Source organism: Ambystoma mexicanum, chromosome 5q (assembly GCF_040938575.1).
Source record: "Ambystoma mexicanum isolate Mex_15411 chromosome 5q, UKY_AmexF1_1, whole genome shotgun sequence".
Taxonomy (NCBI): Eukaryota; Metazoa; Chordata; class Amphibia; order Caudata; family Ambystomatidae; genus Ambystoma; species Ambystoma mexicanum.
In genome coordinates this window covers 291,040,436-291,184,614 of record NC_090933.1, presented here as the reverse complement: position 1 = coordinate 291,184,614, position 144,179 = coordinate 291,040,436, and positions in this window count along the sequence as shown.

The window sequence follows — 144,179 nt, the reverse complement described above, 5'->3', positions numbered from 1 at the left end:
ATCACAAAACCTGCAAAGGAGGACCTTAAGATGCCCTTTGATGTAAGATGAGTAGGGAATTTATCTGCAACCCAATCTGCTGTGTGTATTTTCTAAGCTCCTTAATGCAAAACCAGTGATTTATGTTTCTTTCCACACTGGACTGCCTTATTTAGTATAATCCTGAAATGAGAATTATTTGCCATCTGGAAATGTTTGTTTCCCAGTGATTGCAAATATCAGCGAGAACGTATGCAACACGCACCAGCACATGTGTACACGAAAATATGCCTGTGGCTATCACAGAGCTAGTTAGGTTCAGTTCTATGAAATGATCCGACACATCAAATACGTTTTTCATTTAGCATTGGTCACTTTATGTGCAGCCGTCAGAACATGCTATAATGTAACACACATCTGGAAGAAATATTTCACAAATATCATGGCCGCATATTTAGCAATTCATAAATTGCTTCTGGTATGAAATGGGCAATTCAACTCTGGTATTATTTGATTGAAGGGTTCTTTGCGTTTTTCAAACCTTATGATTGTGTTTGGTAAACATGCTCCAACGCTGCAATCGAAAGGGTGTCAAACACATCACGCTGATCACCCCCAATGAGGGTGAATGATACATGTATGCCGCGTTTTGACACCTTGGGGGCTGTGATTCTTGGCCTGATAAAGTTATCTATAAAATAGTCTAACCTGAAAAGACAATGGGCCTCATTACGAGTATGGCGGTAAGGCAACAACGGCGTAGGTATCGCTACCGGCACTGTTGCTACCGTACCGCCATACTAGGAGTTCTGCTTGCGGGTGCCCTTGCAGCCACCAGGTCTGACCTGGTGGCCGTACCAGCACCCACAAGCAGAACTTGATGGTAGCAACAGTACCATTATTAACAGTACCGGTGCTACCACCCTCCCCATTCCATTGAACCCTATTGGCCACAAATGGGAATGGGGATGTACCGAGCCCGGCACCCTCAAAAGGGCAATTAACGGGTCGGGCTGGGCTGGAATAGCCCGATAATTGCCCATTTGCGGGTGCCGGACCCTGATGCGAGTTTGGAGGTAGCCTTTCCGGCAAAACCGGCAAGGCTACCTCCAACCTCGTAATGAGGCCAATGACATTACGGCCTGATTTAAAAGTGCGTTTTCCAAAAGGAAAATCTCATTGAAAAACGTTTTGTAAATCAGTCCAGTTCTCTCATAGGCAGCAGAATTGCAAAAAAGTTATTAAAAGGCTAATGCCCTGATTCATGCAATTATCTACACAGAAGATCAGTGCTTTGAGTGCCATTCTGCGTGCAAAATCCTGTTTGACGATTCATGCAATTGACTGCGCAGGACTTCTTCAGGTCTTGCGTGGAATTTGCGTAGGTTTAACACGCCTCTGTGAGCAGTCAATGTGGGTGTGCTGAGGCACGACCTGCCACAATGAGATTGCACGCCCACAACTGCACAGAACAAATTATATTCATGCATATTCATGCATCTGACCATGCAACCTCATGTCGGGAAAATGACCATGAAAAGCTCCCGATCTAACCACCTCCCATAGGCAAGTGCGCAGAAACCTGTGCATAGGAATCACTGTGCAGAGGTAAGATTGCATGTTGGATTTAGGGGTGCGTGCATGAACTGAGTGTTCTGATCGTACTTATGGGTGTGTGTAAGCAGTTTAGCAGGGTGCAGGCACAGTTAACAGGGGTGCGCATGCGGATTGACCGTGAAGTTACTTGAGTTACGGAACATGGTGCGCATGTTGTAGGGATGCTTTGAACAGTTACGGGGGACCCTACGCAGTGTTGCCAGGGTTTTGGCTTAGTCGCGGTGGACCCCACACGAGATTAACGGAGTGCATGAGATCGCGCCTGAGGACCTCGCATAGGTAGATATTATTGGCTAAATTTGCTTTGCGGGGGAGCCTGCCGGGAGGGGAGGTTCCAGCTGCGATTTGCGCATAGAGTTACTTTGCAGGGAAGATTCCATGAATATTCGGATCGCTCACAAGTACCTCATGCGCGAGGGGGCACGCAAAGTCCTTCCCGCACTTAATTAAAAAAGTGCTTTTGTCTGTGGCTCTGAACTGGGGTAAACTTTCAAGGATGGCTGAAAGGTTGTGCTGTGGCACATGCGCTTTGTTAACTGAAATGAGGTTTTGTACCCTCAATACATTCAATCAGGAATCTATTGATATTTGCCTTAATGACAGGCATTTATATCACAAAATCTCTCAATTATGAACGTTGGGAAACACAAACAGGTACCACACATAGGTGTAGGCATTATGCAAAACTCCTGAACCCTGAAACGCCCTGCAAGAGCTTGCAACATTTAGCATCATTTTAGAGAATCGTTTCATTTTACACTCTTTCACCAGCTCTGAGCTTCAAAATAAATTACTTCTCTATGTTAATGTTACATAAGACCCAAAATCATCCGAGTGTAATTCCCGAATGGCTGAACATACTGCAAATGTAGATGCAGCAGCATACACATAGGGACCGATTAGTGAGATTTTCATATATTTGAAAGATAACTTATTTGTCGCCTTTTATATAATATGTACGGTGTTATTAACAAATGACCCTTTACATTGTAATATTTGTCCTGCGCGTATTTTAATTGAATTTGTGGGGTACCCTACAAAGATTGAAAAGGGGAGAGTCAATGAGGTTGTATGCACTAGACAGGTAAATTAAAAGAAATACAATCACTACTGCTGCTGACTGATGACGGCTGCTTTACCCATAGATCCAGACGTTCTAATCTTACCTCCTCAAACAATTCAATTAAACTTTGTGTATTTTGGAGGGCCAACTCCCAAAAAGCAGATGATTGTTATGCCCGATAAAATCATATCGCAATCACGAACATGAATATAATGACACCATAAAGCAAAAATAAACAAGCAGTGGCAAATCATTGTACATGTAGCATGGAGGGAAGGAATGAGGAATAACAATGACAGCATCAGAGTGATAGATTGGGAAACACGGGCGGGTGGAAGAAGCACTGTGTAGGGAGGAATACAGAATAAATGGCAGTACGAGGGAGAATAAAAAAATACAAAAGATGAAAGACCAACAACAGCACACAGGAGCATTGTACAACATTTGAAGGAAGGAATACTATTGCAAAGGGGTAGGAAAGACAGTCAAAAGGGGACAAGGAATGACAACTCAAAGGGGAGGGGAATAACACGTCAAGGGGCAGAGGGCATGACAGGGTAAGGGGGCATGGAATGAAAGAGCAAAGATGAGACAGAATGACATGACAATCAGAGGAGGGAATGGCAGGGCAAGGAAGTGAGGGACTGGCAGGGCAAGGGCAAAGGAACGACAGGGCAAGGGGAGGAAGGAATTACAGCATAAACGGAAGGAATGAGAGTCCAAAGGTGAAGGAATCACATTGCAAGGGTGGAAGGAATGACAGCACAAGGGGAAAGGAATGACAGCACACAGGTGGAAGAAATGACAGCAAAATGGGAAAAATTACACCATAAAGGGGAAGGAATGATAGCGCAAGGAGGGGAATGGCAAAGCTAAGAAGGGAATGACAGAGCAAGGGTGGAGGAATGACAAGGCAAGGGGAAGGAATTTCAGCAAAATGAGTGGTGTAAAGAAGGAAGAAATTAAACAGAAATCCTGTTCAGTTTTGTTTGTGCAAGTTGAAATGACTCAAATTGAAAATAAAATGCCTGACTGTGATCATGCAATACAAATGAAGCAAATTGGTTGGTGTCCTATATTGTAGGGTTGATCTCAATGTTATTTCTTATGAGGACATCTGTATGTTGTAAGTGAGACTGCGTCTCTTCAATAAAATATGTGGTGAGGACCTATTTTGGTTGTATTGTAGTGTTGACCTTAATATGATTCTGATTTCTTATAAGGATATGTAGTTTGCCAATGGTACTGCTGTGAAAATGGCTATGCATGGCTGGCATGTTTCCCAAACGTATTTTTCTTGCGAGTGCGTGACTTTCATGTTTCCTGTTTTGCCGTGCTTTGCGGCTCACACTCCCCTGAAAAGCAAGCAAGACAGCAGATTGTTTTTCCCTTCTAATGTATGCTTGCTATATATATATTTCTGTCAAGTACACTGTGTGTGTATGTTGTCCTGTATTCACTGTGCTTGGTCCCCACATTGCCTGATCACTATATTGTGTACTTGATTCTGCCATACTGGACAGTAAGCCTGCCAACTCCCATTGTCAAAAACCCTATTCTGCAACTTAGAGCTGAATCTTTACCCTGCTCTCCTGAGACCCATTGACATTTGGTGGGGGTTGCTCTGGCATTATCCTGAGTCACAAGCTAACCTCCCTACAATTAACCTCCAACTGCAACTTGTCCTTGATAACCAAGCAAACAGACAGACTGGTTGCTTGCACCCCATCTCCCCTAGCAACCACACGTTGTGTTTCTGGGATGAGGGGGTGGCTCTGAGTTTCCAGCCATTTTGGGAGTGGATAGGGCATGCTACTTGAAACATTGTGCCCGCCCTGCACCCCATCTACCCTGGCAACCACATGTTCTGTTTCTGGGTTGGGGGGTTGGCTCTGAGTTTCCCCTATTGAGGGAAGGGATGGGGTGGGCTACCTGAATCTGTGTACCCGCCCTGCACCCCATCTCACCGGGCACCCACATGTTGTGGCCCTTCTGCCTTATACAAGCCTGTGGAGAGAGGGCTGGGGGTTCGTTATTTTTTTCTTGGCTGCTGGCGGTGTCGTGTGCTGATGTGGGTTGGGGGCAGAGTCCTTAGAGGCCCTTCTGGCAAGTACCCTTCCCCCTGTCTAACCTTATCTGTCTCCCCTAATTCCTTTCCTCCCCAACCCTGCTCTATTTTACCTACAGTGGGTCCCCTGGCCTATCTGTCTCTTCTTCCCCTGCTTCTTTTTCCTGTCCTTTCAGCCTCTGCCCCTCTGCCTGCCTCTCTGTGCCTCCCGGCCCCTCTCTGCTTCTCTGTCCCGCTTGTGTCTCTGTGTCTGTCTCCCTTTGTCTCTGAGCCTGCCCCTCTCTCTTTTCCCCCTCACCATCTCTACCGGTCCCCTCTTCAACCCTTCCCTTTCTCCCTTGATGTCCCCCCTTGGATACAAGGGTACTCCCAAGACCCCAGGTTCCATGTTAGTGGGTATGCCCACCTTGTCCCGTGTGTCTAATATATCCAGCTGGCAAAGAGTTTATGCCACTTCCTATAATAAATGTGTTTGTGGTTTCTACAAAGATTTTGGTGTCTTCATTGTTTTCCCACTTTTTCATGTAACCTGCCTGTTATTACTAGGAGGGGGACCCAGTCTGTCATCGTACGCAATGCATCCTCACCGGGTCTGTTGAATCCCTGTTCCATATCTGTGGCTCTGACTGGGGTCTCCCACTCGGCCTCCCCCATTTTGGCCTGCCTCCCACTTCCACAGATTTCTGGTGCCGTGCTCGGATCCAGAACCAGGTCTAAGTCCCTGATCACTCAAATTAGCACCGTAATGTCTGCACCTTCTCTGAGTATACTCACCCCTGTTCTGAGGCCTGCATACCTTCCCTCTGTCCATTTTCCCTCTTTTATATTCTACAGGCCAGTCTCAGAGGAGAGGCGTTCCTGCCCTGAAAGCTGCCTGCTTTAGCATGCGTGGCTGCCAGACCAAGTAGCAAGGTAGCGACTGAAGTATCAGTCACGCGCACTGACATTGCCAGATTGTAGCTTGAGGGGAGGGTTTCTAGTTTCTGAGGGGAGTGGTAACATTGAGGGTAGTTTAGTGTACCCATCCAGTCACCCCATGTCCCACTCCCACAGTGGTAAGGCGCTGGTGTCAGAAGAGGATTTTCACACCAAACCAACATAACACAATTTTACTGGCAGCAAATTGTAGGGTGTACCTTGCCAGATAATCTACCCAACTAGTCATTGCATCCAGTTCTCAACCCCTAATTTTATCCAGTGTTTGGTTTTAACCCTGGAAGTTCCTCAGGCGAGGGGAGTTACACACCCCATAAGAAACTCACCTTCTAGGCCCATACTGGAGGGTGAACAAGGGTAGCTGTGGCTCATTGCTCACCTTAGGGAGCGGTCCACCAAGAGCCTTGTTTTAGAGCACACTACATATCGCTTAATTCAGTTTACTAGTGTGCCTGAATCCGGGTAGAGAGAGTGGTGAGGTGGCATCTTAATAGTAACTCCTTCTGTAGGTACCTTTCTGGAGTGTGCCCTGATATCCTTCATTTTGTTTGTCTGGTTGGCTGGAGCCCTCACCAAGGGGTGAGGTGGTATTTGTATAGTAAGTCCACCCGTGAATACCTCCCTGAAGAATATATTTGGCACACTTCATTTTGCTTGTCTGGGCGGCTGAAGCCCTCACCCCACCAAAGCGCCTAATTCACTTTGCAGAGTGTGTCTGTGGCAAGGAAGAAATGTCTGGAGCAACAAGTGACCCTAGAGAGGAAGCTTGTACATCCTACTCTAGAGAAAATGAGAAATTACCCAGTTATCTGTGTGACCCCCACCTGTTCCCAGTGTTGCCCCCGGTGACACCTTCTGCCCCACAGGATGTCCTAGATTTTTCTGCGCTTGTCCGCACACCCAACTATTCGGCTCCCTTCCCAGTTCCTGCTGCTTGGGTGCACTCCCTGCTGCATCACCCAGTGTACTGTCAGCCTATGGGGGCCAGTGTGGGGCTTCTAGAGGACAGCACAAAATCATTCACCACTCCCGGATGCCCCCTCACAGCACCCAGCACTGGGGCTATCAGAGCACTCAGGACATGCCTTAGCATGTCTCATGCCAGTATCTACCGCCAGCCTCTTGCTCATCCCAGTACTGCATGCATCAGGACCAGTCCACCTATTATAATGAATGGGGCCACTGGAAGTACAACTATGCACAGCGGACACAACATCAGCAGAACAAGGCCACAACCCTGTCTGCTTAGAGCAAATTGCAGCTCCCTGAACCATGCCCACCTGTTCCCTTTCACCTCCCCGCTCATCCTAGACCAGGCCGGATAACAGACCAATCAGGCTCATCTCCCAGCTTGTAACAAAAACAGCCAGGGTGCCTCTTCTGGCACTGCCTTGCAACAATGGCCCCAGCAACGAGGCCAAGGTCCCTTCCAGTTCACTCAAGCTTGACGCGAACTTGACCCAGACAATGTACCCCTGGCACCTCGACTCCTCGCCCTAACCATACCCTTCCCATCCAGTGGCCCCTATGTGACACATAGGTAGGTAACAAGAGTGCTAGGATGCTGCTGGACACAGGAGTTACCGTCAGCACACTGAGACTGGGGGAATTCCTGTATACCCCAGTGTCTGGTCACCGTTGCAGGAATAGAGGACATTCCATCTCTTGTACCTGTATCATTGTGGTGCACTGTGTTCTCTGGCCCACTACAACACCCCACCTGACCCTGTTGCTGCTGCCCTAACCTTTTGTCTGCACTCTGTTGCAAATTATGTGTCCCTGGCCCATTCTCCCCAGTTCCCCTGTACAAATTCATGTAGCAAAACTGCCCAACATACTGCAGGCTACCCTAGGGATGAAATAGAACACAAAGCTTGGGGAAAAGAGAAAGGAAAAATGGGGAGCTACAAGTTGGCAAATGTGTGTGCACAGACAGGACTAAGTTGGCCATGTGCGTTGCCCCTTCCCCTCATGTACATGAGAAGTATGCCCAGCCGCTTTGCGAAACTCTTTCTATTTGAGAGCATGATGGCAAGAACAATACCTCTCCCCACTGCAGCTCCTCCCTCTGTGAACAGGTTGCCATTGGCATTGACTGATGATTCATTTCTGGCATATTTCAAACACCTTCATTCATGAGACAGATCTACCACCAGGTCAGCGAGGCACTGCCTGTGCAAAGGCAGCCAAGATTACATTTAGTGCAGGTGGGAGAGCTAGGACACTGCAACCCAGATCATGGACTATTTTCCCCCAAAATCTGTCCTCAACCCCGCTCAGAAACCCTGCCGGCACAGGAACAGTCTATTAGATATTTTCATAGACCGTGGTCCCTTGAACTGTGATTTTAGTGGAGCTTAGTATTTTGGCAGTGACTTTTTTATGTTTTGAACAGTTTTGGGCATTTTTCAACTTTAATATTTCATATTTTAATTTTGTTGTATTTTAATAATTTTGAGTTTTAAATTTCATAACATTTTCATCTTTTCATTTTGGATTTTGTTCTTGAATTGGAATTTGAAATGTTCATTTCGAAATTTAAAAAAATAATTTAATATTTTAATATTTATATAATAATTTGTTTGGTCTTTTTTAAAAATGTTGGATCTAGTTTCAAGCTTTCTTTCTTTTGAAAGCAAATATGTTTCAATTTGTTTTGGTTTTTGCATTTGTGAGTTGCGATATTTGGAGTATTATATGTTTCAGTTAGACCTGCATTGAAGGAGTGACATTTCCACTTTTGAATGTCACCTAGTATCTCAATGTGACCATCATATGTCTACAGTGTACCAACCTCACTTTGTTATAAGTTTATTTTATTTCACATGTTCTGTTCCTGCATAACAGCCTTGCCCTGGTATCCGGTGATTCCATCGAATGCGAAAGCATCGAATGCAAAAGCCTCGAAAAAATGCATTTTTTTTGTAAGTACATTTTTAAAAAAATTAAAACAGGGTTTAAGGGGTAAAACAACAGGGGTTGGGGCAAAGATGAATCAAATTATTTTGTTCAATGCATTTGTTTTTGAGGCTTTTGCATTTGATGCTTTTGCATTCAAAGCTATCACTATAACCCCTTGCCCTTCATCTCCCATTTTGCACTATGCCATCGTCCTGTCTTTATGTACCAGCTTTGAACTCTTCATCTGCTTCCTGAAGGACTTAAAGGACAGAGGTAAACTGACTCATCTACACACGCTCTGCACCAACTGGGTGTTGTTGCTCCCCATGCATCCCCAAAGCCAATCCGTAATGTCTGCCATCAGCCAGTTCATCACACTTACTCTGCTCCCTGTGCTCTTCCCTCCTGCGTTAACAGACTACCTCTATATCTTCCATTTGTCGGCCTGCAAGCTCCTGCATGTGTGCCCATATGCCCCCCCGCCAGGGAGCAGAATACCCCCTCCAAGACGTACCTGCCGGCATCTCTTAACTGTTCCTCTGCCATCCCGTGAAGCCCAGTGCACATCTGGAAAAAGTAGTTATAACTGTACGGTACAAGGACACCATCCCTGTGTGCTTCAAGTGGAAAAGAATAGAAGGGCAGAATATGTGTGCACCACCAACAGATGCCAGTCCACAGTTCTCTGGTCGCACACGCGCCCCTGGCTATAAAGCAAACTGAACATCCTCTCCCAGTGAGTTTGACTTTTACCTTACATTGCCTGACGGTATGGAAGATCCCCTTACCTGAGTGCAAACCAACAAACACCTGGTTGGCACCTCAAGAACTCTTCTAGATCTGGTCACCAAAGAAAGACATCATGCCAAGATCTGAAATGCCTGTGACCTACAACAAGCCCATGACCTAATAAACATCTGCACTCTTCTGACGGGAGCACAGCTCTATGGCACCCATTAATACCATGGATGGGTGTCATGAGAGTAGGTTGGGCTAAGTATTGGTTGCAAGCAATTCTGGAAGTGGTGGCAAATGAAACTGCTGTATCACTGTGAACATTGGCCACCGAGCAGAGGGAGTTAAGAAAACTGGCTCTCAAGAACCACAACATGATATTTGCTTCACATGGCGCAGTGGGTGCACTTATTGGATTAGAGCTGTGTATATGTGTTTCAGACTCCTCTGATGAAATCTTTGGCCATACCACTCACATCACCTCCCTTGGGACCACGCCCAGGCATACATCCAAAGACTTTCTAGAAATAACAAAAGACTGGTTCAGCTCCTTTTGGGCAAAACTGCTTTCATATATCCTGTATGCTGTTGGAGGTTGCTTGCACTAATTGTCATTTGATAACTACTCTGATGCTCCACATCAAACTGTTGTCAAACCCCTGTACCCTACTTGACCATGGCTCATATCCCCCTGAAATACTGGAATCCAGACTCCCTCAACCAAGACCTTTACAGACTCGCCCAAATGGAGGTGTGATGCTGGTTCCCAGCCTAGTTGATGTGCTTCCTTTCGGGACCAGAGGGAGGCTGTGAAAATGTCTATGCATGGCTGTCATGTTTCCCAAATGTGTTTATCTTGGCTGTGCGTGACTTTGATATTTCCTGCTTTGCCTTGCTTTGCGGCTCGAGCTCCCCTGAAAAGCGAACAACACTGCAGACTTGTTTTCCCTTCCAACATATGCTTGCCGTATATTTCTGTAAAGTCCCCTGTGTGTGTATGTTGTCTGCATTTGCGGTGCTTGGTTCCCACATTGCCTGATCACTATATTTTGTTCTTGATTCTGGCACACTCGACAGTAAGCCTGCCAACTCCCAGTGTTGAAAAACCTGTTCTGCCACCTAGTGCTGAATCTTTACTCTGCTCTCCTGAGACCCAGTGACTGTTGGTGATGGGGGGGCGGGTGGACTCTGGCATGTCCACCCTGTTATTATCCTGTCTCACCAAGCTACCAGCTAGTCCAGTGTGTCTAATTTATCCTGCTGGCAATGAGTTTACTCCTCTTTCTGTAATACATCTGTTCCTGGTCTCTGCAAAGATGTTGATGCCTTCATTGTGTTCCCACTTGTACATGTAACCTGCCTGTTATTACCATAGGGGAAACCCAGTCTGTCTTCTTACACAACGCACCCCCACCACCGGGTGTTTTGACTCACTTGTCCAAAACTGTGGCTCTGACTAGGGTCTCCCACACAATCTCCCCCATTTTGGCCTGACTCCCACTTCGTCACTGCACCTCTCCAATAAAATACAACCTACAGATATCCTCACAAAATATAACTGCAGCCTTTGCTACCGAAAGGAGCCCTGCCTCTGCTTGCTGTGAACAAAGCAACTGAGGAACAGAGGAAGGCTGAGCAGTTCTACTCATAACAATGACAGATAACTTTGCACTTCAAATAAAGGCAGATCACTGTGCACTGGTGAAGAACAAAACATGTGATATGAAGCCTAAATCCCCATTGGTGACATTTGGATAAAACCCACAATCATTGGTTTAAATGGTGGAAGGCCTTTCAAAGTAACAAGTTGTGGATATTCCTCTGCATCTGTGGATCACTGCCAGTTGTCATGCCATCCAGACCCTCTGTATTTAAAATCCCCACGTCTTTCTCCTATCTCTGCAGCAATGCTTTCAGCATTGTGACACCCCTTCTCACCAACAAAAAACCGCAAAACCAAAAACAGACCTGAAACAACATGAAATCCCTGTGCAGCCATTTGGATGCAATGGAGAGTTTACCGGCAGGATTCAACTTTTCAACAGTCCCAAGGCAACACATTAACTACAACACACATCAAAGTGCCAAGCCAGGTTTAGGAAAGGCCAAGTTGGGAGGTCTGCACACATGCAACAGAAAGTAAACAAGGCTCTCAGCTATGACATTGCCAATGCAAAAAACAGGGCTGTAATCAGACAAAAAAAATCACTTCTCTTTGTTCCGGTATTATAAGGACTAACATAGCACTACAATTATATGACAGGGATAGTTTAAAGTCACACCTGAGCCATTAGAAAGACCTCGACTGCAGCCTCATACTTCGTCCCTGTGAAGATTATAAAAAAAGTTAGTTGAATGTTCCACATTCTATGTATATTCTTCAACTAGGATAAAATGCTTGCTAAAAGTTGCATTTTCTATTGGCACATTACACAATGGTTGGTATTGATAGGCAGTTCAGTGGCATGCATATCACACTTTTAGGGGACAAAGCTCTCTGAAGCACATGAACCAAGCGAGCTATCCTTCTGGGAGCGCCATCTGTGATGCCTGATGACCTTTATGGTATTTCATACAGCGGGAAAGGAGTGCTTTGCAGACATGTTTCTATAGCAGAAGCATCTGACGCATAAGGCGCTGAGCACAGCAGAGTAGGACCTGCAAAATTCAGTCCAGTCTATATCACGGAAACCAGGATGTGATGGAGGGACGGTGAGGGGGATTGAAATGGCAGGGAGGACGTTTTTAGGGGTGGAGGTGTAATGGAGAGGTACACGTCCTTACGGTTAGACTGTACATAATTGCGCATATTAAGTTGGGTTACTAGGCTGCTATACTACTCCATATCAACAGCATAGTAGTTTCAGAGACCTGGCCTTATCCCTGGGGTGGCTAGTGTGTCTGTGGGTGGAAACTCCAGAGGTTAGACTGCTGGAGAAGGGCAAATAAGCAGCGGTGGGTTAGCGGATGCGGAAGTGGGAAATAGACGCGATACACAAATGGAGGAAGAGTCGCAGGCGGGAACAATGTGTTGCGGTGAAATGGGTGCAAGTTATTCACACATAAGAAGACCATAGTTCTGGAAAAAGGAATTACGGTGCGCCTGCATGTGTGTAGGTATGTGGACTGTGTTGCCAAGGCAGATTTGAAGTCTTATAAATTAGTATACAGTATGGTGTTGAATTCTGCAAGAGCTGGAGAATGTGCTCGTGTAATCCAGAGAAAGTGGTGGCTTATTTGCACCACCATGTTGTAGCACAGGTCAAATTCCAGAATACCAATGCTGGTACTGCCTGATATAGGATGGCCTAATCTGTGTGCAATGGCTGGAGAATGGAGAGGCGCAGATGTTCCTAGTGGAAGTAGTGCTAGCCTGTCCCCGCTCACCACAAGCCCCGTACATGCCCCCTTCAAAGCCCAATCCATCCCCCCTACAAACAGACCTGCTGTTTAAGGGAATGTGCAGTGCAGTGCAGTGAAGTCCAAATTTCAACTTTTTCCTACACTTTTATTTTAAAACAAAACCATTCCGCAACTGTTTCTTTTTAAAATAAAGTATAGGAACAGTAAAACGTATTTCAAAAAAGTAGAGGAGCACTGCTCCCAACCATATCTACCCATCTCGAACGCTGGAACCCAGGCATTATTGTACAAATGTCCGAAACTCGACATCTCAGCACAGATCCGTGCAGTGCGACTTAGGTACTTTTCTAGGTTTTAAAACTGATCTGCAGGTTGCATCCAGGAGCGCCAATGGGCTGGCATGCACTATCACATTAAGACGTATCTATGGTTGTTACCTGTGAGAGGCCAATAGGGCTTGCGGTTGGACAGTGGCATGTGAGGGGAAATGACATCTCAATGTAGAGAGAACCACAGCTGTCATTACAGTGCTTAGAGGTAGGAAGAATTCAGGGGCGTAGGAGACACACAAAATGTGGGGGGACAGCGAACCTCTTCAACGAGTCTCTCCTCACACCCAAGCCACCACGTTGCCCCCACGCTACCTGATTAGACACAATCCTCTCCTCTCCTCGCCATCCCCTTGTATAGCTGTAACCCACTTTGCATTGTACCCCCCTCTGTATATGTGGTCTGTTGTGACCTCTGATGTGCTGCGTTATGCATCTGTTCTATTGTGTACCTCTGTAAAGTGCTCCATTGCTTCTCGAATCTAGGTGCCTTCTCAATAAATACTATAATAATAAAATGTAATATTAAGCACAGGTCTCCTCTCCAACCCATCACATGTTGCATGTTGAATCGGTTGGCAAGAAACCAAAGAGCAAAAAAGATTATCAAAAAAACAAGAAGTTTTATGTTATTGTGCTAAAAAGTTCTGGTGGCACAGTTGTACAAAGAAAGACTTCAAATGAATTCCTTTATTAAAATGTATGATATACTTTAGGTACTAATATCTTATATAACAGTACAAAACATCATGTTATTAAAGTCCCTGTGTAGTGTTAAATGTGTTCATACTGCATACATTTGTTCATATCATTTAACCATCGCTTTTCCGCAAACTGCAGTACAAATAGTTTAATTAAGGTAAGAATTAATGGTTGTGGACTGTCTGGGATTGCTCGTGTTACAGGAGTTGGTTTTAGTAAACTGAGGCTTTTGATTTTCATTGTAGGAATTGCTATACTGTACGTTGGAATCATATTTTTAGAGCTCTTAGTTTGCCATGCATGAAAGTTACCCATCTGATCCCTGTTTTTGTTCTTGGAAGTCTGGGGTGTGTCATTTTTTTCTTCTCTTTAAATGGAGAACTGCAAATTCACAGCTTTAACAAAAAAACATTGGACTGGATGACTGCCATGCGTGGCATGGGGACACTTGATTGCTCTGCATTTACCCTACCTCTCAGGTCGTGCATCACCTGCTATCACCAGTGCCAGTCTGAGCAGAGAGTGTGAGGAGGGGGAATGCAGCTTTGGCCACTGGGCCTCTTTCTCCACATTATGTTCAGGAAGGAAAGAGAACAACATTTGAAAAGGTGACTGAATTTCCAAGAAAAAAGGAAAAGACATCTAATGCCCATGGTATTCGCACCGCACGGAGTGCACAGACCAGTCCGGTGGCAACCAATCTCCCTGTGTGTAATTGCCCGAGGTTCAAATATTGCCCCAAACTATGGGGTGGGAAGCAAAGCACCTGGGTGAGCTCACAGGCAGCTGCCTACCAAGAACACCCACCGACAGATGTGTCAGGTGCGTGCGCGCCAGATGCTGCTGCCAGGCCTCGTGCATTTTTACCTTTCAGTACCAGTCAAAACAGCCCACGCTGCCAAATTGAATTATAAGTAGTCAGGAGAGAGCGAAGACGGAGTGGTCATTTTTCGTTCCCCCCCTCCCCACCTTGCAATATCAAAATTAGAATGCCAGTCAACCGCACATCCTTTCATGGTAAAAACACACATGAAAGATGCGGGTGTTCAAAATTCCTTACAGCACTTTTTTTACATAGTCTGTTGATATGGAAATGGGGCAATTTGGCAAAAAAAGTAAAACGGGTGTTGTGAAAGATATCTTGGAGAGGTATGTTTTGATTTATGGAAATAGGCTGTTCTCACCTGAAATCAAAGTGAATCCAAATCAATGGCAGCGCCGCACCAACTCGAGCGCCGGCCTGAGAAGAGCATGCGTTACTGCCTGCTTGCGCTCCTGGACTCCTCGTCAACACATCAGCTCAGGAGGAGACTCAGCAGGAGACACGAAATATCAAAGAAAGGAGAAACCTTGACAGATTCAAAAATAATTTTAAGCAATAACCCTTAAAGAAACATTTTAAAAACTGTGCACTTTACCATTGTACAGAAAAATCTTTTAATGGAATATTCATATAAAATATATATTTTGTTGAAAATAGGAACAAAGCACTATTGAATAAGGAACATTCATCAAAGCATTGTTTCATGTACACACATGCACGCCACAGGTATCACACCACCTCCTGTGGGACACCATGACCAAATATAAATGGAATTACCACCAGAATTTTTCTGCACCACCATGCTTGTAATGAGGCCTTGTTTAAAATGAAAACATGGAAATGGGGGGAACTTCATGTTGTTAAAGCAAACTTTTGCTTTTCGTATCAGTACTTTTCTTACTCCCTCATATACAATGGAGGCAAAACCAGCAAACGTGATTATCATTACCACCAGTGGTAACTGGTAAATGTCTGCCTGATTACAAGTGTCAGTTATTTGCCATTCTGATGTCCCATAGGACTTCATTGGGTATTGGAGGTAATACCATCACCCATAATTCTGCTATTTTTCACGAGGTAATACTTCTAATCCATGGTGGCATTAACCCATTATGGGCTTTAAAGCTGATAATCAGGAGCCCTAGAAAAAATTGGTAGTACCATTACTGCCTGTTTCTCCAGTTACTGCCAAATGTGCAATGATGCCCACAACGCAACCAATATATTTGCGTTCTTTTCATTTCTTTACTTTGATCCATACCCTCCTCCTCTGGTTTCCATTTCCTCTTCATTTGCGTTTCAACTTCTCTTCCAAGCATGGGGAGGGAACCCAGCAGTTACTAGGTAGAGGGCTTGTGCAGTTACTTCCCAAGCGCAAGCTGAGCCCAGGCAGAAAAGAATATCTTTAGTCTGGCAGGCAGGCTGCAGACAGTGCCAGCCGCAGCCTGGTAATGGAAGCCAGTGTGATGAGCAAATCACCCAGGGGCTGGCCTGGATCATGTCGCTCGCTCCAGTGAGTGAGTGAGTGAGTCCAGGCTGTTCAACCCTGATATTAGATAACGCTGGCAGACCCTGCAGCTTCAGATTGTGTGGAGGGATATATGGCATTATATCCCCCTGCTTAAAATTGTGGGGGGGATTTGTCCCCCATGTTCCCCCTGTTTCATACGCCCATGGAAGAATACCCAATGAATCGTTATGTGAAAACGTGACAACATTACTGTATTTAAGGATGCGCCGACAGAAGGAGAAAACCTCAAGGTGGCACCGCCTGGCTCACTTACCTTATCTCGTGGGTCTTCGAGCGGCACCAACTTGTAGATCTGCAGCGAGGTGTTGCCCACTGTTCCCCAACATTTCTCGCTGGAGATTAGAGAGAGGGACGCGGCAGATAACTATCTCTTCAGACCTGCCCTGCAGCATCAGTGGCTAAATCTGGAAACCTCTTCCCCCTTTCCCCATTGCAGTACTCCACTACAGACCACCACCTGCCGCTACTCACACCTCTGCTGTCGCATCTCTATCCCTCTTGACTTGCAGCATGCCCTGCTATTGCCCTGAAATGACACATATCTCTACCAATGCACATCAACACTGACCAGAATCACCCCTGCTGTGCACCTCATTGCTTGTCTGCAGTACCTCGCTGTTCCAGTATCAGAGCCCTTTCACATGTGTGCCAATTCACCTCTATCTCACCCTGCTGCAACATTCATTCTACTGAAGTACTGAGACGAACAGGTAGCTCTGCTAAAGAAACCCAATACTGAGAACAGTATTCCAGTACTGGACATACAACATACATCAACCACTCTGCCAAGCACCTCGCTTTCAGTAGCCAATAACCGCTTCTGCTGTTCCAAAACAGGGACCCACACAGTTCTCTGCCAGATCACCTCAATGTGGCCCAACAACTAATGGTGTTGCTCTAGTGCAACCCGTAGGGGTGCAGTCGTAAAAGCCCATGTCTACAGGAAACACACATCGTATTGTACGAAAGATGCAAATCCGTTTTTTGGAGGTAAACAAGCTGCATTTTATTACCAAAAATTCTCAGCAAATCATGACAGGGACCCTACTTGTCTTTTTCATCAACCATAAATGGTTGCCATGACATTGACATTGGGATTCATTACGAAGTAGGTGGTAAGGGATTATCGGCACCGGTAAGGACACTGGTGCTGGTAATCGCTTACCACCCTATTCCGAGGTCCCTTAGCGGGTCCCTTCCATAACGCCTGGTTTTACAAGGCGTTATGGAAGGGACCCGTTAAGGGACTTCAGAGCTAATAACGGTACCGCAAATTGCGGTACTGTTATTAGCTCCATCCCCATTGAGCCCTATGGGGGCTCGAATGGGAATGGGGAATGGTTCCCGGGGTGGGGACTTACTGGGTCCTCCAAGGTTGGAATGACCCGGTAAGTACCTATTTCGGGAACCCGGAATGCGGTAAGGGAGCAGCCATGGCTACCTCCAACCTCGTAATGACCCCCATTGACTGTAGCAGGCGTGCTACTAACACGCCAGCCCCCGGTTTTGCCTGCTAGCCATCTGAGCTGTCCCAGGGTTATTTGCAGAACACAATGTCCAGAAGAACAGTCCAAAGCCCAAGCCTGCGCTACAATTCAACCCAATGGGCTACCCGAGGTGCCACCGACCGGCCATGCCGGTCTGGACTACTGCACGCGAGTGGACCAATCAACCCATAAACCAGGTAGCAAAACCATTGCATTGCTCAAACCATCTGAACCAGCCCTTAGAAATTCACACTGTGCAGTCACGAGCCCCATAGTCTGCCCATGTCCAGGTAGGCAATGATAAAGGCAGAAGATAAAATGCCAACAATTGGGTCGACCCGAGCAGCAGGATTTATCATTGCTTCAACAATGGAAAATCTCGAAAATGTTGAACATAGAAAAGGAGGACAGGAAATGTTGCTAGTAGGTAAACTTCTACCAAAGCCGAGGCTGTGTAGAACAGCCTCTCCACTGCCACAGGATACCGATCCACTAAATACCCGCTAAATACTCTAAATCTTTAAATCACAGAGAAGAGGCAGCATATAACACTTATGTTCTGTGTGGGAGCTCTTAAGTTCAGAGTGGGAGGACACCCCACAAAAAGAGCAGAGGTGCTTAAATCTACAGGTGACACCTTTTGCACAAGCCTTCTTGTTGAACTGCCAGCAGGCAGCCTTTGGGTTTAAAAACCCACTTGATATGCTATGATATGATATGATATGATATGATATGATATGATATGATATGATATGATGATATTGCAGGGCGACAGGAGTTGGGATCTGTCACACAAATGGAATTATATGCTCCAGCATGAGCTCCTGCTGCGTGGTCATTGTTCTAACTGTGCTAGCGGTGGGGTTGCCCTGAGCTTCCCTGAGTGGCTCCCTACTTTCCTCAATACCCACCCAGCCTTATTCTTCCTTCAAGAGCCTGGCCTGCAAGCTGGCAATCTCTACCACTTCCTCTGAGACCATTGCCACTATCTACAGGCCACCTGGCTCTACTACCCTGTTCCTCTCTGAATGGGCTGCTTTTTCCTCTTTTCTCCTCATATCCACCTCTAAACTCCTTATTCTGGGAGACTTTAACATACACTTGACTCCTCAATCATGGCATCCACTCTCTCCCGTGATCTCTGCACCTCACTCTCCCTCTCCAATCTCCCCTCTGGTCCTACCCACCTGGCTGGACACACTCTCGATACCAACATCCACACTCATCTTTTGCTCTCCTCCCCACTCTCCATCCCACTCTCCTGGTCAGACCATTCCCTCCTCTCCTCTCACCTGGGTCCTCTCTGCCATTTGACCGCATCTCCCCAATCCTGTCAACCTCATTCACAAACATATGGGTCAGCTGGTTTCTTCGCATCTACCTTCAACCCCCAACCCCCACTGCAGACTGTACCTCTGACTCCGCTCTCAGCAACTTCCATCTTGCAATCACTAATACTCTTGACAGTCTTGGCCCAGTCAAGAGGATACACCTGAAATAGGCCTCCAAGTGTAACACCTGGTACAATTCTGAACTTGCACCCCTCAAACACAAGGGCAGGGCTGTGGAACGGAAGTGGCAGACCTCGGGCCCACCCTCTGACAAACAGGCCTGCCGCCTTATCCAAAGGTAAAACTGACTCTTCATTCGCTCCAATAAAAGAGCCCACATCCAGGCTTGTGTCTCTGATGCATCCAACAACACGGCTGAACTCTTTAAAATCTGTGAAGAACTAATAAACCCTTCCGCAGTCTCCACCCCACCTCTTCCCTCCCTGGCCCTCTGCAATGCACTGGCCACACACTTCACTGCAAAATCTCAGGACATACTGAGCACCCTTGCTTCCCTTTCCCCCTCACCTGTCCCCACCCGCCTGCTTCCAATGGCATCTCATCCCCCCTCTGCCTTTCTCTCCTCCTTCACTCCTACCACACCTGATGAGTTAACTACAGTTGTCCGCTCTATGAAGGTCTCCTCTAAACAGGTCTCTCCTTGTTCTTCCAGAACCATTAAGGACAATATTGTCTCTCTTGCCGATGCACTTGCTGATTTGTGCAACCACTCCTTTGCTACTGGATCTTTTCTCTCTTCCCTCAGACACTCTCTTGTGTGCCTCTCCTGAAAAAACCTTCTATAGACCCGCCTTGTCTGGCTAACTACCACCACATCTCTATCATCCCCCATCCTTGGGAAACTCTTTGAGAAGCTGGTCTTCCCCATCTGACCCAAAATGACCCAGCACAATGAGCTGGTTGGTTGCTTACATAATCAATCTGGATTCCGAGCATCCAGAGGCATTGCAAATGCTATTTTGAACACCTGTGAATAACTGCTCACATCTCTTAATTCTAACTCTCCAGCTGTTCTCATTCTACTTGATCTCTCCTCTCCGTTTGACACGGTCAACCTCTCCACCCTCATAGAATGGCTCCACAGTACCCTAGGAATCTCGGAGCAGGCACTGGACTGGCTGACCTTCTTCTTCAATGACCGTCCCTCCCAGTTTATCCTGGGCTATTTCTCCTCCCCACATCTATCTCCACCGCGGCGTCTCTCTCGCAGGCTCTTTAACATCTATCTTGCTCTGCTTGCACACCTAATTTCCACCTTCACCCCTTACTTCCAGTGTTGTGCCGATGACACGCAACTCTTCTTCAAACTTCCTCTGATCCTCTCCTTACTTCCTCCATCATTCCTGTGTGCCTATCTGCTCTAGTGTGCCTCCAATGATCTCTGCCTGAATGCCAGCAAGACTGAGATCCATCCCATTGGGACTCCTTCTCCCTCTTTCTTCCCCTCGCTCTGGCCACCCACTGCGGGCTCTCCACATTCTGCTTCGTATGAAGCAAAAAACGTTGGCGTCATCTTCGACTCCTCTCTTTCCTTCCTCCCTCACATCCAGGACCTTGCTCGAAGGCCCACTTTCAACTTTACCTCAGAGGAATCCTTCCTTTTCTCACTTTCCCCCAGAGGCGCAATGTCTCTAGAGCTCTGGTTCTCTCTGGGCTAGTCTACTCCAATGACCTCTTCCTTAATCTACCCGCTTCCTCTATACAACTTCTCCAGCTAATCCAGAAAAAGGCTGCAATACTTATCCTTGACCTTAAGCCCAGAGACCACATCTCTCCCATCCTAAATCCTCTCCACTGGCTCCTGGTTGCTGCAAGGATTAAATTCAAATCCCTCTGCATCATCCATAAGGCTGTCTGGGTCTGGGGACCACACTATCTACAACTGGTTCTCACTCAATACTCTCCATCCAGATCTCTACATTTCTCTGGCACCAACTCTCTGTGTGTCAAGCGCTTCACTAAACAACAAGCTGGTAGCTGATCTCTTTCCTCAGCTGGCTCCCTCCTATGAACACCCTCCCCCTTCCTCTTCATCTTGAGCCTGATCTCCTCAAATTCTGGAAGCTCCTCAAGACTTTCCTTTTCACCTCCTCCTTCCCTCCCTCCCTCTTTTGCTAAACCCCACGGTCACTGAGATTGGTGACCAGGGCCCTTTTGTGTCAACCTGCTACAGCCACAATTGCCTTCAGCCTGCGCTCCTCCCAGCCTTTGCCTTGGTGCCCCCTGACCTGTGCTATCACAGGCCTGAACTTATTTATTGGCAGTTGACCACTCTTATCAAGTGATATCTGCCATTCACGTAACAACTTACTCCCTAGCACTTCCCTCTGTGGTATTCCTAGCACTTACCCCAATCCCACATCCCTTATCTCTCTCTTCACTTGCACGTTCTGAATGCTCATGGGGCCTAGCAGGACCACCTCTCTCTTTCATTGATATATATGACTTTCATTCCCATGCCCCCTCCCCATTGCCCTGTGGGCACTTCGAAACACAATTTACTTGCTTTATAAGCCCCTTCCAAATGTACAATAAATAAATAAATAAGTAAAATCTAACTAGCTAATGACACCCCTATGATCCCATCTCATCTCAGGCCAGTTGGCCTTCATCTGATGAAAATGTGTATAGTACTGCAGCCACACCACCTGATTGCACTTGTGCTGGGCCGACATAATGGTTTGAGATTATAAAACAGCCCATCACCCAATTCCGACTTCTTTTCAATCAGGACACTAGAATATATGGCAAAACCTGTAATCCAATTTGACAGAATTTTATCAACCCATATTCTCTTGGGTTTAAACCATGTGTCCTTCCCTTCCTGCTCTTTCTCAGCCACCACCCACATATGGATCAAATCGAACACATCCACATATTCTCCTTTCCACATTTTTTCTTTAACCTCACTGGTCGGATGTTAATATAAGCTACCCATCTGGGATAGCATGTGGGCAAAACTACCTGATTTCCTTGCCATTCAAAATGTAGTCCCCTGCACTCTGGACTGCAACTGTTTCGTTGCTGCTCCCACCCCAGCATTTCCAGACCATACCTGTATGGCGAGGTCACTGCCACACTGCTCACTCTTGGCACTGGCAGCAAGGAAGTGGCCATGGGTACAGTAGGAGGGGAGGGGAAAGAGGGTCCCCCCACCGTAGACGCCCAACCTGTGTCACCCCAATTTATGGAGGAACAACAGACATGGATAGAGGCTGCACTACTATCGCCCATTCCAATCACCTACCTTGGTGTCTGACTCAGAGTACTCCCTAATCCCATAGATAAACTGCCCCAATTGAAATAATTAGGCAAAAACATTGAACTTTGTCTTGTGGGCATGAAGGAGACCGCTTTGGGACCCCCTAAAGAATTTGGATCATTCCAACCAAACATTGCATGTGAAAATGGTGCTCCCACCCAGACAGGGCCTTGTGGCCATGACGGCACTCCCTGAGCCAAACTGGAAATCACATTTGGTACCACATCAGTGACAGGAGACACAAGAACTGGTGTTCCCCTAAAATGCTCGGGTGCCGGCTGTGCTGTCATGTTCACTGGTGACTCGACTGGCTGGACACTGGACAGTGCTTCAACAGCCAGTAGCAACGCCAAATCCTCTACCCGTGGACCGGCCAACTGTGCTTTAGGGATCGCTGCTGCTGCTCCCCCAGACTTTCTGTTTCTTTGCTGGCAACTCGGCGCTGGTGCCCAGTGCTTCCTGTGACACATTAGCTCTCCCCACTCTGGAATCGGGTGCTTTTTAGGTGGCCACTGTTCACTCTTCTATAGCTTCTGCTCCCCCATCCAACACATCATGGACAAATTGCATGCCTTTCTCCTTGGCTTTCCCCAGAAACTTCTCCATTAAAGCTAGCTGATCACGTTCAGATTTCTGCCCCATGACTTTGTGATCCCCTCCCTTCGAATAATGCATCATGCAAAATACCTATGGGGAGCACGACGAGTATACACCATTACCTTTAAGCCTTCAACATAATATACATGCCAAATTCAAAGCATCGAGAAAAGTGAGCCCATAAAAAGCATTCTCTCCTGGGCACTCTCTCCCAAAAGAAAAGTTCTTGCAAAATCCGGTCGCCTGTTCCCATTGTCATGCAGTTCCCCTTACGTACCACCAGTGCGGGGTTTGTTTGTTACCCCATATTATTCATTCATAACATATTTTTTTTTTTTGTAAAGAGAGTGAAATCCTTGCCGAAATGGTAATATTGCCCGAACAGTGGTGATTTCCATACAAGGTTGTGCAACCTGATTATACAATAACTCAAACAAGGATACTGGCCGACCAATATACTGGGAATGAGTATGCTAATTTAAAATGCATGTACTCGTGTTACACATTAACACAGTTGTCTAGCTAACACAGATGGGGAAACTGGTGTTGGTTCAAGGCGTCTCAATGTTTGCAATATAGCAGCAAGGTGTTATTGTCCCCTCTCTACTGAGACGCATACTCTGATACTTTGTGATAATTAAAAGAGGGTACACAATTTTAAAAGTACCAGTTATTTTCCTGTCCCTAAGCAGACCCTGATATTTTTTGATAATTTTGATAACAGGATACACAATTTTATATGTATCAGATTTTTTAAAACATTGACTGTGCTTTTCTAATTTATGCTGACCTCAGGGCTCACACTTGCAATTGCCAAGTATTCAGGCTGGACATTTCACCACTGCATCATATAACTTGTCTTAGAACAACACCGGATACTCACCAACCAATATACCGATCATGAGTATGCTGGTTGAAAATGCCGCACTATTGTTAAACCTTAATACAGATTCCTAGCAAATACAGCTGCTGAATACAGGTGTTCATTTCAGATTTTCATACTTGTTATCCTAAAACACAGCTTTTATTGTGTGCTTTCTAGTGAGGTGCATATTCTGATAATAAGATCAATACATATTGTGATAATTAAAAATCCATTCCACTATTCAAAATGTGCCATTCACCTACACCTTTGTTTGGTCTATACAATATTTTCCAAACACCGCAGAATTACAACAATGCTAAATCCGCCCGGTCTAGGCGATCAGCCTGACCTTGCAAAAAAAGGACAGTCAGTCACCCATCCAATTACTAACCATGCCCGTCCATGCTTAACTTCAGAGATGGGGCTGTAGGCAAGGGGAACCGGGGACAGTGCTAAAACTCCCACATGATGTATTAGATCCAGCTAACAGAGCACTGCGCGATAGTGCAGGATGTAATGCCCTTGATGGTCCCTAAACTAGGGACCGGTGGAGAAATCCCTCCCCTCGTGGTCCCGTAGGCATAGGTATCTGGGGACCGTGCAAATTCACACACGGCTAAACGCATTCAGTCGCTTGTCCCCTGCACGAAAATGCTGGCCATACTCCCATCGAGGGTGCCGTACCTAGGGAGCATCGGAAATTACTCCTACAGATGCACCGCACACTCCTAAGTTTTGTGCAAAACACCATATGCTGGTAAAGTCAGGCATAACTTTATCCCTGACCCCTATTCGGGAAAGTGCTTGTGGCAGGGTGACTTTCCTCCCCCTATGGCTGCACGCACAGGCTCTTACCTTTCAAATCCATTGTGAAAGGTGGTTAATCTGTACGCCCCGAGGTGTTCCTTGCTCGATAACACAAAAGCACACAATGGACCGCTCCGCACTGAGCTACACGGGATGCTGGGCACAGAACACAATGCAATCTGCTAACTTCCGCTGAGGCATGGGTGGCAGCAGGAAAGAGGATAATGAAGGTGCTCACCCCCTTTATATACAACTGCACACACAAGATCAACGTAAGGCAGGTAGACCCTCACTTCCACCACCACACCCATCCTCATTGTACCGTGCCCCCCCTCTCTTTCTGATAACACTCGTACCTGCTTGCATGCCGTGCTCTTCTGCTGGGGAGGTGATCACTCTTGTAGCGTTTGCATCAGGATTCTTGGACCTGTAGTCCACACTCCAAGAGAGCACAGCATTGATTAGAATTACTCCTGCCCCATAGCTGGCTCTCTGCACAGCTGCTCCTGTCCTGCAGGTAGGTTCTCATCCCTTTTATATCCATTTCAGTAAAGGAGAGACAACGCACTTTTGGTTCTGAGGTTTGGTCATTACGGAAGGGTCAGAAACCAAACCAGACACATTCAAAGGGCTGTATATGCTGGTATTGTGACAAGACCCAATATATCCAATAAATGATTATAATTCTGATGATAAGTAAGATGTTATCGAATTGTCAACTGGGGATTCCATATCCCTTAAGGGGGGTCAGCCCCACTGAGATCCTACTTGCCCTGTCCCCTATGGAATAATTTGTGTAGTGGGCTTGGCTCACCTTCCTTGTCCCAAAGGGGCTGGATCCCCCTAGTGGAGAAGGGAACAATTCTCTTTTTTTTGTTGCAACCTTCTCCCCTCACAGAAGACATTGATTGTCTAAGGATTTCAAATTGAATTGGTTTTAACCATGTTGTATCCTGTTTGACATAGATACCTGTAGTGGGGAGGGAGACTCAGATTAAAGATGTCCTCTAAAATCAGTCAAGTGTGTCCCTCTAAATCTTGCCTGTACAACACATACAACTAATACAAGTGTTTTATGTCTGGCTATGTCCGCAAGACTTTTCGTAGTGCCCCCCCTTTACTACGCTGGTGAGTGAAACCGCTGGTGAAACTGCAAGCCTACGGCTTGGAACAGCCACTCTATGCTGCAGCTTAACGTCGTCTGTTGGCCCTTAACAAAGGAGGAGGCCCTACCATATAAACTCAGGCACACATGCGAAAAGCTCACGTGAAGTGTGAGGGAGAAGTGTTTTGTGTTTGGTGAGGGGTGAAAGATTGGAAGTGGAGTGGGCTGCCCTCGGCCCCCTTCCCCCTCTCACATTGGAAAGAAGAATGGCTCTCTCCCACTGCTTCCGAAATAAATCACGCAACAGTTAGTAACTTCAGCTGCTTACTTCTTTTCTCCTTCATCATGACAAATAACGTTTACAAAATACTTTGTTGATTTGTTAGAAGACTGCCCTAGAGCATTTGCCAAGTCTAACGGCCACTATGTGCTTGACCCTCCCTATTGAGGTTATTAGCTAAACCACTGTGCTACTAGGGACCAGGAAAATATGCTGGGAAAATGATTCTCTAGGACAAGTAGTTATAACCAGAGGAAGAATGCACCATACAAGAAGGGTTCAGCGGCTACGGCCACCAGAACTAAAGCAAGTAATACAAGCTGCTAGGTTACCAGCTCACCTCGCAGACATGGAGGGGGAACAGAGAAACCTGTTGGCATTATTATATCCTTCTTCCAGGTTGAACCGTCAGTGGTACCTACAATGGCCCCACAGCCTGAAGGTATAATTACACTACCTGAGGATCCTCTTTCTCCGCCCAAAAATAGAAGTAACATAACAGATTCCTCTTTTGCATCTTTTGACAACAACTCGTTGCTTGCTTTGTGTTACTCTTTGCGGAATCTATGGGAACAGACAAAATGACAGACGTTGACAAGTCCGCCACCAAAATAACTCTTACACCTGAAACAGAGATGGTTGACTTATTGGAAGTGGTGCCTATTTTAAAATAGCCTCCCAAACCAACCCAAAGATTGTCAATCACACCACAATTATTGCTCACAGAGGAAGATGCAAGTATCTCTAGTATGGGCTAGGACACGGTAACCTCCCCCAATCAAACACAATCTGATCTAGTTTGTCATGAAAGTCCTACTTCAACTTAGTGGAAAAATCCTGCAAGAAGTCGCTAAAGTCATCCCAGCTAAAATAATCAGCGAGAACGCAGATAAAGAGCTTGATGAACTGAATGATACTATACGTTCCAAGAGCGAGCACCAGTCTCAAGAACCAAATGCTACACCTCTGGATCCTCCTGAGGATACTAGTCTTGAATTTATCGGAATCATCGGCCAAGAAAGTAATACCTCAACAATATACTTAACCAGGAACCAGCGCAAACAAATGAAACCTCAGCAGAAAATACAGCTAGCGGCAACTGAATCTCAGATCTATTCGGGACCAGAACTGCAAACAGATAATACAGAATAACCACAAAAATAAGAAGAACAAAAAGAAGAAGGAAAATGGGCCCACATTGGGGGCGATAACAAAATGGTTTACAAAGGCACAGAAGCAAAATGTAGTAGTAGACAAACATTCTATAATCTGCGATGACGCTCACAAGCTCAACAAGGTTGATGATGAACCCCTTGTAGAGAGCTGGAAAATCCTATTAGAACTGCTGAAGTTTCTGTACCTTCAGAATTACAACAAAGGAAAATGACATATCCAGCAAAGACCCAATTTTCTCCATAATACTGCAACATCAGAGCAAGAGGGATTCCCGTTTACACATCAATAGATCAGAATTCTTGTTACTAACACATAACATCCTGTCTCTCAGAACACTAATCACAAAATACTTCGAATTATTCGAACCTACTAAAAACATGGTGCAACAATTATTCGAAGCTACTAAAAACATGGTTCAACAAACTAGTAGAGCCAATTGTACCACTTGCGAAAATTGCACTTTCTCCATAACGCGGCAACTCCAGAGCAAGAGGGATTCCTGTTTACACATCAATAGATCGAAATTCTTGTTACTGGCACATAAGATCCTGTCTCTCAGAATACTAAACACAAAAAACTTTGAATTTTTCGAACCTAGTGAAAACATGGGGCAACAAATTAGTAGAGTCCATTGTACCACTGCCGAAACTGCAAGCCTGATGAGAAGCCATACAAACAGGTTTCTGGCCCTGGGATATGGATTGACTCAATTCTGGCCCCACTACAGGTCATGAACACCACAAAATTGGGTGCCGAATATCTATGGGAAAAACTGGCACCTGGTAACAGAGTGAGTGGAAACCGCCAGACCCCTAATACGTTGCAAGATAACTTCATGGGCATCCTTAGCTAATTGATCCAGAACAACTCCTGCAAGCCTTTTGTTAACAACTGAAATTGGACAATTCGTTCATGGAACACGAGAGGCTTTGCACATCTACTGAGCACAGAAGGGTCACTGGACTTGTTGTTGCTAACAGATATTTTTCTATTACTAAAGTTTTGGTTGCTTACAGATTTATATATTGACGTGTATCAAATGTTCCAAGTACTGGCCAGCAAATCCCCTATGGTGGTCTCATAACTGGTGTTACAAATTCCATCTTGGCCAAAAGAATCCCTCTTGACATAACTAATCCCAATATCCTTGCTGTAAATATCAGCCTGGCTCAATACAGGGGTAACTTTACCATCATAAACATCTATGACCCACCAGGCCTTCTATGTACCCACACTATTGTTGAAAGTACTCAGAAATATTGTCTAAACTAAATACAGGAAATGTTATTATTGGGGAGGGTTTCAACGCTAGATGTTTCTGCAATAAGGAACTGAATAAAACAGAATGTGTAAGTAGTTTGCCAAGATGGTGAACGAATGTATGATGAGCAAAGGGAGCCTTTGGCTGGATACTTTTTTTGGAATGGGGACCTACTGATGAAAAACGTCTGTCAGCCCAGGTGGTATTACAGGAAGATGGAATTGCTAGAAGGCCCTTTCCCATAGATCAGAATGTGTGAGTGGGACAGTGAGTTACGATCTTTGAGGTCATGTTGGCTGGGAGAGAGGCCATGGATACACTTAAACAGACAGGGATTGTGTTATGTTAAATGGGTGAGTATGAGGGGACAGGCTGGGGATACCCACTTGGAAAAGGGGGCATTCTGCAACCACAATAGATTACTTCTTTTTTAATGAGGAAATCATCCCACAAACAAGGAAATTGGTAGTGGAAGAGAATAGCTTCAGTGACCACGCCACAGTTAAACTCATCATTGCAGGCCCTGAAGTTGTAATAGACTGCAGAGTCGGTGGTGTTAATGTTAACAATGCTGGGAAGAGAATCCGATGGACCGAGAAGAACCTTGAGAGTGATCGTAAATTTGTATAATCTCAAACTGTAGATCAAATGGAGAATATACTAGGTCTTTCGGCTGTCTTCATTGAAACATGGATTAAAGAAACCATGGGGGTCATTACAATTATGGAGGTAGCCATGGTGGTATTAACGCCATGGCTACTGCCATACCGCATACCGGGTCCGGGTTCCTTGAATGGAGAATTACCGGGCCATTCCAACCTTGGAGGACCCAGTATTTCCCCATTCAGGGAACCCATCCCCATTCCCATTCGAGCCCCCATAGGGCTCAATGGGAATGGGGAGGAAGCTAACAACGGGCCCGTTAATAACGGTCCCGTTGTTAGCTCCATGGTCCTTTAGTGGCTCCCACTAAGGGCATCTGGTAAAACCAGCCGTCCTTAGAGGGACCCGCTAAAGGGCCGCCTAATTTCGGCAGTAAGGGGTTAACGGCACCAGCTCCCTTACCAGCGCCGTTAACCCCTTACAGCCAACCTCAGAATGAGGCCCCATGTCTAGGCAAATGATCTGCAAAGGCAGTTATGTTGTGCTGAATAAACCGGGTAGGAGGTTATATTATGATAATTCATTTCAGGATGCCAAAAGACATATGATGCAAGAGATTAGAAGAATCAAGAAGGCTGATCCAGGTGTCTTGTCCAGTTACCTAGCACTTTTGCCTGGCAAAAAAAAATATGTATTCAGCACTGGAAATTGTTGCACAGAAATGCTCTATGGCAATACCTTTTGAAAGCAATAACAGCAAATGACACAAAAAGATGTGGAACCTATTGACCAAGTTCAATTGCACTAAAGCTGCACTAATTATTAGTTGTATTGGTGAACAAGTTTGGGCTGAATTCGTAGGCGAAGCATTTGCTGCACCAAAGGCCACAGGCATAATTCCTGCCCTTTCCAAGAGAAGCTTTAAATTAAAATGTTACTTGGCGGATATGGAAATAAAAATCCATAAACTGAAAGACTCTAGGGCAATGGGTCCAAATGGCCTACCAAACCCAGTCTTGAGAAGATCCCCAGTGTATTGGTCTAGACTGCTGTTTGCCCTTGTTAACAAAGTATGTGAAGAGGGCAGAGTTCCTAATTTTTGGAAAAATTCTCTCCTCATTTCCATCTACAAAAAAGGAACAATAACATCCCCAAATTTCATTAGACATCTCGCAATGTTAGATGTAACTGGGAAGATATTTGCATCTATAGTGCTTGATGGGCTAGCTAGATAGACAAAATCAGGCCAGATTCTTGACGATTTTCAGATGGGCTTTATATCCGGCTCGGGCACTGGATACTGCCTCTGGCTTATCGATAGGCTAACCATGGATGCTAAGACTAAGGGTAAGCCAGATCTCCATATGGCCATGATCGACTTTCCGTAGGCATTTGATACAGTTGACCGAAATCGATTGGGGCAAACACTTTAGGCCTATGATTGCACTGCAAACCTCTTATATGCTGTACTTAATCTGCATGAGACGACAGAGGTACAGGTCAGGATGGACAGCAGTAATTCCCCCACTCCGAGCAGCCTCACGGCTGGAGGCTGCCATCTTCCCCTGCCGGGGAATGATGTAAGTGGTGTCCCACTTCCCCTCTCCCTTCCCTCCTCCCCAAACCACAGAATTCCCTCCCCGCCCCCATCCCCACTGACCTTCGTTGAAGTCCATTTCAGGAGCGGATGAGCTTGGAACACTTCTGTCGCCAGCGTGTCCACTCCCAAACTGCGACAGGCCGTCATGGAAAGGAAGAAGGAACTACACATAGTCCCTTGTCTCCTTTCCAGGGCATCCATTTTTGTGTTGACTTTTTAATGGGCACCATGGAAAGAGAGAAGGGACTACATGCAGTCCCTTTTCTCGTTTTCATGGCAGCCATTTTTTTGTTTACCTTTTTGTCTATTTTTTTGAATGGCCACCATGGAAAGGGAAAACTGACATTTTGCATTCCCCGGTGGCAGTTTAAAAAAAAACAATTCTGTTCCGACACGCCTGAGCATTTCAGAACAGAAAACAAATAAAATCTCCGCTTTGCTCGGGCCTGTGACTATGGGCCCCGGGGCATTACCTGACTTGGTAATGCCCTTGCAGCTCGGGGCTTATTGCTTAAATATAAAATGGGCCTATCAAACCCAATGGGAAATCGATTGCGATAAGATATTTGATTAGATTTTTCTATTTATATGGCACATATTCCGGGAAGGAGACTGGCAGCGAACTGCATCTTGGCACAGATGATATATTAATCAGTTGGAGTATAGATTACCTGTACCAGATGACCCAGGAAATTTACTTGAACGGATGCGTTTTTAATTGTTTCCTGAAAATAGTTAAAGAGTCAATTTTTTCATAGCTGTAGAAGAAGGGAGTTCCAGGAATGGGAACCTACTGATGAAAAACGTCTGTCAGCCCAGGTGGTAGTTCAGGAAGATGGAATTGCTACAAGGCTCTTTGCCATAGATCAAAGTGTGTGAGTGGGACAGTGAGTTACGATCTTTGAGGTCAGATAGGCTGGGGGAGAGGCCATGGATACACTTAAAAACAAGACAGACAATCTTGAACTGTATTCACTGCTGCACTGGGAGCCAGTGAAGGCCTTTTTAAAAATTCTGAAATCAACGTTTTTCATGGTAATGACAAAATCTGACGCTCTGCTAAGTTTCGAATAACCTGGAGACGCTGAAGTTGGTATTTAGGTATAACAGACACTAAGGCATTACAATAATTCAATTTGGTGTTAGTAAGAGCTCCGACCACCAATGAACGATCTTTCTCAGAAATAAGGGGACGCAGAGGTTTTAGGAGTTTCATTTGGAAATAGCAGGCTTTAATCATTTGGGTAACCTGTAGGTTGCAGTTCATACTGGACTGCCAAATGCAGCCCAGATGTTTATTATTTGTGTGTAATTAGTGGCTACTCCAAACAGAGTTGGGGAGGGCAGCAGTTCCATCACATTCTTCAGTTTCTTTTTTGGAACCTGGACAATAGCCTCCTTTTTGGAGGGATTTAACTGGAGTCTGTTGTCCAACATCCAAATATTGATAAGAAAACCTGGAATTGTTGTGGTCTAAGATGAAACTTACATCTTAATCTGCCAATATTACACAATGCCTCTTTTTCCAACTGCAGAGAACATTAATAACCCAGATTAAAATACATAATGCTAGCAAGGAACAGACAGGAACTGTTGGTTTTGTACGAATAATTGAAACACGTCTAACGACTTTCATAAAATCCTTATTATAAGTTGTTTATATTTATGTTTTAGTATTTGTAACACGCCAGAGGCCCCTTGTCATAAAGGTGCACACATATGACAAATCAACCAGACGAAGAGTTCCAAATCATGAGCAGGGAAAATATGCAGAGTGGTTCTACATATCTCTTCAAACCAATAATGAGGCAGAGAATAAAGTAAAGAAAGTCTTCAGTCCCTTCTTGAAAATTGGCAGAGAGTAGGTTTCTCTTAAATTGGGTTTCTGATTTAGCCTACAGTATATAGTGTTCCTCTTGATAATCCTGTGTATAAATCACTTAGACTGTTGGAATCACTTTTCTTATCCCTCAAGTATTTAGTCTCTGCTGTAGAATCCCTAATTTGTCCTGCCTCATTGCCTCCTCCCAGGATTGGCAGGTGCAAGTATGTCAAGCTCATGGGCATGTCCTGCATTGGCCTCCACATTGAGGCATTGCAGACCTATGTCTTCCAGGACACATAGGCCCCACATATTTGGGGCAGTAGTGGAGGCAGCTTTTCGTGCCAGGGGGTGGATATTAGAGCATCAGCAGGAGGCTGGGGGTGCACTGGGCAGGAGGGGGGATAAAGGAGGACCTGTGAACATTCTGGGATGAGATGCACCATGATGTCTGCAATTGGTAGTGGTCTCCATGCATCTCTCTCTCTCTCATTGTTGTGGCCTCAGTGGCTAAGTCATGAGGAACAATGACATTGTGAGGAGCAGCAAGGGGACTACATAAATGATTTCACTGAATATGTGATATCCCTCTTTGGGTCTTTTTCACATGGACTTTGTACCATTCGTTGGCACTGCTCAGGTGCTTGATATTCTCTAATGGTGCTAGGTGGGATCGATATCTCTGTGTCATTGGTGTGTGTTGACCTGCATTGCTCTCTTTTGTTTGCCCTCCTCTGTTTGGATTGGTATGTCTTTGTAACATCATGTCTTTTTTTTGGATTTTAGTCAGGTCTGACATGTGATCTATGGCTTCATGTGTGTTCTGTTTGCCACTTCACATTCATTATGCTGATCTTTCACCTGATGCCATTGGCCCACAATTTTTTGTTGCAGGGGTTGTGTTGTCAGACCATTTACAAAAGTCGACAAGCCATATAACAATCCACACATTGGGCCTTACCCTTACGGATACACAAGCCAATGTCCTCAACCATAACCTTAAATACCTGCCAGTTTACACATAAAACACGCAAACACACACCCAACTAACATACATTCACATACAATAGACAACCCATGTAATGGGCCCAACCCTCACGGATACACAAGCCAATGGTCTCAACTACAACCTTAGATACAAGCCAATGTACACATAAAACACACAAACACACCCACCATAACAGACATTCACATACAACAAACAGCCCAGGCATTCAGCCACACCCTTAGAGATACAACAAGCCAGTGCACGCAATCAACCCATCTGCAACCTAACACACGCAGACACCAGCTTCTCCTGGTTATGGACCTATCCCTCTGCCCTCACTAACCAATCATGTTCTCTTTCTTGCAGAGCCACATGAGCACGTGGAGACTGCTCCTCAGAGGTAGCAGTGCACAGTATAAGTCAACATAGCATAACATAACATAACTTTGCAACATCTCGCAGGATCACTGGCTTCATACTTTGGTAATTCATTAGATGTGTCATTTAGATGTGTGCCCTTGGGTCTTTCTTTGCCAATCTGCCACCTTGGATGGAAAGTCCTTCAAATGATGGTTGAGGTGTGACATATGTTTGTATGTGAATGCTTCTAAATTACGTGCAGGCAACTTGGTCTTGTAGCAATTCGTGACACCTTGGATGCTGTACTCATGGTCTTAGGTGCCGTTCTTAGGTTTGCAATTGTCTGTGATGGATATGTTCATATGGTACATTCCTTATGTGTTTCTTCACATTTTATTTGTGGTTTGTATGTTTTGCCGACTTTCCCATGTCTTCCATTTCACGTTTGACATGACTCAGTCCCCCTCCTGGATAGGCCATCTGAGGGTGTTTTGTTGGCCACACAGTAATTGGCCTAATGTATCATTGGGACACGTAGGGCTGAGGGTTTTGAGTCTTTGCACGACATGGGCGATGTTTATAAGAATAATGTACTTATTCCATTGTTTTGCCTGGCCTGTAACGGTTCCCTTTGTCCCGTTTGAGGGATGGATACAGAACATGGATTGGGATGCAAATACTCCTACACTTCAACATGCAGATCACGTTGTGCTGCAATGTTGTGCAACACGCAACCGGGTAGTATTATTTTGCTCGAAATGGCTGTCTGAAGGAATGGTATCTGTGGGTGTTCACTGTCTCCTATAAAGGAAAATACATACAGCAATTCATGTCCTTCTTTTCTGTGGAAGGTACACAATTTTCATGTGTTGTTTTGTGTATGGTGTGTGATGTAATAAAGGAGTCAAACTCACCAAGCAGCCACATTGCGCCAAATGTTCCAGATGGCATAGCCTAATGCCGGGGTGACTGGCTGAGGATACAACTGTCATGTGTGGATCCAGGGTAATTTGCATGTACATTCATGATGTGCCCCTTAGTGGCACAGATGATTTGGACATTAATGGAGTGTTGCAATTCAGGTGTTTGATTTTTTGGAGTAGCAGCAGTGCTGCATGGGTTCATTTGATGGCTCAGAAGGCCCTTGGAAACTTGGCAAGGGCATAAAAGGCATGAGATATGCTTTGCCTTGCGTGTATGGTTTGGGGCATTGCTATGTGCAAGTGACCCTTGATGCATTGTAGCATCTGATGTAGGCATCTGGATTTTGTGGAATGTGATATACCCCCTGTAATGACGGTGTTGCACTGGAAGGAGCCAGGGCAAATAAATGCAGAAATACTAGCACTTTCACAAGGAGGGCTATAGCATGTGAGCGCTTGGTATTGGATATTACATTTGGTTACATTCCCTCGCCATGTCTAATATGACCTGTGATAGAAATCTGAATCTTACATATAACTCCTCATCTAGCATTCCAAAGATTGTTGTACTGATGTGGTAGTACATCAGTTTCTTCCTTCTTCTCCTTCTGACATTGGGAGGTCATTACTGGTTTGCCGGTAACATGCAGTGATTCTGTGGGTTACCAGCACTCCCGCCTTACCGTTACCAGTGTCCGATATCCCAGTATTACTGAGATATTATGGGTGCCGGCAACGGTGGGAGTTGCTGCAATCATCGGCATTGGTAGTACTGGTGCCAATGATAGCAGCAATTATTTTATGGTAGGGGCCTGAACGGTGGATCAGAGTCCTAACTGGCAAACTTGGAGTCGGCCGGTCCGGTAGAAATGCTGGAGCCGGTATTATTGGCATTTATTTGTCCTTTTTATCGGACTGACACACTCGTAATGAGCCTCATGGTGTGTTCATATGATTGCTAGCAGCATTGGATCTGCCAATATGTGAAACTGTACTTGTGCTTGCATGCTGCATTTGTACTTAGCCCCTGCTATGGATAGGTGCACTTTGAGCAATGGTGCTATTTTTTCTGTGTGAATTAGGGTATGTTATCACTTTGGTGGGTTATATGATATGATATGATATTTTATTTATAGCACGCCTATACACAAGTGTTTCAACGCACGACGAGGCATGGGAGGGGACAAGGTGGTACAAGGCAATGATCTCACTAGGCCCAGTGACATTGAGATCACCCATTTTGACATTGAGATCGCACACATTGACACCCACTGTGGCTTGCTAAGCTTTGAACAGATACATGTATCAGATATGTGCGCCAAAACTAAATCTGCGATCATTGAGTGTCTGAACTCTTGGTCTCTCAGAAAAGGTGCAAACACCAACTTCCTCAACAACAAGTGAAGCTAAATTTCATCACCAAGTGGAATCCTACCTTGGTTATCCTGGACCACTTCTTTTTTCAATGACTAGCCCTACAAGACTGTGCTACGGAAAGCAACTCCATACTAAGCCATAACGTGACATTTCCCTGACAGCAAGCTAATGTCTATAAATGTCAGTAGACTTCCCCTGCGAATCAGGTGGTATGTGAGTTCAAGGAGGCAACTGTCAAGATGAGTCCTGAACAAGCAGGGTTGAGTGAAAGACTGACATTCCTTTAACTTCTAGAGAAGTGCTATGAGACCCTGTCACATGGGGAAACCTGTGCATGCCAACCTGAACTACAAAGGGTGATAATCTGGGTACACACTTTCAGGGCCACATGTCTAGTGTTTCGCTAAACAGCAGGCTCCAGCATTTACTGGCTCACACCAATTCATTTTTCAGAAAAGAAATGGCTCCAGCGTTTACTGGCTCACACCAATTCATTTTTCAGAAAAAAATGAGTATCTATCACTTTGGGCACGTCTTTGGAGACAGGCCAACAATGTGAATGCCTCGGTGGGTGCCTTCATGCTCTAGTTTACCGGTCAGTTATGAAGTGTGGGCCTTTTGACACTGTGTATCTTTTGTAAATACATGGTCATAGTGGCAGAGCAAATGCATTATGGGAGACTCAGGTGAACCAAATGAGAAATCATGGTCTCTTTGTTATTGTTCCTCGCATTTTCACTTTGATTGAAGGCAGGATTCGCAAGCCTGTCTTGTCTTTAGAAAACCCTTCCCGTTCTATACAAGTACGTAGGAGAAGATGCAGTTATATGTTATCAGCAGCACCATAACAAACACAATCCATGCCACATGTTAAATTTGAATAAATGGTAACAATCACAATGTTTGTCGTTTGGGAATAAAATTGCTGTTGGGTACAACTTTTTAAAGATATGTATTTTTTCAGAACAATCATTATTTACTCAAAGACCTTCCCTTTCCTTTTAATAAAATACAAAACTTCAGATATGCTCATAAACACGCTAGGTAAATTGAGATATCCAAGCTAATGTGGGCCTGTTAATGGACAGAATCAATGGTAGTTTCACAAGTAAATCCTGCAAATTGAATAAGTATTCATGAGCCATAAAAAATCCTATTTTCCACGAGACAATAAGAAATGTAATTGAAGGAATGTTGAAAGTATTGAAGTCTATTCCTCATGCATGTTATTTCCATATAATTAAATCTATGTTTCCTGGCCGGTCTCTGAATCGCGCTGTATTTCCGAGTGATGCCTCCATACAATACACCATCCTTAAATTGCAGTGCAATGAGGAGAATTATGAGATCACTGTTCCCTTTGGTCTGAAATTGAAAATATCCCCATGAAAAAGTCTGTGCAATAAAGTTGTTGCGGGTGAAACAAAAATTAACATATTCTGCTTCAGATAAGTCCAGAGATATGCATAATATAATTGTGCGAGTGAGATATTTCCAATTGGATGGTATCATGAAAGCCAAAGTTCACATTTTTAGAACTGCAGAATTCTTCACTTTTTAAGTGGTTTTATTTATGGATTACCTTTTTTTCTGTGGGTATCCTTTTCCACTTGAGGCACATTAGTTAAAGTGGTGGAAAACACTGTTTCCACCACTTTAACCAAGTTGACTCATGTTTGTGCATTTATAAGTTGGGGAGTGGGAGGGCATAACGACTCAGACTCCATTTTATCCTCCAAACTACACATGTAGGCGTATTAATGTCAGCATAGATTTTCATGGTGGCATTATGTTAGAATGGATTTCTAAACCCTGCCCTGGTGGACGGATGTTTAGGAGAACACCCTTGTTAGATGAACAGGGGAACACTTCTGGGAAGATAGCCAGATCAATTCACGGTAGCTTGGAGAGCAGTCAAAGCACTTCTCCGGATGAGTGAGGATGATCAGGGGTCTCCAATGAGAACACACACAGTGAAACACCAAGAATTACAATTAGACAGTAGTATACCAAAATATACTATTTATTATAGGCACAATATCAACACAATGAATAATGAAATCCAATAGTAAAATACCACACAAACAACAAACTGTGTAATATATATACAGTCACTGGAGTCAGTGAGAGAAAGTTCATAATTCCACCAACGGTTTACAGAGATGGTAACCCCAGCTTTATAAGTCCAGCCCTAAGATGAATTGAACCTTGTTCACAAAGTACTTCTTAGAGAGCAGGAAAAGGGTAGGGGAATAATTCTGAAGGGGTGAAACAGGTTCCAAGAGTCAGGAGAGAATCTCCTATGTTTTGCGTTTTAATATTTTATTCAATATAAAACCATGAAGGTTCAAACACATTAAAATAAACATACAACATTATTTTCCGTTCTCAAGAAATATAAAAGAAATTCAATTTACATTAAATCTTTTCCATAATTTGATCCCTTCATAAAAAGATAAAACAAGTTAAAATAAAACAAATCTTTAACAATTCACTACAAGAGAAGAGCAAGCATGCAGCCTCTAATAATTACATCAAAGTAAACATCCACAATATTTCTCAATCCACTTGCGGCTGGAGGTCTAATTTACTCCGATCCTCCTTCCACTTTCTCAATATTCTTGTTCTTAATAACCAGGGCCTATCGACGTAGGAGGATACTGAAAATACAATACATTGCACAGTGGAATCCCCACAGAATGCCAATGCTGCACTAGTAGAACGTAGAGTAGCCTCCTTAAGAGGCAGTCTTAAATATTGCCCTCTCACATCCTTCACTTTTGCACAAATAAACAAGAAATGAATGACAGTTTCCATGCCTGAATCACAGTGTGTGCAAATGATCGACCCCCCCACCCTCAGCCCCTCAAAATTTGGTGAATCTAGCCAAAGGAAATTTTCCCATCCTAAGTCAAATATCTGCTATGATGAACATAGCTGTTCCCGACTTTCAGAGGGTTGTAGGGAGCAAATCTACCCAAGCCAACAGGAAGGCCAAAAAGAACCTTCAATGTGCAAACGTGTGAGGATGAACAAAGGGCTGCCAGTAAGTGACTTCACTACTCACCGCCCTTAGCTCAGTTTTGGCCCATACTTGGCAGGTCTAGAGGTGGTTGTTAGATTTTCTGCCCTCTGTTTGGTTTCCAAATGCACAGGTTCTGCGATTGGGGATACAGGTCTGGCATGAGATAGGAACTGTCACTCTTGATTTGGATAAAGAAAAGAACAAAGACAACACTGATTTAGCAAGCCTCAGGGCACTGGAAGGAAACATCTTCTGTGACTGTCACTGTTGCACAGTGACTCAGGGGGACCTGACTCTTGCGGTATGGAAAAGCCTTCTATTTTGCGGTGCAAACATTCTGCGACATTGACATTTTGCAGAATGCTGCATTGTTGGATAATCTGGGATTCCTCAAAGTTCAAAACCCGAAACCGTGACGCTCCTGCAGGACAACCAAGGATTTAGCTTGACAGTCCCCTGGATGGCCATGGGACTCTTCTGAACAGGCTCACTTTCAGGATTATCAAGAGACATTGAGTTGGATTGGTCAAACCACTCCAAGGGTTCGAAGCACCTTCACAGGTCTTCTGAGAAGAAGTGCAAAGCATGACTCAATGGGGGCAACAGTGGGTTTCAGGTGCCAGCCCCCTTCAAATGCATCATAGGATCATCCTTTGTTCTGCTCGGCACCTCAGGATACTTAACTCCTTCTCCAGATAAGTTCTGATCTGTTGCTGATCTGCTGGAATGAATGCAGAACCCCTCCTCTTATCCACAGATCTGCTCCATGCATTCACACCATCACAGACCACTGGTGTTCTCATGCACACCAGACAACCTGGCAACAGTAGTGTGAATTTGGACCAGACAGTCCCAGGCCACTTCCTGGCTACCTACACACGTGACCTGCAGGGACCCACAACTGCATGCCCAAATAAGGAAATCCTGGCCCTGGAAAGGCAAGTGGAAGTCCAAGGGACAAAATAAATGGCCAGAGGAAGGGACAAATGACCTTGTTGCACACCCATGTTAGACTCTAGCAACTGTCATGAGCCACACACAGTAAAAAACAATAAGGCTTGGTAAAATGTTACATATATAGAAGAAAAAGATACTGCTGCCACAAGTCTACTGCAAGGTACATTGTACAATAACCAAAACTTCCTTAGAGGGTGTGTAAGACCATAAAACGCAATGCACCTCTTTCACAGTACTTCAAGGGCAGTGGTGAAGGTTAAACTTCAGCACTGCCTATGAGGCTGTTCCTACAAATTATGTAAGTGATGGGTGGACGCAACAGGGAAAGAGAGGGGTTGATCCTGGGGTGAGGACATCATCAACCACTGTGCTGTGTAACCTATGTGCAGGTGCAGCAGGAGATGTCCATGGAGAAGAGTGGGATTGGGGTACAGTGTGAGGCATGGAGGTGAGGGGCACGCACAGGACAGCGATAAGGGGAAGGAGCAGTGGATAGAAAAGATAGTGTATCACAATGTGAGCAACACAACAGCAATTTTGGAGTATAGGCCCCAGTTAAGTAAAAACATATATCTTTTTGAAGCCACTGACCTCATGACCTGGGTAAGCACGAATAGTTTTGAGCATTCATATCTGAAGAAGTGTGCAGAGAAATGTTGCAAGTTGGCCGTTCCCAGGAGAACAAAGCCGCAGGGAATGGGACCAGCAGATACTTTCAAGGTGAGCGAGCCAGGCACCTGGGTGCTCGGTGGGAATTTGATGGGAATTTGAAATTAAATACAGGCAAATCAAATTCAAACCATGCTGTAGTATGACTTTTCAAATTGTCTTTGGCAGATGAGAATGGGAAACAGGCTGAGGGACGAGGGAGAGAGTAACAAGGAACTACTTTACAGGAGAGGTTTGGTGTCCCTAGGATGCACCAGTGTTAAGTGTCCTCGTTGATGTCCGCAGGGTACCCTACTGGTCAAATTCCATGTGAATGTCTCCCCTTTGACAAGCTCAGGTTGACTTGTGTGTTCAAGGGGAACTGACAAATGGGAGATGAATAAAGTTCCAGTGGTCAGCACAATCATTTAATGCTTTGTAACGTAATTGTGGGGTGGTGTGGGAAGGGTTGTGATGCCATGAGGGGTGGTGTTGTGCATTTGGGGCAATGAAGACATGAACCAATTACGATGATTCAATGTAAACGTGGATATAGGTGACTGCAGTCCCACCAATCAGCTTTTGTAAAGTCTTCTAAAATGTTTCAACTGTGGTATATGCAAATTATGCTGTTTATGGATACAAACGTTGCCGGCTGTGGGCAGCATTGACAACGCTCTTCATTCATTTCAATTCCATAGGGATGTTTGAACCGTGCTTTCCCAGCTGATTAGCTGGGTATAAATGCATTTTGTAACATCTTGCTTGCTATATGTTTCTTCTTGGATTACTCTGGTGTTCCAGTCATCACTTGCCTTAGAAGACCCCTGACACACTTGGAGGCCCCAGCCAGATCATCAGTTCCCTTGGCATGCTGGGGGTATTCAGGTGGTATTCCCCAAGGGGCACTGGGTAGTTAAGCACAGACCAGTCCGAAGTGCACAACCAAGGAGGCCCTGCAGACACTGAATTCACAAAGGTCTGCCTGGTCTCGAGGTCCGTCAATGCACAAGTGCATCCGTGTGTGCTGTAGGGAAGGCTCGGTGCCGGGAGGCCTTGAGGATCCTTAGGACACATGAGTGTAGCCTCACATGAATGTGCGATATCATGGTGGCAGGCCCACGGAGGGGACGGGGGAATCTTTTATGGTGTTTAGGACACATCCTACAGGTGGGGAGGATGATCGCTCATAGTAGTCATAGATGTTAGTTCGACCTCCTCCGATAGGGAGAGGGCATCTGGCTAGCAGGACGTGTTAGAGTAGAAGGGTGCGTAGGCAGTGGTGGGCCCCATTAGATGGGAGTTGCATGTAGAGCACGCAATTGTATAGTTGTGTAATTTTTCAGGGACTAGGTGTTACCGATTTGTTGATTTATTGAAGGAAGGCACACAGTAGGACAATGGATGTTGTGTATGTCTGTCATATCATCTTTTAGTGTCTCGTCAGTGTAGTATTTGCAGTATTTGTTGTTTTATGTGGGGCCGCCCGAGGTGGATGTGTCGGCACCACAGACAGTGTGTAAATATTCATGCTTGGCATAGTAGTGGCAAATGCGGGTATGAAGGGGCCTGTGGCCAGGCATTGCATACTAACATAGACAACGGTAGGCAGCAGGTGGACATGTGGAGACGGCCATAGGTGTATTAACATTGAGTGAGTGGGAGGCCCTGTGGGGAAGGCTGGTGAGCATGATAGGTGTGAGTGGGTGGGACTTTGTAGAAGGGCAGTAAATGTGGATAGGGTGTGAATGGGTGGACTGGGGAGTATGGAGGTGTAAGGGTAAAATTGGGGGTGTACGAGGGAAGAGTGAAATGAGGAACTGGGGAGTGTGGGCAGGAAACAAAGGCAATTAGAATATTTTGGGACTAAAAGAGGAAGGGGAGAGGACTTTGGACGGCAGTGCAACTGAAGTACGGAGTGAGTGGGAATGGTGTTAAGAATGGACACTCCGTGGACAATTTACATAATAGGTTTCCCCAATATCATGATAAGATACTCAAGTACCATTTTCAGTGGGTACTGGACACTGCAGGACAGTGCTTCGGTGAATGGCCAGTAGAAGGAATTTACGAGTGCAATAACAGAAAGTATGTTTACCTATTTATTACCAATGTATACAGGGTTTAATTGAAAAAAGGCACAATATTCTATAGCTTTGGAAGTTTGATGAAGAGAAAAAGGAGGAGCATGAAAGGGGGCAGGTCAATGATGCAGTGATAACCCACAATGCGCCACCCCCTCCTAACATAATGTACCCAACAATGAAACCTGCCACAGGGTTCACCAACGCATGACATGTGTCCCCAAATAGAGGGGGATTAGGACGGACGAAGGGAAGTCCAAGGCAGGTGAAACTAGGGTAGAAAAAGGAAAAGAAAAAGAGCATTTGGCTGACATAGAAAAGAGCATGCAGCAGCAGTTGGACACCATGTTAAAGGAGGCAAAGAGTGATAGAAAGGGAGGTGCAGAGATAGGAGAAGAAACAGGGGGCAGCCAGGGATAAAAAGGGGTGCACTTTGGGGATGATAATGTTTAAGCTAGACAAAGAAGACTCTGATGAAGGGAAGGAGGAGCAGGATGGGTCTGACAAGGACTCTGTCGCCTCAGACAGGGAAAAGGGGGCATGCATGAGTATTGGGGAAAGGTGGGACTTTGAACTCTGGGATGTGGATCAGGAGAAGAAGAGGGGCGAAGACAAGGAGAAAGGGGCTAGTAGGGGAGAGAGCAGGGACTGGTCTCAGACACTATGCAGTGGAAAGGGGAGGATGGCAGTGGAGAGGCCCTCCAGAAATGTGTAGGCCCGGTCCTGAGTCCCAACTACCCCTGTTGCAGAAGGGGAGGGGGGACGTGCATTATGCACCCTGGTAGGCGATGGGCAGAGTCAACTTAATATACTGCTTGCCCTCCCTCATGGCAGGTGCAGACAAGTGGATATATGCCCTCAAGAAGGGACATCAGGGGTTACCCTAGTGAGTGAGGATATGAAATACTTGATGACAGCAATTTTAGGGGAGCAAGGAGACAAGATATGGGAACAGGCAAGATACAATGGGGTAAAACTGAGTAGTATTATGCACAATGGAGCACCCTTTAATAACTGTTGTACCCCTGGGTGGAAAGGTCTAAGAATTATGTACCCCAATTCTTCTGACATGGAGGCCATAGTGTCCCACAAGATGAAACCAGATGAGGATCCTGCAGGATACATACAACAAATGCAGTATGGATGCTAGAGACAGGACAATCATGGGATGTAAACATCCCCTCGGATGTGCAGACCTCCCTACACAAAGTATTAGGGATAGAGGCTAAGGGGTGGCCAGCGATACAATCGACTATCGTACACTTTTCCGAACAAATGCAAAAATGGGAGAGAGATGCAGCAGATAATGCTGTGAAAGAAGAAACAGATTTGTTGCAGAAGAAGCTAGCAAAGCTCTCAATGGAAGGGACTTTGCTCACTTCAGGACCCGCTGAAGTGGCCCCTGCCCAACAAGGGGGGTTTCCAGTGGGAGGAGAGCCACAACAATGGGGGTGCCCACAGCCAAAGTATGTTCAATATGTATTTATTTATTTATTTGAATCAATAAAGCGCACAAATCAGCCCGGGGGCATCGTGGTGCTGTTACAGATTTGCTTACTTAGTTACACAGAAAATGAAAAGTGCTCCTGTCTGTGGTTCTTGGTTACATTAGACCATAGCCAGACAGGTGAGAAATGAAGTGGCATAAGACGGAAAGTAAAGAAGACAAGGGTTGGTGGGAATATTGGAGGGTCCAGCAGCACTGCTTCTTTCCGTAGTGGGGGGGTTTAACCCACAATGGGGTACCATCAGCAGGGCAAAGGATACCTGCAGAGGGGCAGGGAATTTGGGTATGGAGGAACCAGGCCCCGGTTTTCAGGGCCATGTTTCCTGTGTGGGAAACAGCGCCATTTTGCATGGATGTGCCCATATGGACAACAACTGTATTACAAACCTGGGGGACCACAAACATGTGACCAGCTGATACAGCCGCAGGTGCAGCCCCCACATCTGCAGACACACCTGCAGCACCAGCAACCCCCACCACAGCCACCACTGACGCCCACCCAAGCAGTTGTGGGGTATATTTACCAGCCCCAACAGAAATCCCCTGCATCACAAAACTGCATTTTAGCAGTTAGACAAAAATAATTGCTGCCTGTGTCTGCTGAGCACATATGGGGAGAGAGTTAAACTCAGCCACCCCGAGAATGGTGGCATTTTGCTTTCTTCATGTGAACCAAAAAAAAAAAATCTTAAAGGCAGAATGGCTCTGCGCTGCTGGTCCGTCATCTCAAAAACTCAAAGCTGCACAAGAAAATGTTGTATATTAAAAAAGATCTCAAACTGGTGCTATTTTCATCTTTAAACATCTCACAGTTTTGTTCTAAGTAAAATGCAGACATTTCCATCTATTTCATGTTGAACAGCATCAAATGAGGACCATCCCTCCCAGAATGGCATTGTTTTGTCAAATAAAGTCTGTGAAGAGAATTTCATTTCAGTCAGCATGGCTAGCATTCACTTTGGAAACAAATTAACCTACGCAAAGTCCTTCAAAAGAAAACTCTCTCTCTCTCTTGCTATATGTCAATTAGACATAAACCATTTTTCAAGCATATCCCTGTGTACAGAAACTGACCAGACCTATAAAAAGCCTTCTGAAAGCAAATGCGAGGAAAACTGCATCTTGTGAAATCAACATGAAGAAAATGAACACATGTAAATCCGTTTTTGCAAAAGCAAGAAAACTGCTCTGTTGAAAGCGAAATGTGAAATCATCCCAATACTCGCACAGGAACCGTATTATATGTGTGGGGCTGGGGTGGTTTTAATGTATATTATATTTATTTACAACAAGACTTGGGTTCTGGGGAAGAAAGTGTGAAAAAGAAAAAAATAAATGTTTGAAAACAGCAGAACTAGTTTGGCAAGGCAGGCACTTCAAAGATACCAGCCCCCATGGGAAAGGAAGCCCCTTTACAAATATGAAAGGGTCAAGGTGTGGGAATTTGCGACCTCGTCAGACTGGCCAGCATTTCTACAGCAAGGCACAATGGACCAAGGGGAACTAGCCCTGCCACCAAGAAGTGTGAATTCCTTTGACACGCCTCCTCAGCTTCAACTGCCTAGGATCAAAGAGCGCTATGGTAACCCTGTTGGTCAGACTTACACAGAGGGGGCAGGTTGGCTGTGGAGATTTGAAGGACCACCCACACAGTGACAAATGCCATCCATAGACTTGAAATAACTTTTTACATTAGGACATTTATTTCAATAATCTGAATAAGCTGTAATGTGAGCTTATGACAATTTTAATGTAAAGTTTGACAAGCAAAATAAGACTATGGGCCTCATTACACGGACGGCGGTGGACCAAGGTGCTATTAGCACCTTGGTCCATGCCGGTAAAATACTGGCACCGCCTTGGAGGAAAGGAGAATTACCGCCCTATTCCAAGGTTGGTGGGGCGGTAATTCCCCCTTCTCCCATTGCCCGTCCCAATTCCCTTTTTTGCCCCATAGGGCATAATGGGAATGGGGAAGGTGCTAAGTATGGCACCACAAATTGCGGTACCGTAATTAGCTCCCTGGTCCCTTTGCTGGTTGATTTTTAACGCCTGCAAAAAGCAGGCGTTAAAGTCTCCAATCCGCAAAGGGACCTCGTAATCAGGCGGTAAGGGTTAACAGTCACCGGTACCATTAACTGTGACCGTTAACCCTTACCGCCATTCATTTAATGAGGCCCTATGTGTGTCTTCCTGGCATGTGGTGGATGTGAATGGCAGTAAAAAGGCATTTCTGGGGAAAGCGTAAATGGTACAGATATCAAATTTGGAGAACATATGCCAGACACCATTATGCTTATGTGTAGCCATTTGTAGAATTTTTGATAAAATGTATCTCCTGAAAACTGCAAAATGGTGCCCAAAGGCGAAGCAGCATCGCACAGACTTGGGGCCTCATTCCAAGTATGGCAGTAGAGGGTTAACGGCACCGGTAAGGATGCCGGTGCCAGTGCCGTTAACCCCCTACCGCCATATTCCGAGGTCCCTTAGCGGGTCCCACCAGGAACAGCTGGTCTGAACAGTCGCTCTTAGCGGGACCCGTTAAGGGACCAGGGAGCAAATAAAGGGCCTGGTATTAGCAGGCCCGTTATTTGTTTCTTCCCCATTTCCTTTGAGCCCTATGTGGGCTCGAATGGGAATGGGGAATGGTTTCTTAATGGGGATTTACCGGGTCCTCCAAGGTTGGAATGACCGGTATGTCCCCATTCAGAGACACCGGACCCAGGTTTGGAGGCAGCCATGGTGCTAATAGCTAATAGCACCATGGCTACCTACAAACTCAGAATGACCCCCTTGGCGTTTGAACCGGCATATTCCTTGTGAAATATAGGATCTGCCTATCTGATTTGGATAATTGTGACGATCGTAAATATAAAGTTGTATTCCATGACTCCTGTTTGTGAAAAATTAGGCTTGTGGGACAAAGGAGTCATAAAATGCATACACTTAAGGGGAGGTCACTTCCTTCAATCCAATCAGCTCGGAGGGAGTTGCCGACAGGAATAGTCTGACCTATATTAAATCAAGAGGTATGCCCAGATTATTTCCACCCACATTCTAAATTCTCTGATATCATTCTGCCTATATAAGAGCTAGTCAGAGAGGCAGAGGGAAATTCAACATTCCAAATTCACCCTAAAAAACTCCAAGACTCCAGAACCAGGTCCAGAGGTAGCTGATCCAGATCCGGGCAGAACCACCGATCCAGAACCTCCTATCCAGAACCTCCTATCCAGAACCACCTATCCAGAACCAGATTCATCCCAATAATTCAGGGAGAAAAGCGGAAAGGCTGCTGATCCCTTGGGGAGAATCCAGTAACTAGACCGCTTTGCCCAGCTGATGCATCCTGCTGTCCACAGTGACAAGACCCCTGTTACACAGCTGTTCCCATAAAGGAGTGCCCAGCCGCTGTCCAGAGACCCGGTAAGCTGTTCAAACTACTCAACTCAAGTGCATTATGTAAGTATCACCTTCCACAGCACCAACAAGCTGCATAAACCACTCTGTTACCTTGCATTCTGTCCGAATCCTATAAAAACCCCACAAGAACCCTAGTAACTTCCCAAAATGTCAACATCCTCTGTTTATCCGGTTCTTAGAAGAACCTGTGTAGTATATATCTGTTAGTGTAATTCTTTTGTAATCATTTCAGTCCTTTGTGTAAGTCCTTAGAACCATTTTTGAAATAAATAAATAAATTCCCCTATAGGGAGGAACTTGGCGAGAATTGGTTAAAATTGCAAATTAACCTCCTTGCATGCAGTATCTTTCTTTATTAATCTAGCCACTAAAATACAGTCTCAGTAGAACAAATCATTTTGTTAACAAAAGCGATGTTTGCCCGTGTGATTGCTTTAATTGTAAAATCTGATTTTCATTTCCTATCAAGAAACCCATACTGTCACCCCATAAGAGTCCTGCCTTCACTTCAGTATCCTATCTGTTATGTGCTTTTGTACCTCATCCCAAAAAAAGATTTCCGATTTTGATTGCTCAGGTAATTTCCTTAGCGGTTTTCTTATTTTAAATCTGTGAAAAATAAGAAATTGCAATTCTGCCACTTGTGATTTTGCTGCATTGTTTTCCTTCCCAAAGTCAATTTTCTCACCTGTGTTCATGTTGCTTCAGTACCTTGCCCTGTAGCTTGTAAGCTTTCTTGCCTTTTAGTACAGCCACACAAATTCCTGGCCGATCCATTCTAGAATTGGTTAAAATTGCAAATTAACCTCCTTGCATGCAGTATCTTTCTTTATTAATCTAGCCACTAAAATACAGTCTCAGTAGAACAAATCATTTTGTTAACAAAAGCGATGTTTGCCCGTGTGATTGCTTTCATTATAATATCTGATTTTCATTTCCTATCAAGAAACCCATACTGTCACCCCATAAGAGTCCTGCCTTCACTTCAGTATCCTATCTGTTATGTGCTTTTGTACGCCATCCCAAAAAACGATTTCCGATTTTGATTGCTCAGGTCATTTCCTTAGCGGTTTTCTTTTTTTAAATCTGTGAAAAATAAGAAATTGCAATTCTGCCACCTGTGATTTTGCTGCATTGTTTTCCTTCCCAAAGTCAATTTTCTCACCTGTGTTCATGTTGCTTCAGTACCTTGCCCTGCAGCTTGTAAGCTTTCTTGCCTTTTTGTACAGCCACACAAATCCCTGGCCTATCCCCCATTCTACCTCACATGTAAACTGACCTCTAATTATCCAGTGAACTTCGAGTGTCATTTTGCTCCCTTTTCAAGGTTTTCATTCCGGTTTGGCATGCCATTCTAGGGTGCTAGGTCAAATTTACAATTTGATGTTTCCCTCTTATTTGTGACTCCTTGCCACTCCTTTCCATCCACAAAGAATTTAGTCAGCAGGGGTTTGGGGTAGTGTTGCAAGGGAATACCTAACACAAGTGCTATCTATGAGTGTGACAAACAGTGATCTTGCTTCCATTCATATTGACATTGATGTATCTGATGTCAGAAAGATTACATTAAGTGTATTAGAAAATGTTGCTGTATATTATCACCACACAGGTGATTGCTGCCCTACATTTGATTTGTTTGATTTTGCATTTGAATTTAAAAATAAATAAATATTACATCATTACACAACAGCCTGGTTCATGGTCCATTGCGACATGAGCTTTTTGTCAAGGGGGGTGTGAGATGGGTTGGGTGCCTTCTCAAAGCAGAATCCGAATTCAATAATATTAAAAGTGTTTTTATTGTGTGCCACCCCTTGCCAGTGAAGAGTCCTAGTCTGGAGTGTGCCATGTCGTAAATTCTGCTACACAGTAATTAAGGACCCCAAAGAGGCACCTGAGGTGACAGTGAAGATAGGACAGAAATATTTCTCCTTTTTGATAGATATGAGGCCCACCAAGTCCTTTATAAGTGAGGGTGGGTTCCTGCTGTCTAACACAGTTATGGACACAAGAATTCTCTGGGGCTATTTTCACAGTTCTACTTACACAAGATTTAGCCCCTGATTCATGGATTATTTGCGCCAAAAAAAACTAGATTTTTGCGCCGTTCTGCCCGCAAATCCCTGTTTAACTAATGGGGATTTGCGGGCAGAATGGCGGGCAGAACGGCACACAAATCCTGGCTTTTTTGGTGCAAATAATCCATGAATCAGGCCCTTAATATTAACAATAGGCACATTGCAGCTTGTGGCGCCCCCATTGTACTCAAAAGATACTCCCATTAACATATTGGAGAGGGTCTTGCTGAGAAAGCTGAATGCAACTATTTCATTTTCCGAGATGTGTATGGTATGCTCCACACCTGGTGTGTATACAGAAAGGAAGGAAGTTACCATACAGGCCTACTGTGCACACAGCATCGTGAGGGGACAATCAAAACAACTTGAGGTGTTCTTGTATAGGGTCCATATACTATTGGGGTGGGTACCTCAGATAATGGAATTCTTTTTTTGACCGCCGACAGAATTCTTAATGAGGGCCTGGTGATGTTATGTGGGACAGATGAGGATGAAATAGAGTGGCACACAATTATCTGTATTCACCCCATGTTGAGGGTGACTGATGTCGGCAATGAAAAATTGTTTACAGAGGGCAAGAAGGAGGGAGAAATGGTGTTCCAGCTCCACATCTCATGCCCAATATGAAATAGAAAGGCAAGTGCTGCAACTGTCACCGGTAGTGCGGAAGCAGACATCCCACACCACAGAAGATTTGAAGAAGGTCCCAGAGAATGTATGGACTAAACGGCCCCATAATGTAGGAGTACTCAAAGGTGCTGGGTCAGTCTGCATCAAATTAAAAGATGGGGTGTTGCTGCCACAGGGGAAATAATGCCAGCTTTCCCGTGAAGCAGACAAGGGCATATATGTCACCCTCCTCCCGTTTTGGCAGCAGGGCATAATAAAGACATTTAGATCCCCATGAAATACACCCACATACCCAATTAAAAAGGCAAAAGGAGGGCATTGGATATTTATACAGGATCTCTGCCCCATTAACAACGTGGTAGGTATCCAGTTAATATGTCGAATCCATAATGTCGAATGACAAAAATGTCGAAAAATTTTGACCGAAAAAAAAGTTGAATATGTTATTTTTTTAATTTACATGTTTTGAATTATGCTTTTGTGCGTTAAAAAAAGGGTTTAAAAAAAAGGGGATTGGGGCCCCCCCATTTCGAATGGAAAATACAAAAAAAAAGACATTCGACTTTTTTTTCCGCCAAAATATTTTGACATTTTTGCATTCAAGATTATGTAATTCGACAATGTCACTATACACCAACGTGGTAGATGCTGTGTTTCCACTTGTGCTTGACCTGGCTATGATAATATGCAATATCCCTGCCAATACAAAGTATTTGACAGTGATTGATTTTTAAAAAAAAATCTCTATTGCATTGTATCCCAACTCCCAGTATCTCGCTGCATTTCCATAGCATGATGTTCGATTTCAGCACACGAGATTACCAAAAGGGTATTGTGAGTCCCTTAGTTTGATTCAGATGGATTTGAGCAATTTGCAACTACCCAGTACTCTGATATATTGCCTGATTCAAAGAAGCATATTATAATTGTGCAATCCCTTAGGAAAACATTGTGAATCAGGCCCATAGTACGTAGACAACCTCATAGTATGTAGCATGAAGGAAGAGCAATGCAGAAAAGATTCAGAAGTTATTTTGATCCTGCTAGCAGAACATAGGTACAAGGCAATCAAACAAAAGCTACTGTACTGTCAGACAGAGGTGGTGTATCTGGGCAGATAATATCAGCAGAAGAACGGAAGATAACATCAGAAAGAGTATAAGCCATTCACAGAACACCACCACCCGCATGGTACAGGAAATTCAGCAATTTTTGGGATTGTGCAATTACTGTAGGGCTTGGGTTTTTGACTATTCAACATCCACAGGGCCTCTTCTCCAGGCACTAAAAGAAGCACAAAAGTTAAGACCCCTATTAAATGGACCTCAGAGATGAAATAACATGTTGTCGAAATCATGCTCCAGTGTTGGCAACCCAAATTTTAAGGAGACATTTTAACTGTTTTGATACGCTGACAGCCTGAACGATGTGCCAGTTTCTCCTTGACTTTCAGATAAAATCCTTTGGAGTGCAGCTGGAGGCTTTGCTCCACTGTAAAAAGGCAGGTAAGGATACAAAAGCAAATACAAAACATCTGGGGGTACATGGACTATGGAGGAAAAGTGTCTTTTTTAACACCTTAATGCTGCAGATTCCTATGGAATCTGCCTGAAATTACCAGCATGTGGGATGTACAATTTACCAGTTGAGGAATGTTGTGAGAAAGTTATTTCATTTAAAGAAACAAGAAAAGGAATATCAACAAAGCGATAACAAAGCAGCACACAATTAATTCACAGTGGGAGTGATATTGTCTCACCTTCCGAGTGACTTTGCGGATTTACCCAGCATGTCCAAACCCAATACAATCTCCTACTAGTCAATTGAGTGTTGATACAGGGGCTCCAGAACACTGGTATGTTCAAGTTGTCTGTTGCAGGCTTCTCAGCTGATGTATCAGCAAAAGTCCTTACTGTGATTATTCTTGTCTTCTCCACTAGCCAGAGGTACAATTGTAGCCTCTCCGCCGGGTTGAGTTGGAGTCCGAAGCCACCACCTGCACTCTCTTTGACAAAACCTATGCATGGGGCTTGTCTACTACCATTTACTAGATCTTGGACCACCTATTCTCCATTGCCTTGACTAAAACGTCTCTGGCCTCCTTACCTGGTTCTAGTACTGCCTCCCTCCTCTTCCATATACATTGGGACATTCTGGCCTCCTTATTTCATTATATTCTATTCTATCGGCAATCTTTTCAGATGTCCTATTAAGCCTTGCTGTTAACTATTCCTCCTCTGTACTGCCTTCACTGTGGGCTGTTAGTACTCCCACCTCCAAACCACCTTCTCCTCCTGATGTTAATCCCCAGCTCAATACCACCTTCACCTCCAGATGTTACCACCTCCTCCTTAATATCCCCTTCACACCTGATATGATTCAACTCCTGATATGAACTCCTACTCCTGCTACTACTGCATCTCTTGGCTCCAGCACCTTCTCAACTGAACTTCTACCACCCTCCAACTGACTGGCACAAACTCATTGACCAATAACCTGCATCGACTGACTGGTATCTCTGGGATTTATAGGGATTTGCCTCCTTCCACTGGTTTTGGAAGCTTTGAGGTGGGGGTCACCCGAGTTCTAAGAATGGTTATGGTTTGGGATTTACTGCATGTCTTGCGGTCACCTTCACTTACATTTTGCGGTAGGGGTTGTAGTAAATCTTTATTAGGCTTGGTGGTCATCTTGGAATTTTCTAATTATGTCTGTTCCTTCCTTACCCTGTCTATGAAGGACACTGATTACCTGCTTCCCCGGCATGTAAGACTGCTGTTGGTAAACATCTTGACAGACACATTAGTTGTGAGGGAAGTTTTTGTAGGCAAACAATGGTTCCATAAGCTTATGTCAACCATGAGCCCCAAGGCTGTCAGAAAAGTGAAAACTCATAATGATGTTGTCATGCAGACCCTCAGTACTCGTGAAGGCTCTCTGAGTGACATTGCAATTATTTCCCTTCACCTGCAGGAAAAGCATGAACTCGTGGAATAAGTTAATACACATGCATTTGGGGAACATCTGGCAAGTTTGAAATTACAACCTTTCTACCATAAAGACATTTGCACCAGTAACAGTATGAATTCCAAGACATTAGGAATGTAAAGCTGACTGCCTATGAATCATTTTCTGTGTTAAGCTTCTTGTGAAGTTCGGGTCTGGCTATGGAAATATTCAGGTTCTCTCGGTTTGTCCTGTAACTGTCCCCTTCTACACAATGGGTTTCAAGTGACAAGGGATCCTCCAAAGATCACTTCTGGGTAAATCATCTACTGGCTCGGAGGCTCTTGGCCCCATGGACCACCCACTTGGCTTTCCCCAGAACTAGGGAGTTAACTGTGTTACAGTTCCTAAATAAACGTATGACAAATTGGGGATAGGATTTTGCACAGTGCAGGCTTGATAATTGTTCAACATCATACCAGGCTCACATAGGGGCGCTGAGGAGCACATCGGCTTTAGGGAGTCTTTGAAAACATATTTGTTACTCAAGTAATCAGTTATGCACTATGGGAATTGCTTTGTGATTGTTAGGGAGAATTCTCCAGAATGGCTAATTTCCCTTACCTACTGAGTCCCTCAGCAGCTTTGCTGGATTTCTAGGATTTATTATTTTTCACCCGGTAAGAGTGTGAGCCTTTTTTCCCACTCTTACATGTGTTTTACTGTGTGTGTTTTAACATGTTTGTGTTCACAGGCTGTGGAGCCTCACCTACTCCACAGGCATCATCGTTTTACTGTGTGTTACGCAGCACCTTCAGTGCAGTGACACAGGGTTGTCTTTGAGACTTCCCAACTCAGACTCCATTTTCTGGGGCTGACTACTGTCTCTCAGAACATGTAAAGTTGCCATTGACTTTATTAGTCTTTTTAAATCCACAGACCCAGTACAAACCATCTTACATGGAGTACTAGAAAGGGTTAATAATTATCCCTTTTTGTCTGTTTCTCTTGGAGCATTGTTTCGCTCCGTTTTCATCAAGACTTAGCTGGTGGCAGTGGTAACTGTCCTATTTTTCATACCGCAGTTATCTTAAATAACCTAGGTATTGTTTTAGGCTATCTTGGTAGCCTCGAACTTAAACCCGCTAGACCATATATTTTTTATTACGGATTCGGCCGGGTTTATCCGCCATTTCTTTTTTGTAAAAGTCTTTCTCGTGTTTTACTCTGCACGCCAAATCAGGGTTGTTTCATTTGTTCACGGTCATTTTGCGGGCTTCTATGCAGAAGCCCTCCTTAGGCGCCTGTAGGTCGAGGGGGGGACAGGATGTGAGGGAGGGGTTTAGGAATCTCTGCACAGGGTCACTTTGGAGACCCATGTCGCACTCTGAAATGATTGGCTGTGGTGACTGTCCCGGCGGGACAGCCACCCTGCTGTGTGATTGACAGCCAGCCTGTGTGAATGGGGGAAAAATGCATAAAAAGCAGGTCTCTGCGTCTGGAAAGGCAGAGTCACCACTCGAACGAAAGAACCGACAAGGAACTGACAGAAGAGCACCCCTACAACGACTGAACCGCCCGGTGAAGCCCTGCTGCAGGTCTGAATCTTCAAGCTCCAACGACATAGAGGATCTACCAAGAATCTTCTTCGTTTGAGCTGGTGGGACCAACCAGTTCGCCCAAACTGCAAGCCAGAACACCCTTCTCTGGTCGAATTTGCTGTACAGAGCTACAGTGGGCTAGATAGCCAGGAAGGTCAGACCCTGCTTGGGTTTTAAGGAGCGCACCTTTTATTCATTGCTTTGCTCTGCTGCTGGTTTCTTCCCTGGGCAGTGCAGGACCTTCCAGTCTCCTACTTCTTGTCAGTCCGACAGTCGCTTCAGGAATCGTGAGCCTGCAGGAACTGCCAGGAACGTCCGCCTTAGCTACAGCCTCTTCACCATTTAAAGGTACAGTTCAAATCTGGTTGTTTGTTTCGTTCAGCCGCAGTGAAAGTGTGTGAAATCTTTTTCCAGCTTGTCCTTCCCTACTCTATAAACTAACTTTTCTACCGACCAACTTCATCCGGAACTCTTGGCAAAGACTTAACGGCAAACAACCCTCAACTGTGTGGTCTTGAGCAAAAGACTTTTGTCCTATTGACTTTGGCCCTAAGCCTTTTTGATTTGATTCCATCACTGTAGTTCCTCTTTCTGGATTGCCCTGCTTACTTAACTGTTGGTGCTGCTCAATTTCTGCCTAACTTTGTCTTTCCCTCCCTTTTAAATTGCTGGAGTGCCATTTTGCTCCCATTTCATTTGTGACCTTAACTTGTCTGGAATCTATTGGGAGTGGTGTGGTGCATTAAGAGTGTGATTTTTAAGCTGATGTACTTAAGTGAAATGTTATATAACTGATGTGTAAATAAATGTATATTCTTTTACTCTGAAACCTTGAGTCAGTTTTTATTTGAATCATAGTAATGGCTGTCCTTTGTGTAACTATTGATACTGCTCACTTGCTCTTGAGATAAGTCTGGCTGCTCAGGCATCGCTACCTCTTTTACTGTGTAGTACATGCTTGTACCAAAGGTGAATTTGTACTGTCACTTGTAGTCTTAATTGTGTGTGGTGTTCCCAAAGGGCACTGCATATAATTCTGCCTAACACTGATAAATATCTGTTTACATTTACTTTTTCACTGTTCCAGCCATTCACCCTAGTCATTTGGTCTTGTGTAATGCAACTTCGATGTGAAGAATCACAGACTGACTGAATGCCTGAAGTTACCTTATAATTTTTGGTGACAGCTTATGATACTAGAGCTAATGAGATCATTCTTGTTTCAAATAAACAAATGAAACACAATATTTCATTGACTAACTTTCTAACTATTCATTGGTTGTAGGTAATATTGATGTTTTGCATATGATTGTGACCTGTATAGCATCTTGCATTTTACAGCAATCAAAGTAACTACATCATTACAGTCCCGTATGCACCAAGCACATTATATGGATAAACTTTAAAGACCTCAACTGCAGCCCTCCTAGTACCGGATGCCACTCATCGCATCACACTAATAATGTAACGTCACCCCTGAGAACATTGCTTCTGTGCTATCATGTGGAATACAGAACCCCATTTCATCAGCAATTCATAGTGCATATAGGGTTCAAACAGATCTCCCTTTCTACCAGATCAGTGTGATGGAGGTGTTTGGCAGTGGCAAAAATATTATAGGTTACTTTATAGGACTGCAATTGTTGAATGCTAAATTGGCTGCAATGTCGCCTATGGACCACTTTCCATGCTCTTTCTTAGAAGAACCTGGTTTACACTAACTTCTGGGAAAATTGATCAATATAGAAAATTCCAAGACACCATTCATTTTCATAAAAGGCTGTACTAGAAATGTACATACGTTTTTTTTTTTTTTTTTGTTTTTTTTACTCGTAGTGAGGCAGGATCTAGACCACTCTAAGAGCCACACAGAATCCACTGCATAATGGGCTTGTGTCACGGTGTACAGAGCACTGAACACATCAATGTCACTACACAGAAAGGGACCTTTCCTTCCATGGCCACCCAAAAGGATAGTCATAGGATAGCCATATGATAGGACAGGATAGTCGTAATCCACATGAGGGTGTGGTGGCATGGATGCAGAGCACTTGACACCTACAGCTGGGATTTGCTGATGCTGACAATGGGCCTCATTACGAGGCTTGCGGCCACGGAATGAAGGGGACCGGTACGGGACCGCCCCCCTTCATTCGATCTGGGCTGATCACAGGGTTCCCATCGCGGGACCGGGATCAGACGCCTGGTAAAACCAGGCGTGCTTTCAGGGTCCCGCGAGGGGAAGAAGGAAATAACAACGGGACACTTATAATGTGCCCGTTGTTACCTCCATCCCCATTCCCATTGAGCCCTATGGGGGCTCAAATGGGAATGGGGAATGGTTCCTGCAAGGACGAAATGACCCGGTAAGTCCCCATTGCAGGAACTGGAAAAGGAGCCCGGTTTGGAGGCAGCCGTGGAGCTAGTAGCTCCATGGCTGCCTCCAAACTCGTAATGAGGCCCAATGTGTTTAATATCTGTACTACCCTACACATTGGGAGGACCATGCATGCCAGTTGCTTTGCATATGTCTGTCGCCTTGTGGTGACAAATTCTATCTGAAATTGCACAGAAGATGAGCTCACACTTCAGCTAGGCCTATAGTGTAAGAAATATGCAGTGCAAAATGCAGGAGTGCCGCAAGCTGCCACAACATAACTTGAAGACCATAATTGGCAGCCGCTGGAATTGCACTTTGTACTTGTTGGATTAGCTAATCAAACAATGCAACAGTCACAGCCAAGCATGTCAAGGGTATTCCTTACTCCAGGGCAGTCTAGTGTCTGTCCTCTGCTGCCTCTGTTTGAGGAGGCCAACAAACATGTGAGCTAAGCCATTGCATCCTTCAGTGAGGTACTACTACTGGCTTACCTGCTATACACGGTCCTATCAAACATGAAAAAGCACCATGAATATTCTTGCAAGGAGAATTCAGCAAGGGTGGTTAGTGATGTGATCTCAACATTGAGTATGGATCTATACATAGCCACATTGAAATATAACATTATTATTACTATACCTACAGGGGTCCTTTATCATCTCAGGATTCAGCAATGCAGAATGAACAGCAAGCAAGGTACAAAGTTAAAATGTGCAAAGATGCACTCACTAAATACATGTGAAGCCAATTGCATGTGGCAGAGTGGTAGGAAGAAAATACTATAACCTCTGTGCTCAAGATTCCACTAGTGATACCAAGAAGATGTTCTTCTGCATCCTCTGGAAGTATACTCCTCTTGTCTTGCCACCTACATAACCTGAGACATCATCTGTGAAGAACCTCATAGATTAGAGAGCCTATGGCACACCATCCTTATTTATTTGTGCATGCTTGATCTGTTAGGTATGAAATAATCTATAACATACCTTTAGTAGTTCAGGTGGTCCTGCTTATCTACTTGATGTGTCCCTATGGGTAATGATGATGATACATAGAAGAATGGGTTTATCGAGCAGTCTTTGTGACCAGACGGGTGTATGAGAGCCCCCAGCGTATATCGAAGCTAAGACATTGGAAGTGTACAGTAAGAAGGAGTTGTTAGTGCTACTCAGACTACTGTGTACTATGGCTAGTTACCTGGCCATGTCCAAAATGCTAGTTTCAATGATCAAGACCTGATTATTGCTTTGAGTCACATGAAGAAAAGCAGAGCAGGGTTCAGTGTTTTGTTTTTGCTTGTGAACAGGATAGTTCTAATGAATTAATGACTGGTGAGGAATATAACATTACTGACATGGCATCAGCATTTACTGTACTGTTCAAGGGGCCTCCTCCTGCCTTTTAATGCTTTTTAAAAACTATAGTAATACACACAGAGACATCTTTTAACGTGACAGAGTGCATGCTTCATTATTGTTCAAGATCTACCACCCAGTAATAGCTTCTACCTGCTACATGTGAGCCACAAACTTGACAATGGGCCTCATTCCGAGATTGGAGGTAGTCATGGAGCTATTTGCGTCATGACTGCCTCCAATAACGTTACCGGCACCGTACTCGTTCAATGGGGATTTACCGGTGTAGTCCGACCTTTGCGGACCGGTAAGTCCCCATTGAAAAAACCATTCCCCATTCCCATTTGAGCCCCCATAGGGCTCAATGGGAAGGCGCTAATAACGGTACCGCAATTTGCGTTACCGTTATTGGCTCTGAATTCCCTTAACAGGTCCCGTCCATAACGCCTGGTAAAACCAGGCGTTGAAGGAGGGACCCGCTAAGGGAACTCATAGTAGGGCAGTAAGGGATTACCGGCACCGGTCTCCTTACCGGTGCCCAGTATCCCTTACCGCCCCACTCGGAATGGGGCCCAATGTTTTAATTCTCTCTACTACACAAGAGCAGCAGATATTAACTTTTTTCTGGTTCTCCACGCTGCATGCACACAAACTGTGATTATGAATATTTTTCAGATTCCCGCACTACACAGGAGCCACAAACATGTGGATTTTGTAATCTCTTTCAGCTACATTTGAGTCACAAACATGAGACATTTTCAAGTTCTCTCATTACACCAGAGATGCAAACATGAGATTATTTTAAGCTTCACCCTGCTATACAAGAAAAATGAACATGCTAATGTTTTGAGCTCTCCAAGCTGTACTAGAACTGTGAAATTCAAGTATTACAGTGGGCCTTGCAATGTTGGTACAAGGAAGAGGTCAAGGGATGAGGTGTGGGATAACCAGGGGCCCAGGGACCACTGCTTGATCAATGCTTCTAGCCGATGAGTTGCTCCAAGAACCGCACCATGGTGTCCATACCAGGTATCTCATCATGCCCTTAGACCCTAGTTGGGCCCCACAAAGTATGATCTACATTCACAAAAGTTTTGTGGAGTTCAAAGGCTGCCAATTGTGGGTCTGTGATTGTTGGGATCCATCAAGTTTCTGGTTGCAGTGTGGAACTGATCCACAATCATAGTTTACATTATGTGCTCCAAGGCCACCACTACCAAACGGCTAACACTCATGTCCATCTGTGGGAAACAAAACAAAAAACAATGTAGGAGAAATTTAGCAAAGGTAGACCCCCCAACGATGATTTCATGGGGCCAATAGCCAGTTAGGGATGTTTACCTGTCTCCAAGCTGGTGGTTAGATAACCTCAGCAATTCGACTGTCTTCCTCAAAATTACAATGACATTGGCAAATTGTGCTCCACCCAGTTATCGCTAAATCACACAACCAGTTCCTGCCTTGAATCTTGCACATACAAGGCCAATTGCAATCCCTCCCACAATACAGGAGAGGCAGCCAGAGAGGATGGCTGCAAGTTACAAGGTGGTTAGACAGTAATGAAAGACGCAAGTGGAGCGAATGACAGAGCAGAGAGAAGAGAACGCTTGGAGAGACAGTGGATGAAGGCTGTAACAAAATGTAGATGAGATGAAGGAGAGGAGGCACAGTAAAGGTACAGAGAGCAAGAGTGGAGGAGGAGGACTTTGTAGGAAGAGAGTGAGAAATAAGATAAGGTGATGCCCAATGAAAGTGAGAAAGAGAGAGAGAGAGATAAAGAGATAAAGAGAGAGAGACAGAGAGAGATCAAGAGATAAAGAGAGAGAGAGAGGGAGAGAGAGAGAGAGAGAGAGAGCGAGAGTGAGAGATAGAGAGAGAGAGAGAGAGAGGGAGAGAGAGAGAGAGAGAGACAGGGGATACAGAGTAGGAGGTGGAAGAGGGACATCAAAAACATGAAGAAAGGGAGCTCAAGAATAAACATCAGGTCAGAGAAGTGGTAGAGGGCAAGGTATGGGTGTGAATAAGGAGAAACATAGAGGAGGAGGCAGAACCAGAGGCATAGACAGGGTAGGGCCTGAGCGGGCAAGGCATACCCAAAATCTGCAAATGCCCAATCAGCAGTGGTTATTTACAGAAGTTAATATCACTGCGTTGGGCCCAACTACATTAGCTTCAGGCCCCACTTGTTACATAATCATGGCTACGCCACTGGGCAGGAGCTGTCAGGAGAGAAGTTTGGAGATGGTCAACTAAAGGGGAAGGAACAAAAGGAGGTGACAAAAAACAAATATGTTAAGGTAAGCAGTGGGACATCGAATAGAGTGGAGGAGGGACAACTTCACCAAAAAGAGGAAGGAATGTTTGTAGAGAAGGAGAGACAGGGAAATAGAGGTGTACAAGCAATTGGAGCATTGCAGAGAAGACCTTAAGAAGCCCATTAACGTGTAAACAAGGTGATCACACATTGGAAGATAGGCCAAGTGACTCAAGCTCTATACGGCTGGGCAAATTAGTGTGCACCTAAGCAGGGTGAGTGGAGTGAGAGCAAGGGCCAGTGTTAAGCTAGAGAGAAAAGAGTCTAGGGGAAGCATTGTTTAGCATAACCGTAATACGATCACGTTTTTTTGGAGCTCAAATAGGAGGGTAAGGTTGAAGTACCTTGTGATCCAACTGTTTATGCTGTATCGTATACCTGACCCCAACATATGATATAAGTGTACCAGATGGTGATGTCTGTTAGCAGAATCCAGGAAGACCAACACTGGATCCTGACAAATCCTCCACCTTCCCCAAAATCATAAAGATATGAAGGAAGTGTCCCAAACAATAACATCCCAGAAATTGTGATTGAATGTTTAAATTGCCTGGACTATGACAGTACACTAATTGGGAGACGGAAGGTCTGAGGCCACAGACATAAATGAAGTTAAGGAACTGGGAGGGTGTCAGTCTGGTTGCTATACTATGCTCAAAAACAATCAAAATTGCTTCAGTCATGCCTAATCCCGTTTGTGATAACAATTGCACCTGTAGACAATGGCCCTCATTATGAGTCTGGCGGTAACTTGGCCGTGCGACTGGAGTCCAATAGGATTCCATGGGATCCCGGACAGGTAATACGTGCACCCTTATTTCTGGACCGCCACACATGTGATGATGCAATGTTGGTCTTAAGTCATCTGTTGATCCCTGGCCATTACAAATACATGATTGCATTCAAAATAGCAGAAAAAAAACTATTATCCATCGGGTTTTCCCTGATTGATAACCCGGAAATATGCCTCTGGGGCTATCTGCTATGCAATAGCTGCAAACCAAAATATTTAACTTGGCCCCCTTCTAAGGAACACTAAATTCTCTGAATACCTCTCAAAGAAAAAAGCTGCAACCACACATATTGCACTGTATCTTCCTGCTATGCAGCATCAGCAACCACAAATAATTGTATGCCCTTGCGGTTTAGTAGCTCATATGCAAATATGTCTCATTAACATATGACTGTAACTTCCTTTGCATTTTCTCATTGAATCACTGTTGATCTTTCCCCCATTTTTTAGTCAGTCAGTCATTCAAAAAGTATTTATTTCTACAGAACGCCATAAAAGTGGATATAAACAGCGTACAACAATTTGGCAATAAAGAAGAATGTACAATAAAATAATTACACAAACATAGAACATTCTAAACAGAGCGTTAAACATAAGTTAAAGCATTTCTTATTTCCACGGTGCATATATCCCTAACGTATGGCAGCACATGAGTAGAATATAAAGTGCAAATGCATTGTCAAGTATAACACAAGTATAACACATAAGTTAAAAATGTAAAGATTTTTGGTTGAAGATAAAACGTAAATAAGCCCTAGATTGCATATGTTCATTGTATTATAGAGCTTTATTGCATCTGTACTTGGCCCTTTTGCTGCAGATCTCTTCAACCATGACTTATAAATGTACTTAACAAGTGTGAACACATTTACAGTACCATCGGCCCCTCTGCAAAATGCCGAAGCTTCAGTTATCATACTGATTGTTAAGTAAAGAAGCCTTGGCCTCAAGTATATCCTTCGGTGATACAAATACAGCGGGCATGCTAAAAGAAAATGCTGTATGGTCTCAATCCTGTCACAGCAATATGGACATGTATTTGACTCCTTGGCGTCCCATTGTCTCTTTATCAGGCCACCGGGAGAGTGCTGAATCTCACCTTGACATACAGAGTGCATTCAAAACATGGCTTCATCACGTCTAGATAAGATTTTTAGTCTCTAACATGTTTGTTTTCGCAGCGTGCACCAGGAGTATTCATACTAACAAAGGCCTAAAGCAGGGCTGTGTGCTCGTGCCCATGCTGTTCAATTTATACCAATTTATACCAGGCAGATCTACCAAAAAGGTTGTAAATCATTAAGAATTGTCCCAGACAAATTGGCCCAAGGCATGTCGCCTGGCTAGAATATGCTAATGTCCTCGCCCTGATAGACCAAACATACATGGGTTTGCAAAGGTCCTTGTGTGTCATTACGAGTTTGACGGTATATGTTAAAATGGCAGTAAAAGAATTCTTTTTTGAGTCGGCGGTAACACTGTTGATGGTAATTCCGCCGACTGTATTACAGCTGCACATCGAACTATAGATGCAGGAAAACCATCTCAGGGCACATGGTGCAGAGAGGAGGAGAAGAGGATGCCATGGAAGGTGATCGCTCATACCCAGGCTCAGGTTCTCACCGTGGGCCCTCACGGACATCCAGCTGGTAACCCTGTACCAGCTCAACAGGGAGACCATAGGTAAGATGATCAGCATAATCCAGGGGGACATTGAGAGCAGGATTAATATCAGGACAGTTGTGCCACCGCTGCTGAAGCTAGTGTCAGTCCTACAATTCCTAGTAACTAGCATCTTTCAGCACTGTGTGGCCGTGCTGCACAGCATGTCACAGCCAACATGTTCTATTGTGCTTGGATATGTGTCATAGTATATCTCTCTGCCCACCACCCTGGCACAGGAGCATGCCATGAAGGCACAGTGGCATGCTTTGGGCCACATGCCAAACGTCATTGCAGCCCTGGACTGCACCCATGTGGTTTTGGTGCCCCCAAGCACATGAGGCGGTGTACCGCAACAGGAAGTACTTCCACTTACTGAACCTCCAGGTGACCTGTGACCCAGACCTTGACATCACACACTGCTGTGCCCACTTCCCAGGTTCCATCCACAATGCCATGGTCCTACACAGTAGTACAATGCTTGTGCTTGGATACATGAAGAGACACAGAGGACAATGGACGTGGATAGTGGTTGAGTACAAGGGCCATCCCCAATGTCAATGTCAATGTCAATGTGCTGCACTGCAGAAAAGCATAGTGGGGTGGGGGGGGCATGGGCTGAACAGCAAATTCCATGCCCTGACAAGGCCATGTACATGCAGGACTGTCCTCTTACTGCACAAATAACATCCTACAACCCACAGGACTAGTACAGGATGGACAATACTGTATGAATACACATATGCAGATTGTCTCAATGGCCTACCAACACACAAACACATGAATACCGGCACCACAATGCAACATGATACATCCCTAATCATTGTATCACAAAGTGTGACACAGCACCAAAGAAAAGTAATGCTGGCATTTGTTCAGCCAAGTACTCGGGTACATGACGCCATAATGGAAGAGACTCAGACACCAAAAACCCACCGAGGTACAACTAACCAACCATCAGTGCAGATACATGTGAGCAACATACAGGCCCAAAAGAGGCAACATGGCATCTTGCCATAACAATCATATACCCTGCAAAGGACAACTGCTAGCAGTGAGCTGGGTGCATGGGGTAACACAACAATACAAATACTGCTGGATTCCACATGCACATGCTATGATAGCAAGACATGTGGTGCAATGAAGCCCCTAATGCATGCACAGAATGTCCAACAACATGATCTAGTAAATGGCAACACATACACAATGCACTGTGACTGACACCTTTGAACTTTCTCCTTGCAGGTGACTCTGGATGTCCCCCAAATGCTGTGGCTCATGACACCGGTCTGTGATCCACATATGCTACAGTAGGTGGGCTACAATGATGCACACAGCAGGACCAGGTTCTGTACTGAGTGGACCTTTGGCCTCCTTAATGCATGTTTCTACTGCCTAGACCGTACAAGAGGGCCACTTATGTAAAGAGTAAGTGATTTCAACCCGGCACTCCACCTAAGTCAATGCCTAGCGTGTGATGCACAGCTGGAATTCTTAATTATATATGTGTGTCTTTAAGTTCTTTTATTTCTGAATGATTTACCCTTATATCACACCCCTCTCTTTGAATCCCCCCGGTCTCACTGAACCAGGAAGCAGGCTGTTTTGCAAAGTTAAAAGATTTATTTTATGAATTTGAACTATATATATATATATATATATTCAGTGAAAAAACTTTGTTAAAGGGACATTATGGTTAAGTTGCGCTACTAGAAACCTATGAAATTCAGTGAAAAAACTTTGTTAAAGGGACGTTATGGTTAAGTTGCGCTACTAAAAACCTATGAAATTCAGTGAAAAAACTTTGTTAAAGGGACGTTATGGTTCCAAATAAAACAGAAAAACCCCTGAAATTCGCCCGTTATGGTAAGGTAAGCAACCATAACTCACGCCACCACCGTGCACTGCTAAGATCACACCCACGACATCAAAGATGACATCACAAATGTCATTGATGACATCACTGATGACATCACATGTCTGGCTCACTCTGTTTTCCTTTACTGACATATCTAGGCCACATGGTTTTCTTCAGTAACAGTCAGAAACTAAACATTTTATTTTATTTGTAGACCTATCCTTCAAGTAGGTTCTTACAGTAATTCCCTTCGAGTCCAGTCACATCATATGAAACATATACATAGAGGAAGACACGAGCTTGAAAGACATCAATCCTTTCTGTGCATAAAGATAATCAATGGAGTTATCAGCACTTTCTGATAGTTCTGTTGTTTTTTTATGGCTGTACTTTCCCTGTATATGCTCATGTTTGTATACATTGTGCTCACACTACTTTTCTTAGGGTCCAATCACATCATGTGATACATATACATAAGTTAAATAGCAGCTTTGAAACAGAGCAATAATGTATTTGCATGATAATAATCAGTTAGGTTATGAATTGTTTCTGCTACTACTTCTGCTTTTTTGCTAACTTCACTTTCCCTGTATATACCCATATTTGTATGTGTTCTTGTCTCTTTGTGTTTTGTTTGTAGTAATGCAGTTATGTAATACATGGGTTTTATTAGCTACTTATTACATATTTCACAGTACACAAAAATCTATTAATAAAACAATTAGCATTTCATTATTCAACATATCAACATTATGAATATTATGCCTTCATCTTGAACACTGCACACAATGCTATGTCTCTGCATGAGTAGCTTAGTATACTAGATAGAACCCCATAATAGAATGCTATTATATCAATGCATCGTTCAGTGCACTAATTAGGGTGTGATATTTATTGCAATGATCCTTGACACTTTTTTCTCAACATTATAATAAGAATCCCTTGTACACATATTTTATGAAAAGTAAATACACATGTGATGTCATCAGTGATGTTGTGGGTGTTAGTCTTAGCAGTGCACGGTGGTTGCTTAGCTTACCATAACTGGCGAATTTCAGGGGTTTTTCGGTTTTACTTGGAACCATAACGTCCCTTTAACAACGTTTTTTCACTGAATTTCATAGGTTTTTAGTAGCGCAACTTAACCATAACGTCCCTTTAACAAAGTTTTTTCACTGAATTTCATAGGTTTTTAGTAGCACAATTTAATAATAATAATAACTCTGACTTTGTGTGCATGTCAAATTGAGCATACTAAACCCCCTCTACTGAGTTTGATGTCCGCAAACTCTTTTGATGTCTGCGGACATGTTCGGACAACAGCACCACTACCCAAAAATTCTGGGGGGTATATTTAATTGTTATATCATAACATATTAACATTTTACAAATTCACAAACCAGCACACATACACATTATATGTAGTAATACATAAGAAGTGTAACCCATATATGTAACACACTAACCATTCAATTAAATACAATATGTTCTAAAATGGAATTTACCAAAAGAAGAAAGATAGGCTTCCAAAATAATTACCTCACAGACACTCCACAACCAAGAACAACAGCAGATCTACAGACTACTTACAACATACCTTACCTGAAATAGTAAGTGTACTGCATTTTACTCATATATTTATAAACTTTATGTATTAGATTAAAAAAGAATTAAATAATTTTTTTTTCTCACAAAAATGTCTAGTACTCTGGAGTGGCTAGAGGAGCATTTCCCACATGAGGAAATGTCAGAAGATAGTGAATCTAATGGTAGACAATTTACAATATATACCATTTAACTATTACTATTTTATATAAATTTAACATATATATTTGTTTTTGTACAGAGCATACCAAAATAGAAAGTACTACAGAAAAAGATGTTATGGATAAGACTCTTCACAGCATACAAGAAAACATGGATCTACTGTTGGCTAATTTTAATAATTTAAAAAACTTTGTGGAAGATGATTTTAAACAAAAGACCACGTACCATTGTCCCACATGTACCTGTCCCCCTTCACCATATCCCAGTCAATTATCCCCAAACCCTCTCCATGAACCAAAACCTTTTGATGAGACTTCCATCCCTTCTTCACCTCATACAAATCCTGTTGAAACCCCTAATTCTCCTATTTTTGTTTCAGTTTCTGCCTCACCTTCTCTGTCATAAATTAATCATACATGTTAAATAAAGTTACATTTTTATATTGTGTTCTGATTCATTTCATGCTTTTTTTTAAAAAGCAATTTAGGTGTCCGCGGACATCGCGGGTGTCCAGAATGTCCATGAAGAAACGAAAATGGAGGTGTCCTGAAGAACACTATACATGTCCGTACTGTTCTCTAGCAAGTTGAAACTGCTCTAAGAACACTTGCGGTGTCCTGAAATGTTCATAAATAAACAAAATGGGGTGTCCTGAGAACGGTATGACTGTCCGTTTTGTTCGTAGGCAGGTTGAAACTGTTCTAAGAACTCATCATGTGCCCTATAATATTCGTAAATAAACGACATGGGGTGTCCTTAGAACACTAAACCTCTCTGCAATGTTTGCATGCAAGTGGAAACTGTTCTAAGAACACACGCGGTGTCCTGAAATGTTCGTAAATAAACAAAATAGGGGTGTCAGGAGAACGGTATGCCTGTCCGTTTTGTTTGTAGGCAGGTTGAAACTGTTCTAAGAACACATCATGTGCCCTATAATGTTCGTAAATAAACGAAATAGGGGTGTCCTTAGAACACTATACCTCTCCGTAATATTTGCATGCAAGTTGAAACTGTTCTAAGAACAAACGCGGTGTCCTGAAATGTTCGTAAATAAACAAAATAGGGGAGTCCTGAGGACACTATGCCCGTCCAGTACTATTTGTACTTCTGAACACCACTAGCTTACTTTTTTCTGTCATGTGAACCCCAGTTTAGTAACACATTAATTCAAGAATACCCATCCCTACTAGTTGTAGTTGCCCAATGCACAATCACACACCATTACATACATCGTTATCATCTTACTCAAACACTCATGCACACAGCACACATACATTGCAGAACACCCCAACCCATACATTCTTTATTTTTTTCAACAGACCCTAAAGAATGCATACCATAAATCAAGTCCGTAGAAAGCAACGCAGAAGCAGAGCAAATGAAAATAGAAGTGTCCAACATAAGCATCCATCTCTAGCAGAATGTCTAACAAAAGTTGAAACAAAACAGCTAATATAGTCATTTAGTGAAACAAAAGAAGTTTCAAGTACAGAAACTTTGCCTCCTCTATCAAAATGTAAAACAAACCAGAAAACAATTAACAAAACATCAGCTGTCACTACAGATAAAACTGCTTCTATAAATCTATATTGTGCAAAGTAAGCATACCAAGAAAAGTATTTGAGCCAAAATGTTCCATCACAGAGTCCTTCAAAATCTTATAAAAACAGGAGAGAAACCATGTTCAACCCTTAAAACCTATCGTAGGAAATTAACGTTAGAAGCGTTGATAGACAGTGTAATTCTTCTCAAAAGAAAGTTATTTATTTTAATGTTAAAAAAATGAAACCACTAACAAAACTAATGACTAAATTACAAAAAAGACTTCTCAATAAATGAAATGTCAACAGAAAGAACTTTTTAAATATCTGCAGAGGTGAATGGAGTCACCCTACAAGCACAGAACCATACTTTAATGAAGAAGCATACAAACAAAAGCAAATAAATACAATTGCCATACATAGCAGTGGTCGAGGTTATGAAAAAGTTAATAATACCATATTTGAACAAGAAGTCATGCTTAAAAAAATATGCCCTGAACACTTAGAATTACCTCTCCATTCACCTGAATCAGAACGTCTAGTGTAGAAATGGCCATGCACGTCAGTGTACCATTCCCAAAATTGTTTTCAAGTCTTTCTGCCAATTCCTCAATCAATATGTGAAAGGCAAAGACAAAATCAAAATTAAATTACTGCAAAATATGGATACCTGTCCAGTGCGCAAGTACACAGGACTACAAGGACATTCATTGGCCTGCATTACAGGACCTATTTGCCACCTTCCATGATATCAAAAGGATATCAACAAATCATTGAACTATAAGAAATTTTGTCTATAAACTGTACTATGCTAAAAGTCCTGCTTTAGCACTAGCCAATTTAAATAACATTCTTCTACATGGTACAGCAAAAGACCTACTTGAAGAAATCGACTATATCCAGAAAAAATATTTTGGAAGTGAAAGCCACTTACAAAATGAAATAGCTTTAAACCAAATAAGCAACAATTCTATGCATGGCAACCTTTTACTACACACATACAAAAAAGAAATACTAAAATTTAAAAGTACATCAGCTGAAGTACCAAATCATGTGTGTGTATGTTGCCACAGAACTTTTTATAAAAGATACACAAAAACTGTAGACCTATCATACAAAATAGAAGACAATGAAGATTCTAAATGGTTTGAATTAGCTCTCTTACCTTATAGCAGAAAACAAATACGAAATAACTGACCGCTTAATACTTTGCAGTTACTGCACTACAAAACTTGACAACAACCAAACTCCTTCACGTGCTATCACAAATCATTTGGAAATATATCCACTACCAAAACCCCTACAACAACTTAATTTATATGAGAGCATCATAATTCAAACAGTACACACATTTCAAGCAATAATACGCCTTCAACCAAAAACAGCAAAATTACCTCCCTCTGAATTAGTGAAAGGTATTCGTGGAAAAGTAGTGTATTTACCATTAGATCAAAAAGAAAATGTGCACACTCTAGGAGTGCAACGTCCAATGCAGCAATATTTAATTATCTTAGAAAATGGAGTACCTACAAAAGACAAAAAAATATGGCACCAGCTGGTAGATTTACATAATGTTAGACAAGCCTTGCAATATCTTAAAGAAAATAATGAATACTACAAAGAAATTAATATTGAAGAAAACTTGAAGGATACAACTGAAATAATTCAAGAGACACAAGAAGCTGGTCAATTTGAGCTCCTAGATCCTGCTACAATATCAAATACTTTAGAGCATTATACAATTCATCCATTGCACTCTAATGACAACATGGAAGATGCACTAGAAAGCAATCAGCATATAGGAAAAAAGTATAGAAGCACAGGCTTTTCCTCTACTCTTTCCTACTGGCAAAGGAGGAAGGTACAATGATAGACCTATTCAAATATCAGCATCAGAATACCGCTCATTATGGATGTATTCTGAAGATCCCAGATTTAGAAAAAATGTGGAATACATATTCCACCTATTCTTTGAAAGTGAACTAGCAACTTTATGTTACAGAGTTGCACACACATTAAAATCAGGATCCCACTTTCAAAATATGTCAGCTACAAATTTATTACAAAAAGTGCAACAAAAGGATGAGGTTTTACAATCAAATATTACAAATCTATTAGCAAATATGCGTGGTACTAAAGAGTACTGTTTTCAACTTCATGGAGATGTATGTTGTATGATCAGAAACCTTGGCCCACCCACTTGGTTTGTTACATTAAGTTGTGCAGAATATGCATGGGAAGATATACATGATTTCCTACGCATATAAAACAAAAACAAAACAAACATAGATATACTAACACCTGGAGAACGTTGTTCTCTGGATCCTGTTAATGTTTCAAGATATTTTCACCATCGCTTCATTGCTATTCTACACATTATTTGTAATAAAACTGTTCCTCCAATTGGAGAAGTGCAAGACTTCTTTTGGAGAAAAGAATACCAAGCCAGAGGAGCACCACATATACACATGCTTTTATGGATTAAAGATGCTCCTAAATTTGGTCAAGCCAGTGATGCCATTGTTTTACAGTTTATTGAAAAATATGTCACTTGTGAAATTCCATCAGAAGCCACAAATAGTGATCTTCATGCACAAATTTTACAATTTCAAAGACACAAATGTGGCAAATATTGTCGTTGCAAATACAAAAACAAAGGGAAATACTACACCAAATGCGGCTTTGGTTTCCCTAGAGCGGTTACAAATAGAGGTCAAGTGAACAACCTCATGTCTTCAGTCACAAGTCCACTGCAGTTGCACGATGTGTTACAGCATACTTAACCAAAGCAGAAAAAAACAGAGCTCCAAGACCTCTGGAATGACCTGTCATCAGATAAAACAGTGTCTCTAATCTGACCATGAATCTATACCTAAGCATAATCGCTACATTCCTGGGCCATTGAAGCCCCCCAGCTTCCATCATTATCCGCAGTTTTGTCATCCCATCTAACCATTCAGATACAGAACTACCTGGTCCATTTAAACTCTCAAATATAGTTGGAGTAAGTTGCTACGCAAATGTAGCAATGAATATTCTATTTCAATTGCCACCAATTGTTGACAACATTTACTTACACGGTACAGACCAATTGTGTCTGCAAATGTTAGTACTTCACAGAAACGCAACAAACAATCCTGAAAACACGTATAGTGTTTATGGAATAAGACAACAATTGGACTACTGTGCTGGAATGGTTAAATTCACTATAAACTCACAGGAAGATCCACAAGAATTTCTAATGTACTTACTACAAGTACTGGAAAATAAAAACATACCTATAAATGAAATCTTCCAGATTTCATATATGTGGAGACATACATGCACTCTCTGCAACAATGTGACACAAGAACAAATCCCAATTAACGCTTTGTATATATATCAATACCTAATTGTAAATCCATTCCATTTCAGCAACTTGTACAAAATGCAAACCATGGTAGATTATGTACTACCTGCAATTCGTATAATCGCTCCACCTTATTAATACAAACACATACAGGCCGATTCATGGAATAATTAGCGTGGCGCAAGTGGGCAAAAACGTGCGATTCGCAGTGGAATAGCGAAAATCGCAGTGCAAGTGCAAAAATCGCACGAAAAGCAGCGCACGTCGATTCATGGAAGGCCGTGCGCGAGAAAACCAGCGGATGTGCGATAAAAAAGTGCGCGGCGCACGTTGGCGCACAGGCCATCTAACAGCGTGCGCCAGGTCACAGCGAAAATCACACAGGCCACAGCGAAATTCGCACATAGCGCGGCGCACGCAACAAAAGTAGGCGGAACACGGGCGTAACACTCGGAATGGGGAACAACTTGCCAAAACGTGGGCGTCACAGGGGAAGTACAGGGCACAAGTGCGCGGAACGCCCACACGCTCGCCTACAACACGTATTCATGGAATAGAATAGGGGAAAAAAGCGCAGGCTCAAACCAGCGCACAGGCACAAACACGACCGCCACAAGAAAGCAGGCGGTAGCGTCTCTGCGGCTGTAAGAAATGTGCGCCAAAAGGTACGCCAACAAATAGCACCTATATACTGCCATGATGAATGTCCCATACTGTGGCCTTCCAGGAAAAATGACGTGCAAAGGGGTACCCACAAACACAGACACCCGCTGACAAAAAATACGTGTGCGTGTATACCGGGGTGCGCGGAAAGTCTCACACGCGATTTCAGCAGGGTACGTGCATCACAGGGGTTCGCGTGAAGTCATTCACGCGATCGGGCCTGGGGGAGCGGGCTACGTGTATTTCAGGGGTTCGCGTGAAGTTTCTCACGCGATCGGGCCTGGGGGAGCGTGCTACGTGTATTTCAGGGGTTCGCGTGAAGTTTCACACGCGATCGGGCCTGGGGGAGCGGGCTACGTGTATTACAGGGGTTCGCGTGAAGTTCCTCACGCGATCGGGCCTGGGGGAGCGGGCTACGTGTATTCCAGGGGTGCGTGAGAAGTTCCACACGCGAATAGCCTGGGCGCGTGTATTTCAGGGGTGCGCTGGAAGTTCCACACGCGAATAGCCTGGGCGCCTGTATTTGAGGGGTGCGCGGGAAGTTCCACACGCAAATAGCCTGGGCGCGTGTATTTCAGGGGTGCGCGGGAAGTTCCACACGCGAATAGCCTGGGCGCCTGTATTTGAGGGGTGCGCGGGAAGTTCCACACGCAAATAGCCTGGGCGCGTGTATTTGAGGGGTGCGCGGGAAGTTCCACACGCAAATAGCCTGGGCGCCTGTATTTCAGGGGTGCGTGTGAAGTCATTCACGCGATCGGGCCTGGGTGAGCGTGCTACGTGTATTTCAGGGGTTCGCGTGAACTTTCACACGCGATCGGGCCTGGGGGAGCGGGCTACGTGTATTTCAGGGGTGCGCGGGAAGTTCCACACGCGAATAGCCTGTGCGCGTGTATTTCAGGGGTGCGCGGGAAGTTTTACAAGCGAATAGCCTGGGCGCGTGTATTTCAGGGGTGCGCGGGAAGTTCCACACGCGAATAGCCTGTGCGCGTGTATTTCAGGGGTGCGCGGGAAGTTTTACACGCGATTTCTGCACGGTACGTGTATTTCAGGGGTGCCGGGGAGTCCCACATGTGATTTGACAGTGTGGGTCCTCCCAGGTGTACCCTGTACACCCTCCACGGCCCCTGCAGGCAGCCCACACCACAGGGGACTACCCTGCATCCCTGGTCATGTCCCGCAGGCAGCCCACCCAACATGGGCATGCCCCCCAGCAAAGGCACATGTCTCCTTGAACTAATGAACACCAACTCATGTCCCCTTGCACCCCCACCCCCCAGCACTGTGGGGCACCTGCCAGCAGGTCCCCACCCATGTCCAACTCATGTCCCCCACAACCCCCACCCCCCAGCACTGTGGGGCACCTGCCAGCAGGCCCCCACCCATGTCCAACTCATGTCTCCCACCACCCCCACCCCCCAGCCACCAGGGTCACCCTCCACCAGGCCCCCACCCATGTCTCCCACCACCCCCACCCCCCAGCCACCAGGGTCACCCTCCACCAGGCCCCCACTCATGTCTCCCACCACCCCCACACCCCAGCAGTGCAGGGTCACCCTCCACCAGGCCCCCACTCATGTCTCCCACCACCCCCACACCCCAGCAGTGCAGGGGTAGCCTCCACCAGGCCCCCACTCATGTCACCCACCACCCCCACCCCCCAGCCACCAGGGTCACCCTCCACCAGGGCCCCACTCATGTCACCCACCACCCCCACCCCCCAGCCACCAGGGTCACCCTCCACCAGGCCCCCACTCATGTCTCCCACCACCCCCACACCCCAGCAGTGCAGGGGCACCCTCCACCAGGCACCCACTCATGTCTCCCACCACCCCCACACCCCAGCAGTGCAGGGGCAGCCTCCACCAGGCCCCCACTCATGTCTCCCACCACCCCCACACCCCAGCAGTGCAGGGGCAGCCTCCACCAGGCCCCCACTCATGTCTCCCACCACCCCCACACCCCAGCAGTGCAGGGGCAGCCTCCACCAGGCCCCCACTCATGTCACCCACCACCCCCACCCCCCAGCCACCAGGGTCACCCTCCACCAGGCCCCCACTCATGTCACCCACCACCCCCACCCCCCAGCCACCAGGGTCACCCTCCACCAGGCCCCCACTCATGTCTCCCACCACCCCCCACACCCCAGCAGTGCAGGGGCACCCTCCACCAGGCACCCACACATGTCCCCCTGCCCCCAGGTCCTGACGATACTCAATCATGGCAGTAATGGCCAGCATACCCAGCACAAACACCCAGGCAAGGATTGCATCCACCCACATAGTGAATGCAATTACATGATACAACCCCAATGGCAAGTCTGTAAATGAACACATGTCCGTCACACACACATACACAATGGGTGCAAGTGAATGTCAAAACCCATATCATGACATGTATGAAACCAATGAGAAAATACCACAAGTGAAAGTTAAAAAAACATGTATTAAAGATGAAAAATAAGTAAAAAAATCAAACATACAAAAATGGGGATAACAAAATAAATGGTCCATGTCCGAGAACAAATGTAAAAATAAAAAAAACAAAGTAATCCAAAAACAAATGTTGTCCAAAGCAAAATCATGTGTAAGTAAAATAATGAAAAACCATTTCCTCATGGTGAACACAATAATTAATAAAAAAAATGTTTCTTCAAAAAGCAAACTATATACACGAAAATTCCAGGGTCCATGAGCCCAACACCATAAATGAAACCTACTACTACCTAATGAAAATAATATATACAAAAAAGTGGCCATTGTCCGAGCGGTCCAAAAATACAAAAATTAATAAAGGAAACCTAACACTAACTAACTAAATAACTATATACAAAGGCAGCGGGCAAGTCCTGCGGCTCACTCGGTGATGTTGCTGGCCAGGGCATCATCGAACTCCATGTCGATGTCCTGGAGGCGGGACTCTGTCCTGGCCCCGAGGTCTCGCAGGGATAACCCCATGTCCAGCTCAAACTCCCTGCGAACTTCCTCGAGGCACTCAGCCCGCCTCAATGCCCGACGCATGGAGAACTCCGCCCTGACCATGGTGAGCCGCTCCTCTTCCGCCCGCTGCCGCTCCGCACCTATCCGCTGGACCAACTGCTCCCACACGGAAGACACCACCATCCCAGGGTTGCCCTGCCCTCCGGCCGATGCCTGCCCCTCTGATCTTGAAGGCCCCGAGCCATGATGCCTCCCACGTCGAGCCTGCTGCTGCCTCCGACGCCACTGCCTCTGCCAGCACGACGGCATCCAGGCTGATGGAAACCACCGACGCCGTCGTGCATGTGCCCTGCCCGATGATGCTGTCACATCTTCCATCTGCTGGGGTCCAGTTGCTGTGTTGTCCACCCCTGCTGGACCTCCGACTCCCAACTGTGGCAGGGATGGGATCCCCACCGAGCTGGCTGCATTGGTCGGGGCAGGTCCACAGGGGGCCCTGGTGGCATCTGGGCCGGAAGACGGCAAGGAGAACGACTGGTGTATAGCCTGCACAGAGGAGGAGAGGGCCGCCAGATTGGACAACACATGCAGGAAACCCCCGAACATGGCCGATCCCAATTGGGCCACGTCGGCACGGTGCACTTCGTGATGACGTGCGTCCTCCTCCCGGGAAGCACGCACGGCATCACGAATCACAGCCGTGCGCATCGCGACCCCAATCAGGACCTTCTCCACACGGCCAGGGGATCCCACGTCCGCAGGTGGAATGGAGTCAGGTGACATGGACATCCCCTCTACCTGCGGACGGGCCTGGGACGGGGCATCCCTGCTGGTGCATGGTGGTGCACTCACAGGGTCAGGGACAGCGACATGCACAGGCCCCTCCACAGTGACCTGTGCTGCCTCCTGCCCCTGGCCCTGGACTGCACCACTTGTACCAGCAGGGATGCCCCCACCAGGCCCCATGTGTGCCCCAGTGGCGGCCTCCTCCTCCTCTGTGCAAACCACCAACCTGGATGGCTCCTCACCGTCTCCCACCGTAGCAGGCCCCTGTGGGGGCTCACCCACCCCTTCCGCTGCAGCCGTGGGGGCATCCCCGCCGCCTTGCTCCACAGCGCCGTCTCCGCCCTCTTCTTCACTAGCCGCTGCGTAGAGGGAGACAAAGAACACAAGCATCAGGGCACTGTACAATGGTCCCCTAGACAGGAAGCAATAGCAGATGAGCACCACTGTCAAAGTACACTTCCATCATGTCCCTCCACAACACATGGGTCAGTCCAGGCAAAACACACACAGTAACAGGCATGGTGCATGCCATGGACATTTCCATGCATGTCCAATGGACTCTTGAAACATTCAATGATATGTAACTCACATGCATCATGGCTCATGCCTATCACATGCACACACTTCACCTCAGTCACATCCATCTGGCCCCAAACACACCAAACACAGCAGATACAAGGGTAATTTGGCTGCTTCACTGAATCTGTGCATTGTCACACACATGTGTCATGCATCCATGGCATGCACAAGTCACAGACACGCAGGTCAGGCACACAGACATGGCTACCATATATGTACCTGGCATCAGCACCCATCCCTCACCCCCACCCATGTCCAGGTACAGAGACTGGCATGCTCTCATGTTCAAAATCTGCATAGGGCTCCCCATGCGGCATTTGAACACATGGAACAACCATGTGGGTCACACATCACTGGTCGCACATGCATTACCATGATGTCCCTGCACACATACATGCATACATGGCCTATGGCACACATACAGGCAAGTATCATAGAACCAGCACACCGCAACATGCCCTGTCTCACACAGTAATGCTTGGACACTTACCGCTCAACTCCAGACGGGCCTCCCTCTCAAGGATCTGGGCGTGGAGCGCTGGGCGTACGCGTTCCAGGACCCTCATCTGGATGGAACTCATGCGGCCCCGGCCCCCCTCCACGAGGCGCCGGCCCTTCACAAGGGTCCTGGACCTCAAGTCCTCCCAGCGCTTCTTGATCTTCAGGACGTTGCGGGTTGCCACCCCCTCCGCGTTGATGGCAACCACACAGTCGGCCCAGATCCTTTCCCGTCCTTCCTTGCTGGCGCGGGACGATCCAAAGAGGGCATCATACTGCCCCAGGACATGCTCCATCAGGACACCAACTTCGTTGTCAGTGAAGCTGGTGCCCCTCTGCCCCTCTGGCCTGGGGTTGCCACTGGTGCCAGATGTGGAAGTGCCCGACATGGCAACCCCAGAGGCAGGTGTGGGTGGGCAACTGGGTCCTGGGGCTGGGCTGTGGAGCGATGTAATCCCAGTCGGGAGTCTTCAGTTCCAGCAGGGGTGGACACAGCAACTGGACCCCTGCAGATGGCTGATGTGCAGGCACCAAATGGCAGGGCACGGTGGCAGCAGGCAGGCAGGCAGGCAGGCAGCAGCAGATGGCACGTGGGAGGCTGCTCGGGGCACTGGGGGGCAGTAACTCGGCCTTCTGGGCAGGAGCGTGGTCTTCCGTGTGTTTTCGCATGGCCAGCTTGATACGGAGTGATTTGGCACGTGAAAATCCTGCACGTCAGCGTGAAATCCGAGGAAAGGCCCTTAGCGCGTAAGCGCGTCAGCACGCATACGCGATTCTATTGGACCAGAGTCCCTCAGCGCGTAAGCGCGTCTGTGACGTGACCCGCACGGGTGTTCCCCACTCAGCACGTGATGACGGAGCACACGTGGAAATACTGCACGTCAGAGTGTCATCGCGTGTAATTGGACAAAAGTGCGCGTACAGGCGATTGGCCTATGTACGTGTATTTCATGGGTGCGCGGGCACTTACACACGCAAGTACGTCAGCGAACCTGTATCCAGTGGTGCGTGTGAATTTCCACACGCTATTGGACTGTGAACTGGATTCCAGGGGTGCGCGGGTCACACGCTCGCCTAGAACACGCGCAAAGCATAAATTTGCGGACTTTAACAATAACAAGCTCAGACGCCAGGATGAACATACCGTTCCTAGCAGCAGTGGCAGTGGGCTACCAAAGGAGGAGGAGGAGGATAGTCAGGGCCAGAATATTCACACCCAGAACCAGCCTTTTCGGGATGCCTGATGACCAGGTGTATGGGAGGTACAGGTTTCCACCACACATTATACTGGACCTGTTGAGTGAGTGGGAGGATGACCTCACATCACCCACCCTGTGCTCCCAAGCACTCAGCCCCCTGGAGAAGGTCCTCAATGTACTGCACTTCTTAGCCACTGGATCATTTCAGCGGACAAGTGCCATAGTGGGTGGGGTGTCACAGGCCACCCAGTCACGCTGCCTACACCAGGTCTTGAACATCATCACTGCACGCCCATCAGTCCGCAGGCACATATACCTGCCCAGAACACCTGCAGAAAGGCATGCTGCCGCCCTGGATTGTTATGCTGTGGCACGATTCCCCAAAGTGCTAGGTGCCATCGACTGCACCCATGTGGCTCTACGTCCCCCCAGGGCATCTGAGCACATCTATAGGAACCGCAAGCACTGGCATTCCATCAACGTGCAGGTAGCATGTAATGCCAAGGGAATCATCACCTCAGTATATGCCAACTATCCCGGCTCCACCCACGACAGCTTCATTTACTGAATGTCCACCCTAAGCCGGGACCTAGAAGCTGGGCGGCATGGCGATACATGGCTGCTTGGTGAGTATGTATGCCACTGCACATGCATGCATGTTGGATACTGAGCAAGGTCACAACCCCACCAATGATACCAATCACCACCTCCACAGGGGACAGTGCCTACCCTCTCAGCCCCCACATGATGACGCCAATTCGGAACCCCACCACGCCACCCGAGGTAAGATATAACACAGCCCACATTACAACCAGGGGCATAGTGGAGCGCACATTCGGAGTGCTAAAGTCACGCTTTCGCTCCCTTGACCGTTCTGGCGGGCAGCTGTTATACGCTCCCCCAGTAGTGTGCAGGATCATAGTGGCAGCATGTGTCCTGCACAACGTTGCAACACGCCGGGGCCTGGCCGTGGACATGGTGGTGGCCCCACATCCCCAACCACATGCACAGCCGCTGCGCATGGGAGGGGAAAGGGCACGGGGGGAGGCAGCCCGTACACAGCTAGTGGCTAATTACTTCACATAGAAATCACACCCCTGTGGAGTGCACACTGCCCTGGCACATTCCATCTGACAATCAATGATGACTCAACCTGACACTGATCCTGAATGTCTGGAGAATGAACCGTGAATACCATATCAGCCTGAAATTGTTCACCTGGAAGTGTCACAATGTGTGCATCCCTACCCACACAGACACCACCAATGCAGTTTTGTGAAGTTACACATTGAAGCAGCTAAAATGAATACCCACTTGCAAAATGCAACAAGAGGACAGTGCCATGTCAGCCAACCCAACCCCAGCACCGCCACACGACACACCGTGCCATGTCATGCTAATTGCAGGTAAACAAAGTAATCCCCACAACATGACATCAGTCTCACTATGTACAGTGTCCCTATTAGAAACCTGCAACACCTGAAATGCTTAGAGCAATGCCGGACCAACAACATACTTGAGCACGTACTACCATTAACATGACATCACAAATGTTACACATTAGTAGTCTCACCACCTGGAAATGCCTGCACTCCCACCACTACCAACTGTGCAGTGTTGGCGCCATGTAGAGTTGTAGGTGCACTGCTGCCAACATGGACCCCATCTCCAGACTAGAGGTCCTTGTGTAGACATGAGGAAGGGACCTGCAAATTGGGAGGTAGACACAGAAGAAGAGTTACACATCAATGCAACATGCAGTGTACAACACAACAGCAATATGCACTAGGAATGTATACACAGTATTGACTACAGACTGCCCACACAGCTCATGGGAGTCCAACGTCACTGTGTAATTCACTGTCACTTGGGCACACCCTTTGCAAGCCCATGGAAACGGGAAGCAGGAGGGGTGTGTGTGACTCAAACCCAAGCATCTGAACCAAATACATTACAAGCCTGCATGTGCCCAGCCACAATGCAGCGTATGCCCACAGGAACCACGGAAGCCAACAAATCGTCCCAAAAAAATTGGGAATAAAAGAAATGAAAATAAAAATAAAAATAAGAAACAATCAAAAATGGCCATTGATGGGCCCGGGGGGGTTGGGGAGGCCACCCAGGAGGTCCGAGGACAGGATGCACACCAGAACCCACCTGCGTGGATCCTGGGAAGATAAAACACCTCCATGGGCTCATGGCCCACACGGCTACCCTATTGTGGGAGTATCACTGCTGTCGCTATTATCACCCTGTGCAGCTGCATCCGGAGGTGGTTGCACTATGGGAGGCAGCCCATGCAAGGCCCTAGTCTGCTCCTCCATGGCTGTAAGCATGCAGGTGTGGTAGGTCTGGTTCTGGAGGATGAGTGTGCGGAGGTCCCCATGCAACAACTCACGGGATGCCCGGACCTCCGCCCTCATTGCCTGCATCTCAGCTGAGAGCGTACGGGTGAGATGCTCCAGCTGCTGTTCTGTCCTTTGGTGTGTTGAAGCCTCAAGCTCAACAAGAGTCGTCCTGAGGTGAAGGAGCTCCTGCCTCAGGGCTTCCCTGTGGCCCTGGGACTCAATGGAGATGGCCTCCTGCAGAGTCGCCAGTGCCGCCCGCCTGTCCCTGTTGGACCCCAATATGTCCTCCCTGTGTGACTGGCAGATGGAGTCGGTTGCCTGCTCTAGTCGCTCCATCAGCCTTTCTGGGGGGACAATGGAAGTGGCCACCCTATCCATGGCCTGAGCCATCATCTCGGATGATGCAGCCTGTTGGGTTGCCATACCGTAAATGGATTGCTCCCATGCGGTATTGCCGGGTGGCGTACGGCCACCACGTCGGCGGGCACCACACCTGTCTGGGGCAAGGCGAACTGCGCCTTGCTGTGCCGGCACTGCCTGAGGCTGCAGGACTGCATTCCCCCTCTGATCTGCTGGCCCAGGAACAGGATCAGATGTCGCGGAGTGTGACCCTGCATCCGTAACCACCGAAGGCGTAGCTGCCAACACTGACATCCCCATGGAGGGTTCTGACCCTGGTGCAGGTGGGTGAGACAGAACAGAATCCCTCCCTGGAACACTCACCTGCGACGGCACGTAGGTCTCATCCGAATCAACACCTGAGTGCAGCTCGGGGGAGGTGCAGCCAGAGACACCCCTTGAGAGCACGACCTGCAGCACTTGTGGGTTCTCCCCCACCACCACACCACGTCCCTCACTGGTGGTTGGTCGGCCCTCGGACCCCTCCTGGGTCTGCACCAGCTCCACAACCCCAGCAGTATCAGGTGCGTCTTCCCCTGCAAAGACATGAAAACAAAGAAATGGAAACAGGCATTAGCACCATGGCACACAATGAGGGCTGAGAAGCAAGAGAACCAGTACTTGATTGACACATGTCCCACATGACTAAAACCCTCCCATGCATGCACCCTCACTGCGTATGAAGTGCAGGCAAATGGCACACACTGATGACACCAAGATGGAAGATGAACACATTTTCTGCATGCTGCCTGGCAGTGGCATCACACATTGGCCTGTGATTGCCAGGTGAAACACACATGCCATCACACAGATGGCATGTACCATTGCTATTGAGTGAAGATGGAGAGGAGGGCAGCACCTATTCATTCAGTCCAGTTCCCGCATGTAATCGCTTTTCTAATTCTAACAGGTCAGATTTTTCACCTGGAGCTGCCAGTCTGAAATGGTCCAATTGCAGAGGGACATGTGTGTACAAATGATATCCAGGTAACAAAGTCACTCCACTTTACCATACCCATGTCAGACATGTGACTAGTGGACAGCGACATGCCTAGTGAAAGTGGTGGAATGCAAACAAACTGACTGAATGAACAGTGAAAAATAAGCAACTATGTTGTGGCAAGGTGACACTTCAAGGGCAACTGGCGTGCAGTTGGGCTAGATGTCTACTGTTGGCAGAAGGGATACTGCTATGGCCAAATGCAGCTGCGCAGGAAGTATTGCATGAAGCACATGGCTGACCCATACGACTCAGGCGCACACACTCTCACCTGGCACACAAACAGAAGCCCTCACACACACACCATGCAGATGGATGACACACACATGCATGTGCACTCACCGGACAATGCCTCGTAATCAGCCAGATCTCCCACGCCTTGGATCTGTTCCTCCGTGACGTAGGTCCCAGCAACTGACTCATGTGGACTGAGTTCCATGTCTACTACTGGAGACCCACCTCCAGTCACTAGAATTGCGGCATGACTTGAGGCCAGCTTACTCTTTGCCCTGCGCTTTAGGTCATTCCAGCGCTTATAGCAATCATTGGCTGTGCGCCTCACGATTCCAAGGGCACTTACGATGTCCGCAATGGTCTGCCAGTGTGCCTGGCGTTGTGCAGGTGTGGTCTTGGATCCTGCAACAATGACCATCTCGTTGTCATGTCCGGACACATACTCGACAAGTGCATTCAGTTCGTCATCCGTGAAGCTGGGCTTCCTGGATGGGCCGGACTGTGTAGCCGTGTCTGGGGCATCAGCCAGTGCCGGACGAGCACTCTTCCTCTTCCGCTTGGAAGGTGGTGGTGATCCTGAGTGTCCTGCGTCGCTCTGGACACTAGGGGCAGGAGCCCTGGTGGACTCTGTATCAGGAGTGTGGGATTGCACACTCAGCATGGGAGTTGGTGCAGGCATTGGCTCTAGTGTGATGGTGTCAGGGGGAATGTCAGCAGCATGGACTAGGACCGACACTGTCCTGGCTGGGTGTGTGAGGGCTGGGGTGGATGGAGCCGCAGCTGCCCCTGCAGCCTCTCCGCCCTGCCTCCTTGGTGCAGCAGATGACCTTGCTGGCCCAGATGCACGTGGCATGGTGACATCAACGTGCACCAGCGCACGTGTCATAGGCCTGCTGACCTGGAAGTCAGCCATGGAGTCAGCCAGATCTGGTGCCACAATGGGCTGGTCCAACAAGGGCTGAGCATGGATGGTGTCAGCCACATCAGCCTCAACGGGAGGGGGGGGGATTATGGGTGCCCTTGACTGGTCCTCCACACATGGGGGGACAGGCTCACCCTGCAAGTAACGACCACGTCCCCTACCGGATCCACCACGGCCACCACTTGTGGCTCTTCCACCTTTGCCACCCTTACGGAATCCTCGCCTCCCAGCCATGGCACTGATGTAAATGTGCGTATGGGAGTGGCTGGAAACTATTGTCCTGGGCAATAGGGGGTCAAAGGGGTTGGGTACCAGATGGTAATTGTACCCTAGTGCTCTTGCAAGGCTGATTGTAACCCATGGGGAAAGATGACGGGTCACGCTACGCACAGGAGCCCCGAAAAAGGGAGATGACGTGCACGCAACCCCTCCTAGACCACGTGTGCAGAAAGAAAAACCTGCACTACGCTGTAGCACCCAGTAACACAAGAATGAACGTATGCGTGTCACACGCAGCCTAGAATGACCTCTGAAGGGGTAGGCTACACACGGGGCAAGCACAGATGTTAGATACGTGCGTGACTCACCGTCTGCCTGGTAAACGAGCGTGTGAAAGGAGCACGTTTGGTTGGCAACACCCCCGCCAAAAGAAGATTTGTATGCTGTCTGAGGAGACAGGACAACAATAGAAGGGAACACTGTTTGAGGGAACAGGCCCAGGTAAACCAGTAAAAGCGAAAAAAGAGAAAAAGCTGTCAGAGGTAACAGGGAATACGAACTTGAAACGCCGTGAAGTAAATCGCGTGTGAAACGACAAGAAGTACAGAATTCACCCACTCGCTCTCCACGAAAAGCACGTACAAGGAAAACGTGTTCTACACATACCTTTTATACAGGGCCACACGTCCAGCGTCACTTACGCGGCGTGTACGCGCTAGGGCCATTTCCACCAATTACACGCTTTGTCACTTCTGCGTGTAGGGACATTTCCACCAATTACACGCTTTGTCACTTCTGCGTGTAGGGCCATTTCCACCAATCACACGCGATGAGACTCTGATGTGCAGTCTTTCCACGTGTGCTCTGTCATCACGTGCTGTGTGGGAAACACCCGTGCAGGTCACGTCACAGACGCGCTTACGCGCTGAGGGCCTTTGGTCCAATAGAATCGCGTATGCGTGCTGACGCGCTTACGCGCTAAGGGCCTTTCCTCGATTTTCACGCTGACGTGCAGGATTTTCACGTGCCAAATCACTCTGTACCAAGCTGGCCACGCGTAAGCACACGGAAGACCACGCTCCTGCCCAGAAGGCCGAACTACTGCCCCCCAGAGCCCCGAGCACGCTCCCACCTACCATCTGCTGCTGCCTGACTGCCTGCTGCCCACGTGCACTGCCATTTGCTGCCTGCACATCAGCCAGGGGTGCTGTTGCTGTGACCACCCCTGCTGGAACCGAAGACTCCCGACTGGAATTCCATCGCTCCACAGCCCAGCCCCAGGACCCAGTTGCCCACTCACTCCTGCCTCTGGGGTTGTCATGTCGGGGCAAACACCATCTGTGACCACTGACAACCCCTGGCCAGAGAGGCAGAGGGGCACCAGCTTCAGTGCCACCGAAGTTGGTGTCCTGGTGGAGCAAGTCCTGGGGCAGTATGATGCCCTCTTCGGAAATTCCTGCGCCGACAAGGAAGGACGGACTGGGATCTGGACTGACATCGTGACTGCCATCAACGCGGAGGGGGTGGCAGTCCGGGACTTACAACATGTCAGGAAGCGCTGGGAGGACTTCAGGTCCAGGACCCTGAACAAGGCCCGGCGCCTCTTGAAGGCAGCGGATGCCAAGGGGCGCCGGGGCCACTTGTCGGAAGAACAGATGGGGGTCCTGGAACGCATATCCCCAGCGCTCCACGTCCAGGTCCTGGAGAAGCAGACCCGTCTGGAGTCGAGCGGTGAGGGTACATGCATCCTGATTGTGAGCAGTGCGTGTGGTGATTATTCGGTATTGTGCAGGTTGCACATCTGTTTGTATGGGGTCGAGTATGGGTGGGGGTGTACATGGCCGTGGGGCTGACACATGCGAGGGCTGTAATGTGTGAGACATGGATGGTGCTTGTGTGTGTAGGCTTGCATGGCAAATGCAGTTGTGCGTGCACACATGTTTGTATGTATGTGTATGTAAGTAGACATGTCCGTGATGTCACGCATGTATGTTGTTTTGGGCTGCATGTATGAGCACTGTGTACATGTGCATGTGTGTGTATTTGACAAGGGTGCAACAGTGATGCAGCATGGATGCATGTGACTGCGGTTTGTGTAAGCCTGATTGGCAGATGTGACATGGATGCCCGTCTGAACAGTGCGACACTTGGCAGAGGTGTACACATGCATGCAAGTGTGGTGGTGTGTGTACATGTGTGGTGCACTTCCTGTGTTGCATGTGATGTCTGGGTCACCTTTGGCTGCTCATGCTGTTGTATGTGTATGGATGGTGGTGGCAGTTGCGATATGGCTGTGGTATGGCTCATGTGTGCGAGTTGCAATGACATGTGTGTTGGGGATTGTGATGACATGTCTGAGGTATGCCAATGCCACTCATGTGCAACTGTCATGTGTGTATGTGTCCATTGTACAGTGCCCTGATGCCTGTGTTTTGTTTCTCCCTGTCTGCAGCATCAACTGATGAAGAGGGCGGAGAAGGTGCTGTGGAGCACAGCGGCGGGGATCCGACCGCCAGCCGGAGACGCAAGGCCCGGCTCCCCTCCCGTGTTGTCATCTCGTCGGGGAGTGAGGAGTCCGGTGCCGCGTCCCAGGCCGCAGCTGCCGGGGGGAGGTCCAAGAGGCGGAGGTTGGAGTTGGACTCCTCGGCAGCAGAAGGGGCAGCTGGGACCCCACAGGGCCCAACAGGGGAAGATGGCACGGAGTCATCCAGGTTGGTGGGGGGTCTGGTGGAGGAGGAGGCCGTGCAAGCACCAGAGACGGGGTCTGGAGGTGGGGATCCCACTGGTGCTAGTGGTGCAGTCCAGGACCAGGGACAGGAGGCAGCACAGGCCGCCGCGGAGGTGCCTGTGTGCAATCCTGTCCCCGATCCTGTCCCTGCATCATCTTGCACCAGCAGGGATGCCTACGTCCAGACCCGTTTCCAGGCAGGGGATGAGCTGACGTCAACTGGCCTTCCTCTGCCTGCGGACGTGGCTATCCAGGTCCGGGTTGAGCCTGTCCTGGCTGGTGTGGCGTTGCGTCAACGGACCATGCGAGGTGACCTGCAGTCTTTTCATGGAGAGACTGCACGTCATCTCGAATGGCTCGTTGACCACGTCAGCCTGCTGGGACAGGTCACCCAGACCGGATTCCTCCGTCTGATGGGGCTTGTTCCGACCCCCTCCTCAACTGGACCCCCTGCGCGCCAGTCGTCCTCACCCATCAGTCACCTGGGTGCCCTGTGGAGCTGCCTCTGACAGTGCGGCCAGGCTGGTGGAGGAGGCATCCCTGCCACAGTCGGGAGTCGGACGTCCAGCAGGAGTGGCCACATCAACAACTGCACCACAGCCGGCGGAGGATGTGCAGGCAGCAGGAGGCAGTGCACGGGCAGAGGCAGAGCAGCAGCAGCAACATGGTGGGAGCCATGAAGGCTCGGGGCCTTCGACATCAGAGGGGCAGGCATCGGCGGGAGGGCAGGAGGATCCAGGACAGAGAGTGTCTTCCGTGTGGCAGCGGTTGGGCCACGCCATAGGTGCGGAGCGGCGGCGGGCGGAAGAGGCCCGGCTCACAATGGTCAGGGCGGAGAACTCCATGCGGAGGGCCCTGAGGCGGGCCGAGTGCCTCGAGGCAATCCGCAGGGGGTTGGAGGAGGACACGGCGTCGTAGACGCCCTGCAGACCCTCGGGGCCATGGAACTGGACCGCCTCCGGGACATCGAACAGGAGTTCGATGATGCCCTGGCCCGGAACACCACGGAGTGAGCCGCTGGACTTGCCCGCCGCCTTTGTATATAGTTCTTTAGTTTTAGGTTTCCTTTGTTTTTTCTTATGATTTGGAGTCGACGAACACTGCTCCACTTTTTGTATATAGTTGATATTTAGGTAGGTTTTTTAGGAGGTTTCCTTAGTTCAGTTGTGATGATGGACCCTTGTTATTTTTGTACATAGTTCTTTGTTGCATGGAGAGTTTTTACATTTCACTTTGGACAAAATTTTTTGGATTTGATTTTCTACTTTTGTGTTTTTATGCGGACATGCAGCTTATTTTTTCACATTTACATTGTAGTTATTTTTCTTTCTTTAGCATTCGTATTTTTGTCCAATACATTTTTTTTCCATTGTTCACTGTGTGGTTTCATCTCATTGGTTTCATGCATGTCATGTTGTGTGTTTTCCCATTCAATTGGAAAATATGTGTGTGACGGACATGGGTTCATTTGCTTCATGAACATTGGGGGTGTAACATGTGTTTTCATTTCCATGTGGGTGAATGGGTTACTTGGTAGGGCTTTTTGGCTGTGGAGGCTGACCATTACGCACATGATTGGGGATTGTGAGGACCTGGTGGGGGCTGCCCATGGTGGCAGGGGGGTGGGGGTGGTGGGAGACATGAGTGGGGGCCTGGTGGAGGCTGCCCCTGCACTGCCGGGGGGTGGGGGTGGTGGGAGACATGAGTGGGGGCCTGGTGGAGGGTGACCCTGGATGCTGGGGTGTGGGGGTGCAGGGGGACATGAGTGGGGGCCTGGTGGAGGTTGACCCTGCACTGCTGGGGGGTGGGGGTGGTGGGAGACATGAGTGGGGGCCTGGTGGGGGCTGCCCATGGTGGCAGGGGGGTGGGGGTGGTGGGAGACATGCGTGGGGGCCTGGTGGAGGCTGCCCCTGCACTGCCGGGGGGTGGGGGTGCAGGGGGACATGAGTGGGGGCCTGGTGGAGGTTGACCCTGCACTGCTGGGGGGTGGGGGTGGTGGGAGACATGAGTGGGGGCCTGGGGGGGGCTGCCCATGGTGGCAGGGGGGTGGGGGTGGTAAGAGACATGAGTGGGGGCCTGGTGGAGGCTGCCCCTGCACTGCTGGGGGGTGGGGGTGGTGGGAGACATGGGTGGGGGCCTGGTGAAGGGTGCCCCTGCACTGCTGGGGGGTGGGGGTGGTGGGAGACATGGGTGGGTGCCTGGTGGAGGGTGACCCTGCACTGCTGGGGGGTGGGGGTGGTGGGAGATATGAGTGGGGGCCTGGTGGGGGCTGCCCCTGCACTGCCGGGGGGTGGGGGTGCAGGGGGACATGAGTGGGGGCCTGGTGGAGGCTGCCCCTGCACTGTCGGGGGGTGGGGGTGCAGGGGGACATGAGTGGGGGCCTGGTGGAGGTTGACCCTGCACTGCTGGGGGGTGGGGGTGGTGGGAGACATGAGTGGGGGCCTGGTGGGGGCTGCCCATGGTGGCAGGGGGGTGGGGGTGGTGGGAGACATGAGTGGGGGCCTGGTGGAGGCTGCCCCTGCACTGCCGGGGGGTGGGGGTGGTGGGAGACATGAGTGGGGGCCTGGTGGAGGGTGACCCTGGATGCTGGGGTGTGGGGGTGCAGAGGGACATGAGCAGGTGTGCAGGGTAGTCCCCTGTTTTGTGGGCTGCCTGCAGGGGCCGTGGAGGGTGTACAGGGAACACCTGTGAGGACCCACCCTAGCCTAATTGCGTGTGATAATTCCCGCACACCCCTGTAATACACGTACCTGGCCAAATCGCATGTGAGAATTCCCGTGCACCCCTGTAATACACGTACCCAGCCGAATCGCGTGTAGAACTTCCCGTGTACCCCTGTAATACACGTACCCTGGCCAATCGCGTGTAGAACTTCCCACGCACCCCTGTAATACACGTACCAAGCCAAATCGCGTCTGATAATTCCCGCGCACCCCTGTAATACACGTACCTGGCCAAATCGCATGTGAGAATTCCCGCGCACCCCTGTAATACACGTACCCAGCCGAATCGCGTGTAGAACTTCCCGTGTACCCCTGTAATACACGTACCCAGCCAAATCGCGTGTGATAATTCCCACGTACCCCTGTAATACACGTACCCTGGCCAATCGCGTGTAGAACTTCCCACGCACCCCTGTAATACACGTACCAAGCCAAATCGCGTCTGATAATTCCCGCGCACCCCTGTAATACACGTACCTGGCCAAATCGCATGTGAGAATTCCCGCGCACCCCTGTAATACACGTACCCAGCCGAATCGCGTGTAGAACTTCCCGTGTACCCCTGTAATACACCTACCCAGCCAAATCGCGTGTGATAATTCCCGCGCACCCCTGTAATACACGTACCCAGCCAAATCGCGTGTGATAATTCCTGCGTACCCCTGTGATACATGTGCCCTGGCTAATCGCGTGTAAAACTTCACGCGAACCCCTGTAATACACGTACCCTGGCTAATCGCGTGTATAACTTCACGCGTACCCCTGATATGCACGTTACCCGCTTTGCGTTCCTTGTTTGGCAGCCCTGTGGACTGGTCCAGGGTTAGCGCTGCCCTTTGCGATGATTTAGCGATTTTGATGGCTTTTCCTTGCGCGAGGGCGTTCTTGGGGGCGTTACTGGCGCTGCTGCAGGGTCGCTGCGATACTCTGCGCCACGGCTGGTTTGGGAGCCTAAAATCCATGAATACGCTGTGCGCGGAAATCGGTTTTAGCGCACGTGCCTGGCGCAGACAATCGCACGCGGACACTCTGCGCCAGCCGCTTGCGACACTTTTCTGCGAAATTCTATGAATTACCCTGATAGTAAATACGTAATACTAACGCTTCTACGTTACAATGCAGATGGTACCAAAAACAACTGCAAGCTGACTGGATTCACACATGGTCAAGTATCACTTGATAAGAAAACTTTCACAACAATAGGTATAATCTACCACACAGGAGCCACAACCAATTCAGGTCACTACACTGCATATATAAAAAAGAAATGTAGATGGTTTGAATGTAATGATAGTACCATTACTCTAAAGCAGGGATTACCAGCAAATCTTTCAAACGCTTATTTAATGTTCTTAAAACCAAAATGTATTAACTAAACTGTACTTAAACCTTAACTAAACTAGTAGTAAACAAATGTAAACTGTTAGAATATTCCAACAGGTATCGAACTGCCCAAAGATTCTACAACAAGTAATCAGATAAATCAATACTACTAAATTAGAGCAAAAAATACACCAACTGGTATCTAACTAACCCAAAATTTTACAATATGCAAACTAATTAATCAATACCACTAAATTATATAAAAAAATAGACAGTTAGAATACGCCAATTGGTATCTAACTGCCTCAAAATGTTACAATATAAAAACAGATAAATCAATACCACTAAAATATATAAAGAAAATAGACAGTTAGAATACGCCAACTGGTATCTAATTGCTACAAGATTTTACAATATCCAAACAAATAAATGGTATGTAACTGCTCCAAAAATCTGCAACAAGCCAATATATGAAGCATTAGCCAGAAACAACAAGTGAACAATGAAAACAAACAAACAAATAGACTGTAGCATAACAAAAAAAAAAGGGGGGTTTTAATCCAACATGAATTTTTCTTTCTCCCACAGACCCAAACTGAGCAAATTGCACAGTACACTGGTTTGTAATGTACTAAATATGAGGGTTAAAAATGCTGATTATTCAATGATGTAAGTCGTTACAAAATACCAATACTAACATGATCTTTTCTTTTATCATAGCGTTCTAAGGACACCCCCTTTTTATTTATTTACGAACATTTCAGGACACCGCGTTCTCAGGACACCCCCATTTTATTTATTTAACAACATTTCAGAACACCGTGAGTGTTCTTAGAACAATTTCAACTTACCAGCGAACAATACGGACAGCATCCTCAGGACACCCCCAACTTATTTACTTAAGTACATTTCAGGACACCGTGAGTGTTCTTAGAACAGTTTCACCTTGCTTGCGAACAACACGGACACATATTGCGTCCTCAGAACACCCCCATTTAGTTTATTTAGAACATTTCAGAACAGCCGTGTTTTCTGCAGACAAATCGAACACAACAAGAGGGTCTACCACATAAAAAATACAACATTTAACCCATCTCATACTCTTCCACCCTCCCAACACTCTTACACTCCAACACAATCTACTAAATACAATTATTCAACCAAGTTTCACTGCGCTGTCCGCGGACGTCCGCAAATCCAAGATGGCGGGCGCTACCCAAAATCTGACGCACTTCATGCACTACGCCGTCCAATCAGCGAACACGTCACATGTCTGCGGTCATGACGTAAGCCGATTGGCCAATCATGACACTGTCCGCAAAGTGAACAGGGAAGTGTGTCTGTGGACCGAACACAGATATCACTCATTTTTTTGACCTACTTGTTGGTCATTTTAAAAAAACTACTGGATGGATTTTCACCAAATGCACGCTTTCGGGACCAAGCCGCTACTCCTGGTCCAAATTTGGTGAAAATCCGTCCAGCGGTTTGGGCTATAGGTGTGAGCAAAGTTGTTCCCCATTCAGTCTATGGGAAAAAAAAGTTTTCGGACCCCCCTTATAACTTTGCCCCCCCTGGACGAATCCTCACCAAACTTTGCAAAAAAATTCAGAGTGGGCTATATACTTTTTTTGTGCTAAATTTGGTGAGGATTCGTCCAGGGGAGCGAAGTTATAAGCCGCCCAAACAGTGCTCTTCCTATGGAAACAGCAACTTAACCATAACTACTTGGCCACTACTGTGGCCATGTAATATCACACTATTTAATATTTATACAAGGATCACCAATGGGTGATGTTACAATAAGCAATCTCTTTAATCAGAAGGAGTATGGATGGGAAAAATAATGCAGCATAGAATAACACTTTGTGTGGGTTCAGTCAAATGCAATGTCACTCTTTACCCCTGCACACTACTCAATCCCCCCAATATGCAAGATAAAGAGATGGAAGGAGAGCAAAACAGGCATCAGGAATAAACACTCAACAAATGCTATTTCAATCCCAATTCCTCCCAGCAGCATAGAGAGATAAAAAGGAATGATTGCAAACAGGTCAAATGCTTTTGAATGTGGCTTTGAATGAAATGGGAAACACACTGGAAAATGGATTTAATTTACTAAATTGGATTCAGAACTAGTGGGAGCCGCTTTGTATAGTTTCAGATAAACATTAGCAATGATGGTTGAAAACTGAATTCTGTGGTCGGATGCAAAGAACAGCTGTTTTACACGTGATGAAATTTAGCCAAACAAAACATTTGGGGCAAACATTTCCGCGCGTGAAAAGCGTGATTGCAGGATAATTAGGTTCGCTTGAAAACTGAGGATGTTAGCTTCAATTTGACACTTAAATTATGTTTCTAGCATGTACGGTACGGAAGGTATGAAGGTTTTAGTAGAGGTCATTTTTTCTCAGAAAGAGTCCGAATTTTCAAATGAAAGAAGCGCTTTTGAATTACCAACAGGATTCTCTTTACACTAAGGCGTCTATGAAGCCACAAGCTACACGACAGCACAGCCACAAATCCAGCGATGTCTCTGGATGGTTTCTACCTGCCGAGATGCTTGTCTTTCTTCAGCAACTATATTAGCGCAAAGCTGATATTATCACTACCATTACCAAAGGACTATACGGATGAGAGAAAGATTCAGGAAAAACAAAAGAGATTCTACAATGCAGTTTTGGATATGATAGAATGGGTTGGATAGGGTTACTTATGAATAATATATTGGCTAGGGACAATTCTATGCTATAGATACTCACAACTACTGTTTGGAATAGGCTCGTCAAGGATCTGGTCAAAGATTTCTGGACTGGAATTCTGCTAGCCCACCGGACAGGATTCAGGACGCTCGGTTCTGCAGTCAGCACTTTAGACTGGATCTGACGGGTTGGTTCTGGGATGCAGCTATCAGGTTACAGCTCTGCTCTACTGGTTTGGATCTCTGGATTCTTGGCAAGAAAGCAGAAACAGCACGGCCAGGCTGTTCTTTTTGTTGTGCCCCTTGGAAGTCTGGGGTTGAAATCAGGTTTCAAGATTTTAAAGGCCAAGCTGAGAATGGTTCAGCTTTGGAATTGGGCCTTTCTGCTTTCAAAGTTCTGGAGTCTTAGATATGGGTTTCACCTGCAAAGTGCTTCGCCAGTAATCAGTTGATGGGTGAATCTGTGTGTGTCCTTTTAGGTCCTAAACTGTCCCTATTTATGTATTTCTCTAAGTGGTGGGTAGGCTGAATTATACTAGGCACACCCTCTAGGAATCCTATTGGTTAGGGTCTGTCCTCTCTCCTGATTTGAGAAGGAACTCTGGTGCCATGATGATTCTGAATTTTACAATTCATGGAGTACCTCCCCTTTGTTTCTGTACAGTAAATCTATTTTTCACATAAAGCATATTTACAATATAACCAACTTGCTAACAATACATATTTACATCACAGATTTAGTAGAGCAAGTATCTGTCCAAGTCCTATCTCAGTGAAAGCTTTAGTTCAGATTTGACAGTTTTTCACGCTTTTGGTTGGGTACCCAAAATCACATTTTTCTACATATATGCGCATGACATTTGGGCATAATCCTGTGAAGTTTCATATTTCTAGCTTCATCACAATTTCTACAAAATTACAATTTCTCTAGTCTGGTCTCTGAGCACAGCACAGAGTTCAGAGTAGTTTCAAACTGTGAGCAGAATGTTCATGTTAACAACCTATATTTTACAGATTTTTACAAATTTTGCACAGTTCTCTGTTAGTCTTTTTCAAAAAGATACTTTCTTGTGGTTTAAGATACACATATCTCGCCCCTATGGTTTTGCTGGGCCAAGAACAATCCAGGTCTCTCTTCCTGCTGGCAGTAGTTTCTGTTGACACTTGAATTTGCATTCCCTTTCAATCCAGGAAGCCTATTGTCTCTCCCCAGAGAAGCAGAGCAAAATCTCCTCCTCCTTTCATTAGCATCTAACTGAGAGTTCCTGGCAGAGAGCAAAAGGAAGGCACCTTTGTTTGGGGCATGCTGTGGAATTTGCCTTTGAAATTTTTGGCTGGCATCAGAGGTTACTTTAACACACTTTGTTTAAAATTGTCTTTGATAAAATAAACTTACATTTCAAAATAGGCAAACAGATCTCTAATTCTAGTCTTTTTTTTTTTTTTTTTTTTTTTTTTTTATTGAAGCGTCAGCCTAAAATACCACATTGTGAACAACGTGGCATCAGACTTTTGCAACAAAGTAACAACATTCATTAAAAATTCGTCAAAATTCGTCAGAATTCATCTAACCAGAAACCAGTTCACGGTATTACATAGGATAATCTGAAGGATTCAGTTTCGTGAGGTCAGTCACAGGACAGCAAGCTTTAGAGCATCTATGTAGTCTATTACCGCACAGCTTAATTTTATGCTGTGACCGGCTGCTACGTAGGACCACCAATCTCGGGTGTTACAATCTGCTGGGGTAAATTCTCCCAGATGCTGAGTCCTCTTTGAGGTGGTCTTTGTGCATTTGGTGATGAGATGCTCTAAGGATTCTATTTCGCTGTTACAGAAGCGACACAGATTATCCGTAGCTTCTTTGAAGTGGCGACCCCACATCATTTCCTTTGTTTTGATTGTATTTAGTCGTAATCTTAGAAACTGCTCACGGTGATGACGGGATGGACAATGCGTTAGGTATCTACTTGTTACATTTAGTTTGTGTTCTCCGATTCCAGAGTCTAAGGTGGTTTTCAACTGCAGACGTCGCTCGTTATTCTTTGTCCAGCACCATTGTTCAAATTTTGTTTTTGTGGATTGTGGTCTCGTCAGCAGGTCATGCAGGGTCAGATCGGCATTCGTTAAAGTAGATATCATTAATAGTTTCCACTCGTATAGCAGTTTCAAGCTTCCTGGAATTTTTTCCCCAGTAAAGATTTCAAATGCTGGCGCTATAGGTATCAAATTCATTTTGCGTAGTGCCATTAGTGATTTCCACATTACATGGGTATGTAGGGAATTTAGGGAGAGTTCATGTCTTATGTGGATCATCGAGATGTATGAAGGAAGCTTCAGCACACGCCGCCAGTAGATGCCTTCAAGTTTTTGCCAGTACAAGGCGTCGATGTTCCAACCAGACTCCGAACCAAAGGTAATTGCAGGGATCACCTTTTGATTATAAAAGGTCAGGACTGGTGCTAGACTGAATTTTCCAAAGTTTTTGTTCAGCAGCTGGGCTTGAATGCTATATTGAATCATTCTGTTGACCATCTCAACCTTCCAGTGATGTTCATGCACTGAGTTATTGAATGTTATTCCCAGGTATCTAATCGAATTGACTACGTCAAGTCGATTATCGTCAATTTTCCACACAAAGGCTTTTTGTTTGTTGGTACATCGTTGACCAATGATGACAATCTTGGATTTTTCGATGTTTAGTTCCAGGTCGTTTTTTTTTAAATAGTTATGAAGATTTGTTAGCTGGCGTTGCAGGCCTATCTGAGTTTGATCCAACAAGACCACGTCGTCAGCATAGATTATACATCCTATTTCGTTATTGTTCAGCTTCGCTGGAAAACAGCGAACATCTTTACGATATGATGGGAGGTCAGAAATGAATAATTTAAAAAGTTCAGCAGCTAGAGGGCATCCCTGTTTCACACCAGAATTTGTTGCAATCGGCTTGGATAGTAAGCCTTGATTATTCAATCTTATTTTGATGGTGGTTTCTGAGTATAAGGCTCTTATTGGTGCAACCAGTTCGATTGGACAATTCCAGTTTATTAATTTTTGCCACAGTTTGCTGCGGTTTACGCTGTCAAAGGCACCCTTCAGGTCGATGAATGCCAAGTATAATCTCGACTTTGCTTTTAGGCATTCAAGTTTTAGTATGTTTATTAGCAGCAGGTTTACCTCCACACCTACGCCTTTTGTAAAACCTGTTTGCCGGATGTCAATTATTTGCTCTTGTATGGACCATGCGGTTAGCCTTTGGCGTAAGAAAGAGGCGAAGATTTTTCCTATAGTGTCCAACAGGGCAATCGGGCGATAGTTGGTTGTATCTGCCCTGTTGCCCTTTTTATAGATTGGCACTATGATCGCCACGCGCCAGGAATCAGGTATCATCATTGATTTGGACAGGCGTGCGAATAGTTGTTCAATAAAGATAGCCCATTGTTGTTCATTTTTCTTCAACATCATATTGGATATTAGATCTGGACCTGATGCATGCGAGCTTTTTAGGGCCCGTATTGCAGCTCTGATCTCTTCCGCAGTTTTATGGAAATTCCAAGATGTTGGCTCTTTTGTGGATATTCGTGACTCTTCATGAGATGGTTTATTGAAGATGCTAGTGAAGTGTTGTTCCCATGTATCTGCATCAATCGTATTAGATGGTATTTGGTGATGACTTGAATTGCCAGTATTCAAAATTATCCAGATTTCTCGTGAGTTCTTCTGGATTAGATGTTTCATCAGATGTTCGGCTTTGTCTAGTCTTTTTAAAACATAGAGATTAAATAGTGGCAACCTGTATTGCTTTTGATGGCAAGTCACTTTTTTTCAACAGTTTGATTTTAATGCACAAGTTTTAAACTGCCAGTGTAATTAAATGACAGCTTTGATACAGGCAGGCGGCGGTACTACGCCCATATTCTGACAGATTTTTCCAGGCAAGCGCCTTTTTTTAATGTGGATATTCTTGTGATGAAATGTGCTTCTCCTGACATTGTGCCTAGGTGAATTCCTTAGATAAGGTGATGGTTAATACCCAACAAGGATGTTGGATCTTTTCTGATGTTTGGGAACCATTATTTTGCAATTCCAACAGCCAAGGAAAAACAGATTTTAGAGCACTTCTGGGTTTTCCTGGCAATGCAGCACTGCCTTTTCAGGTAGTTCCATTTCACTCCGTGGGCAGCGCAATGACAGGTTTTGGCAGTGTGGTCTCCTGTTCTACCACTGACACAGGCAAAGTAGATTGGCAGCCTATTTTTCTGGTTTCCCTGCGCACTACTGAGAGGTTTTTAGCGCGCATAGGGCTTTTTGGGAGTCATTCTGTTGTTTCTGGTGAAAGCAGCACACAGTGATGTCGCAGGGCAGAGCCTAGTGGGTCAATGCATCCCACAAAAGGCCTGACAAGGTTGACAAAATTGTGCTGGTTTGTGCCATGTACATCATGATGTGGACATGCCACACTCTTAGGAGGTGGATGCACTGTCTGCAACTGAAGCAATTACAGAGGCCGGGATGCGTTCAGTTCAGGATGAATGGTTAACCAGGAACTTATGGGCAATTATTTCTGAGCACACTTCTTTCTACATGCCATGCACCACTGTATATATTGTCAAATTAAGGATTAAACACATGTACACAAAAATGAATGTCCTATCATTGCTTCAGGTGAACTAAGGTTTAATGTGAAAATGGCCACACACCCTTCCCCAGAACACCATTTTTAACACATAATTCCCTCTTTCCCTCCCCAAAACACCATCACCAACACACCCTGCCACTCCCCACAATACCACCCCATCACACCCTGCCCACAACCTCATCCGCAACACACCCTCACCCCTCCACAACACCATCCCCGACACACGTTTGTGCCTATCACTATATTTCAAGTCACTTGCATAGCCTCTCCTCCTTACTGGTGTCCCCCAGCACCTTTGGGGCCAAAATGCATCAAGAATGATGCCTTAAGGTGCTCGCCAATGAACCCTCCATTGAGGTAATGGAACTGGATTGTTCTCACCCTGGTCCCCGGATGTGTTGCATTATCAGCTGGATGTTCTGCTGCATGGATTCGGCAAAGGCTGAGATGCCTTCATTCAGCTCATGTACCCTCTGCCCCTAGACAGTCAAGGTGGCAGATGTAGCAGCCGCCTGACTGCGGTCATGCAACATGTACCGCACAATCTGGCGTGTGGCACCCTGGATGAAGTCCCAGATTGCCTGGAGATGGAGGGCCTGTGTGTCTGCAATTGCCTCCATGTGTACTTGGTGCCTTTCCATTGCCACTTTGGAACTTGGCCCTTCGCAGCACACATGGGTGCTGCAATTTAAGTTTCATGCTGATGTGCATGGTTACGTGCACAGTTTACACACCACAAATGCATTCAGTAATATCGTTGGCCCAGCAGCACACAGGGAATGATGTTACTCTGTGCCCTCTTGGTGTGTTTGTGGGGATGATATGGAACCCCGGGCAACTGACTGGATCACCCATGCCTGCAACTGTCTATGCAGGGACATACATTGGGTGGCGTATACTTATGGCCATGTTCATACATCTGACTCTGTCCATTGGGCCATCTGAGCTGAGGGACCCATTCTTTGATTGGTCAATTGCCTTGTGCATTGGCTGGTGGGGGGCACACTCACATCCTGCCTCTTGGCTGCTGATACCAGACATTGTTCCACCAACTCCCTCGATCCCCTCTATGGAGCTTTCCTTTTCCTCCCACGGGGTCAGGGCAAGGAGGTCTGTGATGCCGCATCCTCTGAGAAATGCCTCCTGTCTGTGTTGGGAGTGTAGGCTAAGGTCATTCCATCTCTTATGACAGTCCTCCCCATCCTGGCGGACAATGTCTTTGGCCGTCACCTCCTGGCTGATGGATGTCCAGATTTCTGACTTCCGCTGCCCAGAGGTTTTCCTCTGGCGGGTGCCATAACGTTCCTCACAATGGGCAATCACCTCCTCAGTGAGGACTTGGAGCTATCCTTCACTGAATTTTGGCTTCCGCAGCTTATGTTCAGTCACCTTTTCTCTGACCTTCTCTTGAAACATGCTTTCTGTATCTTGAGGGTCTGGCTGGCAACAGGAAGTGGGGGATTCAGGGTGGATTGAGTGTTTCAAAATGGCTACCACCATGCTTCCAGTTCTGGTGATGATGCTATTTCCGCTGGCGGTAATTCCGCCAGTGGAATTATCAGCAATTGAAAGGCAGTAGCAGTAATTCTCCCTGAATACCGGCAGATTTATCATCGGGGTGCCCTGTTTTGTCAGTAATTCTGCAGGTAGGATAACCATTACCGTCGAAAGTGTGTGTGCACGCTCCCAAAAGGTCATAATGAACCAGGTCTCCGCCACCCACTGAAACTGAAAGGTAAAAAAAGAAGCAAGTAGTAAGGATGGCAGTATGAGAGAAATCCCCACAGAAAATATAAAAGGTGGCTTTTGGGAAACAGTTGCATGGTTGATAGGTGGCAGGTCAGAAGCAGCAAATGTAAAGAACATTTCATACTTCATGACCATTTCAGCAGTTATTGTGCACATTTAGGATATTTTGATATGGTCAAAAGATGGTTTTAAATTGTGCTAACATTTCTATAATAGTGTGAACTGAACATATGAAAAAAGTATTGTTTAAAAAAAGAAAAAAGGAAAAAACAAACATAAAATGCCTAAAGTGATTCACGACATTCAGAAGATTTTGTGGCAGAAGGACATGAAAAGTGAAGCTACTGTCACCAATAGCAAACAAGAACTCAACAAAGAAAAAACAATAAAATGGTCATTTTAGTGTTGGAGAAGAATCCACATGAAATAACTCACTTAAAGCCTTTGGTAGATCTCATGTTTTCCATATGATGGTGATTTTGTATGTGGAGCCGAGTTAATGTATTGTGTCGAACTAGAAGAAAGAGGACATTTCAAGGATGTTTGTTTTGAAATGATAACTATTGTTTATTTTGAAATGATAACAATCGTTTTCACTACAAAGTTATGCCCTAGTTATTCCCTAGCTGTGAAACTAAAAGAAAGGGTGCTTGCCTGTCCTCTAAAGAAATCAAAAATCTCAGTTCCATGAAAGTAAGAAGGTTCATTAGAAAATAATCACAAAGGTTCCTTTATGGGTTCCAGGCAAAAATGCCTCCATCTGTTATCTCAAAACAAGGTTCTGTAATTCACCCTTTCACACTACTCATGAGCTGTATCAATTCTTGATAATGGTTTAAACTTAAAGTTATGTTTATTTGAGGGATTCTTCTCATCTCCCTTTTCTGTTCAATTGTACAGTTTTCTGTATACTTGTGTTTCATATTACATGGCCTGCGGTAGCGGCCGTGTAGTTATGGTTAAGTTGCTCAACTCATAGAAAGAGCATTTTTTGGGTGGCTCATAACTTCGCTCCCCTTGGGCAAATCCTCACCAAACTGTGTAATAAAAGCATATGGCCCACTCTGAGTTTTTTTGGCAAGTTTGGTGAGGTTATGTCAAGGGGGCAAAGTTATGGGGGGGACCCAAAAAAATGTGTTTTGCCATAGAGTGAATGGAAAAATGTTTTTCCCACCCCTACAGACCAAACCGCTGGACGGATTTTCACCAAATATGCAGCAGGAGCGGCGGCTTGGTGTCAAAAGCGTGCTTTGTAAATTTGGTGGCAATCCGTCCAGTAGTTTTTTTTTTAAATTACCAAAAAGTAGGTAAAAACATATTAGTGATATCTGGTCTGTTCCGCGGACCCATTTCCCTGTTCAGTCAACGGACAGGTATATGATTGGCCAAGCAGGTGACGTGATGTCTGTGGACATCGTACGCACCCCCTGATTCTATGGTGAAAAGCATGACGTGTGTCAGATTTTTGGAAACGCCCGCCATGTTGTATTCGCGGACAGCGGCCGGTGTCTGCAGACATCACGATGAATGCATATTAAAAAACACAATATTGCACTTTTCAAACTTATCAAACAATCTCTGAGGAAGAGAGGGGTGATGAGGATGGGATGCGATATGGCCATAATAAGCCAAAAACCGGGTGTTTTCCTCCCCTGAAGTCCGCAAACAGTCCAGATGTTCGGGTACAGTCCTGTGATGTTCGCGAACACTTCAGATGTTCGGGGGCATCTCTGCCTAGTTCTGCATTACAGGGTTGGTGAAAAGCAATTCTTGGATGGCTTATAACGTTAGCGCCACTCAATGAAACAGCATGACATTTTGGAATGTTATTCTAGACATGATTCTGAATGGTTTTGGAAAGTGTGGAGCTGTTTTGTCAAGAGAAATTTAGAGGGGGTTCCCAAAATATTGTAAAGGCTCACACAAAAAAAGTTTGCAAACAGATTTTAAATCTAGATATACATTTTTTTGTAAAGTTTGGTGGGATTTTGTCAGGAGGCAGCTAAATTAGAGGGGGTCTAAACATTTTTATATGGCTTATAACTTTGTTGCCGTTTAACAAATGTGTAAAAAATGTTTTCAGAAAGATTATAGACCTAACCTTCAATGTTTGTGTAAAGTCTGAATGGATTTTGTCAAGTGGGGGCTAAGTTATATGACTATTGTATGTACATACATTTTGACACTTTTGAACATATAAAACATGGGCTGAATTCAATCAAACCCGTGTAAGGAGCATTGGCAAAGACCCTAAAGCATGGTTTTGCAAATGTGCCCATGTTTTAATTGTCATAATGTCGGTACAAAAAACTGTGATATACCTTTGGAGACTGAGGTATAGCCTGTGACCATGGACAGTGGCCAGATTGTCCAGGTCATGGTATAAGGTCATGAACCGGACAATCTGGCTATTGGCCATGACCACGAGGGACAGAAAATGGGTTTAAAGTAGCCATGTCCACCTTGGAACAGCTATGTTATAAAGTTATTCAAAAGTGCGATAGGTTTGAAAGGGAAAACAAATTTGCTTGTGGTAATATGGTCATAGGGTTCTGTCTTCACCTTCTGCAGGCTGCCATGGAAACAGAAGAGAGGCTTTGTATGGAGCCCGGCCTTCATTTTTCATGGCTGCCAATCTGGAAAAGGATTTTCCTTCCAAAAGCGGGACTCCATAGGCGTCCCGCTGTCGGAAAAAAAATCTTTTTTTTAGAACCCCGGGTTCCCACTTTGGAAACCAGGGATGCTCATGGCCTTTTTCCCCCATTGCAGGGGCTGCAATGGAGGATAATGGTCTGGAGCCCTCATTGTTTATTTATTTATGTATTTATGTATAACGTGCCAAAGCCCGCAGGCATCAGGGCACACACAGACACACTTCGCTTGGGCCGATAACTTGGGCTGCTGGCCCGTTATCCCCTGTTCCAATCTCCTGAAAGGGGGATGAACGCCACATTATTCCAATGAGCATACCACAAAATGCTAATGGAAATGTTGGAAAAATGTGTTGGGTCTATTTACTTTACTGAGAAATGTAAAGTTGATGGAGTCTATAAGATTTATTTTTAGTTCTTCTTTTTAACTGTGAAAGGTGGTTCCTAAAGGAACATTTCTTTTGAAGTTTTTAAAACAAAAAACATTTTCAGGAGAGGTTAGAACATAAGGTGAGGAGGGAAATTAGTGAAGAGGCACCAAGCACTAATATGGAGGGGCAGGTGACAGGGTAAGATGTTCAGCGCATGTTACTTCTAAGGTAGTGGGCAGTGTTCTCACGCTCGGTGATTACAGCTTCAAACACACTTTGAAATTGCTTCCCCCTTCAGAGTGGTGTGTTGCAGTATATACAGAGGACTGTTGACTTCCAAAGATATGGATCAACAGCCTCTTGTATTGCTTGCTAGGTAGCTGGTGGGATTTTGTGTCCCACAGAAGTAGTCTGTGTGCTTACAGTATTGGTTGAGGAATATGATGTGGAAGAAGACAGCCTACTACTTGCTAAGAAAGGAACAATCTTTCTGAGAGCATATCGGTAGTTGGATTTGGTGTGGCGGTACATGGAGGTGGTTCTGTAGGAGTAATGCCCAGGTAGTCCACGACTGAGTATAAAGTTGCACTTGGTGCATTTCACTTTTGTAGCTTTAGCCTTTGGTACATTCCCAAAATTGGTAAATGACTGCCACACCCATTATTCTCTCTGGGTGCTAGAGGTAGGCACTTCCTCTACCTCATCTTCTTGGTCCTCTTCATTATCTTTGGAAATACTGTGCTTTTTTTGTTGTGTGGGACCTCCAGCTGGAGGTGATAGTGGCTCTTGGGGATGAGTGGTGGTAATAGCTGATGCCATTTCTAAGATAAATAGCAGTTTTGCTACTATTCTTCCAAGTATGTGCTTTGTACTAGATTCTTAATGGATAAAGCGTAAGAATAGGTGTAAGAGCTGTGCAAAGGGTACATTTTGAGCTTGAAAGTTCCTAGATCAGTAGAAAATGGAGTTATGAACTGTCCTCGAAGCAAGGTCCCGAACACCAAGTGCAAACACGTTCATGGACACGTAATCATGCTGCACGCGAGCCATGGTCATGTGGCACCGTATGGAAGGTCCGCAATAATGTCAGATGTTCGCAGACGTTGACAGAAGCAAAAAATGATGCTAGAAGGTGGGAAATGGCAGAGTTTTAAGGTGAAACTTTGTAAATTGTACAAAAATGTTGCTATATTGGGGTAAGTTTGAAATTAGTAAGTTGTAGAAAAATAGCATGCACTGGTAAAAACCCATGACATTATCTGAAAGAAAACGTTGTTAAAGAGACGTTATGGTTAAGTTGCACCAATAAAAACCTATAAAATTCACAGAAAAAAACGTTGTTAAAGGGACGTGCTTTGCTAAGACTAACACCCAGGACTTTAAAGACGACATCACAAATGTCATTGATGACATCACATATCTGGCCCACTTGTTTCTGTTCACTGACATATCTAGGCCAGGTGGTTTTGTTCACTGACAGTCAGGATATTAAAATTCAAAAGGTGCTGTATATGTAGACGTTAACCTTGTCCTATGTTCTTAAAGTACTTTCCTTAGGGTTCTGTCTCAGCTCACGGTGCATGTACATGGGGCAATAGGCATGCCTCAAACACACAATTGATTCGTATACATGAAGATAAACTTTAATGCTATTAACATTTCAGATGATGCTGATTCTTTCTTCCTTACTTTGGTTTCCCTGTGTGTGCCTCTGATTTGTATGCATTGTGGGTCTTCATAAGTATTGTTTGTACTAGCACAAGTGTGTAGTGAGTCTTGAATTGTTAGCTAGTTATTACATGTTTAACATTACACAATCACTCCTGACATCTTGTTACCAACATTATAAAAACAACTCCTTGTAGAGACTTTTCATCAAAATGAATTTCATAGGTGATGTCAACAGTGATGTCATCAATGGCATTTGTGATGTCATCTTTGATGTCATGGGTGTTAGTCTTAGCAGTGCATGGTGGTGGCATGCGTTATGGATACTTAGCTTACCATAACTGGCGAATGTCTGAGGTTTTTGTCTCTTTAACAAAGTTCTTTCATTGAATTTCATAGGTTTTTATTAGTGCAACTTAACCATAACGTCCCTTTAACACTGTTTTTTCATTGATATTTCATATATTTGAACCCACGTGGTTCTTTTGCACTTCTTACTACATAGGGGTCCTCCAGATCCTGTTGCTGCTTCATCTCCAAGACTGTTCAATTTGGGTTTCCTGGGTTCCCATAGCCATACTTATATTTCACTTCACTTTGTTCCTGTCTTCTTCCCCTTCCTGGAGCAACCGTGCTACTTGTATCCATGTGGGGTCTTCTCCCTGAGGTTGGTGTCTCCACAGTGGAGTGTTGCTCGTCCTTGTATTCAGAATACGCTCTAGCATTGTCCAGAGCCAACGAGAAGGGTACAATGTCACTGCTTGCTTTAGTCAATATAGATTTACTATTATGTTTCTCAATTCCCATATAAGCAGTCACTGCCTTCATGAAAGGGAGATCCTTAGGGGAATGGGAGTCCTTTTACCATGAGGGGAGTCACTTGCAGTGAGGTCCCACTGGCCCAGATCCCTAGGAAGTGTCTTGCTTAGAAGGCTCACCTTCCTAGCCTCAAAGGGGGCGGCTCCCCATAGGGAGAAGGCAAGAACATTTCAGATGTGTCACAGTATGCAAAAACCGTGTATGTGGTTAAAGCACACAGGAACATGTTCGTTGAGGTATAACATTAATGGAAGGATTCCAAAATGTGTTTGGCATAGACGAGTGGCGGAACACAACTTGCACTTCTGCCACCACAGTTCCTGTCTGACATACAAATGCCCCAGCTCTTGTTCTATTATGCCTTTACGTGCTGGTGCAAATACTGAGGATCCCTACCGAGCCCCCCAGCTTTAAGCATCAGCATAAAGCAGGCAGACTCCACAGAGATTCATTGTAAATGCTGCATACCATGCTCACATAGTAGGCTTCATTTACAATGAAACGCTTTCAATCATGCTAGCACTGGCAGGCATCATTTCATTGTAATTGTAATCACAGCCTGCCATGAGAGTATGGTAGGCATGGTTTACTCATTTGAATGGTGAAGTGCAAATGTGCAGTTCAAAAAGACTTTTACCCTGCATTTACATTCTGCTGTGCAAATTACCAAAATTTGGCCGCACAGACCTGGCTATGTCTGACTGCAAATATACCAGGTCCTCGCAGTCACATTATGATATTAAATAAATTGAGCTTCAAACTGTTTCCCTTTGGGTGTTACGCAGATATATGACTACTGTATACCTTTACAGCCAGCTTTCAAAATACAGGCAGAACTGGAGAGAAAATACCCTTAACCTCAAACTTCTGCAAAGAGAAGGCCCTCACAATCTCAGAATCCCTGAGAGTTTTTTGACCCGGGATCCCTGCCCTGAAGAAATGCAACACCTCATCATTTTCTCACAGCTGTGCCACTCCCTAAACTAATCTCCCTAAGCCTAACAACCATCTTGATGCTACTACTGGCAGTCTTGCCTGGCTGTCGTCTCCGCTCTCCTAGTTGTCTGGTGCCTCTCGCCACTCTGTTTTAACCTGCAGATACAACTCCCTGATAATGTTTTAAGGTACTGTGGGGTGCTTATTGTCTAAATGGCTCCTTCAAGACCCCACTCCATCGGGTCGCACATCTCAACATATCTGGGAATTTGAGAAGGTACATGTTTTCCTATAAAGAATGTCCTATTGTGGTATATTCCTTTTTGACTGAGTCAGCCGATCTCTATAAGGCCCTTTGTGGGCAAGACGGTGTTACACCTCTCCTTCAAGCTGCATTGGTAAGCCCTCAAGAGGCATGTGCACAACCTGCTTGCATGACCATGTGAAAGACTGTCTTAGCCACCTGTGGAGGCTTCCCACCACTACCACTTGATCTGTATTCATGGGAGGAAAGAACCCTGAAAGTGATCAAAGTGTGTTGCTGCATTGAGGGACCTGGAGAGGTGGCACTATGAAGTGAAGGGGACCACTGAATTCACAATTCGTCATCTATATGTATGTATGAATAGGCATGGGAGTTATGCTACGCCCTGCACTTCCTCAAAATGGCTTCCTTCAGACAGTCATAGTATTTAAGAATTCGCAGGTGTGAGCCCAATGTCTACCACTTCCATGGTCAGTGCCCGTTCATATGGGGTCTGATGAGCAAACACATGATGCATTGTTATGCAATGGGATCTGCACAGTACCCTGTATACTGTGACACGAACTTCAACATGGAGCAATGCTGTGTCCATGTCAGCTGCATGAACAGAGCCCTAAGAAGGGCAATGGTATTTCCAGAACAATTGATCCTGGTGGACCTGCTATTAGCAGATGCCAAAACAAAAACATGTGCTAGTAATCTTTGTCCTATCCCTCTATTGGCACAGGTGTTGGTTCTCCTGGCAGACCGGCTTGATTGGGATGCCAGGTTTGCATACTGCCATCTGAGCTGCTGTGCAGCTTTCCTTCCTCTGCCCCTTACTCCGTGGACCTAAGAATGTGAATGTCACCTGCCACTAACAAAGAGTGTTAAAAAAGACCACATCACTAGCAATGTTAATACATCTCACGAGCATCAGCCAATGGAATGCTTCCATTGGTTTCAATACTCCACGTGCTTGATGGAGTGTGGAACAACAATTTCAAATCACCATGTCAGGCCTCATAGGAAAATACAAAAGAAATGGCCTGAGATACTCTGATGTGTTTATTTGACATCATTGATAGTATCCATTTCTGGAAATGTCATTTCGCAGGGGATGTGCAGTGCAAGTAAAGTCCATGTGTGAATGTGCATTTGACTTGCAATGGTAAAGGCAGAATTGCAAATCCAAGAACACCAAGACATTTTTCTTTAAAAGTGTCGATCAGCAAATCCAAAACGAAACCACATTTGCATGCATGACATTGGCAAAGGGGATTGTGCTTCAGAGCGGACAGTGCGATTCATAGGAATGGATGAAGGACAATGTCTGAACTGAATTATATTATCTATTCAGTCCATAATATGTTTCACATCCCCTTAAATTGACATTTGATCCTGTTTTATATCAGTGAATGTTGGAACTCGGAATGCATCACGGCATGTAAGTTTGCATTCACAGAATCATGATCAATTAAATTAGATCAAAATTAATATGACTCACCATTAACTCCCCAAGAATACCACAGAGCGGAACAACAATACGTTTACTCATCTGCTGCCCCTTGGCAGAATCATCTCGTCAAAGGTCTTGTTCTCTCTAATACCTCTCTCTCTCTTTCTCTCTCTCTCTCTCTCTCTCTCTCTCTCTCTCTCTTTCTCTCTCCCCCTCTATCTCCCCTTCTCTCTCGACCTCCATCCCTGGAGGATGCATCGTTGCTCTTATCAATGAAATGTATGTTACCGGTGTTTGAGTGCAAATATGTGAAACTGTGTAAGATATGGAAGCACAGTGAAACTGCTGAGCTATTAAGCGCTTAATGTAACACATAAGGAAGTGATACAGATGAAAAAGTATCAGCACATCCAAGGTGTATAACACGTAAATATGCACGCATATTTTCCCACCTTTTTCAATACATTTCAACGTAATTGATGCGCACTTTGCAAAGTGTTGGTAATTAGGTTCTGGAAATGACTACTGGAAATGACTAAAGATAATGATTTGATCAAATGCATTAGAAAACATTGCAAAATATGCTATGCAAGTTGCTAGGAGTCATCCGGGTTAGTGCAGAAGCTGATTATACACATTTGGGATACTTTAATGTAGAATACTTTAAAGCCTAGTTTCTGTTTGTCCTGTGCATGCACTTATCAAGGGAAATGTTCAATTTGCTCTGTCAGAAGTTAACCACATGTACCTTGGTATGACACATGCAGATTTTCTGTCAGGATTTGGAAATAGGCATTTATTAAAAGAGGCTTTTATTGCTTCTAGAAAACAGGAACAATTCAGTCAACTCATGCATGCATTTTACAATATAATCTCTTTCATTCTAGTTCCACCACATTTGTGCAAATGCAAAATACATATGGAACACGCGCAAGCAGTATTTGCACCTGTGTAATTGCATTAGTGCCTCTGCAAATGACTTTAAAATGACCTATACAACGTGCCTTTAGGCCGCTGTGTCCGCGGAAGGCAGAAGCCGCCCCCCCTCGCCTAAGGCCCCTGGAGCACAAGGCCTCTCCTGTCTGTACTCCCACTTGCACACTCAGCACCAGGGCTGGAGCCTTGCAACACCGTAGCTGCTGGAGAAGCTCCCTCCTCATCGTCGACCGCCTGTGCTGCAGTGGCAGTGAGACTTTGCTGGAGTCCATTCTACACGCTCCGTTCTGAGAGCCTCGTCTGATATAGCAATCTGATGCCCACCCCGCTGTCCTGCCCTTGTACATGTAAAGGCCTTCCTGACCTGCGCCAGAGGCCCCGCTCGGCTTGCCTGCTATCCCTCATGTGGGGCCGTTGCTCCGTTATCCCATTCATAAGATGGCTGCCGCCTCTAGCATGTAATTTGTTTACTCAGGTTGTCTATTAACCTTCCTCTACAACGCGCCTATAGGCTGCTGGGTCTGCCGGAAGGCAGAAGCTGGCCCCCCTCGGCTAAGTCTCCAGGAGCACAAGGCCTCTCCTGTCTGTGCCCCCACTCGCACACTCAGCACCAGGACTGGAGCTCTGCAACAGCGTAGCTACTTGAGCAGCTCCCTCCTCCTCGTCAAACGCTTGTGACTTCGCTGGAGTCCATTCTACACGCTCTGCTCTGAGAGCTTTGTCTGATATACCCATCTGATGCCCACCCCGCTGTCCTGCCCTTGTACATGAAAAGGCCTTCCTGAACTGCACCCGAGACCCTGCTTTCCTGCTATCCCTCACATGGAGCCGTTGCTCCGTGATTCGATTTGTAAGATGGCCGCCGCCTCTTGCATGTAATTTGTTTACTCAGGTTGCCTATCAACCTTCCTCTACAACGCGCCTATAGGCGGCTGGGTCCCCCGGAAGGTGGAAGCCCGCCCCCCTCGCTTAAGGCCCCCGGAGCACAAGGTCTCCCCTGTCTGTGCCTGTCAGGGGCGTAAGGGGCATAGGTGCACTAACTGCTGCCCGTCAGTGACTCTGCTGTGACATTGCTGCAAAGATCCCAGCCCACCAGACCAGACTGCCCGAAGGAGTGATTCCCTGACAAACAGACGTCTGACATTGAGGGTAAGCCCACACACTCGAGCATTGATTAACCAAGCGAGTTGGCACCCTGCATTCCGCAGTTAAATGTACATTGTTTTACTCGCCCGGTGATGGGAAATGCCCCCTAAACTGCTGCGTGTTGTAGCGCGCTCCATGTTACCTTTCATTTAAACCATAATCTGTATGCTCTCCTAACATCGAATGCCTCCTCACTAGTATAACAAGATTATATGTCCGACATCCGATGCCTTGTTATTCTATCTAGTCACCTTGGCTTTATTAGCCACTTGGTATCAAGGTCTACTGTTATATACTGAACCAGTATAATTTTACGTTATTATAACTCTGGGCCCTAGTGAATGTTGAATATTGCAGCCTTACAATACATTTTACCTGCAGATCTCTTAGAATCCTACCTACTCCAGTGCCTACCTGTAGTCTCTGTTCTAAACCATTACGGGGCTTTATTAGCAACCCTTATGATTTCATTCAAAAGTTGCCCTATTGCTGTGTACTTACTACCTGGTAATCATGTTTTCTAACAGTAATCTCGAACCATTAATAACTTTAGGATTTATCTAAATGAACCTATCTTCTCATAACAATCGCCAATATCCTATCACACTGTATTGTTTACCCTGTGGTGCCTTCCCAAAAACCAAGGGTGCTGCGTAAAAGGGTGGCCAAAGACATATTGGGCCCATTTAAGAGATTAGCTGTAAATAAGAGATTTTATTTATCATTATTATACAATTGCAGTCATTGTCATATCAACAGTAAATGTTCACATGTGTGTCTTTATTAAGGCAATTGTTGTTAGACAACCTGGGTCTGGAATGGCATGATGCCACTAGAATCCACAGATGGCATCAGCCCATTTCAGATGGAGAGAGAGGAGGTCAGTAAAGGAGGAGGTTGTGGTCAATGTAATTGAGACTAATAAACTACTTATTTGAAGTTGGCTCTGACATGATTATTTGAGTCTGGCACAGAATATATCAGTAAAATGTCATCTTCTGCTCAGTCAGCCACCTCACCATCTCCTTCTTTGTTTTTCCACACTCCATCGATACACCAGCTACCTCTGCATACAACTCCTTATGTTCTACCAGTTTACCTCATCCACCTATCCGTGTTCCTCCCCCCAGCCATCCATGAGTATGCCTCTTCATATTCCTGCTCTTGCCCCCTTTATAGACCACCCCATGTGCATCTCTGCCTCCTCATACTCCACCTCCTGCTGACCCTCCTATTCCCCCTTCTACACGTATCCTTCAATGGTCCCCCTTCAGCCTATTTCCTTTCTTCTGCTCTTTCCCTCTGCAACATTGGGAGGAATTGCCATAAATTGACACGGGTGATTCCTTCGCCATAGGGGTAATCTACTAACCAGAACTCCCTTTATCTCAACTGCATGCCAAAAGCATAGTTCACTTGTGCCCTGCTGCACCAGTAGCCTGATCTGTGCACCGACTCTGCTCGTGGCACACGGCAGGTTCAAAGGTCACAAGATACCCATTCGGCCATGCAGTGACATCAAAGTCACTGCAGCACAGGGGCACATTTTAATATATGCACTCTGTATCCAAACTACAATGATCATGAGTATTGGACATGTGTCAGATCCTGTGAGTCAGGTCTGCTGTGGAAGGTGATGTGTATTCAGGTCAGATGGGTTGATACTGTCACACGGCAGAAAAGAAACCCAGAGAATGCAGCTTCTCTTTTATTATCTTTGGGAGGGCCGGTACCCCTCTCTCCCAGAGACAGCCGCACAGAAGGCCGCTGTACTTGGCCCAGGTATGAAAGGAGCACACCCATCCTGGGGGAGTAGCTGCACACAAGTATGTTGCATATTCAAAGGTCTCAATAGGAGGGAAGGGGACGGGACTAGGATAGGGAGGAGTGTTCTGGATACTGGGAGACTTCCACCATCTTCTTTCTCATGGTCTCCCTCTCCCTTTCATGTTTCCTCCACTTCCTCTGGAGCAAAGCAATTTGGGTACAAGATCAACAGGGCAAAGTCCACTCCCGCCTGAAGCAGTATTTGGTCTCCTAAAGCAGGCTGGCTTTAGACTTATAAACTGAGGACCTGGACCTTTAAACAAAGGATTCCCCACCACTTTGGCAGAATTCCTCAGTTCCTCAAGGATCCTGAAGTGACATTCTGAACATTCTCACCTGGACTTCTTTTGTGACATTTGCCCTCCACCTTAGGTGAGGAAGAAGCAGTCCAAAACAGAAGGAAGATTTGTCCCCGAACCACTCCCAGGGAACATTGGGGGTGATCACTGCTGTGGACCAGTACCAACCATTCTGCTACGGAAGTAAGAGAGGGTTCAACCAAGACATGCTCTCCAGTATTCAACGATATTATCTTCAATTATATTTTTACAAATGGATAAACATTAGAAACTAGTCATGATTTTCATGAGGAAGTTAGTAAGTGACATAAATTAAATTACAAAACCATTCATGGTTCATCAATAACTGCCACTATTCACAGGCAAATAAATGGTGAGAAGCATGGATGTGCAAGGCAACGTGCCTCCTGTCGACTGTCATAGAATGGACCTACCCTTGTCTAACTACACCAGCACTCATGAGAACCATCCCTTCCAATAGAACGTGAACAAAGCAATGGTAACCTGTTAATCATCATCCAAACGGCAACAAACCATTTCATATTGAAAGACAAGACTGGAACAATTTCGACTCACCTTCCAAATGCTACGTGAACACAGGGATGAATCCTGCAAAGTCCTCACAAAGACCCTATCGAAAGTCTCCTCCCAGGTTGCCAGGGAAAGGGAGACACTTCCTGAACCTGACCCTAGGGGTAGTATTAGCTGGGAGGATCATCTGGGAGGAGAAGGGTCTAGGGGAAATGGGGAACTCTGTGAGGTGAGGCACAGTATTTGTCTTCCTTAAAGAAGGACAAATCAGGGATACCAGAATATTTAATGGTTTGCTGTCAAAAAGACCTCTTTATTCCCAAAGCTAACTATCTGAATATGGGTGGAAACAATCAAAACCAGTTATGCAATGAGAGTAAGAAATCCCCTCTTAAATTCATTGACATTCATAGAGATGAAAGCTCCTTTGACCTCCAAAGGGAATATTAAATATGAGTATTTCAATATTGACAATCTAAAATCTCTAAACCGTAATTTCCCAGTAAAAGAAAGTCCTTCATTAAATCCATATAATGCTCCTTTAGGGAATATAAATAAGGAAAGAAATGAATTTGGCAATGGTATTTTCATGAGAAAAGACGATTTGGACATAGTGGACTTTCAGTCCAACACTGCCCAAAGTACTGTGATGAAGAAGAAGGCTGCAGAGGCATGAGACAGAAATGTGCAGTCTAATGATGTTAATGACACACACCTGATGAAGACTGGGAGTCATAAAGGGCATCTTCAGGTGCAGGCCATACAGAGTTTTAGCAGGAAGTGGAGCAGTCATGGTACCTCCAAGTTGCAGCAGAAGCAGAAGCTGGAGGATAGCAGAGACGCCAGGACTGCTGTCATGTGGTGAACAGAAGCCGGTCCTGAGAGGGCCTCTGCCTCCAGAGACCTTGATTGCCGAGGTTTCACAGCAGAATACATTGTATTTGGAAGCTTTCCCTCTGAAGAACGAGACTGCAGAAGTCGCGCAGCGGGAAGCGTAAACTTTGAAAGCTTCCCCCAAAGTGAGTCCGGCTCCGGTGGCTGGTGTGCACCGGGGAGCCTATGGAGCAAGGGCAGTTGTTTGCTGACAGGCATGGATCACGAAGGACCTGGAGAAGCAGGTTGCTTTGCGACATACAAAAGCAGAAGACCCAAATTCAGCAGAGCGAGCAGACATGCATGCCAGACCAGGTGTGTTCACTACTGAATTGTGACACTAGAGCAGAGGCGTAGTTAGGATTGTCTTACAAGTGGGGTCTGAAGCTAATGTAATTGGGCCCACCTCGTCGATATTATCATCATTAAATACACATACAGCACTGCTGAATGGGCATTTACAGATTTTGGGTGGGATTTGCCCGCTCAGGCCCGTCCCTGTCTACGCCTCTTCCCTGGAGTGCTCCGTGATCTCCAGTAGGCCGAGTCTGGGGACTTTAAGTTTAGAATTAATATCCAAAGAGTGAATTGACCAAACAAACATAATTTTAAATACCGAACTGACATAAAGCAGAAAAATAATAGGTTCAACGATCAAGCTGACTTTAAGAGCAAGAGGTGGCAGAATAAGAACTGGTCAATGAGATTAGAAAGGTGTGATTGTAGTTATGCGAGCCAGAATAATTGCAAGCACCAACAAAGGCCAATATTGCAAACCAATGGAAACAGCCAAGAGGGGGCAATTCAGAATCTAAATGTTTGTAAATCATATTGCCAGTGTGTGAAAGAGCCTATAAGAGGACATAGCTCAATCCTGCATTGCCAAAGCCAAGGAAGTGTGAGAGTGAGGGAAAACCATTCTACGCATGTGGTTAATGTGGAAGTGCGGAATCAAGAGTGACAGGAGGGCTGTCCTTGTGACATGAGATATTCAGAAGGACTGGAGCATAACCTGCATTCCGTGTGGCAATCACAAGGCTGTAACAAACAGCACCAGTGTGGTTCCTGTCTTCCCAGAAGATGTAGTTCAAATTCATGTTGTGAAACAAAAGACATTGCTGATTTGTTGGAAGAAACTTTTACCATAGAAGTACTTGCAGTAGTTAATAGTTTGATTTTCATCCTGGCAGGAGAGTACACCAGGGTGAAGGATCTTGTAGTAGCAGAACTGTTAGGTGAATGGACCAAGTGGAGAATAATAAAGTACTGTGGTGTGGTTAAAAATCATCTCAAAGAAGTGGCAGAATCACTAAAGGGTTTTTGTGAACTGTTGCAGAATCACCCTGACACATTAATGTTGCTGAAACAAGTGTTGTATGAACTGCTGCAGAATCATCTAACATTATTGAAACACATGGTTTGTGGACTATTACAGAACTATCCTGACAAAGACATTTTTGTTGACCCTAATGAACTGTGGAAGTGTTCTAGGTTTATGAGATGTTGCTTTGAACTTTTGACCGCAAGTGCAGAGGGGAAAACTTTTAAACATTGTGCACTGTTAGTGGACGTTCAAGTAGGAACAAATAGAAATGAACTGTTGTTGCATGACATGATTTCCTTATTCCTTTGAATTGTTGATTGGAATCCTGGTTGAATCTGGGGAAGGGGAATTCACACAGATTATAAGGAGAGACAGTTATCAGGTTGTCAATAAAACTGTTATTTCTGTTTTATTTGAATGGCCATATGTTACCTTGTTAAGGTGCTGTATGTGCAAGTATGAGGGACAGAAACCTTTAGTTATAGAGTGTTTCCCTTAGTTTATTTTGATAGGCAGGAAAATCCTCATATGGGTAGGGATAGTGAGGCGTGTATGAACCTTTTGATATAATAGAATGGCATCTTTGGAAAAACCTTCAAAAAGTTGTCCAGTTAACATTTCTGACCCCTCACAAACTTACAATCCTTAAGACAATATTATTTATGATTTGATGCTCTACTTTGATAAAGCCCAGATGGGCAAAACTGATAGCCATGCAGTTGGCATTCGTTTTTGGAATTCTTTCAATGTATTTGCCTGTCAATAATGGTAGTTATTTGTGAACCATCAATAGTTTAGTTTAGTTTAGTTTATTATTTGTATAGCGCCGCCTGGCCCTAGGGCATCCAGGCGCTTGCGATGAATACAACAAGAATAATGAATACAACAAGAATAATGCAGCAGAAATGTACAAATCGATTACATATTTACAAATTTACAGTCTTGGTGCATGCTAGTGCGGTAGGGCTAGGCAGTTTCTTTGGATAGAAGCCAAGTTTTGGTGTTGTGTCTAAATCTGTGAAAGGACGGTTCTGATCTCAGCTCGAGTGGAAGTGAATTCCAAAGTTTGGAGGCAAGCACGGGGAAGCTGGAGCCACCTGCTTTTTGGAGCTTAAATCTTGGGATATTTAAGCAGTGTGTTTGAGCTGATCTGGTAGGGCACGCTGGGGTGTGGTGCTTGAGGTTGTCGGATAGGTATCTGGGTGCTTGGTTAGCTAGGCATTTGTGTGTGAGTGAGATGGTTTTATATTCAATTCTTTGTGGTATGGATAGCCAATGGCAGGTGCGTCTGGCGTCCGAGATGTGTTCTTGTTTGGGTATGTTCAGGGCTGCTCGCAAGGCGTTGTTTTGTATGACTTGTAGTTTGTTGATGTTTTTCTGACTGGTTCCCAAGTATAGCGCATTGCAGTAGTCAACTTTGGAAAGGACTAGCGCTCTGGCTAAGGTGATGCAGTTGGATGGTGAGAGGTAAGGTCTGCTGGCATTGATAAGTTTACAAGTGTAAGCAGTGGCTGAAGAGATGGAGTTGATTTGTCTTGTCAGTGTGAGGGAGGAGTCGAGGTAGATTCCTAGGGTTTTGACGCTGTTAGAGACGGTGATGTTATTGCCGTCTATGGTGAATGCTTGATAGAGTTTGTCGAGTTTATTAAGTCTGGGTTGGGAACCTAGGAGGAGAAGCTCGGTCTTGTCGTCATTAAGGCATAGGCCATGCTTGGCCATCCATTCTTGTATAATGGAATAAATGTTGTTGAGAGCAGTGAGGTCGGTGGAGTAGTCGCCTGTTAAAGGGATCAGTATTTGGGTGTCATCTGTGTAGTTGGTGTAGATGACACCCAAGCGGTCCAGTATGTCAAAGAGGGGTTTCGTGAATACATTGTATAGAGTGGGGGAGACGCAGGAGCCCTGGGGGACACCGCAAGTGACTGGGGCTGGGATGGCAGAGGCTGTGGGTGCGAAGACTCTCATGGATCTGTTGTTAAGGAAGGAATGGATCCATGCGTTGGCGTTATCTGAGAATTTGGCTGCTGAGGATAGATGTTTGCAGAGGATGTCGTGGTTGACCAGGTCGAAGGCGGCCGATAAGTCAAGGAGGAGAAGGAGGGCTAGTTTACCATTGTCTTTAATGTTGTCCATCTGTGTCTTAAGGTCAATCAGGGCGGTCTCAGTGCCATGTTTGGGGCGGAATCCTGATTGTCTGAGTCCTAGTAAGTTATTTTTCTCGAGGTGGTTCTGTATCTGGAGATAGGCAGCTCTGTCGAGGATTTTTAGTAGGAAGGGTACAGTCGTTATGGGTCTGTAGTTGGTGGGGACATTAGGGTCAAGGGTGGGCTTCTTGAGTAAAGGAAGAACCCAGGAGTCCTTGAGGTTGTTGGGCACTATGTTGGAGGTGAAAGATGCGTTGATGAGGGTGGTGATGAAGGGAGCAAGTTGTTTGGCAGCATCTTTAATGATAGGGGCTGGGCAAGTGTCGCCTTGGCATTTGGACGGTTTAAGGGAGTAGATTATTTCTTCAACCTCTTTAATGGTTATGGTGGAAAACTCAAAGAGGTTATTGTCATCATTTTGGGGGGTGGTGTGGGTGTGTGTAGAGGGGGTGATGTTATCGGAGAGGGTGAGGCTTTCTTTCTTTGTCAAGATTTTGGCTTGTAGCGTGGCAATTTTGCCTAGGAGTGCTTCCTGGATGTTCGTGCACCAGTGGATGTCTTTGTTGCAGGTGTCTGGAATGGGGGAGGGTGATTCGAGTTCTCTCAGGATATTGAAGAGCTCTTTGGTATTAGATTTGGCGTTGCTGATTCTTTCATTGTACATGTTTTTTTTAGACTGGATGATGGCTGTTTTATAGATGTTCGATGCTAGTGCGTAGGATGTCTTGTTAATGGTGGATGGTGACTGTTTCCATGCTAATTCAGCTTGTCTTTTGGCTTTGCGGAGTGTTTTTAGTTTGGGGGTGAACCAGGAATTGAGGTGTGCTCTTGGTTTGGCTTTCCGAAGCTTGAGTGATGCTATGGTATTTATGGCCTTAAGGATAGTTGTGTTGTATAGATCTACTAATTCAGTAGGGTTGGTCATGGTGGGTGAGAAGTCGATGATGGGTTGGAGTAACGGGAGGAGTTTCTCTAGTGTGATATTTTTGTTGTTTCTTGTGAGTGTGGGTGGGGCATTGGAGGAGGGCCCTGGTGTTTGAGTGCCTTTGTTGATGGTGAAGGTAATAAGGTGGTGATCGGTCCAGGCGCATGGAGTGTTGGAGAGGATGGTAGTGTTGCAATTGAGGTCAGCTATCCAGTCAAGGATGCGTCCTTTGTTATGTGTGGGTTGTGCGATATGGTGGGTGAGTCCTAATTCTGAAATAGTGTTGGCGATAGTGTGAGCTTTGTCATCTTTCTCATCATTGAGACCTAGATTAAAGTCTCCTAGGATGAGTAGTCGAGAGTTAGGTTTGATATTGTTAGAGAGTAGAAGGGCTATGTCGTCATTAAAGGATAGTATGGGGCCTGGCGGTCTGTAGATGAGGTGGATGGTGATAGTGCTTGTGTGCGTTGTGGATAGTTTGAGGGTGAGTAATTCCGCTGATGTCAGTGATTGGTTTTGTATGTGTCTAATGTTGATGGAACTTTTTGCAATAACGGCTACTCCACCACCTTTAGCTGTTTGTCTGTCTGCACGATAGATGGTATAGTCATTGGGTATAGCAAGTGATAGAGAGGGGCCAGATGCTGGGTGGAGCCAGGTCTCTGTAATAGCTATGAAGTCGAGATCATTAGCGGTGATAATGTCTGCAATGTCTAAGGCATGGGCGACTACAGATCTCGCATTGATGAGTGCACCTTTAATGATTTCGGTGGTGATGCATGATTTTTTGATGTGGGTGCGGGGGGAGGGTGCGATCAGGCCGTGTGATATCTGGTCTGTCGGGGGTGTAGGGCGTGTGCAGTGAGGGGCAGATTTGGTAAAGGTTATGTTTTGTTTGTTGCCTAGATTGGGGAAGGATGCGGGTGTGTGTGTTCTGGATCTGAGTCGGGTGAATCTCGATAATCCTGAGCAGGGATAGGATCTGCTGATAGTAAGGTTCGTGATAGTGGGTTGGCCGATGGGAGTAGTTTGTGATGCTTCTTGGGGGCTGGGGGTGTCTGCTATGCGATGAGAGTCAATGGAGGAGGTAGGCTGGAAGGGGTTGATTTTAGGTAGGAAGGGGGTGGGGCAGGGTATGGGATAATGTCTGGGGCAGGCTAGTCTGCTGAGGCCGTTGGGGTGTAAGCGAAAGTGTGACCCTGTACAAGGGGTGTCATGGGGGACCAGGCAGAATGGGAACATAATGAGGAAGGTCCAGGTTATCATTTCTGAGTTTAGAGGGAACTGACGCACAAAATCGTCAGAGAGAAGCTAGTGCGCAATGTTAGTACGCAATGGTGCTGCAGTGCGGGTACTAGCGCAGAGAATCGGAGAAATGCTAGTGCACAGTGCTGATACTCAATACTAATACGCAGTGTAATCTAGGCGACCATAAGGCACTACACAGTGTCACAGTAGTCTCTAAGCGACCATAAGGCACTACACAATGTCATAGTGGTCTCTAAGCGACCATAAGGCACTACACAATGTTATAGTGGTCTCTAAGCGACCATAAGGCACTACCCAATGTTACAGTGGTCTCTAAGCGACCATAAGGCACTACACAATGTTATAGTGGTCTCTAAGCGACCATAATGCACTACACAATGTCTCAGTAGTCTCTAAGCGACCAAAGGCACAACACAAGTGGTCACAGTGGTCTCTACGCGACCATAATGCACTACACAATGTCTCAGTAGTCTCTAAGCGACCAAAGGCACAACACAAGTGGTCACAGTGGTCTCTACGCGACCATAAGGCACTACCCAATGTTACAGTGGTCTCTAAGCGACCATAAGGCACTACACAATGTTACAGTGGTCTCTAAGTGACCATAAGGCACTACACAATGTTATAGTGGTCTCTAAGCGACCATAATGCACTACACAATGTCTCAGTAGTCTCTAAGCGACCAAAGGCACAACACAAGTGGTCACAGTGGTCTCTACGCGACCATAAGGCACTACACAATGTCGCAGTAGTCTCTAAGCGACCATAAGGCACTACCCAGTGTGAGCAGTAGTCTGTGTTATACCGTACTGCGAGAACAGGGTTCAGTGAAGGCTAGAAACAGTTCAGGTTGCTGGCTGGAACAGTTGAAAAAAGGTTGCAGTAAGGGGCGGTATGTTACCCCAAAGGAGAAGGGCGGGGATCTAGCCCTATGCTCGGTGGTGTGTACAGGCTAGAGATAGGCACAGTGAATGGTTTAGTATTTGAATCTAAGTCACTTACTAACATCCTCACACATTTATTTTTTAACCAATGTGAATTGTTATACCTTTGACTAGTTTGCAATGTTAATACAGTTGTAAAAGCTTACTTGAAGTTAATAGCTTTGAATACCGGAATGCATGTCTGGGGTGAACCCTCTCTTACATATCTTAGATATATGTAGCCCTTGGTTGTTCACTACTCACCTCACTGCACCTCACCTAAACTGGCAAAGCCACAAGGTCTGACAACCATCTCTAAGTAATTAATTCTGAAATAAAGTTCCTGTTCTCTAGCACTGAAACCGTCTCTCCCTGTTCCCCTCATCCTGAACAATAGGGAAGGAGCTGGTGCTGGTGTCTGTGTTCCTTCAACCAGCCAAACTATTGCAATGCATCTAAACCAGCTCGACACAGCATTGTGTTCTAGTGAAACACATCACCTGCTATGCCCGAAGGATCTGCTTAATGCTGGAACTCGATCCAAATATCTGGAAGGTCACTTGCTGACTCTAACTGGGGGTTAAAACCACAGCTCGGCTCAGCCAGCCCAAAAACAACTCATTAACTGCACATCAAAGCACCGTCTGTTACCCCTTCAAAGATCGTCGCCCGCTGACTTGAAACGCTGGAGTGTTATGCTCTGACATCTCCCAGCGGCTAAAGACCAACCCGGCCTGTCCAAACTGTGAAGCATTTTAGGGACTGCTTCACCTGCATCATTTAACCACCATTGTTTGACCACATAGAGCACCCACATTCGACCCCACTCAATATCCGCTTGCTGCCAGGGCCTCCACAATCCTATGTGCCTGACTGAACCTGATCAGCTCGCATCAAAGTTCAAACCCGGGTGTGATGATGCGTCAGCCCACCAAGAACTAAATTCAGGTATTGTGACACTGAACCCCCCCATGGTCCACCTGGACCCTAGAGACTAGTTAGGTCACAATTGCTCCTGTGTTCAACCCAATATCCTTGTTATGGTAGTACCTTACCTACCGCCACTGGAACTACACTCAGAGTGCTACTTTCTACGGTCTGCTGCATCTTCTTTCCTTTGTGGTGGGTTTTTGTATAGTAATCTCTTTTGTTCTACATGTAGATGGTGTGTTTTATTAAAGTGTTTATATTTTTATAGAACCTACATTGGACATTCCCTTTATATTTGACTGTGATGCTGTGTTGTTTGGATCACTACTAGTTCACCTTCTCACCCCTCTTGAGCGTATAGCCTATCCTCAGCCTTCATTACCACAAAAGGCGAATGAGCTATATCTCTTGATTGTTCCTGTTTTACCTTTATGATTGCATTGTGCTTTGGTTTATAGAAGCGTGAGGGCCGAGTCAGCCATTTTACCCCTAATCACTGTTGTACTCCTGCGAGACCGAATCCAATTAATCAGAAACATCCATTCAATAAGTGTGTCATCCTCCATCTACCTTGCAACCTTCATCCCCTCGTTGGGAAACCCAAACTCTATCACAACCATCTCCCACATCTGTTGCATAATCTCCCTCAATACCTTTGTGATACTCATTTCTGCCAACACCCTTTCCTGACACTCCTCATTCTGTTCTTGTACATCACTTGGCAGCTCTCTATTCTTATATTCTCTAAGCCTCCCATATATATGTCCTAGAAGATGTGCCAGCTTTAATGTCAATGAGCTCTGCGTGTCTGCGCACATCTAACCTACCATTAACTACCTCCTCCTCACCCCCAGTTAACATCCTCCCAAAGAGATCTACTTCTTCTTTTCCTTTACACACAGTATTCTTCAGAGTGTAGGCCTAAGGGACATTGGGCCTCATTCCGAGTACGGCGCTAACCAATGGCGCTATTAACGCCTTGGTTGACGCCGTACCCGGACCGGCAGCGCCTTGGTGGATGGCGGAATCACCGCCCCATTCCAAGGTTGGCGGGGCGGTGATTCCCCATTCACCAAGGCTCTTCCCCATTCCCAAATGAGCCCCCATAGGGCTCAATGGGAATGGGGAAGATGCAAATAACGGTGACCGTTCATTACGGTCACCGTTATTGGCTTGGAGGCCCCTTTGCGCCCTCGACTTTAACACCTGCTCAAAGCAGGCGTTAAGGGCGAGGGCGCAGAGGGAACTCGGAGTATGGCGGTAAGGGAATACCGCCACCGGTCTCGTTACCGGTGGCTGCTATCCCTTACCGCCATACTCGGAATGAGGCCCATTGTGTTACAAAGTGTTACTTTTTTACTTTTTGATCTAAAGAGGACATTTAAAACAAAAGGGATTAAAAACAAACCACAAAGGGCTTCTTACACTGATGTTTTCACAAGAGTTTCAACAAAAAGTTTTACATAATTATTTTGTTTCTTTTTTGGCAAAATCAGGATGTTTAGAGGAAAAGGGTGTAACAAATAAAATAAAATGAGTTTGAAAATGTGTTTCTTTATTTGGTGGAAGGAGAAAGCCTGTAGGGGCATCATGCACAGGTTTACACATGGGCGTTTTTACAAATGTTTGGCAACAGGATTATTTTTTTTATTTATTTTGGTGGAATGGAAAAGTTTGAAGAAGAGGGTTTCAAAAAAGTCATAAATGTGGTGTCATGCAAACATTTCCCTAGCGTTTCTTTTTTCAGTTGGAACAAGGAAAGGTATGAGAAGAACACTGATGTCATTTGGGAGTTATGAGGGTTGCAACTGCAATCCTTGAAGACTCTCCTGGATCCCCTGCCTCTGCGACCCCTGCTGGAGTGCAGAAGCAGGGCTCCTGCGGCAAGTGCAGAAACCAAGAAGCACTCTCTGCTTCCTGATTTATGTTCTTGTGTGCGGGAGCCGCATGTGTTTAGAAGCAGCATCCCGAAAGGCACTTGCTCGGGGGTAAGTGAAAGGAAAATATAATTATGTATATGTATGTTGAATGTATTCATCCATTTGTGAATGAGCAGGTATGTACGGTGTAAATGCTGTCTGAATGCGTGAATATGTGTTTGAACAAGTATGTGCTGTGTAAATGCTGTCTGAATGTGTGCATGTGTGTTTGAATGAGCGATTATGTGCTTTGTGAATGTTGTTTACTATGCAAATATGTGTTTGAATAGGTGAGCGAATCTTGTGTGAATGCTGTTTGAATGCGTGAATGTGTTTTTGAATGAGCAAACACATGCTGTATGAATGCTGTTTGAATACATGAATGTGTGTTTTCATGAGCAAGTAAATGCTGTGTGCATGATGTGTGAATGTGTGCATGTCTGCTTCACTGAGCGAGCAAAAGCTGTGTGAATGTTTTTTTTTAGATGAATGATGTGTGAATGCTGCATGAATGTGTGATTGAATGAGTCAATTAATGTGGGTGAGCTTGTGGTGGGTTTGTGCCAGGGTGGGAGGTTGATTAGGGTGTGGTGGGGTTGGGGGCTTAGAGGAGGAGAGATGTTTTACTAGGCATCTATGATACAGTATCATACATGGCCAGTTAAAAATGTTGTGACACAGTAACAAATGGCCACTACTCAAACCAAAATTCCAGTATAGCCAAATAATAAAATGGATCATTCTTGTTTTAAAAGCATAATAAAGCATGTGTGATGAGTGTGATTATGTGACTAGACTGGCATTTTGATGCAATCAATCTAGCTCTATCTTACTATAGCATGACATGTTTTACTGGTCATCTATGTTATAGTGTCATGCCATAGTAAAACATGTCTAGACTTACTACACCAAAATGCCAGTCTAGACACATAATAACATGTATCATGCTTGCTTTAAAAGTTTGGTAGAGCAATCATGATAAGTGATATTTCATGGCAAGAATGAATTTTGAGGAAATCGGTCTAGCCATTTCTTACAGCGGCATGACATTTTTTACTGGGCATCTATGATGAAGCAGGCATGATAAATGGTAATACATGACTAGCCTGGAATGTTGGTGCAGCCAGTCTAGCTATAATATATCACTATGGCATGACATTTTTTACTGATCTTTTATGATGAAGCATGCATGTATCTGGAGGGACCTGCATTGAAAAGGCTAGTTGAAACATATTTTCCTATTGTAGGTTAGCATTTTAATGGTAAAGCCAAAAGGAAAATGTTTATTTTTTTACTTGTGCAGGTATTAGCATATATTGGCAGAGCCAGTCTAGACATACTTTCTTATGATGGCATTAGTGGCATTATGCACAACATGAATATGTTCTTATATGGGAATACTATAGGGGTGCAGTCAGCATGAACATGTAGGGGGACAGGCACAGGCAGTGTGAACATGTTATTATACTGGCATATATTGTCTGAAAAGGCGTCATAGAAATGCATTGGGAAATGCTCTTATGTACTGTATGTGGCTTGTATGTATTGCATTTTTCATGAAGTGCCCCACAAAACTTATTGTAAACTGTCTGGCTTTTTATCCAGTTTTTGACAGAGAGTTTGCTTTATAATGGACCATTTTAACCTATTATTAAAAACATTTTCTCAGGGTGAATCCCCCCACCCCTATCATCTTTGATTGGTTCAGATCCACTTGCTACGTGTGGGCTCTCTTGCAAATTTGTGGCAAATATTTAACTCCCACCAGTTAAAAAAGTCATCTGCCGCCAATGGCAGTGTGAAAACAAACATAAAGTGGGTTCCTAGAACCAGCTTTATTTTTGGAAATCATGTTGTCAACTTTGCCTTCCTCTAATGTGCCATGTTCACAAAGGCAAGACTGAAGTGTGGCATTTGTCTGTTATAAGCCAGGCAGACTGGATGCTCCATATGAAGAGCTACTTATTTAGAGTCAACTTGTTTATTTTATTTTTCTGAGGCCTATCATTTTGTGCAAAAATGTTCCATATTTCAAAGTTCCTGTGGTCTAGATTTTCCCATAACCAAGAAAAATACTTAGAAGTATATCATATTTTTATGTATAACACTGTCTGACTCCTGATGCCTCCTGCTTTTAAGCGCTGTACAAATAGGTGCTATTAGTATGTAATGTAATAATACTTAGTGTATCAACCTTAAAAGGATGAGGGATTGATTCAGCCCTGCTGAAATATTAACATGGAAAGTGCATGCTGGCACATGTCAGAGATGAGCTTTTAACTTGCTGAGCTATACGACACATAATGCTTTTTAATCAATTTTGCAGTTAATTCATCAGGATATCTAACCATCGCCCTCTCCTGTCCATGCTTGTCCTTTTAAAAACAAAATATAGCACTACTATTATCAGGTTTACGAGTGGGCCATGACATCATTACAGCAGTTAGAAACAGTAGGAATATATGTCTTACGTTAATAAGAAATCTAGCTACCATAGCCAACGGATTACCAAACGCTTTGGTAATCACATTTAAGAATAAATCGCTAGTAAGATGGCTCAACGAGCTAAGTGCGCACTGCTGATATTTGTTTGTGCTCTGTAGGTCACAAGTGTGAATCGGAGCTAGATCTACTCAACCATATATGCCATTCACGATATAGCTCAGTAATGTATGGTCAACTGCATTTATGATCAGCACCATATAAGAGTAAAATGCTGTGGGGTCAGGCTGATGATGAACCATGTACGGATCGAAACATGTCGATGTATCATGGGTTCCCTTTCAGTGTGTTTGATATAAAGGTTTCAATTACAATTTGATTGATAGATATTGCCACTATACACGTGACATTATGATTAAAGTCTTTCTGTAGTAAAAAGAAGAAATAAAGGGTTCTTTGTTGCTTATTACAGTGTTTGGGGTTTTGTGTCAGTTTGCTGTTCCTCTGACTCGATCCTATACCAGGTACAAGAAATTAACTCACAATGCATGGCATTTCTGGACATTTGAGGATGCACTTGGCATATGAAATAAGCAATTGGATGCACAAAGTTGTAACTTACATATCTTAATCATACATAGGCTGTAAGGCTACAACATACATGAGATGACTGTATCCTCAGAGGCTACTTTGCCAGCACATGTGAATGCGAGGCCTAATGTGGCATATGATTACTAGACCTGACATGTGCAGCAATATTTGCCATACGTTGTCAGTAAATGTCCATATAAGGCTATTGTGGCATATGCATGGCAGTGCATCTGGCCTGTTTCCGTTCTACTTGGTTTACATCTGTCATAACATGACGCCCTCTATGGCATGTCAAGGCAGCAACCTAGTTAAAATGTGCTTGGTATTTAAAAAAGGGTTATGTCTGCTTTAGTTCTGGTTTGGTATTTTAGTAAATGTAAGCTTACTTATTTATTTACACCTGTCAGTCACTTCCTGCGATCACATTGGGTTTAAAAGTCATTTCATGTGATGTTGCTAGGGTCAAAGGTCATACAGCATTACTTCCTGTAATGCTATCATGCCATTTCCACTACCCACGGCATTTTGTTGAATTGACCTCCCTCGGGATGGTCTTAAAGAAAGCATTATGGATGTCACAAAAAGGTTGTCACAAAGATTTTAATGTTTTCTTTTTTTCTATTCTATTTTTTGTGAACTGTGTAAAGGTAAGTGAAAGGCATTCACAAACAAACGCAACGTGTTTTATAGAGGGTTTCTCAAACGCCTAGGAAGATTGTAAGGCACTGCAAAAAAGAAGCAAAATAAAAGGAAAATGGGAAGTGTGCAAAAAAACACAACATGTGATCTCAAGGGCTTCTCTCTCTCGTTCTGTACACCATTCATGTCCCTTCCTCTAACAGCCCTGTGATAACCCACAGAGAAGCTGGATGTGACCTGGACCTTTTATGTGGCAGATGCTACATCTCAAAATAGACTGACAGCTGAACTCACAAGTGTGTACAAGACTTTCACTTGCCACTGAATATGAACTCACGAGTCCGCTGAATAAAATAAGGGACTTGGAGTAATCTGACCCCAGAGTCACCAGATCACCACGGGATGATGCAGGAGTGTCGTTGTTCTTCTCATTGACATCCGCACCTCCTGGTCAGCAGGGGGAGCACTCCCTCGCTGCTTCCGTTGCCCACCAAGTGTCCCATCTATCTCCTCGTGCTACCCCACGACATTCCAAACTCAAAATTCCAATCCATGTCAACCCATTGCAGGACTCGCTCGGTTCAACTTGAAAGTTCTGCGGCTGGGAAGTTCACCCAATACTCTGGTACATACCAGTGCATTATATGTAAGCAAGCCAAAACAGCCCGAATAATACACACACACACCCCTCCACCTCTCAGACCTGATTTTTGTCTAGGTAATGCCTAGCCTAAACTATTTACACACGGCTAGGTTGTAATTGAACATAGAACTTGGAGCCAATCTAGGTATCAATTCCATGGTAGTTTTAGAATGGATGTTTTCAAGTAAGATTTTAGTGGTATCCTTTGACACCAAAATTAGTGTCAGTGTTGCCAGTGGATTGACATTCAATAGAGCTGCATTTTTTCAGACTGCTACTCCTTAATACAAACGAATATGAACAACATTAAAACATGTTTAGATCGGCAATGTAGTTTCTACGCTTTCTGCATGTTTCAATTGACACATCATCCATTTCACAGACACTGAATGCATTTCGTGAAGTGTTTATGTTCTGTACATGGAAGGAAATTACTACATGCAGTAATAATATTTGTATTGGCTGCGCTAATGGTATTGTACTACATGTGCTCTTTAAGCACCCTTGCCACGGAAAAGAGGAGATGAGTCCTTGCTTCAAGGGTTTGCTACCTGCGGTTTGCACATGCAGTATTTCTGATTATTTCCAGCAAGTCATAATGAAGAAATGAATGGTGATTCCATCGCTGTATATTTGTACAGTGGACATTTTGCCTTCTGGCTATAAGACTTCAAACAAACCAGCTCTATTCCAAAGCACGGAGTACATTGTACTTAAAGAGCATGCATGATTGAACGTGTTTTAATAATGTAAAAATAAAGCCGAAGACGTCGAGATGCAAACAAACACGCACCCAACTGTGTTTGTTTTAACTTCAAGGTTGTACTATTCGCCCTGTGTACATTGTATATTTTCATGTAGTTATTCTAATAACAATGCGAAGAAGACCTTGACTGATCTCAATATATTATTCATTGAGTGAGTGTAAGCATTTGAATGGAAAATGTGTTGCACTAGTCTTTATTTCCGCTAGGTACATGAACCCATTCCAATTGATGTTCAACATGCTAAACTACTCTCCAGGTAGCCTCCACTTATCTCCATCTCCAATGATACATTGGTTAATTATGTCTTTCTCGCAACAATTGTGCATGAAAGCAACACCGCTAATGGGCAGTTTTAAGCAGGAGGAGTGCAGAAGACTGTAGCAATGTAGAGCACAGCTGCAACGTAGCCTAACAATTAGCCAGGGCAGATTTATCACATGATCCTCGTTGTTTATTGTTCAGGTTCGATAACCACGTTAAATGAGCTATATTTAGGCATTGCCAAAACAGTATAAAGACTTTTAAAACCATCATAATTTGTTCGCGTTATAATTGAACGTCAGCAGGAATATTGGACGCGGGGAAGGGGAGGGGTGGAGAAGGAAAGGAAGAAGACAGAGCGAGTTCGGCAGATAAAGGGAAAGTGTGTGAGAGAGGTGGAGAGAGAGCGGGAAGCTGGTGTGTAAGAACGATGGTGAGAGGAAGCAATGCAGTGGGAGAGAGGCAGAGAGAAAGAGGGAGACATTGGGAGGGTGAGAGAGAGGGGAGAGGAAGGAGAAAAGAGAATGTAAGAGAGTGAGGGACGGATTCTGAGTGTACAATTAGAAAAGTGTTGCTCCGCGGAGGAGCAAAAGATTTTCCTGAAAGCACCATTCTCTTGAAGAAAGAATGTGGCAGAGTGACATGGATGCCTTCCCTCGTCCATGTCATTGAGTCACAGCTTGACAACAGTCTTAGCAACCGTCAGTAATGCAGGGCAGGTCTGCAGGGGATTCTCCTTGCAGATCCCGCCGTGTGCATTAAACAAGGAGAGGGAGGATGGCAGATTTTGAGATGTTGTTAATAGCAATGGCACCCGCCCTTCGTGCTGTACAGCATGTCAACCAGGCATTGCACGGATGGCAGCCCCACTATTCTGATTTACTGAAGGCTTACCCGGACTTTCATGCATCAGAAAAGCGGCAGACATTTCAGAAATGCGCGTGGCGATACTGATGCGCATGCAGCCTCCACAGCGTTTGGTTTTAGTAGCTTGCGCAGCTGGAGAGCGCAACAGCTCCCCTGTAATCCGCCCACAGACCTCGGAATGGTGGTTCTGGAAACTGGATGGGAGCACAGTGGCTTTCTACACTACCTTTCTCCCGCGCTTTCTGATCCCCATGCACTATTGCAAACGTGTGGCTCTGTTGAGGACACACTATTGTAATATTAATCAAAGCAGCCAGATGAAATGGAATCCCACACTTACGGGCAGCGGAGTAGCCAGCGTGGCCGGGGTGAACTATGGGAAAAGCCCTTTGTTTCCACCACCAAATAGTTTTTTTTGGTGAGGAAAATCTGGATTTGCAATGTGTGGCCAAGAAGGTAGCAAGACCTAACTACCCATCTTAATAGGCTCCCAAGGCCGCTCCAACGGAAAAGCTACAGTCCAGCTTGTGAATTTGTAAAATGGAGGGGTATCAATGATTTACCTGAAATCAACCGAGTGAGTGCACTCGAGCCAAACAAGTAAGGTTTTGGCTAGTGCTTCCCAGCTAACACATTTCTTTAAAACAGTGTGCTAAAAGTGTGCATTTGAAAGCAAACATTCAGAGGAAATGGGTAACAATGTAGGATGTACACTTCGCTCTGGAGGGAACAGATGACACACTTAACAGATGCCATTGCACAAAGAGTACAAAGGAACATTGTGTAAGGGGCGTTGATGCTTTCTCTACCGAAAATGAAATCAGGAGGCCCATCCCCACAGTATGTGCCCACATTGTCCCACTTTCAAGCAAGTTACCCCCAGACCAGGTCCGTGCCAGTTTCATGCCTGTTGCGTCCGTACAAAGCAATGAGGCTGGTCTCCACAATACATGCCAGTATTGCCCTTGTAAAACCCATGTTCATGCTGCTAATGCCCAAATAAAGGGCCTGACTCAACAATACATGCTCCTGCTGCCCACCATTCACGCTGCAAGTGCCTAAATCACCCCTAGTCACTTGCACTGCCGACAAACTGAACCTTTAGTCCACACACGCACAAACATACACATATGTAAACAAACACATTCAACCAAACAAGTGCCAACATTTTTTTTAAATTCATTGTTTTCTTTGTTATGAGTCTAAAAGCCAGGAATGGTAAATATTTCACAACCAACATTGGAAAACCTGCTAAATCCTTAAACTGTCCAATACATTGTATAGGTGTAAGCATTAGGCACCACCAGTAGAGCTTTTGTGTTAAACCAATAAGCTTGTAGTCATCGTTTGACAAAGGTATGCATCATGAACACAAAATGTGCACATCCAACAGTCATCTGTAACACTTAAGGAGGGTGAGATTTTTTAGCGGGAAGGGCTACTCCTCCATTGTTTGCCATGTCTTGTGCCGGGGACGCAACCGCACCTAAACCTTGGGGGCAGGGGTAGACTAAAGCTTCAAATGGTGTCTTTTTCTATTACTAGTTTATGGTCCATGTGCATCTGCATTTTGCCATAACGCCACGTCAGAGTGAGAGACACTGCAGTTGGAGTGTCTTTGAGGTGTCACTAAGCAGTCAGAAAGGAGGCCCGGGCCACTGAATTGAAACTGTGGGTCCTGAATGTGTGCCACAGCACAATGTCTCCTAAAGTAGCATTACATAACCTAACATCCTATAATATGGCATAGCAAGACTTAACAGCTGGAGAAATAATGTTTTTCATGGATTTCGTGTCTAGAAACACTTGTTTACAGTTGCGTTGTAAATACTGCATCATATCATATCATATCATATCATATAAACATATAATTGTGACCAACTGGGTTGTTCACAAAGTGAAAACGTGTGCGAATAGTTATTGGGTGGTTTGTTGGGGAAGACATGGTTACAATAACCATTTTAAAATCATTGTGCCTCCTACTCCAACAGACAATACATCTTGCCATGCAACTCCAGCACCAAAACATAGCTTACACAGTAGAATGTACGGTTCTACTGTTCTAAACCCCCTTTACACCACACTAACCACAGCAAGACCAACATCTGCACTCCTTAAACACAACTCTCAGAGACACTACATACAACCACAGAAACAATTTACATTAGCAACCTTGAAGCGTACTTGCACCTCTGCTCCATACAAGTCACAAAATATCTTAAACGTCCACTCTATCAAAAGCTCAAGCTTTTCAGAACTAGACATATCAACATTGAAAGAAAGCAAATGAACCCTGCCCCCCTGATTCTACATGAGTCCCTTACTCACAACTCTTGCAGATTGCGATTCTCCAAGAACCTGTGAAAACAGCTGCTGGTGAGTGATGCAAGACCAAGTAACACAACAGGGCACACTTGAGTATTACTCCTTTGCGTGTGGGGCAGTACTCTGGACAGCTCACATAACATTGGTGATCAGAAGCAGCAGGTGAGGAATTCACTTTGGTTCTGCCACAGTCAGACTGCTATACTAGAATCTCTGGTGTACTGACTGGTTGGTGAGGTTATTGATTGTCCTCTCAAATTCAGTGTTATGGGACAGAGGGATAGCCAGTGCAGGAATCACACAATTCCAGATGACAGGCTCAAGAACCACAGACAGAGATGCACAAGAATTGTGTCCCTTGAAATCAGTATATCTGTCCCATTGTAAGGGATACTTGTCCTGATAGCATGAACTTAATCAATTCTAAAGACTCAATTGTTTCAGTTAACTCACAGTGATATTTAATTATTTGCCCCTTGTCACCCACTTTGGTTGAGCAGTAATGCTTAATCCATGCTGCAGTTTTAGCACTTGACCACACACTTTCCAGATTTTACTTGGTACACATATTTAAGTTTGTCATTCCTGGACCACAAATATACTGTCCCTTAGGGATTGCTTGAGAAATACATAAATCACAGAGTAATGCAGCTTGAAAATATACAAATCGGTATAGGAATATGTTAAGCCAACATAATACAATTCTGTCTTTGTTTGCAGATCCTGAATGAAAGTCCCAGAAAGCAAAATAATGTAAGTCTAAACATGTCCTGTTCTACAATCTGTACCTTTCACACGTTGAGATGCACAATAAAATACATTGGGCCTCATTGCACAGATAGCGCTAAGGGATTACCGGCACCGGTAAGGGCACCGGTGCCGGTAATCCCTTAGCACCATACTACGAGGTGTCTCAGCGGGTCCCGTCATTAACGTGTGGCCAGACCACACGTTAAGGAAGGGACCCTCTGAGGGACTTTAGGGCAAATAACGGTACGGATAGTAGCGGTACCTTTATTTGCTCCTTCCCCATTCCCATTGAGCCCTATTGGGGCTCAAATGGGAATGGGGAAGGGCCTTGGTGAATGGGGAATTACCGCCCTGCCAACCTTGGAATGGGGCGGTAATTCCCCCATTCACTAAGGCAGAATCGGTAAAATAACAGCGGCAACCATGGCGCTAATAGCGCCATGGTTACCGCCGTCCATGTAACGAGGCCCATTGTGTGTTATGGCCACATAGGTATAAAATAATACAATTGATCAAGACCATAAGTCATGGACAGAAAAAATTACATTAACTTGTTACCATGTGTCATGCAATAATATAGATGTATTATTCTGCACATTTCATTAATAACAATTGGTAATATCAAACCTACAATACATATATTTCATTTCACAACTGCACATGTGTGTCGGTTAACCCCAACTCCATTCAACCTATTTGATCAGGCGTATCTCTATTCATCCACATTCACACTCCTCCACAAATGTACCTATTCACTACTAGCCTTTATAATAATGGAGGCTTCATACAGAAACATATGTATGCTACTTCTTGTGCACCCTGTTAATCTAATGGTGTACATCTTGCTCAACAGCAATTGGGTCGTCTACACGTGTTTAGGATGTCTAGACGCTGGGCTATAGCCTCTACCACAACCCCCCTAGCAAATCCTCTGGTCAGAGGCACCACTTGTGCACAGATAAGCAATAATTGTATCCAGCTGCGGGCCTGAACATAGCGGGAACGGAATGTTAGTTGGTAAAAAAGCAGGAAGCGATGCACCCTTTGAAGGACACATTCATGAGATTAGGGCACGAGGCTCTGTGATGTCAAGGAGCCAGGAAAAGATTTAGAACACTAGCGTGGTCACCCCGGGGCAGACACCCCATCTGAATTAAACCTATACACAAAACTACAAATCCTTAAAATTCAAACTCAGGGGCGGTGCCCTGGTCACGCCATCCCTGGGCACCTGGAGTTGGGAGAAGATAAGAGGGAGCCGGGTCTGAAAAGTCTTGTGATTTCGGGACAGAAGGAGTGGACGTGATGCCAATCAATGTAGTACAAGGTTGGGGGTGCAACTCGTGTGCGCCGTGGCATTTGGGTTAATGAGGAATCCTACTGTTTAATCAAAGCAGAGTTGGTCTCGCCAAGTTACTTTGATCGTGTCTGGAACAGGAGGGTACACAACACGTGACAGTCCTAAATTTGCTAATCTTTTGATAAAAACCCACCAATCATATACTTAGGTTTGACAGTGACAATGTATGGGACCACATGTCTAGGTGAATGGGGTAGAGTAGATGTACCCAATCAGTCAAGCGACTATAGGGGGGATTAGCATGTTCAATAGATGGTAGCCAATGAGGGTTACCGGATTATTCTGTACTCTTTATTATGCATAGTATTGTTAACTACGGCTCACCCTATACAAAATGTCACCCTTTAAAGAATCACAGGTCTCCTTTCAGTTTGGCTCCAAAAGACCATCTGAGAACTGCATGTCATAAACCTTGTTTTCCCTTTCAAAGAGGTGCAGTGATTATTTGACTCTTTTTGATTATTCTTACTAACGGTGTCTGGGTTGATTTACCTTTCATACTGCAGGGTCATTCTTCTTTGCAAAGCCCTACATTTGCACTAAATAAAACAAAATAATTTAAATCCACTAGATTTGAGGTGTCCTTAACATTTCTACACAAGCTTTTTTCCTTTAACAGTTAGGATTGTAAGAGGATTCAATTCAACACTACAGCTAAGTCAACGCCTAGTCTATAATACTGAATGAAAACCCTTATTGATATATCTTTATGTCCAGTTCATGCGTTCTGGATAACTACCCCTATATAACACCCCTCTCTTGGAATCCCCCTGACCCCACTGAGCCAAGAAGTAGTTCTGTTTTGCAAGTTAAAAGGTTTAATTTGATAATTTAAACAATAGATATATATATGTCACACCTTATAATAAATTAATAATTGAATAGCACACTTAATCTGATATGATAAAGATTAACAACGGAGAATCTGGCACCAACACGCTTCTCTATAATCAATAAGGAGTTGACATGAAATGGATAAGGTAGCACACAGGTGAATAGGAACAAAAGAAGAAGGTGGTACAGAATGCTTTATGTAAGCTCAGGTGGATGCAATATTCAATGAATGCAGTACAGAAAATACTCAATATGATTTCAACCAAACAATGTAATCACTTTTCTCTGGCTATTCACTCCCCCCCTCTTTATGCAATGCAAGGAAATGGGAGGAAAGCACACAGTTCTCAGAAATGCAATCAATGTAATTCAGTTCAATCCCCCCCAAGCACGCTTAAAGAAAACAGATAGGAGTTTTGAAAACACAGGCCCAAATGCTTTTATATGTGCTAGCAATGGATGAGAAATATGCTGGAAATGCTTTTAATTCCCTGTAGAGGTTCAGGGTGAGTGGTATCTAGTTAATATTAGTCCAGGCTCACACTAGCAATGATTCAGGGATGATTAGCAGGTTAAACGAATTTCTGGCAAATGAAAGCAAGAAAACTGCTGTTTTCACACGTTGAGAAATTTGCAAATCGCGGTAAGTTCGCGGGTGCGTTTTTCACGATTGCGGCAAAACTATAGGGGGTGGAATGCGGTTCTATATTCGTAGAAAAGCCACGATTCTCAGCCTTCAGGGGAAAGTTACTGCAAGTCTCTAGCACAAACGGTTGCGGAGATATGAGCGATTAAATAAAGGTCGTTTTTCAGATTTGAAATTTTAAAGTTCAGAAAGACAAGTGCAGCTTGCAACTAGAAAATGACAAGTGACAGCTTTACAAATGACAGTTGACAGTTAGGAGGCAGTTCTACTTAGATTAAAATAGAATTGATCATATTATTTTAACTAAGATTGGTTCTGCACAGTTTTCTAGGTACTCACACTATATTCTTGAGTTAAATGGACCACGCCACGGATCTGGTCAGGTTTTAGACTCGCCTCTGGTCTCTGCACTTCACAGTGATCTGGGTCTGCTCTCTCTCTGGATTCTGAAGATTGAGGGATTTAAAGTCTGGATCTTTCTGCACAGCTTTCTCTGGAGATTGATGGAGGTAAGTATGGATTTTTCCGGCAGAGCTTCCAGCGGCAGATGGAATTGAAGGTCTCTACCTAAGTTTCAGTGGTCCATTTATATGTTCTGCAAGTGGGTGTGTGTGTTGGTCATAACTAAACTTGCCCCTCTCGCTTGTCATTGGTCAAATTTCCATTCCTCACTTGATTGGGGAAGGAACAGTGAGTCAGAGTGATGTCATTTTATGGCTTGCAGATAGGCCACTCCCCTGTCAGATTGCACATATTCTATATTTGATAACAAAAGACATATTTCACAGTTACACAGTTGCTTGAAATTACATATACATGGTGTGGCTGAATTTAGCCATGTCTCTGTCCAAATCTGCTGTTTCTAAGAGCTTGCATTCAGAAATGGCAGATAATTGACTTTTTAACTGATTTTTCAATTTCTGACATTGACCCAACTTTACATACATGTGCGCAGGGAGTATGGACATTAACTGATGAAGTTTCAGATTTTTAACATGCATACATTTAGAGTAATATCCACTTTTCCGCTAACACCCCCCTGAACATACCACCGGTTCTAAAAACCTCTTAAACTGTGGGCAGAAAAATCACAAGAATTATGGTATCATTTATAAAATTTTCACATGTCCGCACAATGAGTTATTCATCTTTTTCTAAACAATATTCTGGCTACAAAGGGGTGTGGTTTCCCAGGTCACATGGTGGAAATACTGGTTTATCCAGTTCTGCCAAGCCAGCTTGCTCTCACAGGCAGTGCCCCTCCCAGCTTCTGCCAAGAGGAAGCTACATTTTACGACCGCTGTAATAAAACCTTTGCCTGAGTCAAGACAGGCTTTGTTCAGAGCTCCTGTAGAGCACAGGTAATTCAATTAGCAGATAGATGGCATATCCTTAGTGTGGCCAGCAAAAGGCAGATAGGCCTGGGAACACAGTTGTGACTCAAGTTTCACTCCTGATGGGGGTAGCTGTCAAGCAAAATCAAGTTCCTTAAGCCAGACTTTCAGCTAACTGTCATGTTTTTTTTGTTGCTTTTTAAATTAACTTGCAATTTTACACATGCAGCTAGAATGCTGATTCTAAGTGCAAAACTATGACATTTCAACAGTTACAAAGGCATGTGACAGCAAACATAGGTCACTCATTTAATCTAAACATTTTCGATTTTAGTGTCTTTAAATCCAGTGCAACTTAAACTGCTGACTCCATCGCAGTTTTGTTATCAGCATTGTTTTGGGCTCTTCATTTCCCAGATTTTGTAAGCACACAAAACCTCATTCAGCCAAATGTCTGCTGGTGTTTAGTGAATATTTTGCACATGTTGCAATGTTTGAAAATAGGCATTTTGAGCCTGCCTTCAGAGAAACACAGGGTGGTTTTAAAACGCCGGCTTTTGGATAGTGGTGAGTACTGGTACTGCACCCATTTTTGGGATTTAAGAAATGAATTCCCCACAAATCTAGGTTGCATTTGGCAATCAGCATTGCCATTCCCAATGGTTTCAGACTACTGTGCGGGTAGTCCAATGGTGGTTTTAAAGCGCTTTGAAGCTAACCGGCGCTACTGTTTTTCCTTTGGCAACCCATTTCCCTCATGGCAACCCGGCCTTTCATTCTCGCACTGGTGGGTGGCAAGTGAGGCAACCATTTTGGTGTGCGCACAAACTGCGCAGCTTTCCTGGATTTCGGCGCACATGTGGGTTTTCCGCCATCTTGAATTTTCTAAGCCCACAGCACCAAATGTTGTGGCATGATAGCTTAAACGTGGGTCAGGACACCCAACAGGATTTTCCATAGATGTCAACACCACTTTTCTAATTTACTGAAGGCTTACTGAGATTATAGTGAATCAGAGAAGTGGCAGACTTATAGAAATCCTCATTTTCACACCGGTGCAGACATTGCTCCTCCAACCAAAGATATTTCACCCACCTCAGAGTGGTGGTGCTGGAAGTTGGAGTGGAGAATGTAGGTTTTGCACTTCAATGTTAGCCGCAGCTTAGAATCTGTCCCACAGCATCATGTAGCTTGACAACAATTTGGGAAAATAAGAAAGCATTGCAGATGGACTAATAGTGCTGCATGAATGTTGATCTCTCAGCCCTGAATTTCACTTTTTGTTGTTGTTTCATGTTTTTGTCCAGGTGCCCCTATGCCTGAGGGCTTCATTCTGCACCATATAAATAAAATAAATGAAAGAATGCTGTGACCATGTTCATGCTGAGACAGGATTTTTGCCTCTTTTCTGTCATGGGAAGCACGACTCAATGCCACTTAGTACGCCCACTTAAAATGGGGAAGGGGTGAAATTTGGTGGGAAGCATGTCATCTTCCTTTGATACTTTTCCACAAGGCTCAAATGAATCCCTCAGTGACAAAGGGCCAATCTTATGAAACCTTTAATGGACAAATAAAGACATGATCTCCTTTGTTAGAGCCCACAGAGGTCACAATGGGACTGTGCAATGGTTAGAAATATGAGCCGCTGTCTATATAAGTCAGGATGAACTCCAAAACCTCCAGCGAAGAACACTGACTCCTGTTCTCCTGAGGCAGATCCAATGGAAGGAAAGGTAGCACAATTTTCTAGAAGAGGTGGAAAGTAGAAATTAACTTTGGGTAGGATGTGGGGTTGCAAAATACGCTCAGCACCTCTAGATGGGTGGTAAGTTAACTAGGAGAACACAGATGCTCTCCCGAAACACCAATTCTTGGGCTCAGGTGATGGCAACCAAAAATATCTGTTTTTAAGGTCATATGTTTTAGGTCTGGTGTCTTTAGGGCTCAAAAGAATACTTGTGCATGGCAGAGAGTAAAAGGTGTAGGTCTCACACATGAGCCATTGACTGAATCCTGGGCTGAGTAACATCGACCCAGGGGAAGTAAACAACACGGATGGCCAGCTATTGTGCCCTGAGAGAAGACAGTGATAGACACAGCTCAAAACTATCCTGAAGAAATCTGGCTATGTCAGAGGATCCACAGTTGAGAGTAAAGAGCCCATTCTTGGTCCACCATACATCAGAGGTAGCCCCGCATCTGTCAAATGAAAGGAGGGTAGTGTACACATAATTACTTCATGAATTTCTACCACGCACTAATTTCAGCAACACCACAGATACCTATTGGAGGCTGTGTGTACCACTGAGGAAATTATGCTAATGTTGAATCACGTGTGTGACTTAGTGCTGATGTGAAGCATGATTTGGAGTTTAGCTATGCACAGGGTAGGCTGCTAACAATTAAAATACTATTCCTACTAATAACAAACCTTAACAACACTAATACAAGTGATTATTAGTAATTAGAATGGGGTTGCTTAGGCCATAGTTCACACTGCAGACTATGGATGCAGGGGCATTCACATAACAATGTTTGTTTAGAAAACAAATGTGTAAATTAAAAGCTGAACTGCAGTGCTTATTGGACGTTAGGTTCGGAATACAATGAAACAGCAGAACACGCACTAATAAGAACAATCCCTTTGTTTAAACAGTAAAAAGGCAGAACAGACTCTATGTAGCACATTTCATTTGGGCTGGAGAAATAGGGCTATTTAAAGCTCAATGTAGGGATGCAGAAAGTGTTTTGAAAAATTACTGGGGTGTTGGCTAAAAGGGGAGGTGTTTGATTGATGGCCTCACACACGAGGCATGATGGTGGGTGATTAAACCATATGCTTTGTTTGTGGAAGGGGGATGGAAGAAAAAAGAGCTAAAAAGATGGGGGAGGAGAAAAGAAAGGGGTTGGTCAAGGACAGATTGGGTGGAAGAAGAATGGAGAGAGAAGAGAACAAAAATGTAAGGAGTTTGGGGCTGGCTGCGCTGTGAGGTGAGAGGACATACATAGCTGTGATGGGCCATGCTGCAGAAGGACAGAGACTGGGGATTTCAGCTGAGCACCAGCAGGGAGCTGACAGTGGGAGAGAGACTGCCTGCTTCACAGAAGACATATCTCTGTCGGCCCTGCAGACAAAGTATCACTGAAATCTTGGTAAGTATAAGTGACAAAATAAAAGAGACATTTCTAATTAGAGATATCATTATAATAATTAGTACAATTGTATATTCTTCATGCACCAGAGAACAGATGTATTTTTCTGTGCGCAGTTAGTCACTTATTGGAAAGTGGCAGTTTGCAGTTCTGCTAAAGTATCAGTATTTCAAGGGTACATAAAAATAGAATGTGTTTGCTCTGCAAGGTTTGCTAAAAGAGAAGCCAGCTTCACCATGCGTGAAAGGGGATTCATTGTCTTGGTGGGGGAAGTTAAGAAAGTCTTTGCCAATGCATCACAAATATAAACATGCTGACAGATTTTGAAAACTGCATTTTTGTAATCTGCATTTACACTTTTCTTTTCCTATTCCTGGCTCATTATATGAAATGCAACTCAGATGTTTTCTCTTTGTTTGTTTTATTCTGTTTTGCTAAATAAAGATACAATGCCAGAGAGTGTTGTTGTGAAAGCCATGTGTGTTCTGTTATTGTGTGGTCTGGTTATTTTGTGATCCATAGAGTCTGGATCTGGTGTATTTGTAAATTTAGTGTGCTTAGTGCAGCACTAAGTCTGACATTATCCTATCCAAATCATCCCATATAAAAAGGTATAACAGTGAGCTAATTGCCCATGCTTTAGCAATAAAGAATCTGAGAAACATATTGTTGCATGCTCATGCATACAGATGAAAGGGCCCTAGAGATAAAATTCCCTACAAATGTTGGTGGAGAATGCGAGCAGATTTTGGCTCAGTGAAATTGCTAGGCGTGGCCTTTTGTAATGTGGTCGTACTTGTCATGCGACGCCTTGGATATTGGCGTCTATGGCCCCGTTGGAGTCACTACCACACTTCCTGATTTCCAGCACGCCTTCAACTACGTACATGCAGCGGTCTAGTTCTTTTACGTAGTATGTACGTAGTACTATTTAGGTACTCCTCCTCTTGACATCTGTGCGTTGCAACCTTTCGGTCAGCTGTGTTTTTCCTTTGCTGCCGCTGTTGCGCTACGCCTGGTGTCCCCGTCTCTTCCGGTTTCTTTTCTTGTTATCTTTCTCTTCTTCCCTCCTCTGTGCCCGTACTCCTTCCTGTTTATGCTACTTTCCAGTGCGTGGACCTCGATATGGGTTACTTTCCTAGTGGCCTTGCCGCATCTTCCCTTCACTTTCTGTCCTGCTGCCTAATGCTTTGGGCTTTCGTTGTTGTCCGAACTCCATTTCAACTATTTCGGATTCCTGTGTCCACATTTGGATGAATACTTTCTTCCACTCCAATCCTGCATCTTCCAGTCCAGCGGCCACAATTCCGAGGGTTTTTTTGCCATGTTTGGCTTTTTCCCCTAATTTGTCCCTCCCGGGAGGGGGGGTCCTCAGGGAAGTTCTCTATAGTAGCCTTCACTGTGGCTTCCTCTCGTGCGAGACTCAAACTTCAAAACAAAAAGGAGAAGGACTACAGATCCCATCGATCCTTGAGCCCAGTGGAAGAGGACACGATTTACTCAGGTGAGGCGGTGGAGGAGGGAAAGTGGGACACTCAGCCTCAACAAGAAAAGGAAGTTGACAGTTTGCAACGCCAAAAACCCACTATGGCTACTTCAGAGCAAGTACAAGAATTGGTAGCTGCAGTACAAAGCCTTTCATTAGAGATGCAAAACATGAAGGCGGAAAACAATCTACTGAAGCAGATGGCAGCGGCACGAGAACCTCAGTGCACTGGCTTGCCACTGATGGCCCTATCCTCGGGCAAATACGACGGTTCCCCTAAGACTCTAAGAGTTTCTTGATGCATGCAGAGTGTATTTTGCTTTTAGAACCAGCACGTTTGCTTCAGACCATGCAAAAACAGGATTTCTAATATCTAACATGACAGGCAATGCCCTAGCTTGGGCCACACCTCTTGACACTGTTAACAATCCAATACTACAGGATTTCAGGTCGTTCTTGGAACTATTGAAACAGACTTTTGAGTGTCCAGAACTGTCATTTGCAGCCGGGTAAGTATTGTTAGACTCACGCCAAGGTCAGGCTGATGTTAGGACTTACATTTCTTCATTTAAAAGACTGGCTATGGAGACCGGTTGGTCTGATCAATCTCAGTATATCATCTTCCGCCGTGGTCTTAAGGAGGAATTGAAAGATGAACTGGCTCACTTTCCACGACCTGCTACGTTACCTGAGCTGATGACTGCTGCTCTACAGATGGAAACCAGAATGCAAGAAAGGCGTAATGGAAGACGGAAGCTAAGACCTTCATTCACCGGACCTCCCCCTCCTCTCCCACCTGCTACCAAACGCACAGACGAACCCATGCAAATAGGTTTCACCCGGAGATCATTAACTCCTGAATAAAGAAAGAGAAGGAGGGAACAAGGTTTATGCGCCTATTGTGCTTCAGACAAACATGCAGTACGGAATTGCACCGAATTACCCACCAAGCCGGCGGGAAACGAAAACCCTCGATCCTAGAAGGGAAGGCTAATCGAGGGCCCTTTTGTAGTCCCTATGTGACCATGGCAATTGACGCATCCAACGTACCCGAAGACTCACGACTAATGGTGCTAACTGTGAAGGTTACGATCAATGGGTCTCAAGTGGCGACATGAACATTATTGGATTGTGGGGCCGCCAGGAATTTTGCTGACACCTTGTGGGTGGACAAGGTCGGAGCTAAACGCATCGATCGAAGTCACGGTCAAGACTTCGAAGGAGTGGATGGTCGACCTCTGAGCTCGGGACCCATTCTCCAGACCACAGAACCTTTACCTCTCAGCATTCACGAGCATTCAGAGATCATTATCTTTGATATAATCAGAGCTGCACACTTCACTCTAATATCAGGAATTACATGGCTATGTCAACACAATCCGAGCATCAATTGGAAGACTAACTGTTTGAGATTTGATTCAAACCACTGTCACACCGAATGCTTTCACAGGACGCAGAATAAGCCATTGAAGACCTTTCCCAGCCTGCTCCTCACTACTGTCAGCATACATACTCTCTCCCAGGTGTTAGAAGAGTGCAATCCAGTATTTGCCAACAACACTCGAGCAGTATTACCTCCTCACAGACCAGAGGACTGTGCCATTGACCTGGTGCCCCGAGCTCTGGTGCCTTTTGGAAGGATGTTTGCTCTTTCTAAGACGGAGAAGGAAGTACTCCGGAGATATCTGGATGATAACCTTTGCAAGGGTCTCATTAGACCATCAAAATTCAATGCCGATGCACCATTGTTTTTCATACCGAAACGAGACTCCAGAGACCTTCAGCCCTGTATTGACTACCAAGGACTGAACAAAGTAACAGAGAAGGATAGATATCCCATGCCACTCATCCCTGACATCTTAGAGGCCGTCCAGGGTGCCTCTGTATTCACCAAATTGGATCTGCGCAACGCCTACTATCTGCTCAGAATACGTGCCGGGGATGAGTGGAAAACAGCTTTCAGGACACCCTTTGGGTTATACGAGTATCATGTAATGCCCTTTGGGTTAGTAAACGCACCTGCACTGTTCCAAAGGTTTATAGACAGAGGGCCTCATTACGACCCAGGCGGTAAGTTACCGCCTGGGCCGTGACTTTACCACCATGGCGTAAACTATGTTTACGCCATGGTGGTTGGCGGACTTACCGCCCCATTCCGACCTTGGCGGGGCGGTAAATCCCCAATCCCCATTTACCCCTCCCCATTCCCATTTTTGCCCCATAGGGCATAATGGGAGTGGGGAAGGCGTTAATTATGCCACCGTAAATTACGGTGGCGTAATTAACTCCATGGTCCCTTAGCGCCATGGATTTTAACACCTGCTAAAAGCAGGTGTTAAGTCCGCCATGGCGCTAAGGGACCTCGTACTCAGGCGGTAAGGGTCGGCGCTGTTTACGCCGCCGTAAAACCCTTACCGCCTGAGTCGTAATGAGGCCCAGAATCTTTTCAGATCTTCTATTTGTGTCAGTTGTCGTATACCTGGACGACATTTTGATTTTTTCCAAAGACATGCCAGAACACTTGATTCATTTGAAAGAAGTATTAAAGTGACTCAAACAACATCAACTATTGGTCAAGAAATAAAAGTGTGTTCTTGGAGTCACAACAGTAACCTATCTGGGCTTTGTTCTCTCACCACACGGTGTACAGATGGACAAACATAAGAAGGTAGATGCCATTCTTAAATGGCCTGCTCCATCGTCCGTTAAAGAGGTACAAAGATTCTTGGGCATGGCAAATTTCTAAAGACGCTTCATCCCAGGATTCTCTGAGGTTACTCTACCCATAACAAACCTTCTAAAAAAGAATTCCATGCCATTCGTCTGGAACGCCCAAGCAGAACAGAGTTTTCAACAATTGAAAAAAAGATTTTGCTGTGCTCCTATTCTACGACAACCAGATCAAGAGAAACAGTTCATATTTGAAACAGATGCTTCCGCAGCCGCCATTGGAGCGGTTTTGCTTCAAGAAAACGACAACGAAGAACATCCAGTGGCCTATTTGTCTAAGACCCTTACCTCGAGCCAACAAAACTACTCAGTTATCGAAAGAGAACTCTTGGCCATGAAGAAGGCATGCAAGGTTTTGAGGCATTTATTACAAGGGGGGAAGACATCCCTTTATAATCAGAACGGATCACAAAAATCTGCAGGTCTTACAGTCTATGGAATGTGTCAATTCCAGACAGGCCCGATGGGCTCATTTGTTTTCTCAGTATGATTATAGCATCACATATATCCCAGGAAGTCAGAATACATTGGCCGACACTCTTTCAAGGAAGACTCACCACTCCAGTGCATCCTCCGTTACTCCAGAAAATATGTTCCCCAGGAATCGAATCATAGCAACCACCTCTATGTTTCTACAACAAGTCAGAGAGGCCACAGCTACGCAAATCAAACCAA